This window comes from Apus apus, chromosome 1 (assembly GCF_020740795.1).
Source record: "Apus apus isolate bApuApu2 chromosome 1, bApuApu2.pri.cur, whole genome shotgun sequence".
NCBI lineage: Eukaryota > Metazoa > Chordata > Aves > Apodiformes > Apodidae > Apus > Apus apus.
In genome coordinates this window covers 46,816,738-46,960,916 of record NC_067282.1, presented here as the reverse complement: position 1 = coordinate 46,960,916, position 144,179 = coordinate 46,816,738, and the positions used below count along the sequence as shown (strand labels likewise).

Here is a 144,179-nt window from a genome sequence, read left to right as displayed (position 1 = left end):
CTTTTCATATGTTATGTGATTTCTGTAAGACTTTTTGGTTACTCAAAAGCATCAGAAATGCAAATTATACATTACTACTCATAAAACTTGCCAAAGCATTACCAAAAATGAGGTGTATCTTTGCAAATTTTGTTGTCATTATATCATACCTCTCGTAATAAATCCCTGGACTACAATAGTTTCATTGTAAAGTAACTGAGAGGATAAAATCCACCTGTATAAATTAGTGTTAAAAATAGCTACAATATATATATTTGTAAAAACTTTTCTCTACTTAGAATTTTATTCACAGAGAAAAGATAAAGTGTTCATGTACAAGATGCTTTTATCTCTTTAGTCTATTTATATATTCTGAGAAAAAAGGAAAGGATTATCTTATGCTTTAACCTGAATCTTTTTAGATTTGCTATGATTTTCCTGTTACCAGTGTTATCAGTGTATGTAATAGGTTGGGTCTTTCACAGATCTTACCGCAATGTAAAACATTCAGTCACCACGCTTCACATTATGTTATTATTCTGGAGATTTACTGTATATTTTGCCATACAGCAAATGTAACTAGTAGACAATACTTTTTTTTTTTTTTTTTTAATGAAGTCTAGACAAACTTTTTTGACTTTCACTTATGCTCAGTTCATGAAAATGAATCTAGCAAATCCTGGAAATATTTTAAAGCATAGTCAAATTTAATATGCACATAGTTTTGTGAATGATTGTCATAAACAGTCAAAATTACGTGGCATAGTTGTCCTTGCAAAAGCAATCTTCTCAAACTGCAATCTTTAATAGGCTGCTGTTCTATCATGCTATGTTTAGTCTTAAAGTCTATATTGCAAGCATCAGTTTTTTCAGAGTAAACATTAGAGTAAACCTTCTTTAACAGCCTTTTCTCTGTGGCTTTCTAGGCTTCAAGGGAACATGTAGATTATTTTTCCACATCTTTATTTTAATGTGTCTTACTGGGAGTTTTATAAGTAATATCTTAATGGAAAGTGATGCTTTTCAAATGCATTCCATACATTTCAGAAGTGGATAGAGAAGTACCTGGTATGTATAGAATCTGCCTGTTTTGTGAAACTTCTATATAGACCTTTACTCAGAGACAACGGTGAAATTGGAAACAGAAACCACTGCTTCCTTAGGAATGTTAATACTCTAGCTGTCTTTCTATGTCAGTGTACAGCCATCCTGAAAAAAATAATGAATTTCAGGCTCTATTAGACATTAATTACAAGCTAGCAACATAATTGATGTGAGTCAGCATTATTTCCTTAACAGTGGATTTTCTGAAAAAGCTGTTCATTGGCCAAGAAATGTATTAGGTATTTAGAAAGTTTTCAAAGGCATGATTATTTGCCATCCTGATGCAAATAAGTGACAAGCATTTTACGAATTATTTATGCCAATGAAAAAAATATCTGTCTTACTACAGGCACATGGATCTGAAAATCCCAGTGTAAAACGCCTACAAATTTTCAATGAAAGAAAAATTGAAAAATATTTAAAAATTTTCAAAGAAAATTAAAGTTTTCTGATTACTTGATAACATATATATATATCTATATCACATAGAGTATATGGGCTTGAATTTATCAGAGGAATGAAATACAAAGCATCCATCTGTCTGGGCTTCAACAAATTGCTTGATATAATACCATATGGAAAACCACAGGTCAGGTTAGAAAATATAAAAAATAGTAGAACTACAAAATTATCTAGGTTCTGAGACACCAGAAATTATTGATATTAAATATGTGATTAAAGAAAAGTGAAATAATAGTGTTTCTCAAAGTCTGGGTTGGTAGTACTCATATGTGAAATTAATGATCTCGCATATGAATCAGGAATGTCTTTGTTAATTTTGTCAATGTTGTAAAAGCAGAAGTCACTGTAATCCTAGAGATGACGAAGATTAGTTTCACACATGTTCTACTCAAATTGAAAATAGTCAGAATGGAATTGCTGAAGAAAATACTTGCAAAGCAAGAAGCCTCTTCCTCTGACCATGTTTGCCCTTCTATGTTGTTAAATACATTTTTTTACTTCAAATTTTGATGCCAATTTCAGCTAACATATTTTTCTTTGTGTTATAGAAAGTAGCTTTACAGATGTGTGCATTACACTAACTGGTGAGTAACTGATGTATCAATTCTCTCTAACAGACTAGTAATATCAGCAACTTTAATAAGATTTTTTTTAAATAGTCTGTTCAAACTCACAAGTGAACAACTGGGTGAATTATGGCACTAACGAGATAGACATAAAACCCCCACATTTGATATTGCAAAATTCTGTGTTGTGAATCTGGAAACTAGTAAGAAAAATCACTGATAAAACCTGAGGGCAGAAATTCAGACTCATTGAAGAAGCTGTGTCATGTTCAGGCCTATGAGGTACCAATATGTTACAGTTGTGAAAAAATTCAAATTGTGTCCTAGGATTTGCCAGCTGAGTTGGGACAATATTAGTTCAATTACACAAAATTCTGGTGAGATCACTTATGAAAAATGTGTTCTGGTCATTCATATTGAGAGAAGATGAATTCAAACTGACAGATGGAGAGAAGAGCTTCTATGATAATGAGAGAAATTGAAAGTCTGTTATACAAGAAAAGACTAGAAGCACTGAGCTTGGATAGTCTAGTGACACAAATGCATAAAAGGCATAAGGTTGCTATCAACATATTCAGCAAATGTACAGCCTATGTAACATAAAGGGTAATATTGGTACAGGAGCAAATGGATATGAGTATGTTTTGCCTGAAATTGTAGAATAGTTAGTAATTCTCTCTAGTGACTATGGATGCCCAGCTTTTACAGTGAGTAACGGAGGTAAAAATAAAACATTAACAAATAAAAAATAACTTAAAAATGTACCTTCATATTTTTATAATAAATAATGCATGTGATACGATGTATGAAAAAAACCCAAACAACAAAAAAACAACCCAGACTATTTCTTAAAAGAAGAAATTAAGTCCAAAAGTTTCAAGTTTATAAAATATTGTAGAACAGCAGCAGGATTTTATAGAATAAAAGACTCTTACTCTCTTCTCATATTTCTCTAGAGGGATAATCATCACTCTATACATTTATTATTGAGTTGCATACATGAATATCTTCAAAATCTTGGTACATGTCAGCTTACTATAAAACCAGACCTAATTCCATAAACCGAATTATTTTATGCAAAAGGCTAGATACAGACAACTGCATTAAACTGTGTTCATTTAGCACTAGTTGAGGGCCCGTGGGTTCCCTGAGACTCCCCAAGGAGGTATGAGGTCACACAGGACCTACAGCCACAGGAAGATATTCTGCAGCATCTCAAACATTAGATGCCTGTATGTAGGTAATAGAATCCACCCTATGGTAACTAACTTAAGATGAACTGAATTGTTCTCTAAGCAACACTGACTATGCTGTTTGGTTTTCCATAGACCACAGTCTAAACTCAGACACCCAGCTGACCTAAAGACACCTGAATATACATAGATAAATACAGTTACTTCTGAGCTCACTCAGACCCTTTAGCATTAGAAAAAAATATCCCTGTTTCTTTGGCTATCATTTTAATCAATAATCTTATACTGCATTTAGAAATACTTTAGAGAATGTCAGCTCTGAAAAACCTGGCATGGAATAGCAAGGAATTTTTGGAGCCATAGACACTTCATTATCTAAATAAATCTCTGAGACAGAAGTTTTTAAGAATCCAAATGAAGGATAGATGGATTTAAATAATCAGTTCTAATCACAATTTAAAAATCAGTTGCAATCTTGGTTTTTTGTTGTTGTTGTTTTTTTTTTCCTACACAAAAAAATGTGTTTCATTAATTCATAATCATTAAGGCATTCAACTAAACAAAACCTTTGCAGTAAATTTACTGCTTCTTTTAGCTAGATTGGTAGGTAGTCCTTGTATCTGTTGAGAACTAGGGAATGTAATAAAAATACAATAATTACATTTGCCTTTTAAATATTTTTCTATTTAAAAATAGACGTAACTGCTATTTAATAGGATGTTCATTTACTTGTGAAAGTGTCCTGGTTTGAGGCAGGATGAAGTCAATTTTCCTTTTAATGATTTTTTTTTTTTTTACTTCAGTGAGGTCTTTTACCTAACAACAAGTTTTCCAGATAGTGGACTGATAAAACTGGAATGTTTATGTTACTGCTGAGAAGTGAAGGTCACTTCACTCTACCCCATGAACTTGCAGCATAGATGCTACCAAGAGCAGAACAATTGTATCTACAACCCCACGTGGGGTGGAGTGGGCTAGATGGATACCAAAATTGGCCAGAGATATTCTATACATATATCTACATAAGCTCAGAGGAAGGTCAGAGATCACAGAAAACAACTTCCTTCCTGCTTCTTCTTCCTTTCTCTTCCATCCATGGCCGGCATCCAGGGAGGACTCCATCTATCCATCACAGTCAACCCCTAGGATTGTGCATCCCTGACCCTCATATCTCTGCCCTCAGCTCCTGTCTGGTCTACCACTCTCTCCGGCAGTGGTCCAGGATATTTTAGAACTGTTCACAGCTAAGGAGAGTGCTGTGGGAGTTGCTGGGGGTGGAGGGAGGCAATAGGGTTTTGCACATTCCTGAACATATTTGTATGTAATTGTACCTATTTTCTTTTATCATTATAGTGTTTAATTAAAGCTGTCTAGTTTAGTTTTTAATCCAGAAAGTCTCTCTCCAGAATTCTCTCTCTCCTTCCCTCCATGGGTGGGAGGGGATCAAGATCATTGTTGTCTCTGGTTTAATTGCCAACCCTGAGTCAAGCCATGACAAAGTCTTGCTGGAAGTGTGAACTGAAATTTGAATAGAAATGTAGAAAAAGAGTTTTTGAAACTGTTAATTAAATGCTTTCATTTGTTTTAATTCAAATTTTAAAATCCACATGTACATTTTATTTATGTACTGTTTTATTTGAAGACAATAATTTATGGAGTATGATTGGTGTCGTATTTTTTAACACATAGGACTATTTTTGCTTTTAATCTGTGTGAAGTTCTACCACTTCATGGCTTGTTTTCCATTAACATTTACAGGAAGGAAGGCACTCAAGTGCCATTTATGCTTTTGAAAAGAATTCCTCAACCCTTTTCTGCAGGAAGAGAATTTGCAGTTAGTTTGGTTACTAGTAGAACCCGAAAATTAAGAGATTTTTTTTCTTCTTCATGAAGTCTAAATTTATAAACATCATGCAGTCCTAGTTCAAGTCATATAATAATTTAAAAAGTGTACAATTTATTTCTAGTTATCTATTAGGGTTTTAAGGGGAAAGTATTGTGGATTTTGGCCGAAGTGGTAAATATATTGTCATAAACATCTCAGGTTACATCTCCTATCTGTGTGAACGGACAACTAAAACTTAGCAGTTCATATTATGTGTCAAGGTTTAACTCTGGGTCGGCAATTAAATTAATTCCAGATGCTTTCTATTAACCTCTTTCCCTTTCCAGAAAGGAAAATTAAAGAGATTAAAGGGAAGACACCAATGGGTTGGAAACTCAACTACACAGCTGTAATGAAAACAATAATGATGAAAAAGAAAATAATTACACATGTACAAGAAATATTGTGCACTCCTCCCCCACAACACTCATGTCACCACCAAGGCTGCAGGGCAGGCCCTGGGAAAATCCCAGACTAGACTCTTGGAGTCATCAGCAAAGAGGAACGAGATTCAGGAACACAGAGATTCAGCAACACAGAGACCAGGGCAATGTGTTCCAGCATTTGACCACAGTCACATTAAGTTCATTTCTTTATTGAAAAATTTCACAGTGTGTTCCTTTTCCATGCCTTTTTCATGTCCCTTTTCAGGCCTAGTAGGGAAATGACTCCTTTTCCTACAGCTGAGATGTTTCCAAGCACTGAAAAACCAGTTTGCTGAATGTTACTGATTTACTTGGATCTCCATAACTATTCACTCTCTTCATTTCATACCATTAAATTCCATGTATTACCTCAGGTGTATGGGGTACAATTCCTTTATGGAAAGAAAAGGGATTATTAGCACTGCAAAGTGCGTGAGCAGTCTTCTCTTTGAAATTAAGTTGATCCCCTAGAGCCTTAATCTGTTAAATTTTTATACATGGCTACCATATTCTTCTGTCTTCTAGTGAAATGTTTTGGGTTCAAGTGTGAAAAAATGCAAGACTGGTAGACCTGTTAGCAGAGAAGTGAAAGAGGCAAATGTATAAAAACAGTGAACATATGTGCTCATATGCCTAATGCCTCCAAATGGTTTGCTGCTTCATTATACAAAAGTAAAAGGAAACAAGGAATTAAACTCTTACCTTTATTTTTTCTATTTTTACTTTCAACTATTTTTTCTTTCTTTTCTTTCTGTTTTCCTTTCTCTTATGATTTTTATGTATATTTATTTATTATATATTAGTATATATATTTGTTTATACAAACCAAACAAAAAAAAGGTAATTTCCAAATCATTTTACAATTCTATTACTGCATTATAATTCTGCAGTGCTCTTTTTCCCATGCTTTAATCAAGCTTGAGAGTAGGTGGGGGAAATGCAAGGCAAAGATCAACATCTCTTTTATAATATATTTATAGTCACTTGAGACAAAGAAAGTGTAGGTTTTAACACTCTTCTTTTTCTCTTTTTCATCATACTGTGGTCTCTTAACTTGCCTGTTAACAATAAGCATGTTAAAACTTTGTGGGTTCTCTGGAGATTCCTAATGTAATATGTTCTCCAAATATCAATAGATACACACAGCTATATTTGTGAGATAAATGTTTTGTTCTCGTCTTGCAAATAGTGTTTGAGTTAACAAATCTTCAGTCATTTCCTAATATTTTTCAAACTGTGAAATTACTTCTATGATGAGTTTAAATATTTTAAAACAGTCGAAGATCTGCAATTTACACAGAAACACAGCACTGGTCCTGGTGATCTAGGTGTCAAAAACCCCTGTAATAAGTCATTCCCACTTTCTGAAAATGTGAAGATATTCCCAGTAGTATTAGAAAAATACATACTTCATCTATACAACTATAGTTGTGTAAAATCCATTTAAATAAATCCTGTAATGTTTTTCAGCCCTGAAAATTGTCACATACAAATAGATGGCTGTGTACTGGGGAAAGGAAAACTTATCGACAAATAAAACTGTATACCTGTTAATTATTCCAAAACAGGTTCTGAACACAGTTTGTTAATGAGTTTGACTAGTAAAATAACTGAAATGCGTCTTACCTACTTTTTTTCTTTTTTTTTTTTTAGCACGTAAGTTCCTTTTATAATGGTCCTTCCTTTTTCACTTTTCGGGTATCTTTGTCTTGTAATCTCTTGAATTCTCTCTATTCCCAGGAGTAACAATTATATTTTCCTTTCTTCCCTCTTTCATTTTTTCGTATTCTTCTTTTTAATTTTTGCTTCCTCTGTATCATTTCCTTACTCAATAACTGCATATTATTGAGGATATGGAAGAGGCTGAGGTACTGAAGACCTTCTTTGCCTTAGTCTTAGTGAAGTACATCTTATTAGACCACGCCAGCCTTCAGGAATCCCAGGCTCTGGAAACTAGAGGAAAAAGTCTGTAGCAAGGAAGACTTACCCTTGGCAGCAGAGGATCAGGTTAGTGAACCACTTAGACTCATAAAATTGTGGATAGGTTTGTATTGGAAGGTACATTTAAGGATCATCTAATCTAATGTCCCTGTGTTGCAGATGAGAGAAGGACTTAATGTAGCTTAAAGAATCACAGACAAAGGTATCAGAAGAGATGATTTTAAGGTAGATCTATGAAAATGCGACTCAACCGAGTTCGATGGCAAGTTTCACTCTATTAATTGCTATGTGGAATGAATGTATAAAGGTTGAAATTGGGTCAGAGGGGTTTTACACAGGGATTGGGATAAATTATTTATGCAGAGATAGGGGAAATCTAGTCAGGATTGGGTTGGAGTGATTTATACAGGGATCAGGTAGAAAGAGTGAGGAAGACCTTCCCGTTGTGTCATGAGGTTCAGTGTGGACCACTTTGCTTTCTAAACTCGTTCTCCGAGAGGAGTCTGGGTATGGCTGAATCCACTCTCAGTCCCAGACTTAGTCAACAATTTCTGCCTAATGACATTAGGTGTAAGGATTTCTGGGCAGTGTTTCAACATGTGGTAATGGGTCTTGTGTAACTTTAAGTTAGCAGCAATTTGAGGTTAATTAACACTATTATAACAAATCACAAAATTAGATTGTATAATTTTCTTGCAACACTTAATTAGTAAATAATCAACAATTTGTTATAATCAGACACAGCAATTTACTTAAGGATTTAACAGAATTTCCTAAATGAAATCACATGCACACACACCTACGCAGATACAGAGGTTACCCTATGATTAAGATGTTTCTTTCCCTGAAGATTATAATAAATTTTGGTACTAAATGGTATTTAAATGTCACAAGATTGAATTTTAGTTAATTACTCACTCTTCCAATTTTTTAGTGTCACAGATCAAATTATAGTGAATTGCTCACTCTTTTTCTCTTCTTCAGCATAGATCCTACATTACAAAATATGGGATAGCAGTCTGCTGCAATATCAGAGAATTTTAAAGGGTCTCACTTAGGATCAATACTTACAGAGTTACAAGATGTTTGACGGCCATTTTGGTGAATTCACTGAGGAGAAAGATACCAGAGTGGAGGATTGTGCTGCTGGACCCCTTTCTGCAGCAGCTAAACTGCAATGAAACCCTCAGCAAAACCAAGAAAGAGAAGCCTAGGGAGAGGGGGAGGGAGTCCCATCTTTCCTCAGAGCGAGGAGGGTGAATTTCTGAGCAACAATTCTGACTCATCATGGGTGGGGACAAGGGTACAGCAGCCTGAGCCCCTCACATATTAGACCAGTCCCTGGGGAGTGCAAGTGACCGGGAGTGCAAGTGACCAGGAGTGCTGGGAACAGGAGTAGGCAAACAGGGCGCAGCGTGGTAGAAGGGTGTGGTGCAGCAGCTCACACAGCTGTTCGCACGAGGCAGGGCAAGCGGAGCAGAGTGCCGGCCCCCTCTCAGCTCAACGTAAGAACTAAGCTAGTGGTCATTACCCCCTGGAAGAAATCCTAGCCATAGTATTCCCTTGGATTAAAACCATCACCAGGAGGACAGCGGCAGCCCAAACAGAGATCCCTCTCAAAAAACGTGGCTGTCCAGTTCTCTGGCTTCAGAGAAGGCCTGAGCCTGTTACTCATATTGGAGGATAGCAGAGAGAAAAACTGTGTATGCTGTGACTGGATGAATGATTAACTCAGCCTAGTGTCTGAGCTGAAAGAGGAGGTGGAAAGATTAAGGAGTATCCAGGAATGCAAAGGAGAGAGATTGGTGGGGTAACACCCTACATTTTTTTGGACTTGCTTTAATTGGCCATGTCTTCCTTGTACTTGGGACCCCAGAGCTGGGTGTAATACTTCAAGTGGGGTCTCATGAGAGTGGAGTACAGCAGCAGAATCACTTTGCTTGACCTGCTGGCTACTCTTCTTGTTGTACAGCTCAGTGTATGATTTGGTTTCTGGACTCCAAATCACATGGCCAATTCACATCTGATTTTCTGTCTAGCAGTATTCCCAAGTCCTTGTTCGCAGGGCTGCTCTCCACCCATTCATCCCCATTATACCTTGCAGGGCCTTGCACTTTTCCTTGCTGAACTTCATGAGGTTTGCACAGGCCCACTCTTCAAGCCTGTCAAGGTTCTTCTAAATGACAACAGTTTAATCCAGTGTATCAGTTACATCGCTCAGCTTGGTGTTCTTTTGATTGTATAAACAGCTCAAAATTCTCATAACATAGCTATTTCGTTTTCATATATAAAGCAGTTTTTCATTCAAGGAGAGCAATTTCCTCATAATGTGGGAAATAGTTACATTATAATTTTTCTACATGTAACAGGAGGCTCCATCTCTCAGTGTGCTTTTCTCAGTTTCCCTCTGTGATTCAGCAGCTTTTTGTCTCTCAGTTTTATAGGCTGAGGCCTGGAGTGGAAAGATTCCCATGGGAAAGTGTCTTAGCAAGCTATGAGCTAGTAACAACCTTAAAAGTAGAAGCAGAAGGCCAAGTTGATGTTCATAACACCAGCTGCTCTCTAGTGTTGAAGAACATGGAGCCCAGCCTAGCCATAACCAGGCCCAAATCAGAGACAAAATAAGAACAGATAAACAAAAGAGTTTGCTTGGTAAGAAAAGGGCCTTCTTGGCTTTTCCCACTGTGTTCCTTTTATTCTCCCATGAGAGGTGTTGGAGGTATGGCTAAATAAATAAATGACAGCAGTTAATCCACTTAATTCTGTAAAAGCTTAGTCTTATCTTTGATCAGGGAGACTCCCCTACATTTTTTCAGGAGGTGTACTGGACCTTCTCTCCAGTGGGAACTCCTGCCAGAGAAATAAATTCCCAAGAATTGAGGACTGGGCAAGACAGAACATGAGATTTATATGCACAGAGCAAGATTTATTACAGACAGCACTGGGGTCTTAACTATTTTTAAACCTAAAAAAGGCATAAGAACAACTGGATAGTGGGGAAATTGGGGTAATAGAACACAATGTTGAAGCAATAATGTAAAAGGTATCTTAACAGTAAAATATACCACTAATAGTAGGTTCAGTCAACAAAGTTTAACCATTTAAATGCTAGCAACTTACTTATTAACAAGTTTTATACTAGATCTAGAACGTTGATTGATTATGAATTGTCTATTTTCCCCTTTCAGTACGGTCAAGGTTTGACTCAGGGACAGCAATTAAACAAGTATGTTCAGGAATGTGTAAAACCCTATTGCGTCTTCCAGCCCCCAGCAAGGTCGCATCTTTTCTCTGCCGGCTCAGACACTATCGGGAGATGTATGACTCCCCCATAGGAGGCTGAATTAGACAGACAGCAAAAGTGGCCAGAGATATTCCATTCCATATGTCTATGTAAGCTCAGAGGAAGGTCAGAGATCACAGAAGACAACTTCCTTCCTGCTTCTTCTTCCCTTCTCTTCCGTCCCTGGCCAGAGTCCGGGGAGGACTCCGTCCATCCATCACTGTCGACGCCTGAAATCGAGCCCTCCTGACCCTTATCACTCTCCACTTTCTCCAGCAGCTCCAGGATTTCTCGGGACTGTTTGCAGCTAAGGAGAGTGCTGTGGGAGTTGCTGGGGGTGGGGGGAGGCAAGAGGCTTTTTCAGATATCTGAACATATTTGTATATAATTGTATATATTTTATTATATATTTAGTGTTTAATTAAAGCTGTGTAGTTTAGTTTTCAATCCAGCCAAGTCTCTCTCTTTTTCTCTCTCTCCTTCCCTACCTAGGTGGGAGGGGGAGGGGATCAAGAGCATTATTCTTGGACCCGAGTCAAACAGTGATAATTGCTCACAGATCTCAGATATGAAACTACGTTGCACTTTTCAGATATGTCCATTGCCTCTCCTACTGAGTCTATTCTAGTCTGTTTATGTGTATCCCTTGTGCCAGACAGAAAGCAGGGTTTTGCATGTCATTGATTCAGATTCTCTGGACACGCAAAGATGAGATACACCTCCTAAATCATCATAATAGATGTGTTTATGTCTAAAACACAATCTCTTTCAGACAACTCTGTGATGTATGGAAAAATAAAAGAGCATTTACTTAAAAAAAATAATCTACCGTCCCTGTACTACACATTCCTAGGACATCTCATGAAAAGCTGCTTTTTATTGCAACTTTTGAAAGTCTGGCATTTTTCTTTCAGTATCTGCATGGAAGCTTCTGGTTGATTAACTGTCTAAAGATGTGTTTCTTCATATCTGATGTCTACATAGGTATTTATAAACACTTAGACTTGACAGTTTTAGCTTCAACTACAGTTCTTTATTATTCTCAGGTGCCTTTTTCTCATTACTCTTCTCACAGAGTTTTTCTTGAATATACCTTTCTGTATTTAAGCTTCAAAAGAGGTTATTTTATCACTTGTAAAACATTGTGACAGATGTGTAAATACTTTAACATTTTCAGGTAGATATTTGTATCTAAGGTATTTTCTATCAGTTGCTTGTTATTTAACTATTTATTTTTTGTCTAATTGTGTTTAATTCTGAAAGAATTCTTGTACTAATATAAAACAGTGTGAGTTATCAACATTGAAAACAGTACACTTGGATATGTGAGTAAATCTGTGAAGTCGTCAGTAGGACATCTCCACATTTCCAGGTGCCCTTACAAAATAGATACAGGGCTCTGGAGATATGTGACCAGATAAACAGGGATGCTGAAGAAGCCCCATCCAGGGAGCTGCTGAAGCAGCCCTCTTAATGCAATAAGACTGCTTCTAAGAAGTTGCCGAAGCAACCAGCTCATCACATTAAGACTGCTTCTGATAAGAGCAAGAAGAAGGCAATGGTGATAGGAGATTCCATTCTGAGGGGAACTGAAGGTCCCATATGCCAGCCAGACCCTTCCTACAGGGAAGTATGCTGCCTCCCTGGGGCCAGGGTAAGGGATATAACCAGGAAACTTCCTGGTCTGATATGGCCCTCAGACTATTACTGTCTTTTGATCTTTCAGGTAGGTGGTGAGGAGGTGGAGAAAAGAGGTTTGAGGGAAATACTGAAAGATTTCAGGGCATTGGGACGACTGATCAAGTGCTTGATTGCACAAGTTGTGTTCTCCTCTGTCCCTCCAGTTTTGGGGAATGAGGAATGGGTTAACAAAAAGACAACACAGACCAATTTCTGGCTCCAAAACTGGCGCTACCAACAGGGCTTCAGGTTTTTTGATCGCAGTTTGATTTACAGAACACCAGGCCTGCTGGCATTGGATGGAAAGACCCTGTCCTACAGGGGGAAAAAGGTACTAGGGCAGGAATTAGTGGGACTCATTGATAGGACTTTAAACTAGGTTGGAAGGGGATGGGGGATAAAACCAGGCTTCCTACAGATGAGACATGGGGTGGTGGGCCCATGTCAGGGATGAAATCAATAATCCAGCTCACATGCATTTACACCAATGCACACAGCATAGGAAACAAAGAGGAAGAGCTGGAAGTCCTGTGTGCAAACACAGGGCTCACTAACAGGTTAGTAACCATGGAAGTGGTCAGGTCAGCTAGTCAGGCAACCACACTGGAGGCCCAGCTTAAATGCCTTTTTACAAATGCACGCAGCATCGGGAATAAACAGGAGGAATTAGAGATGAGGGTGAGCCTGCAGGGCTATGATCTTATTGGCATCACTGAGATCTGGTGGGATGGTTCCTATGACTGGAGCCTCAGAATAGGGGGTTACAGACTCTTTAGGAAGGACAGACAGGGGAAATGGGGTGGGGGTGTTGCCCTCTATGTCAAAGACCAGCTGGAGTGCATGGAGCTCTCCCTGGGGACAATGAGGAGCCAACAGAGAGTTTATGGGTTAAGATTGAGGGGAAGAAAGGCAAAAGCAGCATTATGGTAGGGGTTTGCTCAGGCTGCCTGAGCAGGAGGCTCAGAGAGACAAAGTCCCCCCCACTGTAAGTTGGGGTTGTTCAGTCTGAAAAAGAGAAGGCTCCGGGGGGGCCTCATAGTGGCCTTCCAGTACCTGAAGGGGGACTACAGGAAAGCTGGGGAGGGTCTTTTTACAGGGGCTTGCAGTGAGAGGACAAGGGGTAATGGTTTTAAGCTGAAAGAAGAGAGATTTAGGTTGGAGATCAGGTGTAAATTCTTCAGTGTAAGGGTGGTGAGACACTGGAACAGGCTGTCCAGAGATGTTGTTGGGGCTCCATCCCTCTAGGTGTTCAAGGGCCGGTTAGATGGGGCTCTGAGCAGCCTGCTCTAGTGGAAGGTGTCCATGCCCATGCAATGGAGTTGGAAATCGATGATGTTTAAGGTCCCTTCCAACTAAAAAAATTCTGTGATTCTGTGATCATACGGATGAGGCACTAAATAGACAGATAGGAGGAGCTTCACATTCACAAGCCATGGTCCTCATGGGAGACTTCAACCACCCTGACATCTATTAAAAGATTACTTCCTTTTCCAAGTAATCAAGGAAACAACAAGGAGAGATGCTATGCTGGACCTTGTCCTCACCAAGGAAGGGTTGGTGAGGGATGGTAACTTCAAGGGCAGCCTAGGTTGTAGTGACCAGGAAATGGTGGAGTTCAAGATCCTTAGGACAGCAGGGAAGACTCACAGCAAGCTTACTACCCTTGACTTCAGAAGGGCAGATTTCAGCCTCTTCAGGGTTCTGCTCAAGACAGTGTTTTGGGATAACATCCTGGAGGATAGTGGGGCCCATGAAAGCTGTCTGATATTTAAGGACCACCTTCTCCAGGCCCAAGAGCGTTGCATCCCAACTAAAAGGAAGTCAGGTAGAAACTCCAGGGGGCAGGTGTGGATGAGTAAGCAGCTCCTAGAAAATCTCAAACAGAAGAAGGAAGCACACAGGGGCTGGAAGGCAGGGCAGGTATCCTGGAAGGATTACAGAGAGGTTGTCTGAGCAGCTAGGGATCAGGTGGGGAGAACCAAATCCCTGCTAGAATTAAATCTTGCCAGGATGTTAAGAACAACAAGAAAAGCTTCTTTAGGTATGTTGCGGAGAAAGGGACAATCAAGGAGGATGTAGGCCCTCTCATGAAGGAAACGGGCAAGATAACACAGGACATTGAGAAGACTGAGGTCCTCAATGACTTCTTTGCTTCAGTCTTCTCTGGCAAGTGCTTCAGCCTCAACACAAAGACCAAAACAGGTGAAAGCAGGGACTGGGAGAATGAATTAACCCTCACTGTAGGAGTAGAGCAGGTTTGTGACCTGAAGGTTCATAAATCTATGGCACCTGATGTGATTCACCCATGGATCCTGAGGGAGGTGACAGATGCAATTGCTAAGCCTCTGTCCATCATATTTGAGAGGTCATGGTAGCCTGGTGAGGTTCCTGCTGATTGGAAAAAAGGGAACATAGCCCTTATTTTTAAAAAGGAGAAAAAGGAAAACTCAGGGAACTACAGGCCAGTCAGTCTCACCTCTGTGCCCGGCAAGATCATGGACTAGACCCTGCTGGAAAGTCTGCTAAGGCACACGGAAAATAAGGAGGTGATTGATGACAGCCAACATGGCTTCACTAGGGGCAAGTCATGCCTGACTAATCTGGTGGCCTTCTACAACAAGGGTACAGAGATGGTGGATGGTGGCAGAGCAACTGACATCATCTACCTGGATTTGTGCAAGGCCTTTGACACTGTCCCACATGACATCCTGGTCTCCAAACTGACAAGGCATGGATTTGACAGATGGACCACTCGACGGATAAAACATTGGCTGGATGGCTGCACCCAGAGTTATGATCAATGGCTCAATGTCCAAATGGAGGCAGGTGACAAGTGGTGTCCCTCAGGAGTCAGTAGTGGGACCAGTGCTGTTTAACATCTTTGTTGGGGATATGGACGGTGGGATGCAGTGTATCCTCAGCAAGTTTGCTGACAATACCAAGCTGTGTGGTGTGGTTGACACCCAAGAGGGAAGGGACGCCATACAGAGGGAACTTGACAGGCTGGAGAGGTGGGCCAATGCGAACCCCATGAAGTTCAACAAGGCCAAGTGGAAGGTCCTGCACCTGGGTTGGCACAACCCCAGGCACAAATACAGACTGGGGAAAGAATGGCTGGAGAGCAGTCCTGAAGATAAGGATTTGGGGGTGGTAGTTGATGAGAATCTTGACATGAGCCACCAGTGTGCGCTCACAGCCCAGAGAGCCAACTGCATCCTGGGCTTCATCAAAAGAAGTGTGGCCAGCCGGGCCAGGGAAGAGATTCTGTGCCTCTACTCTGCTCTGGTGAACCCCCACCTGGAATACTGTGTAAAGTTCTGGTGCCCTCATTGCAAGAAAAATATAGACCTGTTGTAGAGGGAAGGGAAGGGAAGGGAAGGGAAGGGAAGGGAAGGGAAGGGAAGGGAAGGGAAGGGAAGGGAAGGGAAGGGAAGGGAAGGGAAGGGAAGGGAAGGGAAGGGAAGGGAAGGGAAGGGAAGGGAAGGGAAGGGAAAAAGGCTCCGCGGAGACTAGCAGCCTTCCAGTTCTTGAAAGGGGACAAGGGGTAATGGTTTTAAATTGAGAGAGGGGAGATTTAGGTTAGATAGTACAAAGAAATTATTCACTATAAGGGTGGTGAGGAATTGGAATGGGTTGCCCAGCGAGGTTGTTGATGCCCCATCCCTGGATGTTTTTAAGGTCAGGTTGGATGTGGTTTTGTGCAACCTGGTCTAGTGGTAGGGTTCCCTGCTCACAGCAGGGAGGTTGGAAGCTGATGATCTTTAAGGTCCTTTCCAACCTTAATGATTCTATGATTCTGTGACTTAGTGAATAGCAATTTTCACCACCTGTGTCGCTTGTTCAGTTTGCAGAGGCTAATATGCCAGATATTTTCAAATTTAATCACAAATTAAGGTTTATTCATGAAAAGTTCCATGTATAATTTGGCTTTTGTCTCTGTCTGGTCATCTTTTTATTCAAAAAAGAGCTAACATGAAGTTTAATGAAGTTAATCTAGTTTGATGCTATAAAAATGGAGAACTGATATGTATAAAATGTTTCCGAATTACAACTGCTTTCATATTCATTAAAATCTTTAATGTTATGGGAGTAAAAGTCAATATTTACCGACTGACAAATCAAACTGTCCCTATTACTGTGTTTTTAGTGTGAACTAGTGTCATTCTCACAGTCTTCATGTTTAAATACCACAGTTTGTTTTCTTTTTATGAAAAAAAAAAATAATAGAATAAAATGTCTTGAATAGCAAACACGGAAGAGGAGTTGGCTTTTAACGGTAGTCCTAGCCTCCAGATACACAGATTTAAAAATTGAGAGTTCCTCAGTTTGTTCTGGCTTTGTCTTGAATGTCTCTCTTTTTGGAGTTCTATTTGAAATATCAGAACAGCTTGATGTGAGATAGAGACACCGATGTTTATTATAGTTTTTTTGTGATTTCATAAAAATGAAAACAGTTTCCAAGAACTAACTCTTCTTTTTTCTGTTTAGAGAGTGGAAGAGGGGAAAACAAAACCAGAAAGAAAAAAAAAACCAATCAAAAAAACCACAACCCACTGGTAAACTTTAATTTTATTGGAAATCCAGTAATATAAGAGAGCAAAATCACACTTAATTTCTCTCACCTATAAAAAATACCAGTGATAAATTCAACTGCCTATGCTGAAACTGTGATTATCATTCCAGACTCTGAGGTATCCAGAACTGGATGACAGAAGCCTAAATTCTTTATCACATTTTTAACCCCTGTGCAGATATCTTGTATGCCACTGAACATTTTAAATGAGAGTTGTCACCTATGCTTAAATGAGTCCTTCCCCAAGCATCAGTACGTAGAGCTTTTATCCTGTTTTCAAATGTATCCACTATAAGAACTTCTGAGTTTTTCTTATTTGTACATAAATGAAAAGTCTATGAATCATTGCATTGTCTTGAAAAAGAAGTAATTTCTCTGGTTTTAGAACACATCTTCTATTAGCAAATGTATTGTGATACTATTGAAATGCAAATTTAAATTGCAGATGAGAATGCCATCAACACAGTCATATATAACACTAAAAATAAATATGGTCAAGCAATGAGAGGGAAACTACAATAACGTGTATGTGTGTGAATGTATTTGTACCTGCACGAAGGAGTCAGTGAATACTATCTTCAACTGCGTGTGAAAATGAATGATAGGTAATTGCAATATGTAGTGAAAGGAATTACTAAATCACTTGATCCAGTAATGTATTATTTGGAAATAAGCTAGTCATTGATGATAATTAATTGCAAATATTTTGGAGTCAGCTGTTTCAGATCTGGGATTACATATCAAAGCCAGAATCGTGGGTGTGAAGCTCCAGACCTTCATGTTTCCCAGACTGCACATATTAGTATACATACACCTGAGATGGTTAGTCTTTTGATTCTCATCTAGAGAGGCAGCTAAGGAACATTTCTCGTTTCTCTCATTGTCCTGACTTATTCCCCAGTTGGCTGTGGTGACATGAGTATTGCCATGTTGGCCCAATCCCTTGAGTCCTTCAGTTTAAAGTATGCCTCACCAAGCTGGCCAGCCTGCTTCCAAAGATTCTCCTGTCTTTCAGACAGGTGGAATCCATCCCTCCCTAGTAGGCTATAGTCATCATAGTAGGTCCCATTGTCATAAAACCCAAATCCTTCAAGAGGAAATTAGCCATGTAGTCAGGAGATGATATGCATTATGAGTCTGTTTGACTACAACCCTTCATGCCCTCAGCAGTCACACTTGCAGGGAAGTGTTGTCTTAACCCCATTTTAATACCTCAAACAAAATCTCAGTTACATCCAAAAAGGCCTGTCTGAGAAGATGGAGACAACAATGATGGCCTGCATATGAGCTGCAGCCAGCATGTACAACAACTGAGACAACAACAACCATCCAGGGGTGGAAGAGGCAGAGGTCCATTCCAGATTCTTGGTCATCTGACTCAATCACACTTACTCATCCTTGTGAAATACAGAAACTAGGCCTATAAAAGAGGGAGCTGCAATGGTGGGCTTTGGAAGCCTTACTGACACCAGCTCTTCCCCATTGGCTGGCCCAATGCTGGATCCAGGACTGGTGATTTTCTGTTCTCTATCTCTCTAGCTTTTCTTCTTGTATTCTCTCTCTGTCTTCCTTCCTAAAATCATTAAGTAACACAAGACCTAACCACATTTTTTTCTCAGGTCTTGCAGCTTGAACACATATGTACTCTTGTGATCTAAGTAATCATCCTTTATGATTGTGCAGTCTGAGATAATAATTGATGTATCAGTATTCCTTCTATAATTTTAGTTAAACCTAATATTCAAATATAGACCTTGAGTGCTGTTCCATCTTAATCTGATCAAGTGGTATTGGACAGTCGAGCATTTCCTCAGACCATGACATTTTAATCACTCTCCCTGGAAGAGCCAAGTCTGAAACTAAGGTTGGATCCAGCTGCACTTAGTCTTCTCTCTGAGAAGGAGGTTAGAAAGCAAGGGGAATCAATCAGAATCTCCCTAAGCTGTCCTACCCAGGTTGTGACATGAGTCTACACCTGTTTGCCAACAATCCTTTAAGTGATAAAATAGAGGAAAAGATAATTTGGGTATAATTTCTTCCCCACGGCTTTATAATTTTTCTTGATTTTGCCCAGGTTCAGTCTTATGATGTAGTTTATGCCCATGTGAAAGAGTAACAGTGGGTAGTAACACACCCAAAAGAGAGAGAAGGCTCTGAGTTTCATCCTAAAGTATGCTAAGGAAATAATTAAATCTAGTATTTCCAATGGGAATAGTAAGTAGCTGCTTAGAATTATGTAGGAAGTGAGTATGTTTTGTTATATAACATAAAATGTGGTTGAATCAGCCCTTCATATTAAGTTGTATTATGCATGATATAAGAAATACTTCAGAGATTTAGAAGGTACTTTAGTGTTTATTTTAACAAGGAGGTAGTAATTCATAAGCATAAATTAGTAAAAAAAAATCCAAATCCATTATTTCAATTCTAATTATATTCAAATGCCTCATTGAAAGGTGGTAGAAGTCTTCAATAACATTTTTAAAGATCCTTCAGATGAACTACAAGAAAGAGTGAGTCATTGACCAAAATAATTAATAAAACTCTGGAACTGTATATGCATTCTGTCACAATTTTGAAATATTCAGTTTAAAAAAAAAAATAAAAAAATTAAATAGAAGTAAACATGACAAAAACAACAAACTTGAGGAATGGCCTTTTAGAAGTTTGTTTGAAAATACTAGAGAGCAGAAAGCAAAAAAAATATACACATAGAAGTTACTTTTGTTACAAATTTTTATAGTTACAGAAGTCAACAAAATGTTTGCAAGATATTTCAGTGTTTTGCATTTTCATTCTAGGGAAAAAATGTAGTAGTTTGTCTAAAATGAAATAACCTGAAAATAATGCTATTTTAGACATAATATCTCTTTACTGTCTGATGGAATGTAAACTTTTATTTTACAAGTGATGATGTTCATTGAGCTGTAAATCGATAATTCAAACTAGCACAACTGTCTTGGTTGTACTAATGGTTTCATAGTGATGACAGAGAGGTATCAAAAGCCTTCACTTTTCATACAATAACCAGTTACAACACACCCAAGAGGGCTAACAATCTACATATGTTTAAAAATACATACATAGACAACCAATAATTTAGAAGGAAGAAAGGGCGAAAAGTGCTTTTCCTATCATCTGAATAATGCAGTATGACTCAAACATGCAGGAAGACTGTGTAAAGAAGAATAGAAAAATATTAGACTTACCCACTTTTAGTGTCTTTAAGGTAATAATTTTGTCACAAAAAAGTGTGTTATAGAATGATTAACTGAAAGAATTTTTGACATTTCTTTGTCCTAAGTTAGAAGTAGCAGACCTCTGTCTTGTAAAATGGCTTGAAATAACTGTGTTGGTATGAAAAATTGATGGAATAAACTAAAAGTATCATTGATGAATAAAAATTTTTCTATGTATTCTGAATTTTGAGGAATATTTTTGTCTTCAGGTAGTCATGAGACTTGTTTGCTTGCTTGCAGGAAAGTTAAAGCAAATGTCCTAAGTAAAAAAAAGTTGGGGTCACATGAAGCTATAAAAAACTAACATGATTACAAAAAGCTTACTAATCTCTGTGAAAATGTATGTAAATACTTAAATTGTCATGCCATTTCAGCAGGATAAATGATTTATCAGATATGTAGGATAACTTTCCTAGGATAACTTTTGAGAAGATGTTAGTTAAAGGCATGCAGTGCTCAGACTACATAGTGCTGCTCACCAAGACCTGTAAGCAGCCCATTACTTATTGAAGCAAAAAATATATTAATTAATATTAATCTTGACATGAACTGGAAAACAAGAACTTAGGAATCCCAGGTAATTGGATCTGGGCTTAAATCCTGAAAGGTGAAGGAAATAGATTATTGGCAGATTTTCTTGACTGGCTATCCTGATCTTTATGGCATGCTTTGTGATTTCACAGCATTAACCAGTTTGAGTTTGATTTGAAACAGGGAAAAAAAACCTTGGCTTTTTTTTCTTCAGGGGAAAAATTACAATGGAGAATTGAGAAATACCATAATTCATTACGAAATTATTCTGTGCAGAAACTAATTGTATGTGACTAGAAATAAGCAGGTAGAAATTCTTACTGTTAATGGAATTGCTAATACAATTACAATACTATATACACACATCTCTATTTTATTCAGTTTGAAATCTTGATTTTATTTTTTTTTCTATGACATAACACCAAAGAATGACAAAGGAATAGAAGAAACTGCAAGCAAAATGCAAACTAGCACACAAGGGAAAGATCTTACGAGAAAGAACAGTATTACTACCATAGCAACAATCTGTTGTGCATAGACTTCCTTACTTTAAAGACAGCTTTATCATTTTAGTAGGTGCCCAGCTGTAGTATTTTTCTGTCTAAATCTTAAACTTGGGCTTCCAGCACTGAATATATTTTTCTTGGTATTAAATCTGTTTCATTGAAAGAATGTTAAATTAGCTCACTGTATTCTAATAAAATAGGTGAATTTAAGCAGTGAAAAATTACAGTGTAATAGATACCAGTTACTTCTGAAAAGAGAAAAATGGATGTGTTGCCACAATAATAATTAAAAGAAGTGAACATCTACGGTTTGACAAATTATCTGAAGATATGAAACTGGAATCTAATCTTGTGAGAGGTGAAAGGATGGGCAGAAATAACCACAAACCACAAGGTAGGAAATAGTTATGGGTGTTTGCACCCGAGTCACATGAATGCATACTTTGATATTTCTGCCTAGAAAACTCCATGAAAAATGCATGACCATTTCATTCATACATGTCCTGTACATGTATGTCCTGTACATGTCCTCCCTGCCTGGTGAGGCTGAAACACAGGATCCAATATAATTGTAAACCATTCTGGAGGACTGCAGGTCAATTCTGCAGGTCATTAAATACATCAAAAAGTCATCAGAGTTACTAAGCCCGAGCAAACTAAATTCATTGGGAATTTATAGTACCCTAAATACATCCCCAGTACCTCTACACATTAAACTCACTGAATTTGTGCTATGCTATTAAACTGTATATACACAACATTGATTTTTTTTTCAGCATTTCCAGCTGTTACATTTCCCAATCAGAACAACTATTCTTTCTCTGAAGAATACTACGGAGAAGAATACTGCAGGTTGAACTTCAAAATCCCAGCCACAGGTTTTATAGTTAGGATACCAAAGCCATACGGGCTCTTTCATTCAAAATGACAGCTGAGTAAAAGAAAAAAAATATCCCTTGAATAAGTAAAAAGAAAGAAATCAGGGGAATGTGGAAAAAAAAAACACAAAAAAACAACAACCTGAAAAAAATTCATTAAGTGTGTTCTAAACATAGACTAAAGAACTATAGTATTACATGACTTCTTTTTTTTTTTTTTTTTTTTTTTTAATGTCTTAGGATACATTAACATATATAAAAGGACTTTCATGCAAATGAGAATAGATTGCTTTACTTTTCTAGCCTGGCAAAGCTCAAATATGAAAGTGGGTACACCTATTTTTAGTGAACTATCTTCCAGAAGTCTATTCACAGTGTCATCATACTTAAAGGCCTCACACTGTTTTCAGGACCTATCCTCCAAGTACATTGTCTCCTGCCACTATACCTTGAATCTATACAGAGACAGTTTCAAGGTTCACATTTCCTACTACAGGGAATACAGACATAACTAGCTATAGCAAGCTGATTTATTACACTCAGATTTGCCCTCCGATGTTAAAAGAGACATATAGCTATAAAAGTTAAGTCCAAATACAATACACAGGTAGGATTCCTGAAAAAGATCCCCGGTACATTAGCATCTTCAGATGCTCAGATTGAAGTGTACAGACACACAAGTTTTCCTCTTTAATATTATGCTTGAAATCTATTGTTTCCCACAACCAGACCAATTTCCTTGTGGGTTAGGAAGACCAACACCTTTGCAAAAATAAGAGACATGCACAGTTGGAGTGAAGATTCACCTAGAACATTGTCTCATCTCTGATACTAGCCAATACATAGCCCTAAAAAACAGTAAATACACAAATGTTTATTTCCTTGCTATCCGCTGCTTCCAACATCAGTGACTTACATTTCTTAGTGAAGAAGCAGTATCAGAGTATACCGCATCTTGCCTAATTTACGTGTATGCAATCTATACATGCAGCTCTACATTCCACCTAGTGTCCTTATTAACTCTCAGCAGCCCATGGAGAGAAAAAGAAGCCAGGAGAAGACTAAAGAAACAGCAAAGATTGAAGTGACTACATCAGATTTTATTATTTCTTCAGTTTCCACCATTGTATTTTGAACCAGTGTAAATATTTTGTAACTTAAATATCTGGCACTCAGTTCCACAAATTAGCTATGTTCTCTGTGTTTTACTCTCTCCATTCCAAAAATGTTCTCATCAGTGAAGGACACTCAATAATGGGGTGAACATTTAATTTTCTTATCATGACAGTGTGTCATTTTGATAGTAACCCTTGGACTTAAGAAAAGATTGTTAATCTGTTGATAAACTGGAGTAGAAATAACACTCAGATCTTCCACCTCCTGCATGATTGCTTTGCAAGAAACCCATTGTATAATGTTGTTGGAATGTCATCTGCTTAAGTGGCAAAACCTTACGATTTGGGTACTTAAGCCCATGACAAGGAACATGTTTTGGATATCAAATATGATATTAATGCTCCTAAGTAAATTATACAGTTAGAGGCCTTAATCAAGGATATAAATTACATTCCAGGAGCACCAATAAAGGAACAAGTTCAGTACTCCAGCTCCCAAGTTGACTTTGGATATACTTCTACAAATATTCCTGATGTTACACTTGACTAATGTAAATTCGAAAAGGTAGGCAGGTCCAATTACAGGACAGATATGCATAAAAACCTGCTTTAAATACATGTGAAGGATATCTATAAAGCATCTCACCTATGGGTGCAGGAAAGGACTATTGTCACAGCTTCTCAGATCAGTGGGGTGTCTGACGTGCAACCCAAGTTAGCATGCCTACAAATGTAAGAAATCCACGGTAACGTTGGAATCTGTTCTAAGCAAGGTAAAAAACTTGCCATGTTGTGTATTGCATCTCATTAATTTCCATATCCTTGTGTTTCCAGTTCTTCCTTTTCCCATCCCCAAACATGAATTTAGAAGACAGTGGATGAAATCCCTTGTTATAATAATGTGATTGACAAACTATATATTTACTGAAACAGAAGTAGTTTTTTACCTTTTTTCTGACTGATGTTTCTTCAAAGTCAACCAGGGATTTGACACGCAAAGTTAAATGTTTCTGTGGGTTTTTTTGCTTATATTTTATAAATCAAACCCAACAAAAGAAGTTACTTAAAGTATATCCTCTTACACAATTTGCAACTGATTTGTCTCTAAATCGCCTTCAAAATTACATGTACAAAGCTATAGTCACATGCATAATCTACTAAAAAAAATCATTTTGGTTTTCTTATTGTAAAGTATTGGATAAGAAAAACTAATTTTAGGTGTTAAAGTCCAGATGGAGTTCATCCTGATGTTATGGAAAACATATTTTACTGAAAAAAAAAAAAAGGGAAAAATAAATAAAGCCTGATCTAAAAATTGGTAAGACTCATGTTGTCAATGATAAACTGTTTGCATTTCTAATCAGCAAGACCTTTCTAACATCAAATATCCAATATTTGTGGTTTTCTGGAAAAGATGTTCTGGGAAAACTTTTACATGTTATGTGCCTGAGAGATTTTGGTTTTCTTGTCATTGGAAGTTTCAGTAAAAACAGTTCATGTTCAAGACACAAGAGGAAAAAAAAAAATAAAATCATAGCATTATCTGTAACTTTCCCCTAACCTGATGAATGCTGAGTATTGAATAGAAAGTTAATGCCTTGGTTGTGAAAGGCACTAGTCAAGAAGATATGCAAAATCACATATGTGCCAGCTTCTGAGCCTACACTTTAGGATAAATGATTGCTGAAATTAATTCTTCCTTCTTTCCTGTATATGTGATAAAGTGTGTAAAATGTGTGCCAGAGTGTGTGTGTTTTTATGTGCATGCATGTGTGTGCATAAATTAACTGACACAGAGGACTGCTCTGTGTGAATATTTCATTATTAAATTACAAGGCAACATTCTAAACTGAGGTGATAACAGATTTTTTTTAGAAGAGAGCAAAGTAAAACCACAGATGGAACCTGTGCCTTTTTTTAAAGCATTGCATTTGAGCAAAAAGACAGCTTTGATTTGTAAGATACAAGCCAATTCACTCTGCAAGGCCAAGTTAGTATTTTTAATCATGAAATCTGCTAAGAGAAAGAAATAGTTTCCTCAGTTCTTCACTCCCTCTGAAGTATAAATAAAAGTGAAGGAAATAGAAGTTGATTTTTATTCTCTATCTGCTGTAGAAATAGTTTTTATAAAGTTGAGATATTTCAATAGTAAAAATATTCCTGATACATTTTAAGCAGTTCATTTTTTTCAGAATAAAAATTTAATCATTATACACATTGAAAACCTTCATCTTGACTACTAAATGCTCTTACAAAATCATAAACTTGTGATTGTTCATATACAGAAATAGGTATGTGTGGATTCAATGGTATAGAGAGCACATGCAAGATATTGTAAAATTACTTTGACTTGTTTTGTGCAGCAGGATGTAGTAATTTTTGCATAAAGCAAATTCCTTGTACAAAATACCTTTCCTTAAGATCTTATGTGTAATTTTGCTGTGTGCTGCACATAATCAGTTACAAAATTATTTTAATACATTCTTAGATCAATGCCTCTTCTGAGTGTTTTTATTATTATTAAAAAAACACTTTTTTTTAAGGACTGAATAAGCTTTTGATTTATTCAAGAGGTTGTATTTGTTTCCTCCTGCAGAATTGTGATTTTAATTCTCTGTCAATTAATGAATACATAGGGTATCCCTTGTAGCTTAATTGTGCATCCTAAAATCTGATGGAAAACTCTCTTTATCAGTGTATGGAATGCTCCCTATAGACCAGATGATTCATTACTGAATGCAAATCTATTATACTGGGATATGTAAGAACTTAGGAATACATTCATTCTTCATTACTGCATACAACTCTGGAGTCCCCAACACAAGAGGGACATAGAACTCCTCAAGCATTTCCAGACGAGAGCCACAAAGATGACCAGAGGTTGGAATACCTCCCTATGAAGACAGGCTGAGGAAGTTGGGGTTGTTCAGCCTAGAGAAGAAGAGGCTTCGTGGTGACCTTATAGCAACTTTCCAATATCTGAAGGGGGCCTACAGGAAAGCTGGGGTAGGGCTTTTTACACGGGCGTATAGTGAGAGGACAAGGGGCAATGGTCTGAAGTTTAAAGAGGGGAGATTCAGGTTGGACATTAGGAAAAATTTCTTCCCTGTGAGGGTGGTGAGATGCTGGAACAGGTTGCCCAGGAAGGTTGTTGATGCCCCCTCCCTGGAGGTCTTCAAGGCCAGGTTGGTTGGGGCCTTGAACAACCTGACCTAGCGGGAGGTGTCCCTGCCCATACAGGGGATGTGGAACTAGATGATCTTTATGGTCCCTTCTAACCCAAACTATTCTATGATTTCCGAGGCTGAGCTTTAAACAGATGTCCACAATTTTTACTTATTATTATGGTTTCACAATTAGTATTTTTATCATTGAAACAAAACTCTGCTTGGATAGAGATAGATTAATTCAGATTAGTCTCTCTAATCAATTTTGAGAAGTACATACTGCTCTGAGCAATCCAGTAATTGCTGTAAGGTAATTTGATTACCTTTGATTACAAGCACTGAGACACCCTGCCCAGGGAGGTGGTGGAGTGACCATCCCTGAAGGTATCGAAGAAACATGTAGATGAGGCACTTCAGGGCACGCTTCAGTGGCTGAGGTTGTGGTGTGTTATTGTTTCTTCATTTGTTTTTGTGTTTGGTATTTTTGTGTGTTGACAGTTAGACCCGGTAATATTAAAGGTCCTTTCCAACCATGATGCCTCTGTGATTTATACACAGAGGTTACTTTAAACTGGCTTGATTTTTTTCTAAAACAAAGGGGGGAAAAAAAGACAAAAAAAAGCCCCCAACTAATAAATCAATAATAATAAATTTATGTCAAATTGTATAAAATAAAAGAGTAAAATGCAATATTAAAAGAAATAATATAATTATATTGAAGCATTGTGTCAATTCTGCTTTTATATCACTGGCTTTGTTTTCTGACTCAATTGTCTTGGCATGCATGTGTTGAGTCAAAGTGCTGCACCACATCTTGTGGAATACGTGACAATTTTAAACAAGATGCTGCAACCCAAATCTTATATCACTGCTAGATTCACATTTCAATATGTTCTTTGTCTTACACTATATTGTATTTTCTCTTGTGTGGCTATATACCACACACAGTCTGGCCCTTCAGTTCCTCTATAAAATACCTTTTCTGTCTGTCTGCTTATCTATCTATCTATCTATCTATCTATCTATCTATCTATCTATCTATCTATCTATCTATCCATCCATCTATCCATCCATCCATCCATCCATCCATCCATCTGTTTATTTATAATGTTGAAGTTTAGTTTTTTTCTAAATTTATTCTCAAATATTCATTCTGAAATTCATGGAACAGGTTTGATTGGTCTGTCTGGTGTCCTGCCCTGCTGGAATATTTTGTGACACAAACCTCAAAAGCCTGGTCTATTTGTCTGTGATCTGTTCAAGTAAAGTATTTATCTCATTCAGGCACCATTCCTTTTCTGTGACAGGTGGAAAAAGAGGACTGAATAAGCACACTGATCTCCAGTTTGGAGGCAAAACTTGAATTAAGAGGAGAAATTACAATAATATGGTAGATAAAACTGCAGAATTTAAGCAGATTCCAAAAATCCTAGAGCAACATCGCTGCTATGTTTCATAAATAAGCTTTTTGCCATTTCCACTGACTATCAATTTCCTTTTTAAGTTTTCTGTTCATTAGCACTTCATGCAGCACAGCTTATCATCCTGTCCAGCTGTTCCAGAAGATACATATTCTGGTTCTGCTGAAAACCTAAAGAAATATGTTGTTCCTGTGAAGTGGAATTTCACTTTTCTCTAAAATATATAATAAGATGAAAAGGTACTGATGGTAAGAACTCTGAATTATTGGGATTTTTTTAAAGAAAAATAAATTCAAAAAAAAAGAAAAAAAAAAGAAGAATAAACAAGTCAAGTCACCTATAGTGAGTTAAGTAATTTCTAACAATTAAAGCAACTTCCGTCTTTGGATTCTTGGTTAAAAAAAATGTAGAAGCTAACTAAAATTAGTAGGGTTAACCCTCATGCAGCCTGTGACAGTGATGTATGAATGAAGTACTCCCAGATAGAGAGGCAAAGGGAAAAAAATGAGAGTAGAAACACAGACTAAAAGTGACAAAACCAACAAGCTGCAAAGTATCATAAATTATTCCTGTCATAAAGGTGGAGAAATGAAGTATATTTTCCTGCTTCTGTCAGAACACTAGCAAGATAGAGCACAACTTCTGGAAATTTATTTGAGACTGCTAAAATATTTTCACCTTTACCAGCCATGTATTATCTCTGCCTACTGGAGTATGGACAGGTACTTCCTACAGTATAACTTGTTCACACCCCCAAATCAAATCTAAGTAAGTGTATATTTGACCTATAGATGTCTCCTTTGTGACAGCCAGAAAAAAAAAAAAAAAAAAAAGAATAAGAAAAAAAAGAAGGAAAAAAAAAAAAAAAAAGAATGGAGCAGTAGTTCAACAGTTTTTTTTCTTTGATTTAGAGATTTCCTCTTTTTGTAGAAATTCCCAAATTGCTTCTGGAAATGTAAAAATGATATGGAAAGAAATACATTCTCTATAGTGTGTCTCTGTGTCTTGCCACTGTCTTGTCACTGTAATTCATTAGTGAAAGAGTAATTCCATATTGTATTCTGGATGCCCTAGTGACACATCATTTCCCACGGAAGTGGTTCTAGAGAAACAGAAGTAAAAATGAGTGATAGAGGCTAAACTGAGCACCCTGGGATTGATTTTCATCTGATACTGCTAGAGTCATCCTGATCTCCTTTAAGTGTGAGACCCAAGTGGGTATCTACAGCTAAGAAGCAACCAACATTTTGAAAAAACTGAGTTAATTTCTTTGAAGAGTTAATAAAGACCATGAAATCCTCTACCTTATGAATAAAACTGCTAAGGAATCTTTCACACACAGAAGCAGCATGCTCCAGAAAGCAAATATTCCTATGGGAAGGAAAAATCTACATTTAAATTATTTGGCTTCTACAAGTTCCTATATCTATGAAGAAGAACAATTTCCCATTTCTGGATAATTACCCTAATTAGAGCATGTAGAAACACAAATGGGAACAAATGCACCATGATATCTTTTTAAGAATATAGACGTGAAAAACATCAACTTGTTCTTAATGTGATCTATCCAGTGTTATGACTCATTTTATGATTCATGCAGAACTTATTATGTAAAGCTGCTTGTATTCTCTTCCAAACCCTTGTTACTTTTTCAAGGCCTAGACCCTTAAAAAACTTATCTATTTTACTTCATAAAATACTGTAACTGGTTGAACCAATTGAAGGAGACACAATAAATTTCCCTTTGTCTGATTCTTTATATAGTGATTGACTTTATATAGTGATTCAAATCATATGGAGAGATGTTGAATTGACCCTACAGCTCCCTGCTTCCAAGCAAATCATTTGCCAATGGTGCAATCCATTCATCCTGTATGACTCCCAAATTCCTGAATGTTTAGTGACCCATCTTCAAATAGAAGAAATGATAGCACTTTTTCCCAGACTGCCTTATAGTCTAAGGTTTAAGACATTTCCTGACTATGAGAGAAGTTTAATTTTCTTCAGGTTTTGCTGAAAAAACAGAATTCTGGTTTCACATTTCTAAGGATCCTAGCAGCTTTCTTTTATTGAGCTGATGCATAGGAACACTGGCTACCTTTGTTATAGGTATACATTCAGTCCAATGCCTACTGAAGAACATTCATCTATACCAATAATTTCTTTCAGTTAGATTTAGGCAGTGCTTCATTGAGCACATAGAATGTTTGGCTTGTGCTTTGGATTACTCTAATTCATGGGCTATCAAGGGACCCAGGTGCATGCAGCTCACAATAAATAATGCATCTCACGTTGTCAAATGCTAAGTCAAGACTAGTTAACCTTTTAAGAAAAAGATAAAAATCAGCATTTCCAAAGTGAAAGCATTTAACAACTCAGAGAACTCAGTCTGTGTAAAAACTGCTTCCATTTTCACTATCTAAAATTAAGTGATGTGAATTGTTTGTTTTGATTGGTTTAGGATTTTTTTTTAGGAATTAAAATGTATCATTTACATGATCCAGATCTGGAGTCAAAGACCATAATGAATCTCAAATGTTAAATCCAAAATTGTAAGAGGGTAGTAATGACAAGCAAGATCCAGTACCATTTAGGTTATATGAGATACATTGGTTAATTTCCAGCTTAGATGAAACAGAGTAGCAAAACAATATAGAAGAGATATTATTTAAGTAGCTGCTTGTTCATAACCTATGGCCAATCTGGTGGGAGTCAGAAAATATAACCCTCCAGTCTTTAGAATTCCTGAAATTCACAGTGTTCAGTACCCATTTTCCTGTGCTTGGATTTTCTTGTTGCTAGTTTTGGCTTCTAAATTATATATATTATTAGTGTCCTATTGACTATATTAGAGGGAAGGGATGCCATCCAGAGGGACCTCAATGGGCTCAAGAAGTAGGCTTGTGCAAACTGCATGAAGTTCAACAAGTGCAAGATTCTGCACCTGGGCTGAGGCAATCCCATGCATGAAGACAGGTTGGAAGGAGTAAGAATTGAGGACAGGGCAGAGGAGAAGGACTTGGGGGTAGTAGTGGACCAGAAGTTTCACATGAGTCATCAATTTGCATTTGCAGCCCAGAAAGCCAACCATATCCTGGACTGCATAAAAAGAAGTGTGGCCAGCCAGTCAAGAGAGGTGATTCTCCCCCTCTACTCTGCTCTGGTGAGACCCCACCTGGAGTATTGTATCCAGTTCTGGAGTCCCCAACACAAGAGGGACATAGAACTCCTCAAGCATTTCCAGACAAGAGCCACAAAGATGACCAGAGGTCGGAATACCTCCCTATGAAGACAGGCTGAGGAAGTTGGGGTTGTTCAGCCTAGAGAAGAAGAGGCTTCGTGGTGACCTTATAGCAACTTTCCAATATCTGAAGGGGGCCTACAGGAAAGCTGGGGTAGGGCTTTTTACACGGGCGTATAGTGAGAGGACAAGGGGCAATGGTCTGAAGTTTAAAGAGGGGAGATTCAGGTTGGACATTAGGAAAAATTTCTTCCCTGTGAGGGTGGTGAGATGCTGGAACAGGTTGCCCAGGAAGGTTGTTGATGCCCCTTCCCTGGAGGTCTTCAAGGCCAGGTTGGCTGGGGCCTTGAACAACCTGACCTAGCGGGAGGTGTCCCTGCCCATACAGGGGATGTGGAACTAGATGATCTTTAAGGTCCCTTCCAACCCAAATCATTCTATGATTCTATGAATTAAATACCTCTCTCATGGATGAATTCAAGTGAAACTGGCTTCTGCTTTCTTAGTTGCTATATTCCTTGATAAATTCTAAATCTCTGGTGTCATGTCTCTTGTTTATTTTCAGTACCAGTCATGCCCTAATTTTACTTGATCTCGCACTTATTTATAAGTATTATAGTATTAATAAACAATAATCAAGGGCCTGATCAAATCTGCAAGTCTTTGTTTCAAAATTATTGTTGTTCTTCATTAAATAAGAGAGCTAAAAAAAGAGAAAGGATGTCATTTTCTCATTTAAGCAAATTTGGGTCTTGACAGAAAAAATGGTTTTAATTTGTCTTTGCCACAAAAAGGTTGTAATTTTCTTACAAACAACAAATACAGTTTTTTATGCATTTAACAGATATTTTATTTAGACTTCTAAGTCTAAAGAATTGGTAAATTGCAGATTTATAGACATGAAGTTAGAGGCAACTTTCATTTCAGCTGTTAACATTTTTAATTATCTTTCAGCAAAAATAAAATATCTATTTTCTTACAGTCTTGATTCTATTTAAAACTAATATTTGTCACTATTCACTAACAAATAAGGCAAAATCAGAAAATAAAAGGCTGATCTTGTGTTATATTTCACCACTTTTATATTCAGAGTGCTTTTATTTTGTGTCTTTGGTTGATGGGTTCAAATTATGTTTAAATAAGCTTGAGAATAGAAAAAAAAATAGGTTATTTGGTTTTTATGCTTATTGTTAAGAGGTTATTTCAAATATGTGTGTGCGTATATATGTACATGCATATCCTAGAATCATAGAATGCCAAGTTGGAAAGGACATCAAGGATTATCTGGTTCAACCATTCTAGGTAATACTATAGTTTCTATCAGATGGCTCAATATCCTGTCAAGCTGAGAATTAAAACTGTCCAATGAGGGGGAATCTACCACTTCCCTTGAGAGACTATTCCAATGTTTGACTCTCCTTATGGTGAAAAATGTACTTCTTGGGTCCAGTTGGAATCTCCCCAGAATTAACTTGTGCCCATTACCCCTTGTCTTTTCCATGTGACTCCTTGTAAATAAGGAATCTCTACCTTCTTTGTAGCCACCCTTTAAGGACTGGAACATGGTAATGAAGTCTTCCTTAACCTTTCTCTTCTCAAGGCTGAACAAAACCCAATTTTCTTAAGCTCTTCTCATATGCCAGGTTCTCCAGGCCTCTGATCATCCTTGGGTCCCTTCTCTGGACCCTCTCCAGCCTGTCTGCATTCTTTTTGTTGAGTGGGGACCAAAACTGAATGCAATACTCCAGGTGTGGTCTGACAAGCACCAAGTCAAGAGGGATGATGACTTCCTTATCTCTGTAGGTGATATATATGGACTCACATATATGGACAAACTCTCAGAATAACCTAGTATTTTATGTGATTGTCCTGGTTTGAGCCAGGAAGAAGCCACTTTTCCTTTTACTAATTTTTTTTTTTTTCCTTCAGGAAGCTTGTCATGGAATGGTTTGTGTTGGAAGAGGCCTTAAGGATCATCCAGTCCCAACCTACCTGCCATGGGCAGAGACACCTCCAACTAGACCAGGTTGCCTAATCATAGAATCATTAAGGTTGGAAGGGACCTTAAAGATCATCAACTTCCAACCTCCCTGCCATGAGCAGGGAACCCTACCACTAGACCAGGTTGCACAAAACCTCACCCAACCTGGCCTTAAAAACCTGCAGGGATGGGGCATCAACAACCTCCCTGGGAAACCCATTCCAGTTCCTCACCACCCTTAGACTGAAGAATTTCTTCCTAATATCTAACCTAAATCTCCCCTCTTTCAGTTTAAAACCATTACCCCTTGTCCCATCACTATCTTCTTTGGTGGAAAGCCCCTCCCCAGCTTTCCTGTAGGCCCCTGTCAAGTACTGGAAGGCTGCTATAAGGTCTTCCCAGAGCCTTCTCTTCTCTAGGTTGAACAGCACCAATTCTCTTAGGCTGTCTTCATAGCAGAGGTGCTCCAGCCCTTTGACCATCTTGGTGGCCCTTCTCTGGACCCTCTCCAACAGGTCTATATCTTTCTTCCAATGAGGGTATCAGAACTGTGCACAGTATTCCAGGTGTGGCCTCACCAGAGCAGAGTAGAGGGACAGAATCACTTCCCTGACCCTGCTGTACACACTTCTATTGATGCAGCCCAGGATGCGGTTGGCTCTCTGGGCTGTGAGCGCACACCGGTGGCTCATGTCAAGCTTCTCATCTACAAAACAAAAGCCCAATCTAACCTGGCCTTGAACACTTCCAAGGAGGGGACATCTCAGCTTCTCTGGGCAATCTCTTACAGTGTCTCACCACCCTCACAAGTAAAGAATATCTTCATAAAATCTACTCTAAATCCACCTCTGTCAGCTTGAAGCTTTTCCCCCTCATCACTAAATGCCCTTGCAAAAGGTCCTTCCCTGTCTTTCCTGTATGTTCGTGTTCAGGTACTGGAAAGCAGCTGTAAGGTCTCTCCAAAACCTTCTCTTACCCAGACTGAACAACCTCAGTTCTCTCAGCCTGTCTTCATGGGAGAAGAGCTCCAGTGCTTCCATCATCTTAATGGCCCACCTCTGGACTTGATCCAACAGCTCCATGTCCTTCCTGTGTTAGGGACTCCAGAATTAGACACAGTACTCCAGGTGGGGTCTCATGAGAGCAGAGTAGAGGGGGAGAATTACCTACATCAACCTGCTGGCCACACTACTTTTGATGCAGCCCAGGATACAGGTGGCTTTCTGGGCTGCCAACACACATTGCCAGTTCACATTGATCTTCTAATTCACAAACATCACAAATCCTTTTCCTCAGGACTGTTCTCAATCCATTCTCCACCCAGCCTATATTTGTGCATGAGATTACCCTGACTCTGGTGCAGAACCTTGTACTTGTATGAGTACACCTCCCAGGCCTGTCAGGGTCTCTTTGAATGGCATGCCTTCCCTCCAGAGTGTCCACTACTCCACACAGTTTGGTGCCTCCAACAAACTTGCTAAGGGTGCACTCAGTCTCACTGTCCATGTGTCTGACAAAGATGTTGATGTACCAATAGCTACCCCTGAAGAATGCTACTCATCACTGATCTCCACTCAGACACTGAGTCATTGACCACAATTCTTTTAGTGTCATCATCCAGCCAATTTCTTATCCACTGAGTGGTCCATCAGTGAAGTCCATGTCTCTTCAATTTAGAGACCAGAATGTTGTGTGGAACAGAGTCAAATGCTTTGCACAAGTCCACTTAGATTACATCAGCTGCTCTTGCCTTATCCACCAGGACTGTAGTCCTGTTGTAGAAGGCCACCAGATTTGTCAGGTACAATTTGCCCTTATTCAAGCCATCTTGGCTGTTTCCACATTCTCCATGTACTTTAGCATAGTTTCAAGGAGGATCTGCTCCATGATTTACTGGGCACAGAGGTAAGACTGACCTGCCTGTAGTTCCCTGGTACTTTCTTTTTTCCCTTTTTGAAAAAGGGCATTATGCTTCCCCTTTTCCAGTCAGCAGGAACTTCACTGGACTTCTACAGTTTCTCAAATATGATTTGAAGCAGCTTTGCAAATTCATCTGCTGGTTCCCGCAGGACTCAAGGATGCATCTTGTCAGGTCCCATGGACTCGTGCAGTTTTAGGTTCCTTAGATGGTCTTGAACCTGTTCTTCTCCTAAACTTGGTGGGTTTTTGTTCTTTTGGTCCCTGCATATGCTTTCCGTGATTTGGGCAGTGTGGCTTGAGCACTTGCCAGTCAAGACTGAGACAAAAGTATCTTTGAGTACCCAAGCCTTTCTTCATATCCTGGGTAACCATGTCTCTTCTTTTTTTTCTGGAGAAGGTCTACATTTTCCCCAGGTTTCCTTTTATCACTGACATACCTATACAAGTTTGTCTTTTTGCCCTTGATATCCCTGTCCAGATTTAATTCTATCAAGGGCTTTAGCTTTCCTAACCTGATTGCTGCCTGCTCTGACAATTTCTCTGTATTCCTTCCAGACTACCTGTCCTTGCTTTCACCCTCTGTAGATTTCATTTTTGAGCCTAAGTTTTTCCAGAAGCTCCTTGTTCTTCCATGCAGGCCTCTAGGTGTTTTTGCCTGACTTCCTCTTTGTTGGGATGCATCACTCCTGAGTTTGGAGGAGGTGATCCTTGAATATTAACCAGCTTTCTTGGGCCCCTCTTCCCTCCAAAGCTGTATCCTGTGGTATGCTACCAAGCAGATCTCTGGAACGTCCAGAGTCTACTCTCCTGAGATCCAGGGTAGTGAGCTTGTAATGCACCCTCCTCACTGCCCTAAGGATCTTAAACCTCACCATTTTGTGGTTGCTGCAGCCAAGGCTGCCCTTGAGCTTCACATTCCTCATCAGCTCTCCCTTATTGGTGAGAACAAGGTCCAGCGTAGCACCTGTCCTTGTTGGCTACTCTATCACTTGGAGGAGGAAGTTACTATCAATGCATTCCATGAATCTCCTGGACTGTTTGTGTCCCACTGTGTTGCCCCTCCAACAGATACTGGGTTGACTGAAGTACTTCACAAGGACCAGTGCTTGTGAACATGAAGCTACTTCTGTCTGACTATAGAAAGCCTCATCTTCTTGGTTATCATGTTCAGGTGGCCTCTGGCAGACCTTCACTACAGTGTCCCATGTCCCTGGCATTCCTTTAATCCTGACCCATAAATTCTGGGTCAGCTTTTCATCCTTGTGTAGGTGGAGCTCCATGCTCTCCAACTGGTCATTGAAGCAGAGGGCAACATCCCATTCTCATTTTTCCTTCCTGTTCTTCTTAAAGAGCCTATAACCTTCCAGGATGAGCAGGAACATTTTAGAGTGATAATGAAAAAATCAAAAACCCACAGAAGCTCAAATGTACATGAGGGATTTTTTTTTTTATTATTTTTTTATTATTATTTTTTTTGGTAGACTATCCATATTTCTGCAAAGTACTAATCATACCCATGGGTAATACAATAAATAACAGTCCTCATGGACTTCAGCAGAAAACAGTCATACTTCTGAGTATGAAATTGTTGAAGGAATGTGAATGCAAGACAGCTATCACTATAGAAATGGTGAAATCCTCTATCACATTTAAAAAGGGGAGTAGGGTCCAAGCTTATGTAAAAGGAAAAAAACAGAAATACTTTCAAGGACTTGTAGGCTGCTGATATGATTTGAAATGCCCAGTGTGTCAAACATATCAATCAAAACATCCTAAACAACTATTACATCCTTTGCAAATAACACAAAGACCTTGGTAAAATGTATTGACTGACCTCTTTCACATGACATGTAATTACATGTTCATTGTCATGCCAATGTAGGTACTTTTGCTGCTCAACATTGTGGAGCGATTTCTGAGAAAACTCACTGCAGCTCAGAATGAACAGTGTATTAACTGGTACTTCTCAGCCACAGCCTTTGTCCCTACTGCTCCAGGAGATGTGCTGGTTTCAGAATGTAGTTTAATGTATTTTTTTGAGATTTTGTTCATTGTCTGGGGAATTTTTAATTTGCTTGGTTTGGTTTTTGTTTGTTTGTTCATTTTTTTGGTGTTTGTGGGGTTTTTTTTAATTATTCATTTGCTATGTATTTTTGGTCAGTTTTCTAAAGAATATTTAAAATTCTCAATATGAACATCACCTGCTACAAGAGCTGTAACTTTTTTCCTTCTGGGATACACTCACAGCTTTGGCTGACAGAGATACTCAGAATATGTCCTCCTATGCATTCTGAGTCACAGCAAATTTTCTCACATGTAGCTCAGTAGAGGTTTAATTTTAAAGGGAATAAGCTGCCAGTAAAGTGTTCTCAGTAAGAAGATCTCACTTCTGAAACAGATTGAAAGAATTATCTTTAGTAATCTTTAGAAGAAGTTGTTAGAGAACCTATTACTACAGGCTTCCATTTAGGTTAAGCTTTGCTAAGAATTGATATTTGGAGCCAGCACTAAATATACTGTTCTTCTTTGTACACTTAATATTCTGTTGTTCTAGGTTAACTTCCATTGGGTGCTTTTTGAACTGATTTTTACCCCATTAAAATAATGCATTGCTGTGAAGTTTCAAGATCTACACCACAGATCTACAATGTATTTTAAGTATCTGTTTCTCATTCTTTTTAATAGGATGCAGATTTCTAAATCTGATTGTCTATGTTTTGCTAAAGCACTAGGTAGAAATCACTAATGTCAAGCTGTTGAAGGATTGAGCTTCCCTTTTGATGGAGAAAAGTATGTACAGATATTATGTGTGATTTCAATACTTTATGTGCAGGTGAGTATGATTTAATTTAACAGACATCATTAAGTATGGTAAAAAGATATGTTAGTGAACAAGATGCTTTAAGAAGTTTTAAAGGGGTAAATTAACTATAAAACACGAATATGTGTTAGCCGTGTGTTATACTGCTTTATTAAGATAATAATAACTGCTTGTCATTTTGAGGAAAAAATCAGTACCATCACTTCAGATATGTAAAGTCAAATAATGATCCCTAGTTCCTCTGGTACACAAAGGTATAATAAGGAATCCTGACTGATGGTAATTGTCCTTGACTCTAAAAAATGTCTATTATTTCCATTAAAAAAAAAAAAAAAATCTTTATGTTTCTTCATTTTTTTTTGTGTCCATTTCTCCTACCAGTTGTTTACAATTATAACATCTATGATCATCTGCAGCAGTGACTTTCAGTCTCCTTCAGCTTACAGAATTTTGACTGGATCCGTTATAAATGGGTTAAACTGACAGCTGGATTAGTGAATTATTTTTCTTACTTGTCTTCACAGACTCTTTTTATATACTTCATAAGCCCTTACAAGTCACTATGACTATTTTTAAAAGCATTGTTCATATTGTTTGTAATCAGCTGAGCCAAATACCTCATTCCAATTCATTATCAAAATTTCAGTTGCTCTTTCTATCTTTAGGCACATAGAATGCAATCTAATCCCTTTTGTCTGAGTCACAGTTTGGGATATGCGCCTGAATTCACCATCTGTACCTCCTGTTTATTAGCTATTTACATATGCACCTCCCATCACCATCTAGGCTTTGGGCGAACCAGCATTCTGGTTTATTTCTCACAGGATAATAAAGTAGCAACTCAAGAAATAGTCGTAGCAAAAAATTGTCTTAGCCACAAAATTTTCTCTATATTAAGCAAATGAAAAAGGTATCTGAGAACAGCAAATGATCAAAAGATAGCCTTTTCCAGTATGTGATACACAGAATCATAGAATTATGGTGGCTGGAAAGGACCTCCAAGATCATAACCTAAATCTATAAACCATAACTTAATCTACCTGTTCAGTGCTTAAATCATGTCCCTAAGCACCACGTCTATATTTCTTTTAAACGCTTCCAGGGATGGTGACTTCAACACCTCTCTGGGCAGCCTGTTCCACTGTCCAGCCACTCTTTCAGTAAATAAATCCTTTCTGATATCTAGTCTAAAACTCTCCTGGTGCAACTTCAGGCCATTTTGTCTCATCCAGTCTTTATCCACTTGAGAGAAGAGGCCAACTCCCACCCCCCTACAACCTCCTTTCAGGTAGTTGTAGAGAGCAATGAGGTCTCCCTTCAGCCTCCTCATCTTCAGAATAAACAATCCCAGTTCCCTCAGCCTCTCCTCATAGGACTTATTCTCCAGACCTTTCACCAGCTTCATATCTCTTCTCTGGACATGCTCCAGCAACTCTACATCCTTCTTGTAGTGTGGGGCCCAGAACTGAGAACAGTACTCAAGGTGTGGCCTGACCAATGCCAAATACAGGGGCACGATCACTTCTCTACTCGGGCTGGCCACACTATTCCTGACGCAGGCCAGGATGCTGTTGGCGTTTTTGGACAACTGGGCACTCATGTTAAGTTGACTGCCAACCAGCACCCCCAAGTCCTTCTCCATCATGCAGTTTCCCAACCTGTCATCCCCAAACCTGCAGCTTTTAATGGGGTGGTTGTGACTGAAGTGCAGGACCTGGCGCTTGGCTTTATTGAACCTCATACAATTGGCCTCAGCCCAACAATCCAGTCTCTCCAGGTCTCTCTGCAGAGCCTTCCTAACCTCAAGCAAATTGACACTTCCACCCAGCTTAGTGTCATCTGCAAACTTGCTTAGGAAGCATTGAATTCCCTCATCTAGATGATTAATAAAGATATTGAACAAGACTGGACGCAAAACTGATCCCTGGGAGACACCACTGGTGACTGCCAGACCACCAACTGGATCCAAACTCATTCACTACAAGTCTCTGGGCTTGGCCAGCAAGCCAGTTTTTTACCCAGCAGGGAGTGCAGCTGTCTATGCCTTGTGCCACCTGCCAGAGAAAATGTCAAAGGCTTTACCAAAGCCCAGACAGACAACATCCACAGCTCTTCCCTCACCCACCAGGCAGTCAACTGACCATAGAAGGTGATCAGGTCAGTCAAACAGGACCTGCCTTTCCCAAACCCATGCTGACTGGGATAGTCCCATGGCTGTCCTGTTCTTGCCATGTGAGATCATAGAACCATAGAATCATTAAGGTTGGAAGGCACCTTAAAGATCATCAACTTCCAACCTCCCTGCCATGAGCAGGGAACCCTACCACTAGACCAGGTTGCACAAAACCTCACCCAACCTGGCCTTAAAAACCTCCAGGGATGGGGCATCAACAACCTCCCTGGGAAACCCATTCCAGTTCCTCACCACCCTTAGAGTGAAGAATTTCTTCCTAATATCTAACCTAAATCTCCCCTCTTTCAGTTTAAAACCATTACCCCTTGTCCTATCACTATCTGGTTTGGTGAAAAGCCCCTCCCCAGCTTTCCTGTAGGCCCCTTTCAAGGACTGGAAGGCCACTATAAGGTCTGTGCAGAGCCTTCTCTAGGCTGAACAGCACCAAATCTCTCATCCTGTCTTCATAGCAGAGGTGCTCTAGGCCTTTGATCATCCCTGTGGCCCTTCCCTGGACTTTCTACAACAAGTCTATATCTTTCTTGTGCTGAGGGCACCAGAACTGTACACAGTATTCCAAGTGGCGTCTCACCAGGGCAGAGTAGAGGCACAGAATCTCTTCCCTGGCCCGGCTGGCCACACTTCTTTTGATGCAGCCCAGGATGCAGTTGGCTCTCTGGGCTGCGAGCACACTCTGGCAGCTCATGTCAAGCTTCTCATCAACTACCACCCCCAAATCCTTCTCCTCAGGACTGCTCTCTAGCCATTCTTCCCCTAGTCTGTACCTGTGCCTGGGGTTGAGCCAACCCAGATGCAGGACCCTGCACTTGGCCTTGTTGAATTTCATGAGGTTGGCATTGGCCCACATCTCCAGCCTGTCAAGGTCCCTCTGTATGGCATCTCTTTCCTCTTGAGTGTCAACTATACCACACAGCTTGGTATCATCAGAAAATCTGATACATTCAATCTCACTGTCCATGTCTCCAACAACAGTGGTCCCAATTCTGACACTAATTGTCACCTGCCTCCATTTGGACGTTGAGCCATTGACCACAACTCTCTGGGTGTGTCCATCCAGTCAATCTCTTATCCACCAAGTGGTCCATCTGTTAAATCCATGTCTTGTCAGGATGTCATGTGGGACAGTGTCAAACGTCTTGCAGAAGTCCAGGTAGATGACAGCAGAGGCTCACTCAAGATGAGCCTCTCCATGATTTTTCCTGGTACTAAGGTCAGGCTCACAGGCCAGTAGTTCCAAAACTGCAATCTGAAAAAAAAACCCGACATATTAATGTGTCATCTAATTTTATGTCTCCTAACTTAGGTGTACAGTCTTTGGGATGAGCAGAAAAAATACATTTGAGTACATTTCAGTATTCTGGAAGTAGGAGCCTTGGTATTCAGTCACTGTGTCAAAGAATCATAGAATTATAGAATCCTAGGGGTTGGAAGGGACCTCAAAAGATCATCTAGTCCAACCCCCCCTGACAGAGCAGGGTCATCTAGAGCACATCACACAGGAACGCATCCAGGTGGGTTTTGAATGTCTCCAGAGAAGGAGACTCCACAACCTCTCTGGGCAGCCTGTTCCAGTGCTCTGTCACTCTCACAGTAAAAATTTTTTTCGTATATTCACCTTGAACCTCCTATGCTCCAATTTGATCCCATTACCCCTTGTCCTATCACTGGTCATCACTGAAAAAAGCCTAACTCCATCTCCCTGACACTCACCCTTTTACGTATTTATAAACATTGATGAGGTCACCCCCTCAGTCTCCTTTTCTCCAAGCTAAAGAGACCCAGCTCCCTCAGCCTTTCCTCATAAGGGAGATGATCCACTCCCTTAATCATCTTTGTGGCTCTGCGCTGGACTCTTTCCAGCAGTTCCCTGTCCTTCTTGAACTGAGGGGCCCAGAACTGGACACAATACTCCAGATGTGGCCTCACCAATGCACAATAGAGGGGGAGGAGAACCTCTCTTGACTGACTAACCACACCCTTTCTAATGCACCCCAGGATGCCATTGGTCTTCTTAGCCACAAGGGCACATTGCTGGCTCATGGTCATCCTCCTGTCTACCAGGACCCCCAGGTCCCTTTCACCTACACTGCTCTCCAGCAGGTCAGCCCCCAACCTGTACTGGTACATGGGGTTTCTCTTCCCCAAATGCAAAACTCTACACTTGCCCTTGTTGAACTTCATCAGATTTCTCCCCACCCAACTCTCCAGCCTGTCCAAGTCCCTCTGAATGGCAGCACAGCCCTCCAGTGTGTTAGCCACTCCTCCCAGCTTTGTGTCATCAGCAAACTTGCTGAGAGTACATTCTATACCCTCATCCAGGTCCTTGATGAAGATGTTGAACAACACCGGGCCCAGTACCGACCCCTGAGGGACTCCACTGGTCACACACCTCCAACCAGATTCTGCCCCATTGACTACAACTCTCTGCCTCCTTCCTTTCAACCAGTTCTTGATCCATCTCACTGCCTGATCACCAAACCCATTCTTGATCAACTTATCTACAAGGATGCTGTGGGAGACGGTGTCAAATGCTTTACTGAAATCAAGATGGACCACATCAACTGCTCTACCATCATCCATCCACCTAGTAATTTCCTCATAGAAGGCTATGAGGTTAGTCAAACATGATTTACCCTTGATAAAACCATGCTGACTGCTCCTGATGACCCCCATGTCCTTGATATGCCTAGAGATAGCGACAAGAACAAGTTGTTCCATCACCTTTCCGGGGATGAAGGTGAGGCTGACCGGTCTATAGTTACCCGGGTCCTCCTTCTTGCCCTTCTTGTAGACTGGAGTGACATTTGTTATCCTCCAGTCCTCAGGCACCTCTCCTGTTACCGATGACTTACCGAAGATGATGGAGAGTGGCCCAGCAATGACCTCCACCAGCTCCCTCAGCACCCTTGGATGCATTCCATCTGGACCCATCAATTTATGGATGTCCAGATTACTCAACTGATCCCTAACCCAATCCTCATCTACCTGGGCAAACTCCTCCTCTATCTTGACTTCTTCTGGGGCTATATGAATCTGGGGCTCATGGGGAAATCCTGCAGGAGTAAAGACAGAGGCAAAGAAGGCGTTCAGCACCTCTGCCTTCTTTATATCCTCTGTCACCAGGGCTCTCACCTCATTTAACAGTGGGCTAATATTGCCTCTAGTGTTAGTTTTGTTAGCTATGTATTTGAAAAAGCTCTTTCTATTATCCTTAACCTGGCTTGCAAGGTTAAGTTCCAAGGAGGCCTTAGCTTTCCTAATTGCCTCCCTACATTCTCTGACAACAGTCCTATATTCCTCCCAAGTGACCAGCCCCTCCTTCCATGATCTGTAGACTTTCTTTTCCCACTTAAGTTTGCCCAGCAGTTCCTTTTTTAACCATGCAGGTCTCCTAGCTCCCTTACTAGATTTCCTAACCATTGGGGTGCTCTGATCCTGTGCTTGCAAGAAGTGGTCCCTGAACGTTGACCAGCTAGCTTGAGCCCCTTTACCTTCTAGCACTCTGTCCCATGGGACTTCCCTTAACAGTTGATTGAGGAGGCCGAAGTTTGCCCTTCGGAAGTCCAGGGTTCTGGTCCTGCTGGGTATTCTGTTCCTTCCACACAGGATCCTGAACTCCACCATCTCATGATCACTGCAGCCAAGGCTGCCATGGATCACCACTGCTTCAACAAGGCTCTCCTTGTTGGTAAGTACAAGATCCAGGAGCGCTCCTCTTCTAGTAGGCCTGTCCACCATTTGCATTAAGAAGTTATCATCAATGCACTGGAGGAACCTCCTAGACTGTGACAGGCTGGCTGTGTAAGTCTTCCAGCAGATATCAGGGTAGTTAAAATGTCCCATAAGGACTAGGGACTGTAGTTGTGAGGCTGCTTTCAGCTGCCTGTAGAAAGCCTCATCAACTTCCTCGTCTTGATCAGGAGGTCTGTAGTAGACCCCCACAACTGTATCACCCACACCAGCCTGCCCCTTAGTTCTTACCCACAGACTTTCAACTTGCCCCTCATCAGCCCCTGCACAAAACTCAATACATTCTAGCTGCTCTCTCACATAAAGAGCAACTCCACCACCTCGCTTCCCCACCCTATATTTCCTAAAAAGCACATAGCCATCCATGGCCACATTCCAGTCGTGTGAGCTGTCCCACCATGTCTCTGTTATTGCTACCAGATCATAACCCTTAGCCGGCACACAGACCTCTAACTCTTCCTGCTTATTCCCCATGCTGCGTGCATTAGCATACAGGCATTTCAGGAAGCAAACAGAGCACACTGGTGGGACCAAAACCTCCTTAGACCACCTGCCTTCGGGCCCTGGTGTGTTCCTCTTGGGCTTGTCACTAACAGACCCAGTTTTCTCCCCTTCCCCCTTCACATCTAGTTTAAAGCTCTCTCAATGAGCCCTGCTAAATCCTGCCCTAAAATCCTCTTCCCCCTCTGGGACAGGTGTATCTCACCTGCCACCATCAGGCCAGGTGTCTCATACAGCAGCCCATGATTAAAAAAACCAAAACCCTGTCTTTGGCACCAGTCTCTTAGCCATTTGTTGACCTGTAAGCTCTTCCTATTTACCTCCCCACCCAATCTTGCAGGAGGGATGGAGGCAAACACTACTTGCGCTCCAGACCCCCTAACTAGCCATCCCAGGGCCCTGAAGTCTCTCTTCATTGCCCTTACATTTCTTGTAATAATTTCATCACTGCCAACCTGAAAAATCAGCAGCGGGTAGTAATCAGAGGAATCTACTAGATTAGGGAGTCTCCTTTTAACATCTCTAATCCGGGCCCCAGGGAGGCAACAGACCTCCCTGTGGGATGGGTCCGGTCGACAGATGGGCCCTTCTGTTCCCCTCAGAAGGGAGTCACTCACCACAATTACCTTTCTTTTCTTCCTGATTGAAGAAGTCCTAAGGACTCGGGGTGACTGACGAGTCCTAGGTGCTTCGCTAGGTAAGTCTACCCCTCCAACTTCATTTTCCTGTCCCTGAATTTCCAAGGCCTCATATCTATTCTTCAAGGGCAATTGGGAGGGTGGAGGGGGTTGGGAGGGTTTTTTCTTGCCTCTCCGAGTTTGGACCTCCCTCCATTCCTTCATGTCTCTTAAGTCCTCTTCTTCTGTCTGGTGACAGGAGGGGAGGGGATCCATCACTTTCTCAACCTCTTCCATCTGCCCCTGCCTCAGGGTACGACTCCACCAATCTATTTCACTCTCACATTCTCTAATGGGTCTTAATCTTTCAACCTCCTCTGTCAGTTCAACCACCTGCCTGAGGAGATCATTTACTTGTTCACACCGCACACATGTGGTGTCACTGACTCCCTCCGATACCAGTGCCAGGCTCAGGCATTCACTGCAGCCAGAGACCTGCACGGCTGCATGCCTGCTTGGAAGCTCCGTCTGAGTTCCCACATTCTTTTTCACTATGGTTTTTGGGCGCGTTGTGACCATGATCTAGCTAGCTAGCTAGCTAGTTTACCTGTCCTGCTATGAGAAAGCAACCACTGCTCCCTGCCCACCCTCGCACCTGTCCTCTGGAGGCCGCTGCCGCGTGCTCGGAGGACGCTGCCAAATGGCCGCTTTTTAAACCTGCCGCCGTTCTCAGCCACACCCCCTGCCAAGTCAGCCTTCCTGTTCCTCGCAGACTTCCCGCTCAGAGTCGGGTCTCCTGGCTCTGCCCCCGGCTTCACCGTGTCCGGGAAGCCCGGCCCCTTCTCTAATCCTCAGTAATTAAAGGAGCAGCTCTCACCGGTGCCGCTGCCGCTCTCCGCTCTGCGCTGCCACGTGCTCGGAGGAGGCTGCCAAATGGCCACTTTTAAACCTTGCCGCTTTCATGTTTTTAATCCCATCTCAATTTCACAAAAAAATACCCAAAGCAATCCAAGAGTAGATAAAATAAATCACATTGGGCATTGTGCAATATATAATATATGCTTCTTGTGAACCTGTGAGCTTTTCCATGCCACAGATGCATGCTGGCTTATATTCTTTTCTGTAGAGTGTAGAACAAATGACTTGGTGACTAACTGTCTGCATTGCCCGTATTATTCTTTTTCTTCTCCCTACTAAAAGATCCTATCCATCCATTCAAATGGAGTTACTCTGAGTAACTCACTGTATACATTACAAAGCATGTGTATACCTTTTACTCATGGCTGTTGTTTCAGCTTTGGTGGCCAGATATCTAACCATCAGAAGTTGCAGCAGCTAAATTTTGATACCCAAATCTTATTTGGCTTTTTCTATCTAAAGGATAGGAAATGGACCCATTCAGAAGTATAACTTGTCTTTGGATTTCTGGTAGAATTTCCAAATGTACTCTTACATACATCTAAGTGCAATCCTAATAAAATGAATAATCTAACTTATTAATGACCAGGATGTTTTTCAAGCTCAGCTGGCAAATTATGGTCTTATTTATTGAATTTAATGTTTTGGTTTTTAAGTGTTAAATGACAAGGCAAAAAGACAAACATGGTATGGAGAAATTACTAAATTGCTGCTTCTACATAATGATATGATAATTATACGGGGGGAAATTGTTCTGGGATGTGTGTTTATCTTTTACTCTTATAGTCAAATGCATGTGTTATGCTGTTATGTGCTCAGAAATTCCTTTCTTATATATCTTAACAGGATCATGAGAGTTCAATTGTTTAATCATGAACCATAAGAAACATTTCAGGGTTGTTTAACAAAGGTAACTAGAAAATAACATACTTTTTCATGTTTACATGACCAATAAGGGAGAAATCCAGGTCAGTTTAAAAAGCACATTTTTATTCTGGTGATTGTTGTATCATCTGATGTCTTTCTACCCAATCTGAATGTCAAATGTCAATTTTTGCTGCACAGTTTCTAAGTTTACTGGACATTAACACAACTGACATTTGTTTCACTGCCGGCAAGAAAGTTGTGGGCCACAGAAGTGTTTGAATTAGTATTACCGTATTTCTATTCACTTTTTCAATTAGCTCCTTGAGGCTGAATAAAGGACATAGTGGGAGGAAGTCCATGCTATTACATATTATGTTGATCCAGGTAGGCAGATAGAAGGTATATGGCATTCTGGCACCTTTTGGAAGTGATATAGTGGCACAGTGTTGCAGATATAAAGGAATAGAGGAAACAGCAAACAAGCAAACAAACAAAACACACCCCAAAAAAACCCAACAAACAAACAAAAAAATCAAGACAAACTAAGCCAAACAAAAAGTTATTAAACTCAAACTAAAATACCAAAACTGGAAAAACAGTTACAAAACAATATATAAAATATATTTGGCTAGAAGTATACTTGTCAATATATTCAACTTAAAACTTGAAAGAAAATAACTGAAGACTGAAAACAAAAAGCAGCTTAGTGGATAGCAAAGTCAGAGACAAGTGAAGAAAACCTTACTAATGCCTGTAGAACTCACCATGCAGGCCAGATACTACTGCTAGAAGAATATCCTCCAGAGGCAGACATGTGCATCCTGTAATGACTAAGTGAAAAGAAGTAGATAAGGTGAAACAAAATTAACAAAACAAAGCAGGATGTGGTTGTGCTTCTTTTAAAATATATACACCAGCCATTCATTGAGGATTATGAAGTTTGCTTTGCAACCTAAAAGTATCTTATCCAGCTGCTCAGAAATGTTATATGGGGGAGGGGGGACTTGGACTGCTCCAAATGTTTTTCAGCAACCCTCTTGGATTTCCAGAAGTACCTATGCTCTAGTGAGAGTTCTCTGTTATTGCAGCACTGCTGGCAAGCTACACTGAGGCACAGGGAGGGGAAAAAGAAAGAAAAAATCTCATTCTAGTTATTCTAGTGGGTTTTTTTACCTGTTAGACCCTGGAAACTCTGTTAAAACAACAGGTCAGCCTGAGGAAAGGAATAGTAGAAGTTTGTTCTTCTCCTCCATAAAGTAACCAAAAGGAGACCAGGAGACAGAAAAAAAGAAAAGCACAAATCATTTCTCATATTTTTTTTTTACCTCATCCTAAGGAAAATTGAAAAGATTAAGAAAAAAAACAAAACAACAACAAGCTCTAACATCTACTTTCAGATATCAAACAACATTCCTCGCACATCAGCTGTTCTTCTTTCTTCTAGATGCCACTCTATACTAGGTAGAAAGATTCAAGTAAAGGAACCATTATGCTGATGTAGAGCTCCTGTGTGATTACTTTTACTGCCTTCATTCTGTTCAGGCAGCACTTCCAAAGTTATTGTATATAAACCTTGTGACTCTTTAGAAGTCAGAACTAGACCCAGAGACTGACAAAACCTGGAATCCACCATTCTAGAGTCCAATTGCAGTACTTTTTAAGGCAATTGCTCTCTTTGTTGTCCTAGATTGGAAACAGATTTTTTAGATGTCAAAATGTTAATGTTGTGTGAAGTCTGGAAGGACCAATACCAAAGTCAGCATTTCAGCTGTTATAAGCTTGTTGGAGATAGATGTCCTATCTTCAAGTAATTAGCTGTTCAGAGATATCTGAGGATTCTATTATTTTTTTTTCCGCATGTTAAACAGTTACAGCAGAATTGATATAAATTCTTTTACTCTTTCTTCTTGTTTTAGTAATGCCATAGAGACTAAATATGATGAAAAATAGTCCATCTGATATTAGAACATCTATTTTAGGTTCTCTATACTATGGGAAAAATATGATCCCTGTGTACCTAGAAGTCTTGTTTCCAGTTCCTCAGAATAGGGAATTTGTTAAATAATCTGTGAATTCTCATGCAAGGGTTTTATTTCAGTGGAAAAAAAAGGCAAAGAGAGAATGTTTGTTATTCACTGTTGATCTTCATGTTAGCCATTAATGATCAATGATCTGTCCAGAGAAATGTATTTGCTTTTATTTCTTTTATATTTCAAACTGAGGTTAAAAAAAATTAAAAAAAAAATAAAGAACAGTGTCTTTTTAAGATTATTGCCTTATAACTTTTGTAAAGATCAGCAGATTTGTTACAGAAAGAATCTGGATTTCAGTGATGATTTTTTTTACATGAATCTAGAACTAATAATAATTACTATTTGCCTTAATGATATATTTTCTATCATGAAAAATACAAGGTGATTGATCAAGGAATACCACATGGATTCACTAGCCATCTTAGAACAGAAGCAATGGATTCAATCACTGAAACTTTTAAAATATGCCAACTTGAAGAAAAGTTCACAAGTAAAAATCAATCATAAAGAGTATTTTATGTGCTAGTGTCTATATAATTCATTGCAACAGGGAAGTGTTACAGCACTGTAGTTCTAAATTCTCTAAAGTATTGTCTTAATGACAATGAACTTTTTCCTCTGCTTTGATTAGAAACATGCTTCTGCCACAAGCTGAACATATTTTTCTAACAAGCTGATGTTTTTCTCTACTAATTAGAGGATGATCAGAGATGTAAACACTGAGGATAAAATAGTGAGTTTTGCATCTCATCTCTTCTGCAGAATGAAGTATCTGCACAAGGAAAGCTTGCTAATATATTAGTTGTTTTGGTCAATGAATGATGAACACTTTTTTTTCTCGTTCTGCATCCATAAATTTTAAACAGGTTTGGTTTTACTCAGTATGTTAGTAGGTCTTTAATCAACTGGACCTCTTCTACTTTCTATTAAAACAATTTGAGGAGATAGCAGTTGTACATTTATCATGTGCCATTAATCACAGAACTTTTCATTATAGCTGATTTGTTGCAGGGACTTTGACTGTCAGTCCGTTTAACCAGGAGTTTGCTGAATAAAATGCAAAATTATATGGTGTCCTGGTGAGGGCAGCAAAACATTCAACATACATGCTTTTAATAAGCCAGTTGCAGTTCTATGCAAACTAATTCTGAAATTGCAAAATACAGGAAAGTATGCTTTTTAATTTAGGAATAGATGCCAGGAACCCACTTTTCTAATTTATTTATTTATTTTTATTTTATCAATCACTGACTGAGAGAGTTGGCTAATATTAATGAAACCTTACTCTTCAAAATTTTTCTTCAAACTTACATAGCAAATTAGAATGGCTCTGCAGAGGAAAACAGATGTTTAAGCTCAAAGCTATTTATAGTCTTGATCTCAAAAAACAGTGAAAAATTTGAAAGAAACCGGAACATTTTTTTTTTCCTATTTATGGTTTAATATTCACTATAAAAAATACTGGAACTAACATTGGTTATCTCCTACAAAAAAAAAACCCAAAACAACAACAAAGTAACCCCCAAAACCCACCACACACAAAAAACACATTATATTTTGATGACTTATACTAACTGTTGAAGTAATTATTTTAAATATAATTCTGATTGTCTGCTACTGCTGCAAAATATAAAATGAGGAAGAGGACAAAAAACTAATTTTCAATGGCTACATATCTGGAAATAAGTAAAAACAAATTTAATCATCTTTTCTCTAGGATGAAGGTTCTCCTTTTCAGTGATTATTTCAACAACCTCAACTACTGATGCCTTTTTAATGGTTGTACAAACTACTATCCAACATGGAGAACAGTTGGTAAACTGAAAAATATTTACTCTTATGAAAGACTAAAATGAATTGTTACACTTCTTTTTATAAAATTAAAAAAAAAAAGGAAAAGAAAATTATGAGCTCTCTACCCAGTAAATATCTATTAATTTGCCCATATGCTGCTGACTTTGGCTCCCTTTTTACCTAATTTATGTCAGAATCTGAAATATACGTTATGGAAAAATAGTTTACATTATATGCTTTTATAAAATGGAAAAAATAATGTTATGTTTCATGGGAAGAAATAAGCAGAGAACATTTTTAGATGAAACATGGGCTGAAATTTTTATTAAGCATATTTGTTAGGTTCATGTTTGGACTTATTTCCAACATTCAATCTCAAACCAACCTTGAATATTAATTGCACATTATATTTCAAATCTGTGTGTTGCTCTGTTTGATGTAAACATTTTAATTTTGTATGATTTATCTGAAATTTCTAATTGAGGGGCTTAGAAATTATGAAATTTAACTAAAGTATGTGTGGGTTTTTTTTGTTTTAAATACATGAACAAACAGTTTAAGAGGTGTCATGAACACAGTTCCATAACCACACATAAGCGTGAAGTTCTGAGGGAGTCTCATTCATCAACTGGTTCGTATTATGACCATTAGTCATCATCAAATGAAGAGAAAAAATAATTTGATTATTCCTAAACAATGTAAATGAGGCAGTGAAAAATATAAATAACCAAAAAGAGGTCTCTAAAATGCTGAAAGGAAACAAAATTCCTTCCTCCCCTCCTTACTTGGCTAGATCATCTATCTCTTATAATTAATTATTCCTGAAAGGGTGAAGGCAGGCCAAGCTGGTATCATGTTGATATATATGTCTTAGTTGATAAACCAGAGAAATATATTTCCAGCCACAATAATTATGTGTACTGCTTTCCTATATCTTTCTCCAGAATGCGATTTATGTCAAGATTTCTGGAATTGCCTCAAGCTGGGATTTGTGGATGATAGTAGTCAGAAGTCCTAACCCTATGATTCATGTTGGGAGTTTACTTTTTCTCTGTTTCCCTCTTGACAAGGTTAATCTGAGTATGCTCTGCTAGACAGAACTGAAGCTAAAAGCTTGAGCGTAGCAATTACTGTTCTGTTGCCTGTGTTACGCTAAGTATCCTTGCTTACAGCAATGGCACATATTCTTGAAATCTAACCAAGAGAGTAGTTGTCACCACAGGAAAATGAAAACAAAAGGATACACCAGATGAAGAAATCTTTTTATTAAAATAATCTGCACATTTCTTTGCTTTAGCTTCACCAGGTAGTATGATACCTTTAGGTTTTCATTAACATCCTTGGGGAAGTAAATGTTCCTCCAACTCATTTGATTAATCTGTTTGTTTTCTACCCACCTTCTCACTCTATTTTTTAATAAAGAATCTCTAGCTTAATATTGATCCAATTGTATATTTTACACTTAGATATCTTGCTAATAATAGTAAAGAATGTATTTCCTTCCCCCAACCTTCCTATGCTTGAGTTGGCGAGTGGCTTTTTTAATAGGTCTGCTTGTTAGAATTTGCATAGAAACATGGATTTTTAACTTTGAATTTGTTAATAATGACAACTTATTTGCATTTTCTTTTTTTTTAATTTTATTTTTCTGTACAACTACGTATTGCTATGCCTGTGAGATAGAGCAAATGCATCCACACACTAGCATATAAAAAATGATACAGAAGAAAGTGTAATTAAACACTTAGAGCTGAGTTCTATGTAGGATACCTTTGGATTTAACAATACAAATATCCTTTCTGAAAATCACCTACAAAGTGTTCAGATTATATTGGGTAAATGTTTTTACAAGATCAGAAGGGAGAAGAGGACTCCATCATAATCCTACACAAAACAGATATATGCATAGATGTTATGTTACCTAGCAACATAGGATCCAATCTGTTGTTTACTCCATTTCTCCGATCTCCACTACGATACATGGTGAAAAAGTGACACACATTATGGGCACTGAGTCCTTAATCTCTGGTTCAGCAGGTCCAGAAAGAAAGGGAAAATGTGTATTTGTATATGTGGCTTTGGATAAATATTGTGAAAGTCTTACCTCCCTGCACATAGCAAGAACTAGTCCCTATTATTAGCTAGCATTTCATGGGAGCCAGAAATACATTGAAGTCTTTGAAGATTACAAGAAGAAAAAGCAAAAGCCAAAAAAGAAGAAATTTAAACCTTACAATCCCATCTGTTACAATTTAAAAAAGAATTTACTTCACATTCTACTGATGTGACAGCATGGGACAATAGTGTCCTGTTCAGTCTTACGTACAGTTAGTATGATAAGAAATATTATTTAAAGAAAAGCTGTTAATGTGCCTAAATATTTATCAGCTCAGAGAGTTTTTTACTTAAAAAAGGTCAGAAAACTTGCAGGAGAGTCACAGCAGTTACAATTAGGCAAACATAGTGAATGGGCCTGTATTTTTTCTTTGATATTTATTTATTTATTTATTTATTTATTTATAATCCATACCTCTGACACCATATAGCTTTCTTTCTTGCTGAAGATGAATGGCTAACCAATAAAGAGAGTACAAAAAAGTTACAATGCAAAACGTTTTCAAAGAAAACATTTTCTGTTAGTTGTGTAGGGTAGGCTTGGTGCAGAGTTTCAGGGAATTCCTGATTTATGCTCATGTGCCTGTATCTGTGGGTACCTTCTGGATCGGATTTTTTTTCAGGCTGAAAAAGAGGATAAATCCCTCTCTTATACTTGGTAATCCATGGATACCAATGTCTTTTTTCTGAGCTCTCAGAGAATGTTGAAAACTTCCTAATCTCTTCCAAACTGGAAAACTCTCCACAGGCAAAGTCTTCTGACAAACAATAGAATCTTACAATAAGGGAGCAATTTAAATGGCTTTGTGTGTGTATGGCTGTGCATGTGTGATTACGATCTGATCTACCACCCTTGTGAGTCTTCTGTTTAGGACTATTTTTTTTTTATTTCCACTTTTGAAAATAAAAGTTTAGAGGGTCATCTCGCTGCTCTTTGGATATCATGTAGTACAGCATACCAATTTATGTCTCTTTTTTGTGTCCTGACTCAGGCATGTTTAATCAGCACAAGGGTTAAAAATTAAATGGCTGCTTTGGGCTATTAGAGGGTATTTTAATCCTCTGAGAGGCATTACAATAATCACTAGTGTACTGTGTGGCCTTGTGTGCAAGAAATGCAGAAAAATTAATCTGAAGCTCAGGGTACAAGGCTAGGTCCTTGTGGTCCAGAAAACACTGGGCTTGCTGTGCACAAGAACTACTTGAGGAAAAATTTTCTACTCAACCAGGAGAAAGAACAACAACTCAGCATCAGAAAGTTTTCAGAAAGTTAAATAGGAGATCAGAGCAACTTTGACACATTGGCAGACGACGCTGAATACTAAGAGAAAAGGAAATATGCTGGGACCAACAAGAGCATAAAACCATCCCAATATACAAAACTGGTTATCTGCCTCGTGAAAAAGAAAAAAAAAAAAAAAAGAAAAAAAATTCAATAATCTCAATTCAGGTTAAAAAGCCAACATTTTTAATATTTCTTTTCCAAAACAAGTTAGAACTTTTTTTCTGTTTTTGTAATCTTTTGCATTCTTTGAATTCCTGTGTGTGTGTTTGCAATTCAAAGCAAAGTAATTTTTGAATGAAAATTTAAACATTTATTTGAAAAATGTCAGACTAGGATTTTAAGGTTCGGAAGTCTCTTCTTCAAACACCTCTGTGTTTCCTCTAAATTTTATACTGCCTGAATAAAAAAAATATAATTTCAATTAATTATTTTTGTTGTTCAATTGACATTTTCTTATGGAAGCCTCTTAGTTATTTTATTTCCCAACTAAATCTAGTCATGAGATGCTGAGCTTCTGATTGTGCCGTATGGTTTCCAGGGGATTTCAGGAAACAATGTTATCTGACTTCCATCACTGCTGCTTCCTTGTGAGTGCAAACCCTAACTACTTAACAGTAAGCAAAACTAAATGAAACTACTAAAAGTGATTATTACATGCATCATAGACATTCACTGCTTTACCTTTTAGCAGTAATGCCTTTGCTACTCTTTTCTTCTTTTCTTTTTATAACATCTTAGCTCTTTCATCAGCGTAAAAAACAACAGAGCTAATCCTGCCAGGTACTGGAATGCCTTTGATTCCTATTATACTGAGGAGAATGAGATCACACAGTAAATCTCCTGAACAGCTACTGAAGTGTCACTGAGGTCCTGTGTACTTTGGAGAGTCAGACATTGATCTAGCAGCATTTGCTCAGCTCGTTTTCTGACAGGCAAGTTTTCAGTTCAGGCAGTCTTGAGAAACAGTGGCAATAAGATCCTGCTTTGCTGTATCTCTTCAGCTCCACCGATGTCTGCAATTAGGTCAATTTATCAGAGAAAAAATAAGACTGAGAGTCAATGCATTGGTTCTTCCTTCCTGCAAAGCAGTTTAGCAGCCCAGAGGACAGAGCACCCAGGGGTTTCTGTATTAATAAAAAAAAAATAACCAAAAAAAACCCAAAAAAACAAACCAAAACCCAAACAGATGCATGGTGTGTAAGGTATGACACATTATTTTTGAGTGCTACATTTTTTTTCTTTGCTACCTTTGATCCCTTAATTTATTGTTTTAATTAATAACAGTGTTTTATGAATTCTGTTTCTTTTTTCTTAAATATTCTGGACTATAGCAGCAAAAATGCCTGGTGTAGAGTGCTATTAATTGGCAAACCACAAGGAACTGTAAGAAGCAGCTTAGGAAAAACAACCAAAATTCCTAAAATGCAGGAAGTAGAAGGATAAAGAACCCCAAACAAATACACTTTAGAATTCACAGACGATTTTAAAGAAGATGGCAATAAAAGGCAACAATTATGAGTATCTGTGTCACTAGGCCTAAATTTTTATCAGCTGTTCTGATACATTTTAATTGTTTTCAAATAAATATTTTTTGGAAATTCTTACTACTTTAGAAGGACAGACTCTTCTGGAAGACCCTTTTAGTCTTCAACTGTTTTGCAGAGACTGTTGTGTGGAGTGGACTTATACTTTAAAAGGATTTAAAATTGCATTTAGTTCTCAGAAATTATGAAATTAAAAGAGAAAATAGGCTTTGGTTATTTTGGAGAAACTGAGCAGGCAAATGTTACCCTCAGTTACAGTCATGTAGTCAGTTCTTACATTATTACGATCAATTATTGATTCAGTGTTTCAAAGATCAACTGGCAAACCTTTTACAAATTTTAAAAATATGCAATTTTACTGAGCAACGTTTGTCACAGTCCTGTAAAAAAATCAGCACTGTCTATGAAGGTAGTTGGTAGAAGCTGGAACTTGATGAGTCTATGTTTAGCCCTGGCCAGTGAAAAAAATCTTTTGTGGATATTGCCTTCTTACAACTACTGTTACCACTATTGATCTCAGCTAACCACTGCAGTACACTGAAATCAATGCAGCTACACTCCTCGAAACCACCTAAAACTTGAGCAGTCCATTGTTGAATCAAGTCCATTGACTTGAAATGGCTTTATTTGCACTGGAATGTTAACACAACACAGAGATAACACCTGAATTTTAACACAACACAGACAAGAAGGTACATTCTCCTGTCTCATGAGAAGGCTGCATAAAACAATCTGGTGGAGTTTGTGCTGAAGATAATAGGGTCTGAAGGGAAAGAAAGCCTTTTCTCTAATGTATTTTCCTTTATACCTTAGAGGGCAGAGGGTGTGGGAATGTATAGAACTAGATGAACAGCAGAAGTATCATAGTTAACTTGAACCAACCCTGCCTGTTTCTGGTTTTGGTGTAATTTGCTTGGCGGAGATGTGCTGGTTTAGTTAAGATAGCTCATACCCAAAAAGAAAGTATTTTGCAGATGAAGTTGTGTTATCATCCAATGATAGTGTTGCCATGAAGACAGAACATCAAGCATGATGATTATGTGTCCTATCTGTCTGCTCATTAGTGCAGATTAAATGTTGCTGTTGTTTGTTGGATATATCAGTAGTAAGGGTAATGATTCCTAAGGAATCACTGAAAAATGTTTTCCTTGAACTGCTTTAGCTTTCTTTAATATTTTTTCAACTGAATCAAAGTGCCAGATTAAAAAAATGAGCCCGTATTCATATGCCAGGAATTAACCTCATGTATTTACTTCTAGTAAAGCAACAGAGACCTGTTTTCACTAAAATATGATGTTAATAGAATTTATGTCTCTTTTTATCTCCCTATAGAAAATACAAGGTTTTCGGTAGTTAGGGTTTAGCCAAACGTAGAGTTGAGGAAATATTTTATTTTATTTTATTTTATTTTATTTTATTTTATTTTATTTACAAACAAACATTTGCATCACATTTTTGATTCTTATGTATTTGCATGTATAAGCTACTTTAATATATATATGGTTATAAATACTTACATACATATAAACCTATGTATAGATGTATATAGCTATATGTATGTGTTTATACAAAAGAATCTGGTCAGCCACTATATGGCTTGCTAGCAGTTATTTTTTGGTTGTTCTGTTCCTCAAATAGAAGAGTTTCACTTGGTCTGTTGTGCCAGGATCCTTCTTCATTAATCCACCCTTATTTGTACCTTGAATACAACAGGTTGTACAGAATATTCTACTGAAAATAATGCAGACTAGACATCTAGACCACCAAAAAAGAAAAACCATCCCTCATTGATAAAAGCAGCCTTCATGGATGAATGCCTTTTTTTTAATTGTCCTGCTTGAGTGACCCTTAAACATCTTTAGTCCACATCCTGCACTTGGTGTATTAAAATTAGTTAATATTTTTCCAATGGGATCTTTAATCTTTCAAAACATAAAAACATAGCTGCATTCTTCTAAGATGGTGTATATAAATGATAGCAAAGCACCTCTTCTTACTTAGGATGGATTTCATTTACAGTTGAAAACAAGGTCCCTCTCTAAACAGAATATTTTTAAACAGAACAACAGTTTTAGACCAATTTAATGAAAAAAAAAAAAAAAAAAGGGAAAACAAGTGTTTGCTTTATCACCATGTTCTATGAAGCTGAACATATTCCTCCACTCTTCTGTTTTAGTTCAGTAGTTTTCTCTTCTTAGGCTTTTTAAGTTAGGTAATTGTCATCAAGGCACATCCATCCCCTAAGTCTTAAAGCCATCTGCTGTCTTCCTCATCTGGACCAATATATTACTCTTATTTGTACAGGCACATCCACTACCATTAACCAGAATGGGATCTCCTGACGTCAAAGTTGTCCCCAACATAAAGATTAAATCTCCAGTACAACACCAGGCTGCAAAATTTCTTAAACAAAATTCAAAGTAATCCAAAGTCCAGCTTGATAGTATTGAGAGGTAGTGTATTGCTTGTTCATTCCACCTGATAAACCATTGTTAATTTGTTTATTTATAACTGACAAGTTGGGGTTTTTTATTACATCTGATGGGATAATGATATTTATCTTTGTTATTTGTATATTTGTTTTAAATCTAGACGTCAGAGTTATTCCACATCCATTATCAAACTGAGAGGAAGGCCCACTTTCTCCCATGCAGATAAACAAACAGGATTTTTACACTGGTAGCAAATATGTGCTGTTATTACTTATTGGTGTATTATTACTAGGCAGCATTGCTACTAAAAGTTTATTTGAAAATACATTCCTTTGACACATTTTAGCCTTTAAAAAATTATGTAAATATTCCATTTTTCATGCTATCAGTATGGTTTTAGCCTGATGCATAAGGAGAAAGTGAAGAAAGAGCTATTTTGCAGTATTTTGCATATTTGATTCAACTTGTTTATCTTCAGATTATAGAATAAACATGGCTAAACAATATTAGAATGCATTATCTTCAAATTTTAAATTTAAAAAGAAAACAGTGTAGACCAACAGCAGGTTCTTAAATACAGTACCAGATGTTCAGAAAACAAATATCAAATCATCAATTTATGAAATAAACACATAAAGGTCAAAACATACTGTGCATTTCTGTCAGAAAAGTGTTGGTTTAGCAATTATTTTTGTTTGGCTTTAATTTTCAAACTCCTGACTAAACTAAATATGCTATCACCAAGCCAAAAAAATCCTAACAGGCTTTACTCACGTTATGCAGAAATTCTTAAAAAACCCATCCCTAACCAACCACATATCATTCTGTATTGGTTGGACCCTTTAAAATACTGAGTATCTCTATTTTACTAAGAATTCATTAGGAATCGTAGGCAATCAGTGCATTTTGGGATCAGCTTCCATATTAATAATACTACAAAACCAACACCAACCCCTAAAAAACCCAACAAAAACTCCTGCACAAAAAAACAGCCAACCAACCAACTAACCAAACAAACAAACACCCAATGAAAAAAAAAACATAAAACCAAATATCAAGTATTTTGAAAATAAGATTTCAATTAAAATAGAGTAAATATTCATAGAATCGTTCTGGTTGGAAAAGATCTTTAAAACCATCAAGTCCAATCTTTATCTCACAGAGATATTTTGTAAAATTTTATTTAAAAAAATAAAAATAAAAAATGATAATTTCTATTATGTTGCAGAAAAACTTGAAACTTGCCAAAGAGGTCTTCTAGAGCAATGTTTTGTGAAACCTTGACAGCTTCTAAGCTGTAACAAAATCCAATTATATCTACTGGGCTAGGTGGTGATAGCTAAATTAATTCTAGTTTTAAATGATGCACAGGCTGAACAGAACACCATAATGAACTTTGTACCATGTTGGTCAAATTGTACATTTTACCCTGTATCACATTTCTCACAGTGACCAATATTAGTTAAGGTGGTTGTTTGCAACACCAGGAATTTGTAGCTTGACAGGTTAAAGGAACCATTGAAATTGTGGCCGACTTTTTGTCCCATCTTTTGAGTAATCAATTTGCTTTCAAGACCTTTTGTTGTTGCTGCTGCTTAATCAAATTATACATTGGAAGCTTCCACACAAATTAACTGAAAGCTTGGCATTTTAGTTGTTTCTCTATTAATTAATCACTTTTTAATTAAAAAAAAAAAAAAAAAAAAGACACATTGCATAAAGAGTAGCTGGAATCTCACAGCAACAATAATGCCATTAGGATGTAATTTCTTCTTTTATTTTTTTTGTTTATCATTACTGTATTAAATATTGTTGACTCTTCTGAGTGTCTGAATTTAAATGCTACTTTGTCATAAGATTAAGATCTTAAAAGAAGCTGATTTCCATGATGATAACAAGATAATGTTAACTTAGAAAATAGATAATATCCAAAATGTTTGTGACAGTGTATGGAAGAAGATATTTGTAAATATTCATAGAAAATAATAAATTTAAGAAAGTTTTGTAATAATTAGGAAAACTGCTACCCATGTATAATTTTTAATGAGTCAGGATTCAGAACAATAAAACTACTGATAATAAAATAAATAAAATTCTGTTTTTATTGCAGACATCAACATAGCACTCTTTCATGTCACCCCTCATTTCCCTCTGATATATCAGTAGAGATGTAAAAGAGAAAATAAGTGAATAGGCCTCTATATATTGAAAGGTAAGAAATAGTAGTATAAATTTCCTCTTACATATTTACCCTTTCAAAGCAGATTTTGAAGACAAAACTTGATGACTTTTCTTCCTGTTGTTCTTCTTTGAAAAATAATTTCCTGTTTTTATGGCGGATATCTGACCACACTTGTTGAACTTGTTCAGCTATTCTCAAAACATATTCTTGAACTAAAACATACAACTATTCATTCCATTCAAAAAATGAGGGGAAAAAACAGGCTTTAAAAGACAAAAAAACAAGGACAAAAACCCCCAACACAAAACAAAAACAACAAACTAAAGCAAAAACTTTAAAATGTGTCTGTGTTGTTTTCAATTAAAATATTATTTCTTATAAATAATCCCTTGGATGTCAGAGTTAATCCCTTGAATGTGACTAGCCACACCTAGAATTAGTCATCTAAAAGTTACTTAGTTTTAATGTAAATTAATGTAAACTGCAAGGGTCTTTGTAATAAAGTATTACAAAAAATGTTTTCCAAACACATTCTGTTCTATGTTCTTTTATAACTTAATCTAAGCTGAATGACTAATTTCTCTCCACTCACTGTAAGGATGCCTAGGTGGGTATCTCAGGCTAGATGCTAAAATCTAAAACTATCACCAGACTGCTGAATTGTTCCGTCATAGATTTGCTTCAGTTTCACTTTCAAAAGCTAAGTTTAAAAGAAACAAAATATTTTATTTCAATTACTTAAATATTTAATTAAAACCAAAACATTTAGTGATCCCTTCCCAATTTCCTTCTCCTTTTAAAGCCAGAAAACATATTAATTAAGAAAAAATAAGAAAATTGTTTCATCCACAAATATTTATTATCTTCCAGCAGTGACCTAAAAAAGTAATCAATTTTTCAGAAAAATTTACATCTACCCTTAATCTCTTTAGATTTTGAGAAATCCACCAAAAGAGAGCTGTTACTCTGAGTCCTCAGACAAAAAACTTTATATTTTCAGCTGATCTCTTTTTCACTTTGTTTTGGTTTTGCTTTACCTTCAGTTGGCCTTCCACAGTTAGGGTGAAAGTATACAAGCTATTGAGTCAGTCCTCAATAATTGGAACTTTCATCATGGGTATTACAGGGAAACAAAATGAAGAAAATTGTCAGCAAGCGGTGAAGTGGGTCTTTTGGCAACAACCCTGTGTGACCTCTGTAAGGTATTTCCCACTTGTGAACCTGGAGTTCCTTTAGCAATCTGTTACACACCCCCAGAGAGGGCAGTGCTACTGCATTTTAGTGACGCTACTGACAGCCAGACGCAATAAAAATAAAGAAGTGGAGCGTTCCTACTGCTAGAAGAGTATATTTGGACTATGGTATGTCTGTGCTGCCTTCACAAGAGGGTTAGGCCACGTAGTTTCTCTTGGTCTAAAAATGGAAAGAATGGACTTTTTTGAAGGATCATCAGAGATCTGGTAGCATGAACTGCTCCGCAGGTGTGCAGGACAGAGTGTTTATTGATGTCTGTTGATTCAATTGAGTCTCACTCGTGTGGTTCTGCACTGCAAGTGCTGTGCACTGTGTGGCAAGCAAATTATATTTTAAAGCGCCAAACACATGAATTTCAGGTCACATGCATCCTACAGGACCATATGTTTTAGATCTGGTCTACAGCTTATGATTTTTTTTCTAATTATAAATGCTGAAACTCTAGATTGTTAATAAATATTCATGACAAATAAGTTAAAACAGTAAAAGTGAACATCATATGAATAGTGTAATAAACTATCCTGATTTTCCTCAATTCCTCCAACTGAGAACATGCCAGAGAAACCCTTGTATGTGAAAGTAAGCAAGAAACTTCCATCCAAAGGACTACAGGCCTACTTAGTAAGCAATGGCTTGACTTCTATGCCAAGTATTAAAAGAAAATCCAAAGTAAGCTATTTTCAAGTAACTTCTTCAGAAATTACTACACAGCTATGAATTTTAAATATCTGTGTTGTTTATGGGGTATTTTATAGAAAAAATACTTCTGTTGCTTAAATAGAAACCGTGCTGTCAAATCAGAGGTCTATTGCACTCATTAGTTCAAAACAGATTGAGGAGGACACATTTGGTATTTCTTTGTCTGAAATTTAAACATAAGCATGTTAAAATGACTAAATGGCAACAACATGACTGTGAGACTGTATGTTTTGAAATGCTAATAATGGCATAACCAGAAACAACATCTGACACCTTGGACACAGGTAAGTGTACACATAAAATGTACACATATAGCGCAAGAGGGTGTACACATAAAGAGCAAGGCAACAGTGGATTTATAACAGGCAGCAACCACGCCTGAGAAAACTAATAAGTTCTGCTCCTGGAAATAAGTTAATCTGTGTTTTGAACAGAAAAGACTCACCTTTTCCTTTGGGGAAATTGTGAGTATCATAAAAATACCATGAATACATGAAAAAAAAAAGAGGAAGAAAGATGAGTCTTGATTTTGGCTGCAGCTTACCTCAATAAAGAGATCTCAAAACTGATGTTGAGACATGACTGCAGCCATCCCTGCTGACTACACAGCATCAGCTCTGTGCCATTAAATACACACAGCTAATGTAGATGATTATTAAGGACTATTTGAATATGCAGTAATTATGACTAATAATGTGTAAGAACTTACGGTTGGAAAATGTCTGTTACTAATGAATGCCAGTCTGGTAAAACACTACTTTGATGTTGGCCTGATTTCTCTTTTAAATATTCCTATCACAGTCATAGCCAGCTACCCAATATATATATGTAAATCTATATCTGTACACACACACATATATTCAGTTGCAAAAGTCTCATGTGAAGTCGTATTTTAGATTCTGTATATTTTTCATAACAATTTAAAGATAATAACATCCAGATTCATCCAACCTAGGGTTTCGTAGGGTTTTGTATCCTGGACTTCAGTATGCATCCATACCCACAAGGTATAGGAATCATTCAGTAGCCACCTCAGCAGCAATGCTGATTTGACCCTCTCATCAACTCAGGAAGGACAGAATTGTTAGTGGACCACAATATGAACTGGATCAATAAAATTATCTCAGTTAAATAAAAAGCCTCAAGAAGTTAATATTACTGGCTGGGGGCTAGTAAGGCAGTAAGGGATTTCTCAGATCAGCTTTGCCAATGAAAAAAAAGCAAAACAAAACCCCAACTACATCTTAAGTCACCACTGCAATAATCTAACTTTACATCAGCATAATACATTTAAAGTCATTTGGGATGCTGTGATGTAAAATTGAGTAGTACAATGATTAATCGGGTCACCAACCTCTTCTCCCTTATGTCTCTGAAATGTTATTTAATTAAAAATAAAATGCCATGTGGGATTGGTCCCAGGATATGGTTTCTAGGTACTGCATCAATAGGAAGAATGTATTATTTTATTTTTAATAATGTTTCATCTATTCAGTCTTCCCAGAGTGCTGATGCCCAGCAATTCTCCTTTTAATTTACAGACACCACTGGATGCTCTCCTAATGGATAATTTCAGAAAGAGTTTCTGATACTTTCATATTAGTATAGTGGTTTGGGCCCAACACAACAACAAAGAAACAGCCCCATGGCCTCTCACTCAACTCCTCACACACCCACACCCACACACACTGGGGTGAGGAGCTCATGGGTCAAGACAAAGGACACGGAGGGTTCTTCACCGATTAAGATCCCGGGCCAAACAGACTCAACTTGGGAAAGAAATAATAATTTAATTTCACACTAAGCAAACACACACAGGACTCAGACAACACAAAGAGCAGGGCTTGCGTATGTTACCCCACCCCTCCCTTCTTCCCAGGCCCAAATCACTTTGCTCCCGGTTTCTCTCCTTCCTTCCCCCCAGCGGCACAGGGGGACAGCCTGCTATGCCACTGTGGCTTGCAGGGAAACTTCTGCTAGGGGAACTTTCTTCCCTTTCTTCCTCACCAACCACCAGCAGCACCACTGTCTTTCCCCAGCACAGCTCTTCTCCTCCAGCACAGCTCTTCTCCCTCACAGCGCTTCTCTGCTCAGGTGTCATATCCCTTTTTTCGTATGTTAACTGCTGAGGTGATTCCTGAAATTCTGAAAACAAATTCTGAAATTCCTGAAAACAAAACAACTTCTCCATAGTTCTCATGCTTAAACAGGGTTTTAATTTTTTTTTTTTTTTTCTGAAATGTCTCTTAGGTGAGAGGTATTTTGTCTTTCAAATGGTTTATTGTTTGTCTCTGACCAAAAAAACACATGTTTTTTCTAAGTCTGAAGTCTAAGTCAGGAAACAACTGAGGAAATAAAATATTCTTTTTCTTCAGTTAAAATAATTCAGTTACAGTGAATTAAGATGTGAATTTGTAAGAAAATCAGGTCACAGTATTGCTGTCACACCACATAACTACATCAGGCCTCCAGAAAGAAAATGACTGGCATATGAAACCTTTGATGCATAAAACCAAGTCTGAGGAGGAGAAGGAGACAGGAAGCCTTAAGCTTTTCTTTTGGAACAGGCTTATATCTATAAATCAGTAGTTCTGCATCTCTAAAATACTGAGGTAGCAGGCAGGGCTGGGCCTTCTGAGACCTGGGTCTATTTCTAGTGCAACCAACAGCTTGGCATGTGACATTCCCAAGGTCAGTGCTTCTGTTTTCCAGTCTGTTGAGCAAATAAAATTATACTATATTTGTTTGCAAAAGCCTCTAAGATGGGACAACAGAAAGAGGAAGAAATGGGTATTACTCTTACATAAGTTTTGGCTTTTCATGTTCTACCTCAGAGAAATTATGATAATGACCTCAGTCAACATGTTTGGTCATCTTGGTTCATCACTGTTCAGAGCATTTTTGGGCTGTATAATTCCTTCCACTTCCTCAGACTGGAAAAATGAGATACAGTACAGAGAAATGAAATGCCCAAAGTCATGTCAGAAAACTTTGTGGAGGCAAGAATAAAGCAGATCTTTGCCTCAGTGTTGTCTTTTGCAGTTAAAGAAGCATTTCCCTCTCCATTATTGAACAATGGAAATATGTAATACTTAGAGCAGACATAAACTCTAATTTGCTTTTGTCCATTTAAATGATCCTTATGTTGAGACTGTGTCATGAAAATTGATAAGAAACTAATTATTGAAAATACATTATAGATTCTATTCAAGCTCATGTGAGTCAGTGGTATTACTTCCTTCTTTTTTTAATTTTTTCAGTGGAGAAAAATACTTTTAAATGCCTTGTGTAGATCTAAATAGCACTGTGCTTTGTGTTGCATGAGTTAACTCATATTATTCCTGTGTTGAAATAGGAGTTTTAGTAAGAGGATGAAAGTAATTTTTAGCTAACTTCGAATTGTATGAATGCACTTTACTAAACTACCTAAGTCTGTTAAATATTTTGCAGGTGAGCAGCTGTTTCAACCTTTTGCTTGTTTGCAGTCTCTATTGTTTCAGGAAAGAATGAAACAAACAAGCAACTAAGGCAGAAAAAGTTCACATTAGGAAAACTGCGATACTGTATTGTTTATTGATCACCCTACACGGGAGTCAAGTGTTGCAGGATGTAGAGAACTGGTGTAACAAATACTTAAAATTATAAATGTAGCATCTGTTAAAAATGTGTTGAAATTGGAACATGGTGAAAGTGTTACGACTTTGTATTCAGGCCTATAACGTTATACTAATGCTTTCCCTGCTATAGCTGACTAAAAGAACAAATATTTATCACACCTCCAGTTAATTTAACCTTAAAATTTTTCCCCAGCCTAAGCCTAAATGTATGTTTTTGTCACAAAGAAAAAAAAAAAAAAATAAATCTGTGTACTTCAGTGCTGCATCACCAAACACTGCAATGCCAAATTTAGGAAGCAGAAGTCTGGAGTGAAATCCTAGTCCCCAGGTAAGGCAACCAACCATCTCATACACTACACTGGGAAAGACAGAAATCAAGACTTCACATCGGGATGGAGAGCACTGAAGATACACTTCAGTGAATTGCTGCAGTGGAACCTCAGTTAATATTCTGGGGTCAGGGCTGCTGCAAAACCTTCTCCCTCCATTTGGGCAGCACAACTTGAAATTGTCCCCTGAAAAAAGGTAATCCACTTCTGTTGTATTTAACTTCTGAAGTGAGTCAGAGTGTGTGTGTGTGTGTGTGTGTGTGTGTGTGTGTGTGTGTGTGTGTGAGAGTGAGTGAGTCTATGTGAGTTTTGAGATTAAAGGAATAAAAGGAGGTGGATGACTCAGCTGCCTATCTTCTTCTAACTAGCAGCATAGTGGGCCGAATATGCTTTCCCAGTGGAGAGAGTTTGCAAAGTTGGAAGGGGCTTAATTCTGTCCCTTGACCTCCCTACAGTACTCTTCCCATCTGAAAACATCCCACTCCAGAATAGTATGCTGGAGACTACAGGCTGCAGATAGAAAAAAAAAAAAAAGAGTGAGAGGAACAAAGAAAGATAAAATATAAATGTCTGTGTGAATTAAGTCTTTCACCAAACAGCTATTCTGGATAGTCTCACCAGTAAGGACAGTAGCTCTGGGGCTCTGTTCTTTCCTAAGAAATGCTCAGCTACTTTAATTATTTTAATGCACAGTGGAAAGTGGGTCAGAAAGTCAGATCAATATATAAAGTTTAAATAAGAAATTCAGGTCAGGACCTTGGCCTGGCCTACTCCCTAAATACATCTTGCTTCCACATCATCAGAATTTCAATGTGAAATGACTACATGGCTTTTATGGCAGACTACACTCAGTCTGGATGCACAATCTGTCCACCTTTATTACTCCTTTTTACTTTTCTGAAACCTAGTGTTTGAAGCTTGTAAGACTAACCTCTGGATCTATTTGGGCCACTGTTTCTAGCACAAAATTATTGCAAGGTCTGAGGAATGCATACACTGGAGAAAGAATATTTATGTGCTGTAGTCCATAGTCTAAACATCTGATGGGTGTAATCTATTAAGTCAATCTCAGTTTCATATGAAAGCACAGCCCAGGCAAGTCTTCCCAGGTCTCTGCATACCCTGGTGGTGCTGTGAGCAATAGCATGTAAATTCATGCTCCCCTGCTGCCTTTCTCTTCAAGGGTTCTCAAAACTATTTTTCTTGTAAAGTAGAACAGCTGCAGCAAGAGGGTTGGTAGCCTGGTGGTTGAGGGTATGAGCCAAGAAAGAGGAACATGTGGGCTGGCTCTTACACTGCAAGAAATAGAGAATTTATATTTTCTCACCCTAAGCCAGTCTTCTACCCACTAGATAAAAGTAAGAAATTCACTTATTTAACTTTCTTTTTTATTTTTCTTTATTTTTTCATCATCATCATCATCCACTGCTGCACCGTTTTGCAATTCTCCATCTGCTGAACATATCACCAAGAGATCTGGAACACAGTCACACATCACACGGTCCTCAGGAAAATGAAGAAGAAAAATATCTAGTTTCAGAAACCTTTTAGGCCTAGATGCAGTTTAGGTAGAAATCCAGTAATTCTGGGAGGAGGTCATTGTATTAGTTTAACTGCTCCTACACTTAGTTAAAGCCAGATAATCCAAATTGGTTTAAAGTCATTGTATGCCTCTAGAAGTACAGTTTCTGCAGGAGTTGCATCAAAATTTAGAGGCACCTATCTTAACTTTAACTCCCAGCATACCCAAAGTCTGAATAAAACTATAATCTGAAATGAAGCAATGATTGTTTTACTGTTTGCTGAGTCCATCATAGTTTGCAGTGCATAGACACACACACACCTTTATATACTTTTGTATTTATATGTGTGTGCACATGTATACACCCACAGAGTCTCTACAGTGTAGGGTGTCTTTATTGTGATTTATCTTGCATAAAAATGGAGAAGATTATTTTACAGAGCCTAGCACAAGTATTGCAAGAAGAGTACACATATTAATTTTTTTGTTCTGTAGAAACTTTGAAAATGTTCTTGAGTTCTGCTTTGCAAGATCTACAACATTAGATGAGGTAAGTAGTTTTTTAACATTTGATACAGAACACCCTTAACCAGTGTTAGTTGCATAGTCTTAACAAGAGGGAGATGAGAGATTCACAATTGGAAAAATGTAAAGTATCCCAGTACCTTTTCCTGTACAGAGGCATTTTTCATATTAGGAGTAAAACTATTCCTATTCAAAAGGCAACCATCGTAACCAAGTCGAATTGCTTGTGTTGGTTAAATATGGCACTTTACACCCAGAAGAAAGGTATAAGCAGGAAAGTCATTGTCTTAGGCTTCTAGAAGTCGCAGAGGCAAACAGGGGATAAAAAATATCAGAATAACAAAGAAGTCAAGGAAAATAGGCTTGGAAGCTCTTTGCCCTCTCTGATCTACTAATTTGGATCTGATCTCTAATTTGGAGAGCATAATGTGAGCTCTGCTTATTCAACCTGTGTATGGATTGTAAACTGGAATACATATCCTGAATTTTAAAGACCCTGATTCACTGGCACTTCAGTGATGCGTGATCTCTCACTTTACCACACTTTCTAAATAAAAGAGTGAAAAACTGCAGTCAGAGAGACCCTGATCAACCTGATTCAGGAGTAGCTATTTCCAGAAAACACTAAGAGGCAGGCTTCTTCTAAGATAAATGTTTACAAACTTAATTCAAGAAAATGAGGAAATCTAGAAATTTATTATGACACTAGCAATGACAGATTAATTTCCTGTGTAACTTGACTGACAGAACCAAAACTTCAGATACCAAATCTAAAATGGATAATGTCTATTTTCTTCCTCTCTGACTTGTTTCTAGATGCTAACTTTTACATGGCAGATTATCTCCAATACATCTATAATATATGTAAGACATAAATATCTCAATATAGTTCCAAACTATACAGCTGAAAACACAATGGGTTCTTTCTCTAAATACTCTTTTGTCAGTTACATAGCAACCACAAACACTCTAACATCATCTGGCAGCATTTTACCTTTTTTCACCTTTTTTATCCCCCACTTTGAAATTTTGGGGTCACTGATGGCTTCCACTAGTACCCATCTCTCTGCAGATCCCTTGCAAGAAGGAGGAAATTTGTCCTTCACACTTAGACAACAGGTCATAGTCTTCTTCTACTAATTTGATTCCTATTTATTAATTTAGTATCATGTTAATGCTCAGGTCCTCTGGTTGAGTTTTGGTTATTTTTACAGTGCCTTAGCAATTTTAATAACACCAAGGTAAAGATGCTCTGAAGCCTTTTTCTAAGGCAGGAAGAGAACAAGCTCTTTAGTCCTCCTGCCCCACATCCCGTGGAGTGTTCATCAGGCTCCAGATTTTCAGCCTTGCCCCCCCCAGAGGGGAGATCTTGTCACTGATGCTGGTGTTCGGTGAGCTGGGCCCGTACCCGATCCCCTCCCCTACCCTTGCTTCTTCCCCTGACTGCCTCGCCTCCTTCCATGGAGTTTCCTGGGGGCTTCCCTGCCTCCGGCTCCGCTTGCACTTCGAGGCTGCGATTATGGATCCACGGAAGTTTTCCAGCCAGCACAACATCTCTCCTCCCCCACCCCTGCCCCAACATCACCGAGAGACTAAGTCAAAGAAACCGCCAGGAGAAATTAATTAAATGCGCCTCAACGTGGCGCCAAGTTCCCTTTCCCTCTACTTTTTCCTAATGAAACTCCTAATATATTTCTTGTGGTGCTTTATGTCTCTGTGGCATTTTATTTCTTCTGCCAGTTTGTAATCTATTCGGTAGTCTTTTTCTGGGCCAGGATTTCTCTCTTTTTTTGTCTGTTTCTTTTCCTCCAACTGTCCCCTTTCCTCCCCCGTCCCTCTATATTCCCTGCCCACCATAACGAATAGAGAACCAAATCTTTATCCTGGGGACCCGAAATGGCCAATGCTTCTGTTGTAACTTGTCTGTGGTCTAATTACATTAATTTGATAAGATCATCGTCGCCAGGATGTCTAATTTACTTGCAAGCGGTAGCCAGGGAAAAGCTTTGACCAAATTAGCATGCTGCCGGGACCAGGAGGTGCAGGCTCCATATGGTTCCCTGGCTTTCCCTATAAACAACCCGCCTCCAGCCCGCCCCCTCAGTTGCATCCTCCCCCCTACCAAAATGCCGCAAAGTTCACCAGCGGCGCCGGACGGGAGAGATACAGCCCCGGGCTGCAGGAGGCACCCGGCGTCCGCACTGCATCTCCCGCCCTCGCCTCCTCCCCCTCCTCTTCCTCCCTTTTCTTCTCCTCCTCCTTCTCCTCCTCCTTCTCATTCGTCTCAGTGCGATTTGACAAAGAGGGGAGAAAAGCGGGTTTCCACTTGCACCACCAGAGGTGCAACTGGTTCTTCGCTCGTAGGCATCTGAAACCCGTCCAAATGATGCAGAAACTTTTGTAATGCTTGGCTCCTTTCTTTAAGGCCAGGCACCAATTTTTCCGCTGTGTAATCTCTTTTGTCAGAAGAGTGGGAGATGGGAAAGGGCGGCTGGGGGGGGGGGGGGAGGAGGATGGGGGAGGGAGTTTAGGGTAGCAGGCATTTTATTTCCACAGAGAGAGTGTTAGGAGCACTCGTAGAGAAATATCTATACATGTACATAGGTGGATCTATTGATTTTTATATAAAAATAAGAATGTCAAGATGCACAGCTATTAATTTCATCCCTCTTCTCCCCTCCTTGAGGGAGACACTATACTCTCTGAGAACAGGTAGCGTGAATTGCTCACAGTGCAGCAATTCCCTCCTCCCTATCCCCCTTCTTCTCTGTGATAGTTTATATTATATATTATACATATAATTCAATAATTCCCGAATCAACATTACATAGAGAACGCCAGCATGAGACCACATCCAGCATGAAACACTATAGACTGCAGGGGAGGAAGAAATGCATTTAAAGCAACAATAAAAATGGCGTGCAGAATAATTACCTCAAATTGCTATTCGCTTGACACCCTGACACTGATTCTGTTCAAGCCGCTGAGAATACAAAAAGGCAAACACACCTTTCTCGCCTGCTTGTGCAGCCGTGAGTATGTGTGACTGGGGGACAATCAGGACCTGGTCGGCAGGAGGGGAATGCTAAACTTTCCATCTTAACAGAAAAGAAATAAATTAAATAATTCGTTTAGGAGAAAGCACATAAGTAGATCGACAGCTTTTAAAGCCAACGTTTTTAACGCTTGCCCTGTACGTGGATTGATTTTTTTTTTTTTTTTTTTCTCCAGCATTCCCTCAGCAGATGGATTTTTGCCACTGCAGCTCAGCAGAGGGTGTCAGATCTTTCAGAGTGCACCAGGTTGAAACGAGCAGAGCCTCTTAGCAACTCTCCCTCTGCGTGTATGTGAGTGTGTGCGAGCGTGCGGCTCGGCGGCAGCGGAAGAAAAAAGAGAGAAGAGCGAGCGAGGGAGCGTGAGCGCGGAGGGGAGGCAGCGCGGCCGGCGGGGCGCGGCGCGGGCAGGCGTGCGGCCCCGGCCCCGCGCAGGCTGCGGGCATGGGCGGCCGCGCTGCGCGGTGGGGGCAGGCGCGGCGCGGCTCCGGCGGCCGGGGGGCCAGCCAGTAGGCTGGGGCGCGCTTTCAGCACCGGGGCGGCTGGACAGCGCCCGGCGGGAGGGCGGGCGAGCGGGCGAGGAGTGCGGCTCCGCGGCCGCGCGGCAAGGTCAGCTCCGCGCGGCCCCGCGCCCGGCGGCAGCTCCGCGGCCAGCGCCGCGCTCCCCGCCCGCGCCTCTCCAACATGCAGCGGCGGCCGGTGGCCAACAGCACCGCGCCCGCGCCGGTGAGCCAGCCCGGCCGGCAGACCTCCACTTAGCTACCCCGGAGGCGGCAGGGAGGGGGATCGACGCGGGGGATTTATATTTTTTTTTTCCCCTTCTACTTTTTTTTTTTTTTCCCTATCTTTTTTCCGCGTGCCTTGCAGTACGTGCCTGGGTAGTTTGTGGATATAATTATTGACTGGAATCCAGGCTGTTGCAGTTGGACGTGGGGGGGGGGGAGGGGGGGGAGAAAGGGAGAGAGGAGAAAAGAAGCGTCCCCCCTCCTCCGCCGACCTTTCCTGCTCCCCCTCCCCACATTTTTTTCTCCCCCTTCGGTGGTGGTTCGGACATTACATGCATTGAATGAACTGGAATTGCTTTCCGTGTGAGGAGAATGGTTGCTGTTACTTTGTGATGAGATCGGGAATGAATAGCTCGGTTTAAAAATGCTGCTTTGGATTCTGTTGCTGGAGACGTCTCTTTGTTTTGCTGCTGGAAACGTTACAGGGGACGTTTGCAAAGAGAAGATCTGTGCCTGCAACGAGATAGAAGGGGATTTGCACGTAGACTGTGAGAAAAAGGGATTTACCAGCCTGCAACATTTCACCGCCCCAACTTCCCAGTTTTACCATTTATTCCTGCATGGAAATTCCCTGACTCGACTTTTCCCTAATGAGTTTGCTAACTTTTACAATGCAGTCAGTTTGCACATGGAAAACAACGGTTTGCATGAGATTGTTCCTGGGGCTTTTCTCGGGCTGCAGCTGGTGAAACGCTTGCACATAAACAACAACAAGATCAAATCGTTCAGGAAGCAGACTTTCCTGGGGCTGGACGATCTGGAATACCTCCAGGCAGATTTTAATCTATTGCGGGATATTGACCCGGGAGCATTTAGGGACTTAAACAAGCTAGAGGTGCTGATTTTAAATGACAATCTCATCAGCACCTTGCCCCCCAACGTGTTTCAGTATGTGCCGATCACCCACCTCGACCTCCGGGGAAACCGTCTTAAAACCTTGCCTTACGAGGAGGTCCTGGAGCAGATCCCAGGCATTGCTGAAATCCTGCTAGAGGATAACCCCTGGGACTGCACTTGCGATCTGCTGTCGTTGAAGGAATGGCTGGAAAACATACCCAAAAACGCTTTGATCGGCAGAGTGATTTGTGAGGCTCCCACTAGGTTGCAGGGCAAAGATTTAAATGAGACAACAGAGCAAGAGCTGTGCAAAAAGAACAGAGTGGATTCTAGCCTAGCTGCTCCCCCTGCCGAAGAAGAAACCTGCGATCCTGGTCCCATTCCAACCCCTTTTAAAATACATGGCAAAGAAGACCCTGCCACGCCAGGATCTGGACCAAACGGAGGTACAAAGATTCCCGTCAATTGGCAAATCAAGACCAGACCCACTGCTGCCGTGCCGACAGTCAGTGAAAAAAGCAAGCTACCAGCCACTGTCTCCTGCCCTCAGATCTGCAGCTGCGATCAGATCCCTGGCTCGGGTTTAAAGGTTAATTGCAACGACAGGAATGTGAGCAGCCTGGTGGATTTGAAGCCCAAGCCATCCAATGTACAGGAGCTGTTTCTGAGAGACAACAAAATACATACCATCAGGAAATCCCACTTTCTGGATTACCGGAAACTTAATTTACTCGATCTGGGCAACAACAACATCGCCACCGTCGAGAACAACACGTTCAAGAACCTCTTTGATCTCCGATGGCTCTACATGGATAGCAACTACTTAGACACCCTGTCCCGGGAGAAATTCACTGGGCTGCAAAACCTAGAGTATCTGAACGTGGAATTTAATGGGATCCAGCTGATCATGCCCGGCACCTTCAATGCGATGCCCAAGCTGAGAGTCCTCATCCTCAACAACAACCTGCTGAGGTCTCTCCCAGTAGATGTGTTCGCCGGGGTCTCACTTTCCAAGCTGAGCATACACAACAATTATTTCATGTACCTCCCGGTGGCGGGGGTGCTGGACCAGCTAACCTCCATCACCCAGATCGACTTGCACGGCAACCCGTGGGACTGCACTTGCCCTATCGTGCCTTTCAAACAATGGGCGGAGATGCTACGCCCCAAGGTGATTATGAGCGACCTGAGGTGCGAGTCCCCTGAAGATTTCTTCAAGGAGGATTTCGAGTCTCTCTCCAACGACGTGATTTGCCCCCAGTTAAAAATTTCTCCCACATTAACTTCTAATAAAAACAGCACCGGTTTGACAGAGACAGGTACTCACTCCAACTCTTACTTAGAGACCAGCCGGGTCTCTATATCGGTGCTGGTTCCGGGGCTCCTGCTGGTTTTTGTGACCTCTGCCTTCACGGTGGTTGGCATGCTGGTGTTCATCCTGAGGAACCGAAAGCGGTCCAAGAGGAGGGACGCCAACTCCTCCGCATCTGAAATCAACTCCTTGCAGACGGTCTGTGACTCGTCCTACTGGCACAACGGGCCCTACAGCGCCGACGGGGCCCACCGGGTTTACGACTGCGGCTCACACTCCTTGTCGGACTGAGGCGACGGGAGGGCGGGACCGGCTGCCACTGGGGACCGGCCCTTCGCCCTCCGTCCGGTGGGGCAGCAAACGCCAGCCAGGGGACGGTTCTGTACCTCGGCTACCTTTTGTGAGAAACAAAACATACACACAGGCACGCCCCCCTCATGACCTCCTCTGCAAGCACCGAGGCCAGGTGAGGGGAGGGGGGAGCCCAGCGCGTCCCCGCAGCTCCGCGCAGCCCGGTGCGGTGAGTGCCCGTGAGCTGCCGGGGCTGCAACAGACCAGCGAGGACCAGCTTCCTTCCGCTGTGGCAGGGCGAAATACGGCTCCTGGCTTTGTTGGGCTTTTGTTTTATTGTGTTGGGGTTTGTTGTGCTTTTTTGCCCTCTTCCTTTGTTGGACCGACCCCTCTCCGAGAGGCCGGAAAGAGCAGGGGGGCGGAGGAAAGGCTGGTGGCGGCCTTCCCCTGACAGCAGAGCAGAAGTGGAAAGTTGCACGAAGGCATGAATGTAATGTAAATAAACGACTGACTATCAAACAAACAGTCAAATGGAAAAAAAAAAAAAAAAGAAAAAAAAAAGTAAAAAAAAAGTGCTGCATGGCTCGCATGGATACAACGCACCCAGGGACGCTCCAGCCCCCGACTGGAAGCAGCGTCTAGTTCACACCATCATTCCTCCTACCTGATAAGTCCCTTCGTATCAAACCTTCTATATACAAAATACAGTATAATAATAAAAAGTGCCATTTCGCCATTTTTGTGTGATTAATAGGCAGTAGAGATCGTTCTTTTTACCGTGGAAAAAAAATTGTAAAGGTTTTATTTAAGACATATTTGCATGAACATTATAATTAGATTTTTTTTTCATTTTTTTTCTTTTTTTTTTTTCTTTTTTTTTTTTTTGGTGAAAATTACTTTGCTGAGAGAAATTTGCTTTGTTGATGGTGGGTTGTGTTTCGTTTTCCGGGGGTGGGGGGTGGGTAATGGGGTGGGAGGAGGGGGGGGGCGGGGTGGGTGCTTGGTTTTGTTTTATCTCTCTCTTTTTGCAATATGTATTTTCAGTATTGCCTTTCCATCTGAATGTAAAAATTAGTACCCTTTATTTCTATTATGGTAACAGTGTAAACATTAAAAAAAAAAAAAATCCAAGGCAGTTAAGCATGACCAATTAATGTCACTCTAGTGCTTAGGCTGCAAAGTTTAATGGTAGAAAACTCTGTGCTGTTGTAAATCTTACTATAACTTGAGGAAACAGAACTGAGGAAGCAAGTGAAACTTACTAATTCTATTCGAGGATTTTATAATGGCATATTTTTTCAGTATTAAAGTGAAAATGTTTTCAACTCCGGGTCTTTACCATTTTTCCAGCATCAGTTCTTGCAACTGGGTTATTTCGGTTTAGGGGACAGAGCCTCCTTTCAGTGCTCTCTGCGTGTTTTCTCCTGCTCCCTCCCTGCCTCCCTCTTTCCTTTCTTTCCACCCTTCCTCCCTCCCTTCCTTTCTCTCATTCATTTACACGCAGAGGCACAAACACCTTTCCCTCATCCCTTCCCCAATGTAAATAACACACAGAAGTTCCCTGCCTCCTCTTGCTCGCTTTTTTTTTATTATTAATTTTTTTTTTTATATATATATAATGCGGCAGTGAATCCCTTTATTACTACTGTGAATCCCTGGCTGCTGCTGCTGCCGCTGCCGCCGCCTCTGCTGTGCTGCACACACTGCAGATATATTAAGGATGTTAGTGGGAATTTGATTTAATTGACTCTGCTTAGATCAGTGTCATTAAGCCGGAGCCGGATTTCACCGGTCAGCCCTTCAGGCCCGTGGGCAGCTCTCTGGACTGCAGGCGAGGTGAGGCTGCTGCGGGCGGGGAGGGCTCCTGCAGCTGCTGCAAGTGGGAAAACTAATTAGCCAAGGGACTTTCCCATCCCTGCTCTGGGTATCTGCACCCTTTGCTATTAAATGCTGAGGAGAACAAACAAACAAACAAGAAACCAAACCAAAAAAAAACAACTCAAGCCAAGCCCTGCTACGGTGCAGTGATGCAGTTGGACTTCAGGCAACTTGTATTTGAACCTGTTCCTGTACGGGGAAGTGCCCCTAAACTCAGTAAAACCTGTAAGTGCCAGGCCCCTGCAGATCACTTGGAACTCTCAGCTCAACTCCCAGTGGAGACACGGAGAATTTCAGTCACGTTGCTTCTGGCTTTCTCCAGGCAGAGAATCCTTTTAAAGAGTAAAACACCATAAGGGACTTGCTAAACTTCAAATACTGATTTGGTTTGCTTTACAGAAAATTCCCACCTTTGGGATATGTGAGGAGAAAACAGACATACATTACGTACACATTGCAATAGATACACTTGAAAATGAGGCAGAAGCCTGATCCTGGGTGTTCATGAATTATTAAAGGTGGGGAATAGATAATTCCTCTAGAATGCTTTTTCATGCTGGAAAGGTATGCAGTCTCCTAGAAAATACCTTGACGTTTGATTGTGTAGCTTTGAAAACGCGATGTCCTGCTTAACCATATGAACCATTCCTATTTCAAGGGCCCTTTTTTATTCCTTCCTGCTTCTTTTTAAAACTAATTGCTCTGCTAGGACATTCTGTGTAAGATAAAGTGAAGGCAGTAGAAGCACTAGTTTGCCATTGTGCAATCTACGAGATTGTGAAGAAAAAGCAAATTTATTTACATGTGAGGCAGCATTTCTGTCCTCAAGTGGCCGTCAACTCTAGCTTAGGCATAGTCCAAAAAAGTATCCAGGGCACCCCTAGATGACTACATAAATCTTGCTGCCTTCTCCACGACATTGTGGTGACAAAATTGAAGAAATGAGAACATTAAAGATATACCTCATGCTAAAAAAAAATATTGTTAGATTACAAGCACTGTCAAAGAAGTTTAGATAAAAGATGTAATAAATTACAGATGTTAATTCACTGACTGAGATCAGACATGCATATGTTCCAGAGAATATACTGCTAGATGTATGTCATTTTTATATGTTATCATGGAAAAGTAGCAGAAAGTTGTTATTTTGCTCATTTGCATTCCTTAAAGTGCTAGCTCATTGGTACACTTAAATAGAAGAGTCAGTTGAATTAGAGTGTTAAAAATACATATCTTCATTTATCATTCAGATATGGATTTATCTCCCCATTTCTAGATTAGGGTAAAATAACAAAATTATCCTTTCTCTTTCTATGTAATTTTCTGATTTTAATGTTCGTATGATTCTTCCATCTTGCACACACTCACCCTTCAGACACCTAGATTACCTAACTCTATGAGATTATATAATAATTACCAGGTTTGTATTATGTTTAGTTTATTTGCATGTTTAGCACTTCCAGGGTTATTTTTATAAAAACAAAAAACTTAACCAAAGAGAAAAATGAGGAAAGAAAATAAATGATTAAGGATGTATTGAAGGACAGTGAAGTGCAAGTATGGTAAATATGTTTAGCTGTATGGTATTAACAACTATAGCAAAGAATTTATATGTTCTATTTATTTTGATAAAGTCTTGTGTTGTCAAAACTTGTGCACTTTCTCTGCTAACTTAGGATGAATCTCATAACTTCAGGCAACATGTATGACATTAAATTGCTTCTTATTGCTTCATAATCATCATAGTAAAGAGATTTCTGTTGTTTCAGAAGGGACAGATGGGAAAGGAACATGTATCTTGTTTAGTTAGTGTTTTTTTTTTAAAAATGTTTTTTTTTCTGCAAACACTTAAAACTAAGAATAGCCTAAAATTTTAACTGTTGCCATAGAAATATATGCCTGTATGCATGGCAGCCTCTTGTATGCCATTGCAGAAGACTGAATGGAAGTCTAGGAGCAACCTGACAAAATGTTAAATAAGGTGATATGTAGAATTTTTAGCAGAAGTGTACTGTGAGAACCACACAGGAATACATGATTACGTTGCTTTACTATATTTATTGGTTGTGTCATGTTATTTTATAACTTCAGTGCTGTCCCATCAAATACACATCGTTGCATTGTTTCAGATCTCCTTGCAAGCTAAAGCAATGTAACTTTTTTTTTTTTTTTTTTAAGCAAGAATGGGTCAGATTTTATTTGACTTTGTTTACTAGCCTTTACTTGGCTAGAATAGCCATTAACTTCAAAACACTTCACACTCCACACTTTCTTGAACTGGTGGCAAAACTCATCAGGGTGAAAGTCAGGGCAGCAAGAAACTACAAAAGGCTCCTCCTGCTCTACAAAATAATCTCTAGCTTCCATTACCCATTTAAAGTTTTGCAGGTCTCTCAAAATACAAAGGTGTCCCAAAGACAAGTCTCTCTTAGTAAAGGGGAAACTTCTCTCTTTGTATTTTTTCAGCGGCTCCTTCAGTTGCAACACAAAACAGGGTTTTCCCCGAGATGTAGTGTAGCTGGTTATACTATATGGATCAGATCAGTCAGAGCAGTTTCAGCTGCATTTTTATTTATATGTGATCAAAAGTGAGATGATTATTGACTCCAGCAGGTAGATCCTCATGTATTTAGAAAAGTTTCCATAGGTATATACTTGAAGCTGGACAATTTCTGTGGCTGAATCTTTTTCCATGTGTTTGTGCAGTTAGAATCTGTGGGAATTGTTTGTGCTTTATAGTACAGAAAGTTCCAGGTGATTGGCAGGATTTCTGAGTTGTGTGCTGCTTTTTTGGTATTTGGGAACAAGTCATAAAGTGAAGAATTAATGGTTTGTGTTGGTAAGCTACTGTTGTCCCAACATCACCCAGATATTTGTATAATCTGTTTAAAATGTATAATCTCTTTAAACTGTATTAGAGTATGGACTTGGCCAATCAAAAGCACAAGAATATTTTTTTCTTTTTTTTTTTGTCCTCAGCTTTCCCCAGACAGTAATATTAGCACTGGAAAAAAAATTGTGGACTAAAAGTGCTGCAAGTATTGTGCTCAGGAACATGGTTTAGACATTGGAATTGGTAGCTTTAGGTTAATGGTTGGTAGGGCTAGGTTGTGGTTTGACTCGATGATCTTAAAGGTCTTTTCCAACCTGAATGATTCTGTGATAATGCATTAAATTCATTATGATTTTGTTTAACAATGGTACCTGGTTAACTTGTAACAGAAGATGATAGTCAACATAATTGTCTGAGAGTTTCAGAAACTTTTATGATAATCCCTTATAGATGGAGAAATACAAATGAGACTTATCAGTACTACTTCTCCAGGATTAATTACAAGGTCAATTGACATAGTGTCATGCTGAATTGTTTAATTTACCAGCTAAAGTTTCTGAAGCAATTTCTACATATAGTTCCTAAGTACACTCCTCAGTTATGTGAGAGAAGACAAAGTCAGAAAAGGTTCCCCTGAAGGCAACAGCAGTCTTCTGCATCAAGGACTTGCGTTCTGAGACTGCAAATTCATAGCTGAGGAAAGAAAGACTGAAACAGAGCATTACAGAAGATGCACAGTTGACTGTAAGTGAAGGACTGCTTTAAGTGCCATTATTTTAGTGGTATCTGCAGCAAAAAGTATTCTAGCATTTGGCTCATAAAAATACCAGTGCCATCAGAACTTCTTCACCATCCTTCTTCCTTTCCATTAGGTAGTAAGATTGATTGCCCCTCAGTTAGTGGAACAAATTCTCTTAGCTTTTAATGACTTTTATTGATATCATGACTGTTCAGACATACCTTCAAGCTTTGGTCTCAAAGCATCTCTAAGCATGGGTTGTCAAGCTTGGTTTGTGTTGTCATTCCTGAATCAATTGCAACTTTCTTGGAAGAGAGAAGTTTAGCAAACAAGGTGCATTAAAATGTGACTTAAGGGAAACAAAAGAATGGAAATATAATGGTTCTTTTTCTATTTTGAGAATTCAAATAGTAAATATGGCCTTGGAAGCCATAATGAAAACTTTGGAGACAAGTGGAAAATGTAATGCAGAGGAACTATGAAGAAATTAAGCAGCAGTTTAGTTTGGTGAGAAAAAATAAGGGTTGTGACTTATTTTCTGGATCACTGTGTAACCTAGAGTATAGGTGGTATTTGTTTCACCCAGCTTGATGAATCTGAATAAGCTGCTCTAGCACAAGTCAGCAGTGCTCCAAGAGGTGTCCTGGACTATCTGAGATGTGTGCATGAGGCTGATACAAAATAAGGACTATGGCACATTGCTATATTTATGGAGTGGCAGCTGGAACCTAGGCGGGACATATTAGGGCATTTGAAATAGGAGTAGTTATCCATGTAGGAAAAACTACATTGAACTCTTTTTCTACCCTGAGAAGCTGGTGGCTTGGTTCACTTGGTGCAGATAATTTGAAATACCTTGGTATCCAAACTGTCTGCACTGTGCTGACAGTATAGCCTCAAGGCTTGTAGTACGTACAATCAGCTGGTACCTAGGCAAGGTACTTTAAGATACTACAAATGGCAATGCCTGTCTGTAAATGGGCAGAGGAGTTGAATCCTAAATGTAGCTCAGTTATATACCCCTGCACCGTAGATAATTAAATGCACATGAAAACAAAATCAAACCCTTGAAATGTTACAAAATAAATGTTATTAGAGATGGTTAGCCAAGACATGCCAATAATTTTTTAAACAAGGACTGTTTAGGGTATCAATTAGGTCAGTTGTATCCCACCTATTTTTTCATTGTTTTATCTAGCTTGGATTTTATTTTTGTCTTTTCAAATTGCTAGCTCTTTGACTTGAGGATTGCATCCTAATTTTGCTTTTGGATGGTACTACTATTTCAGTCAATGACTTTAGAAATTGCTATAGTACATAATAACAATAATAGAAACATCATAAAATAATAGAAGGCTCAGGAAACAAAAATGTAACAACAACAGAAGAATCCTGACAGTTATCGCTGCTGCCATAATAGTAAATTGCTGGTTCTTGGGTCAAGCTTTAAACATAAATGAGGAATACAATACTCCAGGGTTACAGTAATTATTGAAGTAATTAGGATGATCACAATGATAAATAAATGTGTGCAATGGATGAGAAATACAATGGAAAATGTTTAAGAAAAGATCTAGTTTACAAAAAGAATGTGCCAAACTGTAAGTGGCTTTTCACAGGAGGATTGAAAAGGGTAACTTATCATTTAATGATGGACACACATGAGATATCTTAAGGGGAAGACAGTTGGTAGGAAAGATTTAAGTGCAGGATACAGAATATGTGGCTAGGCCCCTGAGACTATTAGTCATATTGTAAGTGTGTGTATCAAGTTGCTGAGAATAAATATGGCACAACAAAGTTGTCAGTATTGTATACTGGGCATCCTGGAAGCTATATGGACTTTCAGAAAGAAGTGCCAGAACTTTGGTTGTGTACAAACAGAGAGAATTAAATAATATAAATGATTTTATTTTTTTTTCCCTCACTACTACAGTTCACAGACCAAATCTTTTAAAATAGATAGTGTGGTTATTAAAGTTATTTTATCAGATGTCTTTGTTGTGGCATTATCTCTATTTTTAGTTAACTTGGTAAGAAAATAGTGATAAACAGGATCTACTGAAGATACAAATATGATACTAATTCTCTAACATGTGGTGAAGATCATGATTGTTGAAAAATAATTATGTGAATGAAAAGATAATCCTCTCCTGAAAACATTCTTTAAAATCTAGGTCTATGAATATCTTTAAGCCACTGAAAGAGAAACAATTTTATAAATATTTGGGGTACATTTTCACTGTTGCAATAATCTTAGATCCCTATCAGAAATTGTGATTTTCCCTACTACATATTGTGTGTGGCAGAGAATAATATTAATAGCACTAAAAATAATATACTTTTCATGTTTAAGGGTTTTCTGTTTTCTTACTTCCTACAGTAAATAAAGATGCATAAGTCCTACAGGGTGAAAAATACACAAACCTATTTTCTATCTCACTCTCTCTGTCCTTTTTTATTTTTTTTATTTTCATGTTTTAATTTAGATATACATACTTTTGAATGCAAGAATCAGCAGATTTGCTGAAATTATTCAGGAAGAATAACTGAGGTCCAAACAGCAGAGTGAAAGACGTTGCTGGCATTGTTTAAGGATGCCCATGGGATCAGGGAGCAGGAAGCACTAATGGTTTTGAAAAGTCTTTTTATGACTATGCTGCTTTTAATTTAGGTTGGTCTTAACTACCTAAAATTTTAGTATACAACAATGGTCCTCTAAGATAACTGCTATAGAAGAGTTGATAATAATGATATTAAAGGAGCCTTAGTCATGTCTAGTGTGATACAGAAAACAAATGGAAATTATAAATACTTATGTTCCATCAGAATATATATCTATATAATTGGTTTTTTTAGGCTATATATCTTTTAGGCTAAATCCCATCCACAGATATGTTACTGTAGTTTTCCAAATATGAGTATTTACTAAATAAAAAAAAATTTAACAATTCCTGTAGAGAGAGAAAAATTAGCTGCATATCCCAGCTCTGTCTGGATTGATGAGGTATCAATCTTAATCTCTCATGCAGGACCAAATTGTCAAACAGGAGTGGAAGAAAGAGAAAATTTAGAAAACATAATTGTGTGACATAGATCCTTTTGCAGTGGACTGAGTCCATACGTCTTCAGCTGGAACAGGATCCCCTATCCTGCTAAATGAATGAAACCAGAACTTGAGTGAACTCAGGCACTGGAACTATATTCCATAATGGAGAATCCTTACTGAATAACTGCTATATAATGACCTAGCTCTATTTATTTATTTTTTTTTGTTCTCCACCAGCTCTGTCCTAGACAAAATTGCTAGAGGGGACTAGTTTCTGGCAATGTGAATATGAGCCAAATCATACTTAGACTTCAAGCCTAGGATTTAATTCTACTTCTTGGTCATTTAGAATTACAAATATGTACAGTGTATCTCCTGTGGCTCAGCCTTTGGCCCAGAGATTCATTAATTGGCTTGAAAATGGTATATTTTTATTGTTGTGGTCTGCTCCCCAGTTTTCTGCTTGCTACTTTGATTATGAAATTCCTTTTCAGAAGGAATTCCTTCTGATGGTTTAGTACAATACAAATGGAATCAGAATAAGACAATATCAGCTATTTTGCTTTAATCTGATTATTATATGCTTAATTATGAAATATGTAAATAATAATTTGTGCAATATTTTCCCAGCAAACAGGTTATTTTTTTGCTCATTTTATGAACACCAGTCTAACAACAAAAAAAAATCAGTAAAAAAAAGAAAAAAAGGTTAAAATAACTAAGCCTGACTCTTTCTTAGAAAAGCAGACTTAATATTCTATTCAGTAATCTGTTCAGTCCATGGACTTTGCTGTAGTATCTGACTTTGTAGAATGAGTCTAATTCTAGGTAAAATCCATAAAGCACACAGATCAATATAACCACAATTGACACTGATTGACAAGCCAAATTGACAGTATTAGGACAGAGGCCAAGAAACCAGATACCAAATATTTTTTTTCCCGTCTCTCTCTATGGTACACTGATTCTGAAAAAATATCCAGATTTCTGAAAATGTATAGATTATGTGCATCAGATTAATAGATGTAGCTGTTAAGATTTTTTCATCATTAAGTTCTGAAGCTGAGTTTCAGTGTACTCATTCTGCTGGATTTCTCACACCTGCAGTGTAGAGGCCTCCTGTTGAGCAAGTCACCTTTGGCTTTCTGCACAATCAATGGGGAAAAATGGGAATTTTCAAGTTTCATGTGACATTTTAGGATGCCAAGAACAGTAGACTAAGACATGACATTTAGGTGACTAAATATTGTTATATGGGTTTGAACTCAATGTCCAAAGTCTTATTACAGTCATCAAAGATCTAGTTGGTACAATCAGTAGATAATAGAAAGTGTTTTGGCTCAGTTTAGAGTGACGCTTAGCATGAAACTCAACTTTTAAATGTAGTATCATTTGGGGTTTCCTGGGATATCCTATGTGGCCTCTGCCTGCCACTCGAGAAGACTATAGTTCTTTTGGAGGTCTTGTGTTATACCTGTGACTTCCATGAGTGTCTTGGATGACTGAGATATCCTAAAACACCACAAATGGTACCAGTCATTTATGCTTTGGCCAAGACCATGTTTTTCATTGACCGTATGTGGAACTTAGATACTTAGCTGACATTTGGACACCCATGTTGGAAATCTTAATTTCTCAATAAGCCTTGTCCATATTTAGAAAGAGATAAAACATGTTTTTAAAGTTTTATTTCTTTCCATTTGCTCTAACAGGAATTTAGGGCACCTAGTTTAAGTGTGTATTTACAATCATAAACAGCTGAATTTCCTCAAATTCATTCTACACTTTGAGTCTTTCACATTGACTTTGCTGAAAAATGGTGGAGTTTCATTGATCTTCTTGAATGGAGAGGTATAGATTCAGGTTTCTGTCATCTCCCTCTTCATGCTTCCCCTGTGCCTCAGCAGCCAACACATCTGGAAAACACTGACCCCACTATACAACTGAGCTCTCAGATCTCAAAGGGACCCTTCCTCACTTCCAAGAGGAAAGGGTTTTATTGAGCACAAACATCTTTTCTTTGGATTATATCTTTTGGGGAAAGTGATCAGATGAATGGGCAGGGGAAAGGAAGGTGGATGCTTTAGTTCTGCATATCTCAGGAATATTAAAAAAGCAAATGAAAATCTGAAAATAGATGGAAGTAGTTTATTGTCTTAGGAAGAGCTAAGAATTGGCATGCAGAAATGTCATGCCAATAAAAAAAAAAAAAAAAAAACTTTATGGCTGATAATGAAAGCATTCTTTTCTTCTTTTAATGCATTCATGTGCTATTTTTTGCATACAATCGCACACTATTACACAAAAGTCCACGGTGAAGAAAAGCTTGAACATTTGTCCTGAAAATTATGTTGAAGTTATGAGAAGGATTAGTGGAGATCTTGGCATACTAAAGTGCAAATTGCTAAGGGGAGTCAAAAGTAATAAAAATTTTCCCCCACATAGTTCATAAAAATATGGTTAAATCCCTTTTTAGGTTAAAGTCTCTACAAATAACTTTGGAAATATATAGTAACTTACTATATGGCCTGTTATCTTCAGCCAGATTTTTAAAATTACTGGGAACAGTTAAAATGAGAACTAATTGGCCTAGGTTATTTAGCTTTAGAAACATCAGCAATGGTTTTAAATAAAGCAAATGTAATCTGCTTTCTGTCTGTCACGAACAAGGCTGTACAATATAAACACCATACATAATTCAAAGAAAATGATTTGGAAAAAAAAAATCAACTCCTTAAAAGTCTGCGTTGAAATAGAATTTTCATTTGAAGAGAAGTCTGAGGAGGGTGAAACAGAATGAGGAATTTCATGCTGGATTTTTCACTGTGTTAGGCAGTCTGTGTGTGACAAACAAAAACAGCTCAAGTTTTCATTCCTAATTGGCTCTGATTCCTTGAAAATTATGCATATGAACATAGTTCTGTAAGTAAGTTTTAATTATTTTTCATGTTAATATAATACTTCAAACCAGATAATGTACGTGACTATTATGTTCATCATCACACTATCTTGCTCATCAGGTTCAGTGTATTGTTAAAATTTTCATTGAATTGCTCTACAGAAAGGTAGAACAGTTTCAGTTCATTAACTTTTTTCTCATTTCTCTATCTATCAAAGTAAAGTTTCAGGCTTGAATTCTATAATACAATTTGCGTAACAAGCTATTTGTAAATGACTAGGTAGATTCTGGTGCAGCTTTTTAAATCAAGTGTAACATTTTTTTCAGTTTCCCAGTATTTTAAAATAGTGACTTGGAAAATCAATTGCAGCATACAGCTAAGTTTTCAAAAATATGAAGGAAGACTTTCACCTTGTCAGTTCAACAGACATTATGATAATAATGTATTAATGTAAAATCTGAGAGTTGCTCTACAAAATGGGAATATTTGTTTTGTGCTTAAAGTTGGAGCTGTTTCTGAACTTTCAAACTGTAGGCATTGGCAAGGCTGTCAAAAGCAGTCTCTTTGAGCAGTCTCATAATGCTTCTTCACATCTGTATTTTGATACCATATAATAGAAAATCAACTCAAATAAATACAGAATTTCAATGTAAAAACAGAAATGAGGTTCATAATAGAATGGAGTCAGGTAAAAAATTATATTGTATTTAAGTTTTAAAAAAAATGATCAGAATTTTGTAAATTGCTAGACACATGGGATGAGATTTAACTTCTTCCATAAGTACTTTCTTCCTGTGGCTCTTTACATAAGAAAGCTGTTAACATGCCTTTAGTGTATCACACACCCACCCACATATAAAATATGATAATCTGACTTTGTATTTGATATGTGGTTCTATAAATGGGCATTAAAATCAAGGAGTGTGAGACTCTCTAAAAGTAGAATTGACATATGCTTATTTATGGTATTTTATGTTAATAAAAAATTGGACTTAAAAGAGGCCTAATCAAAGTCAATACTCCGTCATGTTAATACTATAGTCCTGCATTCATTGCACATTCTAAAATTCTATGTTCTCAGTGAAAGCAATGGTGGGCAAATCTTTGACCAATAGACTCGGCTGTTAGTTAAGCCTCAGTGTTGAATTATATTAATATAATATCTAGAGCACATGTTTGGAGCCTATAAAATTATGAATAGTCTTGTTAATGAAGAAAAGGGAGGTGTTCATCATGAAGCCATTTACTTCTTCCAGTTTTAGGAATGGATTATATATTTACAGGGAAGAAATCTTCTTGCAGAAGAAGAAGGTTCTTCTTCCAGGCTGATGTCAGGAGTGTGGAATAAAGCAAGTAAATAAGATCCTAATGCATGTGCATAGAACCAACACACCTTAGGGTAGCTGAGAAATCTGTCCAGCGGTGGTGGAAGGGACACAGGAATTTTGAGAAACTCCTGTGTCTTTGGAGAGAAAGCTGGAGATCAGATACCATCTTCTAGGACACCTAAAATTTCACTGGCATCTATGTTAAAGCACTTAAATGAGAATGACACACTGACACTAACACCAATTGGTTCAAGATTCCTGTCTCAAGTCCCTGAATCTCTAGGCAGGGACTCGGGTAACAACGTACCTGACATCACAGGAGAACATCCAGCTTGAGACTCCTTGAGGAATATAAATATACACAAGTCCACGGGATTCATTGAGGTGCATCTCAGGGTCCTGAGAGAATTGGTTGATTTAGTTGCCAAGCAAATCTTAATTATATTTCAAAAGTCATGGCAGTCAGGCAAAGATCCCAGTGACTGGAAAAAGAGAAACATTGCACCCATTTTAAAAAAGGGTAAAAATGAAGATCCTTGGAACTACTGACCAGTCAGCCTTGTCTCGGTGCCTGCCAGGAAGCATATTTTTTGGAAGCTATGTGGTAACATATGGAAAACAGGGAGGGCACTAGAGAAAGCCAACAAGATTTTATCAAAGGGAAATTGCTCCTGAACAACCTGGTGGCCTTCTATGATGGAGTGACTGTATCAGTGAACAAGGGAAGAGCTACTGTTGTCATCTGCCTGGACTTCTGTAAAGCCTTTGATATGTTCCACCATAATATCCTTGTCCTTAATTGGACAGTTGTGAGTTTGAGAGGTGGGTTGTTAGATGAATAGGCAAAAGCCTGTATGGCTACATCCAAAGAATTACAGTCAATGGCTCAATGTCCAAGTGGAAACAAGTAACAAGCAATGTCCTTCAAGGGTCTATACCAGGAGCAATATTATTTACTATCTTCATCAGTGACATAGACAGTGGGATTGAATGTACGCTCAGCAAGTCTGCAGAAGACATAAAGCTAAGTGGTTCAGTTCATATTCTTGCAGGAAGAATGAGTTCCTGCAAACCTCATGAAAGATGCCTCTGACTGTAACAGGGCAGTCAGAGTAATGATCTTTAAAGGTCCCTTCCAACCCTAAAGATTATTTTCTATGGTACTACAGTTCTAAGATTCCTGCAGTTCCTACCCAGGACTCTTCTTAATCTTTTCCAAAATTACATGGCTTCTCATTTTTATGTTATTTCTCATGTATTAAGCTCTTATTTAGTAAGGTAAAGTCCGCAGAAGAATTTTCTTTTCACCTCATGTCATTTAAACTATACAGGAATTTCAACTACCTTTTTCTTTTTTGACTTATAACTGATCATAGAATAGGAGGTTTATTTTGAAAGCTTTGAAAAGGGTATCAGTGTCTCTATTAACCTATCAAAGCATGTTTTTTTACAAAAAGGTAAAACCAAATAACATTAATTAAAGAAATACTTTATGGTTCTAGGACCAAATAGAGGATTGAGATCTCAAAAATACTGAAATTCTTCCCTTATGAAACATACTAATTAGAGAATATGCTTATTTTAGAAGTAGAAGTGTATGTAGATTTAAATTAGTCATGAGCAGTTGGTTAAAGTGAAACACAGTTTAGGCTCTGTCTAATCTTTTTATACCGTTGGGCTGGGTTCATAGCAAATAAATTATGACAACTATCAAAGATACCTAAAATAAGAATCAAACAATTTATAACTATCTCTGTGGCCAAGAGAGAACAAGAGAAGCATTGCTAAAGTCTGATTTTATGAGAGGTGAGATCTTCAATAAGCAGAAGCGCCTAACAGTAGACCTGGATGAATCTACGACTTGCTATTTAAAAGCTTAGAATTTTCTGTCAATTTATGTAATTATATACTTTTTTCTTTTTTTTTTTTTTTTTTTTTCTTTTGGAAATATTGGTTTCTTTTACCCTCACTGAAACATGTAAGTGTAGGGATCAAATTATTTTGAATATCAGGGTTCACTCATAATCTGGAAGTAAAATATTAAGTGCTCAGGTATGAAGGAGTTGGCTTTTGACTTTCACTGTTAGCTATATAGGATTTGTAATGTATTTTTCTCTGATGCTGGGAAACCTTTTGCTTTTTTAAAAAAATCTTACCTGACAGTAGTAAATTATTGGTTACACTAAACAATTTTTCATGTTAATGTGTTTTTTTGTATTCAGTTGGAGTACTTCCATGCTTTCATTTCCAGACCCTTTTTGTTCTTTAGCTGAATTTGGCATGTATTTAGTGTAATGCAACTTACGTCTTACATGTTTTTCTGCTTATTTGTAATGTACATAACAGCTCTTAATATTTTTGTACTCTGGTTTATCTGTTTTGGCATAGATTTAAAGGTATGCATAAGACAGATAAAGACTCATAATAATTCTTTTCAAAGTGTGCATAAACTGTCTCAAAAAGAAAATAATAATTAAAAAATCTGTCTATATTTCAGTAAAGTTCTTGAAACAGTTCATGCCTAAATCTGGAAAGTCAAGTTCTGTGTTTATTCTCAGTGCTTTCACAGGCATTTCAGTTGGACAAAGTGAGGAATTTCAGATTGTACAGTGAAAAGAGGTGAATGAAAATTGTCCTTTTAAAAAACTATTGAGATATGGGCTGGCATAAACCTCCATCAATAATTAATTAATTCATTCATTTATTCTTGATCATCATTAAATATGATGTATCTACAAGAATGAAGAGGAATATGGGTAAATATAGTTTACAGTGCTGTGGAGGGGCCCATTAAACTACTCTAAAGTTACCTTTTCCATGTAAGAGTTCAAGGACAAGAGGGAAATGGGGCCTAACTACATATGCATCCGGCTTCCAAGGTGTTTGAACAACATAAATGTAACTGTGCATGTTGCTCCTGAGACTTCAACACCCACATCTCATTCAGAAAACAGGAGAAAAAAAATCTTTCTTTCAAAGAAGGACAAAAAATTATTTGTGCGCTCAAGATCAGTTCCTAAATTTCATCAGATAAAGAAATTACTGTCTCACATGGCGGAAAAGAGAGATCATACCATGAATATGTGTCGTGAATATCCCAATTAGAAAAACTGTGTATTATTATCAGAAATTATTATCAAACGATCTAATGCTAAGTAGTATATTAATTAACCACCCATATTTAATGAGGTATAATTATAAAATAATATATATATAAAGATTGAAAAGTAGAAATATTATGTATGCATCCTGACTATAACATACCTTTTGAAATCACAAAAAACAGGACCAGAAGACAGGCAGCTACAGGTGCTTGTACAGATAATAAGTATACTTCTACACAATAATATATATATAATATATATATATAATATTTTTTATTTAAATCATTAAAAAACAATGTTTAGAATTTACAAATAAAAAAATCTATTTCATCTGGTGAATTTTTGCTTGGTTATATGCTTGGCTCTAAGAATGACAGCCAGGTAATAGATTTTTGAAAGAGCTTTTACAAAACAGCTTAGGAAAGCAGGGGATATTTCAACAAAAGGAAGGGAACGTTTCTCATTAATTCACCGGGGATATACATAAGGAAAAAGTTCTACTAAGTGTGGCAAACGTGCTCCAGAGGACTGAGAGTCTGCAGAAATGGTGTCTGTCTTTCTGTTTACTTGTCTTTATCTGTTGGACATTACTAGTGGGCTAGTCCACTGTCACGATCCTACAGTCGGATACGTGGAGATTCTTTGTCATCCAGCCAGGACAAAAAAAAGACAATACAATACTGGGTGCACAAATAGGCTTTTATTTAGGTACAGATCAGCTGGTAAGAGTTAGAACTATATATTTGTCATAAGCTTCTAATACATGCGATAACTAACCCTAACCTACGAAAGAGAAAGATCAGGAAAGGAAATAGAGTTAAAGGGAAGTCACCACCCAGAACTCCAGCGACGTCCTGTGAGTCTCGTAGTAGAAGGGGGGTGGTGGTCCTATCTTAGCAGGCAACTCGAAGCTGGTGCTCTTCTCCTTTATACAGATAGTTCCTGGGATACGCCGCAGCGGTTACCGAATCACTGTTCCACCTTTGCAGTGAAATTTCTTTGTCACTTCCTGCATTCCTTTGGTAGACTTTAAGTCTTCTCTGCCAAGTTGCAGATTTACATGAAAAAACACTCTCTGCGCCGGATGCCCTTGCTCAGTGCTAGCTGTGGCACCAATTGCGTGCCTCTTTTGTCTACAATCTCACCACATTCCACACCAACCTCTCTGGTTCTCCTCCGGCATTTGCCACATGGCGGGGGAGGACTTGCCGCTATCAGTTGAGTAAAACCGGTTCGGTGGGTTGCCGAGATGTCTCTTTGTTAAACACTGCTGATGTCTCGGATGTCTTGAGACAAACACCAGACACCGTAAGTGTCTGAATGCACTATTTATCTCTTGGATTGTTCGAGACAAGCAGCATATATTCCGAATGTCACATCCACTCCTTTATTGCTGCTCACTAGACATTACCCAGTGCAATGGTCTGGTATATTCTAATATTCCATATTGACTCCTGAATGTGATTTTAGCACTTCCGCACCAAAGGGGTGTAATGATGGTATGTCAGGAAAAACATTCACGTTTATACTTCTGAATATTTAAACTAGTTCTCTCAAGGTACCAGCCTAATGATTAATAAATGAAAGAAGGAAGTTAGAGCAGATGCAAGATTTCAGGATTTCAGCTTTATTCGATACATTCATTTCAGATTTTGCAAATTTGAAACAGTGAGATACTTTCAAAAAAGGTGTTAATGCTTGGATAAATTATTCCTTTTGGGACAACAAATCCTTATGGATATTTAACATTTAATATTATTTTCAAAATTTCTACAAAATAATGATGATTTTATTGCCTCAAGCAAACAGTCAGATTTTTCATTTTAATTAAAAATGTTTGTTCCAGAAACCTTTTCCTGGACTAAAGCATGGCCTATGTCTCACTGCCAAGCAAAATTTTTACCACTTAAAAGCATTGCTTTTTAATTTACAGGCCTGCAAACATAAGGGCAGATTACATTTTCAGATGGATTTCTGAATTCAGCTAACCAAAGAGCTTCATTTTATAATACGAATTATAAATTGTCCTGGCAATTAATCTGTAATGTGACTAATCCTTTTATTATCTTAATAAAAAATAAAACATGTCTCACATCCTCAGTGAAAAAGCATTTCAGGAGTTTTTAGCACAGGAGCTCAACATGCTCATGTACATTACCCTGCAGTTATCTACAAGTTAATACCTTGATCTTGCAATAAATGTCATGCAGGCAGAACATGGCTTTTAATCCCTCAGTACAACTGAAAACTTATATCGATTAGGTCTTATTTTAAAGGCAAGTGTTTTTTTTGACTGCCTTTACCTCTGAGGAAATAAGAAAAAAACACAACAACAAGCCAAACCCCCAAACCCACCACCATGAACCTCGGATTGATACAGGCAATCACTACTTTTAGTTAGGTGGAAAAATCTGTCAAGAAAAGGAAGCGAGTTTTCTCAGTATTTTAATGAGGAGTCAAATTACAAAGTAGGGCAAAAGTAGACCTGTTCTTCCGGCTATTTCTTCATGTCCCTGGTAACTGTACAAATTAAAACCTAGAAAAATTAATAAATGCTAAGTACTGGGCTAATAGTTACTACTGAATTCACTAACAATAACTTTTTATAAATTGCTTATGTCCATTTGTGTGGGCACACTACATTTTTTTCACAGGTAACTAGCTGCATTGAAGTTAACCAAATAATAATATAAGCCAAAATGTTGATATAATTATTACTTTAAAAAAGTAAATAGGTATCCATAATGCTGATTGTGAGTGCAAGTGAGAAAATGCTGGCTCTGCTAACTACTAGATGTACCTCTTTAGAAAGCTCTATGTTAAAGCTGTGGCAACTTTACAGTTTAGTATGGGTGGTATTTCTATATATGCCCTAATTTCCAGGAAAACCCATGGAAAGCTTTTCTCTGAGTAATCAAGTTCTTTTCTATCTGAAAACTTTAGTACATTAAAGTATTTTTAAAATAATTTTGTTTATATTTACATTTGAATTCTTTAATAAGTAATCAAACATCTTTGTTTCTTTGGTTAAAAACTGTCTCTGCTGGGATGGCACTTAAATAATGATTCACATACTATTTTCCTACCACACAAAAAGAATATACAGCAAGTGATTTTTTGTGAAGGGCTGACTTATTTTTTTTTCTGGGTTAAAAATGAAGGGCTGGTATGGGTTTTCACACAGTCTTGGTGCATTGATTTTTACTGATACAATGCAGTTTATAAACAAGCAAAATTTTAAATTTGGAAAGTGACACATTATAAAACTGGAAATGTATGAAAAAAATAGAAGAAATAAGCTGAAATAATGCCCTCAAGGGAACCACTTCCATGTTCTTCAGAAAAGTCAAATTTTGAGGAAAAACTTATAAAAATTAATGTTTTAAAGTGTTCAGAAATGAAGGGATTTACTCTCCATTTTTAAAAATATCGATGATTCAGATATGTAAATAAGTGACCAGTAATTGGTTCTCATTGATTAGAGAACTATGCAACAATAATTATCTACAGTAAAAATCTTGACCAAATAAGCCTAATTATGCAAGTTTCACCTAAGGCTTTACTTCCTTTCTTATTCCACCTTCAAGATCTTATGTTCCTTGTATTCTCTAAGGTTTTTCCTCATTATTTTTTTTTCCTTAGTTCTTACTAGTTTATTTTTCTTTTAAACCCTGATCAGCTTAACAATATTAAGGTAGGTAGAATTTGTTCTGTATTGCATAATGTGTAGGGCCCAGTGAAAAACTGGTCAAAGCGTGAGTACCTTCCTGATATGTAAAAGAACAGCCTCTCTTTCTTATAAAAGAGGCAGAAGCATTCAGTTATCCACAGCTATGTAGGTCTGGAATACCTGATGATAGTTTACTGGGCCTCCAGCTGGTCCTGTGACTTGTCTGTCAGCTGTGCAGGTAACTCCAGTATTTTAGAGCACTTGCAGTACTGTGGGATGCCTGCTATCCACCTAGATATGTGTTGGCTGGAGAATATTAGGCTGCTGTTTAGTCCATAGTCACCTACATGGTAACACCTAAATTTGTGGAATTTGAAAGCTGAATCCCAGCCTGAAACACCTAACTCAACAGATATAAGACAAAAACTATTTTATCTCCTTCTTTAAAAGTATTTCTAACATAAGAATACATCCATGTGTTTTCAGCCGCTGGCAGTAAAGGCCTCCAGCACATCCTTCTCTAGAATCTCTTTATCCCAAGTTAAAAAAATAAATTATTATAAAGGTATCAGAATTCGGATCATGATTAAAGAGGGAAAATACTGTACATCTTGGTTATTATGAGTTACAGATAGTTATCTAGTTATCTAGTGATCTAGCAGAGATAATATCTTAAAAGGTCTATTTAGATATATATAGTTTCTCTTTGAGTACGAAAATAAAAGTGAATATATATGACAGTGTCATAACTTATGAAAACATTTTAAATACTTGATTTTGTGTGACTGCATTATTCTCATAAAACAAATACAGTCCCTAATGCAACCCAGTGATATCAAAGATTTTAGAATTCCTTGATGAAATTTCACATATGGGAAGAGAAAGAAGGACAAAATAGGATTGATCTAAAAAATGCATACATTGTATTTGTAAAAAAGTAGTTTTCAAATGTTCGGCATAAGTGGATTAGCAGCAGTGTTAAAATATGTCATACTGGTGAGACATATTTATATAGCTGTACATGCATGGTCTTATTTTTGTAGTTAAAATGAGAACAAGGACTAGCAAGAAGCCATAAAGTGCCTGAGGCTCTTACATTATTATGAGTTTGAGGAGAACAAAGTTGCCTTCTGAGGATACTTGTCTTTCTCTTTCTGTGCAAAACCATAACTCTTAAACATGGAAGAGAGAATAATTCTTAACAAATCTCAAAAGAATTTGGCTCAATAGTTTGTAGGAGAAAAGAAACACTTGTCCACATAATCTCACTGCAATTCACTACTGCAGATATTATTTTGCCCCCAAATTGACTTCCACAGCAAATAGCTTTATCTGCTACACTGGTCAACCTACTGCAGAGCCAGGACTGAGGGGCATCTTTGACAACTTCAGATGACTGCAGACAAAATCTAGTGATAGGGAGTTGTCTGATAACCTGTTTCAACACAAAGACCGTATGTCTAAATAATGTTTTGTCTCTAATTTCTCAGTGACTGAGGTTCCATAGTAATGCCAAAGATTGTGGGGGGAGGTGATTTAGTTTGTTCTCCAGAGCACCAACAGAATACATAAAGAAATCTCATTAAAATGAGAAAAATGCATAAGTATTTCCATCATGGACATGTTGATTTTTCAAAGACATTTGTGAAAGTTTTGCTAAAGCATTTTCTTTAATGCCCGGAAACAAAACAATTTGTGCACCACTTTGAAATGTAAAGGTTAGAAGTTCTACCTTACACTTACAAGAATAAAGAGAGGGCTAATACAACAAATTTTGTTTATTGATCTGATTTTGCTTTGTATAATCTCTTCAATATGTTGGATAAGTGGCACTACATAAATAGGGGAAAGTACATTTTTATGACTTCAGTTACAAATGTCTTCTAGTATTTGCTGACAGGTTACATTTACATCACTTTTTCAGACAGATATGCTAGATGTGTGAGAGTGGGTTTTTGCTGTGGAGAATGAGAAGTGTACCTCTTTCTCTTGTCAAAATAACACGGTAACAAGGGTTCACTGTCAACCTTCTCAAGACCATGCATAATATTTATTGTATGTATATGATAGAGGTTAAAATGTCGTATGAGTCTGTTTCACTATGCAGTGCAAGGGGGTATATGCAAAGAACTTTTCAGGTATGAGAAATGTCTGAACTTGGAACCTCTGAATTTAGTACAGTTTCTGACACCATATGCTTCAAATGTTAGATCAAAAGCCATTGAACTTACTAGCAGTCTTTCAAATGTTTACATTAGGTATATTAATAGGTCTACTATACATATGTACAGATTGTATGCATATTATGTACAGAATTTAACTGATTGCCAAATCAAATATGTCTTTATATTTACCGAATTACAGAATACACTTCACTCAGTTGGAAGACTCCTATCACTTCAGTGAAAAATAAATAAGACCCTTAAATGGTAGATACAGAGGTAAAAATACTGACTAGCAAGTCTGTAAATGTATTTTGTATATGAAAAATATACTATATACCACAGAAGTAGATGCTCAGAGTAACTAATATTGTTGGCCAATAAATTGCTTTTTGAATAACTTGGACAGATGAAGAGTATGCTTTTTGTCTGTTTTCAGTGTATTTTATCTACAATTACTGCCAGTCTCATCAAAGAGGTGTTAAATGCATGCATATTTTTCATCATATAACTGTGAATTTTAAAGATGTTAATTATTTACACATATTTAGTAATATTACATACTTTTAATTTCATAGTGCTTATTAATGACAGAATTATCCTGTTGGCAATATTTAAGTTTTTTATTAATATGGTGATAACTGTCCTAGGCAAATACTCTTTTATTAATGTCAGTTTCATTAGCATATACATCCATGCAGGGTTGGTGGTTTTTTTGGAAAAACCGTAGCCTTACCTTTTTTTTTTTTCTTTTTTTTTTTTTTTTATTACCAGTAAAAAAGAAAACAACACAAAAGCAAACTAAGGAAGATCAACACCTGCATAGAAGTGATTAGATATTTATAGAATTTGTAAGAAATTTTTGAAATTTTCAAAGTATAAGTAAACTGGAGCTCACATTATCTATATTCTGTTAGTTTTGTACTATAGCATTCACTTCTTTATTGTAAGCATCTGTATTATATGTTACAATAAAATTTCCCTGGATAAGATGATGTGTTACATGTAAATTACCACTAAATGAAAATTGCAGATAGTTCATAAAGGAAGTAAAAAGAACAATAAAAACATAGCTTTCTCTGAAATTTAGAAGGATGGAGTAAATAATTTACAAGTGCAGAAAAAAGTGGAAAAATAACAATATGTTCCACAATCTAGGGTGCAATTGCACTTCATTATGAACTAGGACTTTATTAAGACTGAGGAGAGAAGAGGTGCAAAATAAAATTTGTAAAATGTGTTAACAATCCCAAATAAAAACAGCAGACACTGAGTGTTTTGGTGAGTAAAACTGCAGCCGGTATCATGGTAAATGCTACTGGCGTCCTAAATGGATTAGGTGGTGGCTGGTTGATACATATTCATGATTCTTCAAAGACTGAAGTTATTCATTTAGTAGTGGTCTATAAGCAGAATTATCTTTAAATAATAATATTTGATTTTATTTTCATTTATCTTAAGGAATAAGTTTGCAAAAAACGAACATGAAATACATTTCAGATACAATTGAATATATTTTAAGTTAGTAATGTTTACAAGACGAAAAACACTTGAAAACCATCGAAAAGGTGGCCTGCTTATCTATCAGGCTTTCCTCTTGTGTTTAATTCCATATTAGTGGAATCTCTGACTACTAATATTTGTCACTATGTTTCAAAGATGTTTCTGAAAAATTTTCTTCATTATGAGCAGTGGTTATACAACTATGTGGTTACCAACTTATTATGGTTACTTAACTGAGACCCTACTTCAACATTCAGCATAAAAATATATTTTCTAAATTTACTGATTATATGAACAATTGAGTTTCCACATAATTATAATGTAAAGTACGTTGATCTGAGGGTATAAAAGATTTCTTTTTATAATTATTTATTTACTTTTAATGCAAATATACAGAATGCTTTTTGAACAGTTGATTTACACGCACAGAATAGCTGTGTGCAGAAATACAAGACACTAGTTGGCAATGTTCTCTGTCATATAGGGAGCATGTCTGGACTTCGTTATGCATTGGAGATTTTCTGGTACTGAGGTAATCCAGTGTACCTAGTAAAGCATCTCTCTACCTAGAAGTGGGTTGTCTAGGCTTTAGAGGTGGTTGGAAGGGATGAAGTTAGCCTCTGAAATGCTAACATAAACCCACACTCCTATCTCTGAAATCTGGTATTTGACTCATACCACCACATTTAATACCTCTGTCCATTCATGGAGCCTTTCTTCTGGATAGAAAATTACTTAATTTTTAAAATACAATTCACTCTTTTCAGACTGTGACACAAAATACATATGAAGGCACATATTTAACAGATATGTTTGTTTGCTTAGAGATTTTTGTCTCAGAAATGGGAAACCTGGACTGATTTCAGGTTATTGGAATTCAGGATCACACCTTATAGTCTGAAAAGGAAAGTTGTCCATTTTGCTACACATGGATCATTGCATAAGATATTGAAAAATTAATAGAGTCACATGGAGACTAATAATGAAGAAACAATACTCTGGAGAATGCAAGTCTGTGGGGAAACAAACAAACAAAGAAACAAAACAACCCAACCAAAACAGGCTTCTAGTCACTAATCCCAGAGTCTGCAGTCTTGTTTTTACCGACAGTGTATTAGTAACTGGATTAAATAACAATGTGGAGAAGGGGAAATAGCACAGAAGTCTGTTACTTGCTAGGCATCATCATTTGTGTGTTTTGATTAAAAAAATGCATGCTTTCTTTCTGATTTTAATTTTTGTTTCATAGATAGCACAACTCCTATGGGCAAATCTAGCATTCAATTGCCCAGGTGCAGTATTGAGATCTACTGATTTACTGGTCTAAATAAACAGGGCACATTGTACAAAGCAAGAACTTTTTAGACTAGATAAATACTGAAATGAGAAATTTCTGGATCATTTATTTGGACCTATGCATCTAAATTTATTCAGTTTCGATCTAAGGATCTAAATACTCATTTTGTTATCAGGCAGCTTCAGTTCACCTTTGTGTCTTATAGCTATGACTGTAGCCATAAGACATGATTTGTAATACAGTATGCATAGTTTCTTTGGATTCACAGGCATTCTATGGTCTTCTGTGAATGATAATACCAACAGTCAAACTTCCAAAACCTTCTCCTAGATTTTAAGACAGCTTAAAAAGTCTAAAACTCTATACATCCATCCAAATGCCTTCAGTAAATGAGACAATTTGATCTATGGTTCTATTTTTCCTCTATTATAAGGCATTATAATATATGGGTTGTAAAATAAAATCATGACACACTACTCAGAATGAAAATTATGAAAGTACTTACATTTTTACTCCAGTGAAAAGTTAGTATTCTAATGTTATGAGTGATTTCATGGAAAGAGAAAAACGAACTTGTAAAGATGCATAAGTTCCTTCTAATCAGAGTGTTCTGTTAGTCTGATCCGATAGATATCCAAAATATATTTCTCACTGATCCCACTGGGATAGCCACATAGAGAGAGAAGAGAGAATCAGAATCATAGAATGGTTAAGGATAGAAGAAGCCTTGGATCATCAGATTCCAACCACTCTGATATGAGTAGGTACACCTCCTCCTAGATCAGGCTGCACTAGGACTCAACCAACCTGGCCTCAAACACCTCCAGGGAGGAGGCATCCAAAAGCTCCTTAGGTAACCTATTTCAGTGCCTGACTAACCTCATGGTAAAGAATTTCTTCCTGATGTCTCAACTAAATCACCCCTCTTCCAGTTTAAAATAATTGCCCCTTGTCCTATCACTGCCCCTTCTGGTGAAAAGCCCCTCCCCAGCTTTCCTGTAGGCCCTCTTCAGGTACTGGAAGGCCACTATGAGGTCTTCCTGGAGCCTTCTCTTCTCCAGTCTGAATAGCCCCAAGTGTCTCAGCCTGTCTTCGTAGTAGAGGTGCTCCAGCCCTTTGATCATCTTCGTGGCCTTTCTCTGGACCCTTTGGTCAGTTCAGGTCAGCTGTCCTGGCTCTGTCCCCTTCCAACTTCTTGCTTACTCATCAAGAGGCGGAACAATAAGAAAACAGAGAAAGCTGTGATGGTGTGCAAGCACTTCTCAACAATGACAAAAACACTGGTGTATTATCAGCATTGGTTTAGTCACAAATCAAAATCCAACACCATAAGCTATAAGGAAAGTTAATTCCATCTCAGTCCTGTACACACCTGATAATTAGTTTAGATCCATAGCTATTCAATAATATCTTCTGAAATTAACTCAGTAGGTTCTAGGAAAGTACTGTATCAAAGTTTCCCAGTTCTACTCTGTTTTCCTTGAGAGTTTACATAACGTAGAGCATGTCGTCACTGATAGCAAGTCTTATCAGGGAGCATTATTTTGCTTTGCTGTTAGTACCTTGGAGAGACAATTGTGTGACTCCCAGACATCCAAGTTTCCTGACATCCCAACATCCCACAAAAACAAGTAAAGTTTACCATGCCATCACTCACATGTCTACTTGGACTTTGCACACAGGAATATGGGATTCATGTTTGCCTGTGATTACTACACAAGTTTAATATTTATTGCATATATATTAATACATATGTATTCAATTTCCTTTTTTTTTTTTTTTTAATAAGTTACATTTGTAACTTTTTTTTTTTCTCTCTACAAAGTGGTATATTTATTTATTTTTCTCTCTGCAGCTTTCCAGTATCATCATGACTTTTTTCATCATGGCAAAATGAACATATTTTTTAAACCTCTTTGCCTAAGAGTAAGCACCATCAAACCAAATGTCAGTGTTCAAGTAAACAGCCTGATTTTCTGAGATTGTAATGCTGATGGACACTGTAAATGCATCTTGGACAGAAATGACAGGAGTTTTTTATACATTCTTTAATTTTTGTGACATAGGATACTTTATGTATTCAATTTATTTCTATATTTTAATATCAAACCCAGTATTCTGAAGATAGCAAATGCTTTTCCCGTTAAGTCTGCAAGAAGAGAGGGTGATTTTAGAAAGGCAAAATCTTCGTTTGAAAGCTAAGGTTATCTGCCTTATTCTCTTTCAACTACTTCTTTCCTTCTTTCACCATTTACAAACTATTAAATTTTTCATTCTGCAGCCTGCACATCTCCTGTTCCACCTTTTCTTGTGTCAGTTCAGCAGTTTCAAAAGCAGGGCCAGCTAAACAGCTTTTACATGTACCCATTCTGTTTCATAACAGCACAAAGTCACTAAAAGCTCATTTTTGCAGGTAACTTAGCAGAAGTGTTGACAGACCTTTAGGCATCTCTTGAGGTCAAAAAAGTACTGATGGTACTTTTATTCTTTTCATGAAGTGGAAGTGTGATGGATCACAGTTGTTTTAAGTGTTCCCAGAGAAACATTGTTTCAGTACAGCAACCTATGAGTGCCTATCATGCTCAGAGAACATGGGTTTACTCAATGCTTAAAAGCGAAGAAAGTGTTCTGCTATGTTGTTGCAATTTTATGTACCCTAGTAATGTTGTCTTAGTTGTTGAAAACATAAAAAAAAAGCAAACCCAGTCTGTTAAACAGACTGCACATTCGTACACATACACTCACAGAAATAGCTACCTTGAATAAGTAGTATAATATTCTGTGATGGAAGATATAGAAATCATATATTATATAACATAAAATGCCTTTTTTTTTTTTTTTTTTTTTTTAAATCCTGCATCTGTGGCAACATTTCAAAAAATTTTCATCATAAATGACAGACAGGCTTTCAGGCCAGGTTCTGCTGCTTCTGCAGAGCTCTATAGCATGGGTACCATTAATCTGCAAGAACCTAGGTTCACTAGAGTATCTAATTCTCGTAAAAATGTAAAACAAACAACATCAATCTGCTCAGTCAGTCTTCTAAATTTACAAAATGGACAGATATCATGAGAGGCATATAGATCTTTAAAGCCAGAACAACTTTATGAATGTCTAATGTAACTTACTTCACACCAACACATAACTTCACTCTTTTATGCATCGTATCTCTAATCGGGTCATTCTTCTAGACTAGAAAGTTTAGCGTAGGATGAGGAATTCATAGCATGAAGAACATTTTAGTTTCACACGGTGTCATGTATTTTACTCCTATAACACACAGCCATAGTGAGGTGTACTCTACAGTACTTAAGACAGGATTCTACTTAATTTCCTTTGCTAAAAAAGATATAAATATAAAAATAAGGTATCACCAAAATTTTAAAGCATAAACTTTTTACTTTTAAAAATATTTACACATGGTAAACATGTTAATGGGCATGAATCATGACAAATCAAGTGAGGGTCTGTCTCTCCCTGCTGACTGTAGAGGGAACTTGCTCAATTTATAGAAGACATCTGCAGATAATATGAAATCTTCACTGCAATACTTCAGTAAAACAAAGTCAATAAAGCACTATTAAAATTTGTCACTACCTACTAGTTATGAAGCTAATTCTGGTATTTCGAAGACTGGTTTATCAGTTAATATATAAACCAAAACCAAGACTTCTGAAATTACATTCAGCAGTGATTTAAGCTAACCCTGTGATTTTGCACGAAATGGATATGGAGTAAATACATTATTTATTTTGGGGTCACAGATGTCAGGACAGTAGCTTCCAGCTGAGGATTGTAGCGGCATCTTCTTAAGCTGTTCCAGCTAAACTGCTAAGACTACATTATTATTCTCCTCATCAGACGCCTCCTGCTGTATTTATTATGAAGGCTGCCAGCAGAAAAATAATGCAAAATAGCAAAGTACTTTCTCACTATATCTTTTTCTCAAGGTACACATGGCTTTTCCAAGTTGTATTGTAAGAGGAAATTTTTACTCATAAACTAGAAAACTTTCCAGTCTAGCTTTGTATTGTCTCAGAAGTTCCCTAGGATATTATTTTAAAAGCCGCTGCCTTTTAGAGAAGCTATAGACAAATGGAAATTGACTTTCCTTGCCCATGCTAAGTAAAGATAGGAGAGGAACAAAAAGTCATGCATGGCTGACCTTGAAGTGGAGTACAGATCTATTTAATACATAACACATTTGATGACATCTTTCAGAAGTTGTTCATTTTGTTACTCGTGTACTGCTGCTGAGGACCATGGGTCTTTGCTCCTTCCTGCCTGTGTTTCAGTCACATTAGCAAGTATATCCAGGTGCAGTTTTAACTTGTGCAGCCAAGTGTTACAATATTTTGTTTTATTTTTCTAGCCATGAATGGACTTTAATATCCTACCATACAACTGTGACAAAAATTTTCTACTGATTATGAGAAATATAAATAGGTAAATTAGAATGTCTCCTTGCCATTTTCACATTACATGATCTGTAATTGCAATTTTGGAACAAAGGAAGCTACTGTATGTGTGTATATATATATGATACATATTTGTATCAATAGGTAAATAGACAGCTGGATAAATACACAGACACCCTGAGTGAGAGTGTGACAGTGTGCATACAAAAAAACAACAAACAAAATAGAGAAAAGAGAGTACTTCAAAGTTTTGCAAAAATAAAGAGGTGTTGTTTTTTAAGGTGTCAGAAGTTTTACATTTTAAGAGAAAAACTGTCCTTTGGTAGTTTAATTATCATCAGTTACAATGAAAATGCTGTTATTGAAAATTTGTATCTTTCTGACACTTTCCTTCCTCATAAACCAGTTAGTGTTGCAAAACTCAAAAGTCTATTATAAAAGGCAAGAGTTTGTGGCAAGAGTTCCTGAAATATGCATTATTACCTGCTTGTATGTTGTGGAAGACAATTACTGCAAATGTGTGAGGAGTTTCAGGGAAGATTCAGGACATATTTTCTCTTTCCAACCTTTTCTTTGTCGTTGCTGATGGAGCTGACTGGTTGTGGAAGGAATTAATACATTCTGCTAAGGGACAACATGTGATTGACTTAATCCGTAGTAATTTAACGTTTGAAAGTTAGACATCTAAAATCTGAGCCAGGCATTTTAGGATCCCTTTGTAGTTAATGGAGAAAAATAGGCTCCTCCAGGGATATTAATCTGTTCTAACTTATGATGAGATTAATGACTCTCTAGAGGTGTCTGTTCTTTTCCATTAGCTATAAAGGGAACAACCACAGTGATAGTACTCCCTAGGATATTGTGAGGATATTTTACTTTAACCAGACATTCTCCTTGGAGAGAAAAACTTACTATAATTTTTTTCTCAAGGCTCAGTATACTCAAGCTCATGCTCTGATTTGTGGAGTCAACACACCCTAAACCATTCTGTGTGAGTGAAACTAAGAACAAAGTTTAATAGTTTCAAAGCATCTCTGCAGTGTAAGGACAACAGCTATTATGGTCATAACTGCAACACACACAAAAAATAGTTTTGTTTTCAATTAAAATTCAAACTCTGAAAATATAAATGAGGGATGTTCAAGAGATGAAAATTAGTACATCATGTCTTCTTAAGGCATAATGGTCAGGCTGCTTCTTGCACTTTGAAACTTCACACAGTTCAAATGGGCAGTATTTTTGTCAGGGCCAGTGACCATGCCCAGTAACGGAGCATGAATATATTTACATGGTTTGACATTAGAAAATGTAAACATAACCTGCCCATACTTTTAATTAGAATGTACTTCAAAATTGTTCCATAAGCTCTGTGTCTGTGCTACTATGACACTGTGCCAGAACACTTAACATGTCTACCTTTTCAGAAGGCTCCTGCAGAACTATGCACTGATGAACCTACGTGGCTTCAGGGTGCCTTAGACCAATACACAATAAAGGCAAATGTCTAGCTCCCTACAGCCTGTCATAGTCACACCCCTCAGCAGCTAATGAGTTAAAGTCATCTAGTGCACCTAAATATGAAAAAAACCTCACTGTTGCAGGAAAACATAGTGCACAGCCATTCTTCAGACTTTATACTTCAGTTTCAAATTTTCCCTGGCAGCCTCAGCTTGTTTCTTGATAACACTGCAGAGTCCTTCTTTGCAGGACTGAGCAACCCAATCCTATCCAAAAGCACTCAACATTTGATGTGACCTTCACCTTTTTCTAAAATAGAGACAATCCCTCCTTTTAATAGAGTAAGTAGCCTGATGCTGAGAATTAAGAACTCAGGAAGAAAAAAAAAAAAAATAAACCGAACAAACCCATATTTTTCCTTCACACATTTGAAGAATTCAAACTCCTAAAATTCAATTGCAGGGTGAGTTTTCTGAGCAAAATTACTAGCTTGTGAGTCTGAGCAGTAAAGGAGCTGTGATGCACACATCAGGGACCAGAAATGGCTGATAATGCAGTATGCAACTTTATTCTGGTGCCCTTCTTTCTGAGGACACCCAAATCTCATCAAGGAGTGGACTGTGCTGGATTAATTTTTTTGGCAGCTCACAGTCAGCTCCCTAGGGCTTTTTATGATCAGGGCTTCCTCCTTGTCACACAGTAGAAGTCCAGGGCTAAAGCGGAGACACATTTTGTCACTCGACTGGCAACTTCCAGCTTTGTGATGGGAATGAGTGTGGCTCCCTAGGCCTCCAAGGTTTTTCTAGCTGAAATACTGGAAACATCCAGGAAGTATCTAGGGCAGTCAATGTCAATTTCTTCTCACACATTGAATAAAAAGTTAGAACATTTTATGCAAGATATAGGACTGCAGGTGTAGCATCAAAATACAAATGCTTCTGCAGGTACCTTGTAGTTAGCTTATTTTTTAATAGTTTTCCTGTAGATGGATTTTTATAGCTTTCACAGAGTATGCAACATATTGCAAAAGGAAATGAGTTTTTCACAATTTTAAATTTGTCCCTGTATGAGAGGAACATAATTAGTATACATTTCAAAATCTTGATTAATAGTGTATGTTTCTGAACATAGCGGTGCAACTAGGGTAACTCTTTTACCTAGAAAAAAGAAATAAAACCTAAGAGTGTGTTTTGGTTATGGATCACTGTACATGAACTTTTCTTGAAGTGTCCGTTATTGAGGTCCTGCTAATCTGTGTCTAGAGGAAGGAAAAAATAACAGGATCCATTAAGGTGAAATAAAACATGCATTCAAATCTAATATGCAGCATAGAAATGATTAAACATTTTCTACAAGATCAATAGTAAATTCAACTAAATTAAGTATTTCTTACTCTTACAAGGGATACAATTTTATTTGCAAAAGCAGTTTGCTGGATATGTTCAAATCAGAAACCAGAGCCCTGATACCTGATTTTAGCAACTCTGGAAAATATTCTAAAAATATTCTAAAAAAAAAAAAAATATTCTAAAATCACAGATATTTTGAAATATAATTTCAACTTAATCAATTGTCTTTACATTACAGAAAGACAACATGTTACTGATGAAAGGGCCAAAAGCGACCTGCAGTGAAGAGATACAGTGATCCAGACAATCCTTTTATCATGCTGCCACTATTGGCATCAGTATGTTGAGAGTGTGAATTTATTTGAATTACTGAGGATCTGGATTGCTCCGATTCATTTCAAAGAAGCTTAGTTCCATTATTCTGGTTTATCACTCATACAGCAGGGTCTGTAGATGTCTAATCTAGTAATTATCACACTATCTTCCTTGGCCTCTATTAAGAAAATCAGAGCCAATTTTCAAAAGGGGATAAAGCAAGAAACATTCTTTTTAATCTGCCTGATCTGAATTTTCCACTCTGCATGGCAAAGGGGAGGGTGGGAGAGGGAGATGGTAGAGAGGGAAGGAAAGGCAGGAAAAATAAAAAGGAAAATTATCTTGTTTAATTTCTTCATGGGGTGATTGTTCTAGGGTTTTTGAACTGACTTTACAATATTAAACAGTTTATTTTATAGCATAGAATAGCTTTTTACGAGTAATTAAGTATTTTTACTATTGTGGCAGTGAATAATCAGAAAACATTTTGCAGCTTTCTGGCACCTGCATGAAGCTGTGACTTATGAATATGCTAATGAGACTGCAACCAGAACTGGCTCGGGTTCAACACTTACACACAATTAACGCTCAGGCTACCAGCACTGCTGAGAGGCTGACTACAGAAACTTGTCTTTAGATTGATTGATTCAACATAATGCACTTTCTTACAACACAGACTTCACAAATAACAGCTTAAGTTATCCTGTGCAAAAATAGAGCAACTTTTCATTTTAAGTCTTTTTGCTAAAATTCTGGGAGGTAATTATTTACTTTAAATACCCGGCATTGCAAAAGCTGATCCTTGCAGCACATTATGTCTTTAAGTGGAAGAAAAAAGAAGCAGATACTAATAATGACTGTTCCACTTATTAATGTCTAGACTGCATCTCCTCCATAATAAATAATATCTATGTTCCTCTTAGCCTTGGATGCTAAAAAGTAGCTCCTTGCAGTGCATACAGAAATGTCTTCTATATAAAATCCAGAATTTATGCCTTTAATATTAGGAGAATCAGTATCATCTACAAGCCAGATATATGAACTAGGTATCAAACTTATGAGCAACTATTCCCACTTACTGCACATTTCTAGAGTTGAAACATTAAAAACATGGCCTTAGACTTAAAAATAAGAATATCAGTTTCAGCAGTCTAAGTTTCCATGATTTACTGTGCCAATATAAATTTATATATTATAAATAATACAATAAAACAAAACAAACAAAAAAAAACAGAGATTGATACCACTAGATTTGCCTTCTGTTTTTAAATGAGAAGTGATATGTGCCTGCTATTTTTAGTAACTGACTGATACTAAATTCAGACATTTGAAATTATGTCAGTTTACATGTCTGGACAGATCCTAAGACTCAGGGTGTTCAGGAACTAATTAATATGTATTTTTGGACTTGTAGGATAGCTTCAGATGAAAGGTCATACCTATTTCTAAGTGTCTCACCAAAACCCTATTTATTTTAATTGATTTTTATAAAGCTAATATAGGCAATTAGGTGGCTTTACCTAGACAATGAGAACTGATGTAAAAATATAATCTAGGTGCTATTTGTTTCTGGAGGTAACTAATAAGCAGAAAATACACACACACAAATAATTTCTAACAATTCTTACAGTTCTGAGCTCTGCTTGAGTAGAGTGTCTGGAGAGCTGCCCAGCAGAGAGGGACCTGGGGGTGTAGATTGACAGCCAGATGAACATGAGCCAACAGTGTGCCCAGGTGGCCAAGAAGGCCACCACCATCGTGGCCTGCATCAGAAATAGTGGGACCAGCAGGACCAGGGAGGTGATCTTACTCCTATGTTCGGCCTTGGTGAGGCCGCACCTTGAGCACTTAGTACAGTTTTGACCCCTCACTACAGAAAGAATATTGAGCTACTGGATCATGTCCAAAGGACTGCAAAGCTGGTGAAAGGTTTGGAGCAGCTGAGAGAGCTAGGGTTGTTTAGCCTAGAGAAAAGGAGGCTGAAGGAAGCCTCTTCACTTTCTACATCTACCTTAAAGGAGGTGGTAAAGAGGTTAGGATTGGTCTGTTCAAAGTTACAAGTAATAGGACAAGAGGTACTGGCCTCAAGTTGCACCGGGGGAGGTTTAGAGTAGATGTTAGGAAGAATTTTTTTAATGAAAGAGTAGTCAGGCACTGCAAGGGGCTGCTAAGGGCAGTGATGGAGTCACCATCCCTAGAGGTATTTAAGAGTCGTATATATATATATAGTACTTAGGGATATGGTTTGGTTAAGGACTTGTCAGTGTTAGATTGGATTTGATGATCTTGAAGGTCTTTTCTAATCAAGCTAATTCTGTGCTATCTTTTGCTTCCAAGAACTGGCTGATATGCCACAGTCAAGAGGTATCCATATGAGGTTTCTGTTTCACTGAAAATGCATCAGAAAGCAGAATTGTGCAGAGCAGCATATTACGGAACATGGAGAGATACTATGTTAGTGCTTCTACTTTGATATTTTCCTGTAAATTACATGCAACAGCAATTTTAAAGGTTACATTCTTAGGCTCAAATCCCATTTGAGGCATGTTCTTTCTAAAACATTGTTTGCTCTCTTCAGTTCTACTTACCGTATTCCCTAGCAGATGGTTTATTTCAGCATGTACCAACAGAAAAGAAAAAAAAATCACTTCCAAAAAATCTTTTGAGACAAACATTACTATGAATTTGCACATGGTCATTGCAAACAACTAAAATATTCATACCAGAGAAAAACAGTTTAGCACCCTTCCCACAGCAGTAAGTGTTTATTCATCAGTCTGGTCTTGCCCGTTTTAAACCTGAAAATACATAGTATGTCTAGAAGAGCAGTACAATTGGTTTATTTCTTTCAGAAATAGATGCAAGTCAATTAACACTACCAGAAAACACTCTCCAAAATGCCTCCTAAGTTGTTAGGCGTCCAGCTCAAACAGGTCCACACATCATAGCAGTTACTTTGTCACAAAGCATATCTCAGTACTTTAGAACAGTAAAAGCATATTTGTTCTTGGTCAGGCTGCCCTGAGAATGTTTTTTTCATACTCATTATTTTACTATGAAGTGTACGCATAACCCTGACATTTTCAGGCATTCAGATTATAGGGTTCTGAAATGCTGTGCCCCTGCTAATTGCTTTTTAAGCATGACATATAGCTCTAATAGCTTCCACTAATACATAATAACATGTGTAATATATTTTTTGGATTATACAGGGAAAAATGAGTAGTCCCAAGGAACAAAATCCTATTCTTTTTGCAAAACTTTAAATACTTTTTACCAAAGGAAAAAAAATCCCCATTTTCCCCATGTTTTTCATCAGTGTGATGACTGGTAAGCTCAAGAATATACCCTTTTGGTGGGTTGACCCTGACTAGATGCTAGGTGCCTATCAAAGCTGCTCTACCACTCCTCCTCATCTGGGCAGGGGTGAGAAAAATTTAACAAAAAGTTCATAAATCAAGATAAGGCCAGAGAGAGACCACTCAGCAATTACCATCACAGGCAAAACAATCTCGACTTGGGGAAAAATGAGTTTAATTTATTACAAATGAAATCAAATAGGATAATGAGAAATATAAAAGCAAATATTTAAACACTTTCCCCTACCCCTCCCTTATTCCTGGACTTATCTTCACTCCCAAATTGTCTACTTCCTCACATCCCAGCAATGCAGGGGACAGAGAATGGAGTTTGTGGTCAGTTCATCACACATTATCTCTGCTTCTCCTTGCTCCTCAAGGGGTGGACTCCTCACACTCCTCCCCTACTCCAGCATGGAGTCTCTCCCCCTGGAGAGAGTCTTCAATTGAATTCTCCAACATGTGTCCTTCCCATGGGCTGTAGTTCTTCACAACTGCTCCAGTTTGGGTTCCTCTCATAGGGTGCAGTTCTTCAGGAACTGACTGATCCAGAATGGGACCCCTATGGGGTCACCAGTCTTGCCAGAAAACCTGCTCTAATATGGGTTCTGCTCTCCATGGCTTCACAGGTCCTACCAGGAGCCTGCTCCAGCATGGTGTCTCCACAGGTTCACAGCCTCCTTCAGGCATCCACTTGCTCCAGCATGGGGTCCTGCATGGGCTGCAGATGGGTATCTGCTCCACTGTTAACCTCCATGGGCTGCAGGGGGACAACTTCCTTCGCCATGATCTTTATAATGGGCTGCATGGGAATCTGCTTTGGTGCCTGGAACAGCTCCTCTCCCTCCTTCATTGACCTTTGTTTCTGCAGTGTTGTTGCTCACAAATATCCTCAAGCCTCTCTCCAGCTGCAGTTGCTGTCACACAGCAACATTTCCCCTTTCTTAAATATGTTATCCCAGAGGTGCTACCATTGTCACCCATGGTCTTGGCCTTGGCCAGCAGTGGGTCCATCTTGGAGCCAGTTGTCATTGACTCTGTTAGACATAGGGAAGATTCTAGCAGCCTCCTACATAAGGCACCCCTGTAGGCCTACTGCTACCAAAACCTTGCCACATAAACATAATACATGATTCTTCTTTAACTCTCCATATGCAAGAGCAGAAGTATGATTTTTAAGAGCTATCTTTAGGAGGAGCACTGTTGTGTTGTTTTTTTTTTTTTCTTGAATTGAGAAGTTTGGTAATTTGCTTTGTCAGTTCAGTCTCTGATGCCTCCAGAAGAATAAGGTTGAAGCAGTTTTAACACCTCATTTGTAGTTACCAGTAGTAGTGCACAAGCCACTGTAACTTAGTTAAGGCAAATATCCTCATACAAAGAGGTGGATATGATAGATATGCTATAAAAATTACTGTCTCAGCATTGACACCTATACAGAAGGAGAAAAATGCCTTTCATCAGAGTTCCATGGACTTCTAACTTTATTTTTTTCCTGTGTTTTAATATTAATTTTTGCCATGGCATGGAGATCTCAAAGGTAGCTTACACACCCACAAATGTAAGAACAAAGAGCTGAATCAAAGGAAGAATCATGATGCCTTTCAGCCTCAAATACATTCGTTAGAACAGGTATAACCTTGAGCTTAGCCAAAGATCTAAACATTCACCAGCTTATTTCTCTCAAATGTATTTCTTTTAGCTGTTGTTGGCTTTTTTTTAACTCATAAACACAAGTGGGATTTTTTCCCTCATATTATACCACTGATAAACAGATGGAAATAAATGTCATTAAATGGGACCTGAAATAAAGAAGGAGATTTCAGATCTGTGTGTGCTCCCATGTGCAAAATACATAAATTGAGGCCCAATCAAGAAAAGACTTCAAGGGCTGTCACAAAAAATGAAGACTCTGGTTGAGAAAGCTGGTGAATTATTTTTTTTTTTTTCCAAGTTGTCTCACAAACAAGAAAGAGGAAGGCTTTTCTTCTATTTCCTTATGAGAGAAAAAAAAAAGAAAAACAACCCAAAGTACACTTTTTTCTATAGCCAAATGAAGGGATATCTAAATATATCCTGGATCCAAGGAAGAAGAAAGATGAATATCAACATTTTATATAACTCTGAACTTAAGTTTATAGTCTAAAGATGTAGGTCATTGACTCCTCTCTCCTTATCTTAAAAATTATCTTGTAAAGAATTGTAAAATCATTTTTTTCATCTTCCAACATTATCATTTTAAAAACTGATTACAAATAAAGATCTCAAATTAGAGGGAGTTCTCCAATTCAGGAAATTTATGTTTAATAATTAGAAGACATTAACACTATTTTATGTGAAACTATTAACTCAAAGTTGCTCAGACTGTTAACACTTGGCTTCTTTGAAAAATTATCATATAGTAAGTAAGATTAAAAAATGTTCTTGGTGATCTAGTGCTAGGATTATTCTTTACATTGGTTAAAAAATACTGAAAGCTACATTGCATAAAATGATGTTCATCTGTAAGAATAAATATATAGTCCTAATTCCATGCCACTATTTAAATATGGTTTTGAAGATGTTGTCCTATCTGGACATTCCCAAGGAAAGATAAAAATGTAGTTAGTTGCACTGGTGCTAAACTTGTTTTTTAAGGAGTAAATTCTGCCTTACCATCCCTCATTGTAAGGGACTTGTCAAATTTGTATTGGTTGTGTGTATGGGCACTCCCTTAGTTTCTTCTGTTCTATTACTTGTGCACTGTGCCTATTTTCATGTGTGAATCTATCCCTAAAATCCTGGTTGTCAAATGTCAAATGGAGTCCCAAAGGTTGTGTAAATTAAGGAATTATCTCAGTCTTCAATAGGCATAACACTTCGTTATGAGAGGTGAAAATTTCTCTTCTGTCAGGCTGAGCAGCATGTGTAATCCACTCTTTGTCTCCTGAACTACCAGACTCAGTCCTTAATTCTGTGTTGAGCACTGCTGATGTAGCCAGTATGACTGCCATTTCAGTCTTGCCTGAATCAGAGGTTGCCCTTCTAATGAATTTCTGTAAAGTTTTTTTGGGTCTGTAATGATTACCACTGCCAAAATAATGACATTTCCTTTTTCTGTCATAGCTTTTCTACATACTGCAAATCTGAAAGATAATTAATTAAAAGTAATCATTCTTACATAGCAGTTCCCTTCTCTCAAGATCCAAAAGGGAACAGAAACATCTCCAAATGGATGGTCTTACCATGTAAGCAACTATGTGAGTGTAGCCTCTGAGAAATGCTGTGGGTAATGTGAGGCAGTAAAAGGAAGAAGATAAATAGAATCACAGAAGGATAAGGATAGGGTAAAGCCTGAAAAAAACAGTGTATACTTGGATATTATTTTTATTACAATAGTTTCCTTTCTACCCCACTTTCAACAGCAGATTTAATCTCAGATCTAATTCCGGCACCATTTTCTTGATTTTCTACTTATTTAGACTAAATTTGAGTGTAATCATACAGACTACAGTATTCCAAGAGAAAGTGAAAAAAATATTCTGTTAAAACCAATACATGTTTCATACTGTAAGTCTGGAAATACTGATTCTGCAATATGTATGGGATATATATTACAGGAGTTCACAAGGCTAGATGTTCTCGAGGGCCTTACCTTTGCACTAACAACCATGCTTTTTTTTGCCTTTTTTTTTTTTACCTTTTTTTTTTTTTTCCACAGCAAAATAGGTAGAAGCAAGTTGAAAACATATATTTTGTCAGCTGAAGAAATATTTTTCCTATATAGCAATTTTCCTGACTTTGACCACATTTTAGATACGTGATGTTCTGTTTAATAGGAAAAACTTGCAATTTTCTTGAGGACTTGTCATTTCTATCAGAAATACTGTTGCTTACTGTCAAACAAATATCTGGGTCCTTTGAAGCATCTCTCTTTTTACTACATGTTGATAGTCTCTAGATTTCAAAATCGGTAAAACTGTGATACTTTATTGGTTTGAAGTATGTGATGTATTATCTTTATGTGGTAAACAACGTAAACTTCACATTTCTCAATGTACTTTACTATGGTTTAAGTTTTTGCTGTGATACCCATTTAAAAGAAGGATCTGCTGGCTTCTTGGTTTTCATTTGCTTTGGTTTTCAATACAGGGTTTTTCTTCTTGTTGTTTTTGTAGTTTTTAAAAATTCTAATTAACATGTAGCTGCAATAAATCACAGAATCACCAAGGCTGGAAAAGACCTTTGAGATCATCAAGTCCAGCCTATGATCTAACACCACCATACCAGCTAGAAAAAATGCTAGAAAATGCATGAAGACACTGATACATAACAGAAACATTCAAGAATTCATGATCATCAAACTTTCAGCAGGAGTAAACCTAAGATTTGTATGGCTTAGAAACTATAGTTGATAATAGAACAATTATACAAGTAAGAAATAATGATTGCATGATCTATGTTGTATGATCACACCATTTCATAACAAAATGAAGATAACTTTTCTTGAGTTTGTAAGTTTGAGTTTCTTTGAGTTTTGTAAATGTGTAGAAGGTGTTAGTGAAAGTTACACTAATTGCATGAATACGCTAGTGATAGTATAATGCATTTCTATCACTGTTGTCAGAACAGAATTTGAAAGAGGCCACTGCTACCTGTCAGAATGAGTTATTCAAGGACCAGAACATAAGAACAGCCTTGCCACTTCAAGCAGGAAGTCTGTCAGGTCAGAAGGTTAGATCCACCAGAAGTTTCACATGTGCAGTGGTGTTACCACACTGTAGAATATGAAGCAGAAGAGTAGAAGAGGAGAATAATATAATCATAGAATGGGTGGGATTGGAAGGGACCTTTTAAAGTCATCTAGTCCACTCCTGAGGTGCACAGAGACCTTTTTGACAAGATCAGGTTGCTCAGACCTTCATCAAGCCTGACCTTGAATGTCTCCAGGGATGAGGCCTCCAACACCTCTCTGGGTAACCTATTCCAGTGCTTCACCACCCTCATAGTAAAGAACTTCTTCCTAATATCCAATATAAACCTACCCTACTCTAGTTTAAGGCCATTTCCCCTCTTCCTGTCACTGCAAGCCTTGTATATAGTCCCTCCCAAGCTTTCCTGTAGGCCCCCTTCAGCTACTAGAAGGCTGCTAGAAGGTCTCCCCAGAGCCTTCTCCCCTCCAGGCTGAACAACCCCCCCTCTCTCAACCTGTCTTTGAAGGAGAGGTGCTCCAGCCCTCTGATAATTTTTGTGGCCCTTCTCTGGACCCATTCCAACAGGTCCAGGTCCCTCTTGTGTTGAGGGCTCCAGAACTGAAGACAGTACTCCAGGTGGGGTGTTATGAGAGCAAAGGGGCAAAATCACCCTCCTTGATCTGTTGGCCACACTTTTTTTGATGCAGCCTGGAATGTGACTGGCGCTCTGGCCTGCAAATGCACATTGTTTGCCCAAGTCCAACTTTTCATCCACTAGTATGCCCAAGTCCCTTTCCACATGGCTGGTCTGTTTCACATCATCCCCTAGCTTGTATTGAGAATGAGGATTGCCCCTACCCAGGTGCAAGACCTTGAACTTGGCCTTGTTGAACCTCATGAGTTTCACATGGGCCCACTCCTCTAGCTTGTCCAGGTCCTTCTGAATAACATTCTGTCCCTCAGACATGTCAACTGCACCAGTCAGCTTGGTGTCATTTACAAACTTATTGAGGGTGCCTTGATCCCACTGCCGGTATAATTGATGAAGATATTAAACAACACTGGTCCCAATACAGATTCCTGAGGGACACCAATTGTCACCGTGGTGACACTACTTTTCCTTCGTCCACTGATGTAGTCTTACCATTGTAGAAAGCCACTAGGTTGGTCAGGTAGGACTTGCTCTTAGTAAAGCCATGCTGGCTCTCTCAAATCACCTCCCTGTCCTTCATGTGCCTTGTTAGAACTTCTAGGAGGATCTGTTTCAGTTTAAAACCTTCTCAATGAGTCCCACCAACTCGTGGCCAAGAATCCTTTTACCCTTTGGTGACAATTCCCACCCATCTTTGGCTAGTAGGGCCAGTGCTGTGTAAACATCCCAACGGTCAAAGAACACAAGATTCCATCTATGGCACCAGCCTTTGATCCATGTGTTAATCAGTTGTGCTTTTCTGTTCCTTTCAGCAATTCCTGCCACTGAAGGAATTGAAAAAAATACCACCTGAGCCTCCAATTCCTAAGCCATTTGGCCCAGTGCCCTGAAGCCCCTCAGCAGTGTTGTTGCTGCCCACCTGTATGACCAGTAGTGGGAAGTAATCAGAGGGTCATACCCAACCAGGATTTCTCCTGGTTATATCCCTAACCTGGGCCCAAGGAGGCATCAGACTTCCCTGTGGGAAAGGTCTGGTGAGCATATCAGACACTCTGTTCTCTTCAGAAAGTAATCTCCTATAACAATTATCCTCCTCTTACTCTTAACAGTAGCAGTCCTAATGCATGGAGCTGACTGCTTCAACAACAGCCTGGATGCGGCTTTACCAACATCCTCATTTCCCTGGTCCTCTGTCTCCAGAGCCCCATATCTGTTCTGTAAGGGCACCTGGGAAGGAGGGTGAGGCCTGGAGGAGACTCACCTGCTGCCCTGAGCAGGCACCTGCTTCCATTCCTCCCTGCTGTCTCTTAGGTCCCCTCCTTGTACTTGGTGACAAAAAGAGTGAAAGAGAAAAATAATAGGTACATGCAGGTAGTAATACATTTCAAAGTAGTGTTTTGCCATAAGTCATGCTGTGCATATTTGCAAACAAGATGTGTGCATATTTACATCTCTCAAAAAAACTTACATTATTTCTTTTATGATAATTTTGTAGAACCATATAAACTTTTAGCATCTATAAAAGTGTTACAACATTCCAGAATGTAACTATGAATTCCATTGCCTGCAGAGATTTTTTTTTTCTTGAATATGCAACTTGCTAGTTTTATTTGATGCCTGTTAGTACTTGTATTAGAAAAACTGTACACTTGCTCACTCGCAGCTTCTCCATGCTATATGTGTTAAAGAGTAATGTAATTCCCCACCTTAGTCAGCCTCTTTACAGCCTGAGATGTTCCAGCTCATCTATTTGTTCCTTATGCCAAAGCTTTAGTGATCTTAATGAGACCATATGTTGTAAGAATCACCTTTCAGCTTTTTTGAGTGACCTTGACAGCTGCTGTCCAGTCTGGATAGCTAGTAGCTGCCCTGTCTTATTAAGGCACTAAAAGCATAGTTACTTTGGCATGATTTAGAGACCCCCCCCATGTAATAATTTTGCATGTAAAACACACACATTAATAGCTTTTAAATCCTGGGATCTTGATATGTTAAACAGCATGATGTAGATGAAGATTTGTTATGAGCCTATGTATGGGCAGAATAGTTTCAATGAATAGTTTCAATGAACCTACATGAGATGAGGGTAATGTATCAGAAGACTGTGAGGTCAGAGACTTTTAAAAAGAAATAATCTTATAGAAGGGATAGTCTAAGCCCAACCACCAATAACACAACCTGCTTTCCGGGAAGCAGATTGTAGCAGATGCCAGAGATACTCTAGGAAAGTCACAGTTGTGCAGGATGCTGCAAAGCCTCCAAGCCAAGAAGCACTTTCCTTGCTTACCTTCCTCAATAGTGTCCATGAACTGCTTTGAGTCAAATCTCAGATGCATGATGTAGGAAAAGTGATAATTCAATTGACATCTATAAAAAACAAAAATAAGAAATTGAAGTAAAATCTTGATTTTTATTTTGTTTACTGCATATTTAATACCAAGGGAAGTACAGTATTTGCATGACCAGGGGACATGGCAGCACGTTCTGTTAGTAAAATACTCTAAATGGACAGACAACTAAATAGAAATGCATCCTAAATTTGAAAGATAACAATAATTATGTTTTAAACAGTAAAAAATAAAATTCTTTGGAAGGAATTATCTTTCAGATACCTCATCAGCTTCTACTGAAATTACTTTTACAGCATCTCTGAGCCCTAGGCTTCCAGCTTTGCAGTTCATATTCAGAAAATAAGTTTTCTACTCTGTGGAAATCAATGAGACTTCTACACATACTAAGTAAGTGTGGTTCCATGTGAGCAAAGTATCCAAACAGGATCTCTCAAGTACACAAATATTTTTTTCTACCTCCAAGATTTCACAAGAGGTGCTTTGCTGGATTAAGTCATGCTACTAGAATACTGCACTAGGGATAAAGCTGCTCAGATTTAAAATCCTCTGTGGCATTGTCCAAAATATGCTGCATCTTTTTTTTTTTTTACTGGGTGAAAGCAGTGAGTCTCATTTGGCAGATGTACAACAAATTTTATACATAACTCATGCAGGGGTAAAGGAGGAAGATCTGGAATAGGAAAGAAAAAGACAGGTACATACATACATACACGTATATGTAGGCACATACAGATACATTAATGTGTTTATGAAAATGTTTATTTACATGTATGTATATGAAGTACTCTGTACTATAAGAAGTGTATTTATAAAAAAACACACACACAAACACATATATGCTTGTGTATACATATCTATGTATATGCTCACTGTCTCTCCATACAGGCACATTGAAATATAAAGAAGAAATGAGATGTTTACAAGAACAGGTTGCTTAAGTTAGTTATTTGTCTATTTAAAAAAGGTGATCACGTTACAAACAGGCAACCTGTTCCCAGAATTAGTGCTGCTGCTGCTGCTTTCTTCTTCTTCTTCTTCTTCTTCTTCTTCTTCTTCTTCTTCTTCTTCTCCTTCTCCTTCTTCTTCTCCTTCTCCTTCTTCTTCTTCTTCTTCTTCTTCTTCTTCTTCTTCTTCTTCTTCTTCTTCTTCTTCTTCTTCTTCTTCTTCTTCTTCTTCTTCTTCTTCTTCTTCTTCTTCTTCCTATTATTATTATTTTATTTTATTTTTTAAATTTCATTACTGCTACTGCTACTACTACTGCTATTGTTATGATTGTTATTGTTGTTGTTTTAATTAACATTATGATTAACTTCAGGGGTAAGAAGTTTTTTGTAGTTAAGACAAGAGGATGTGTTTAGTAAGATTATGCCTGAATTGTAGTATTTGAAAAGCTTTCAGCCTGATAAGTCCAAATGTAAATTCTGGAAGCATATTCCCTCCATGTCAGAGTAAGGCCTATGCAAGCACCTTCTCCTATGTTCACAATCTAATTTTTCAGACAGGAAACAGGCATTTTTAGTTGGAAAGCTAATGATATATATTTTTCCTATACATGTGTTATGAAAGTCTGGGTGACTAGAAGGTAGTAGTATATTTTATAGGTAAGCATCTGTCTGTATCTAGAACTGCCTGTGGCTTCCGTTTAGTAGTTTGATCTCCCCATCTATATCTTCAGTAATAAAGTAAACAAGATTAAGATTATTATATAAAATAAATGTATAGACATCTATACAATTCATAAGTGCTTACCCTAACATGACCTGGACCAAGTAACAAGAATTTGATTTGGAGCCTGAGCGAACAAGGACTGGCCGTTTTGGAGACTATTGTGGACCAGGGACAATTAATGGTAGTTGGCTGGATGTAGCCTGTCTGTTTCAGAGAGTAAGTTATATGGCAGTGAGCTGTGACATGCTTCTTGCCCTGACAGCCAAAATATGAGGGTAGCCTCATTTAGTTACTAGTACAGACTTCTCACAGACATAACGAGACTAGGAAATACCTAAGCTAAGGTAAAAGATAAGGCTTTAAAAAATCAAGTTACTTCAAGAGAATTTCAGTTATACATTTCTAGCACTTTCTTTATAGTTTTTTTTTTATTATTTTTCAGTCCCCTTTGGGTTTTGTGGGGTTTTTTTTTGCTGTTCAACTGGTCCTATTGTCTCCTGACACCTAGATTTCGGGTCATGGAGTTTACCTTTACAAATTATGTAAAAGCACATTGCTCCTCTTGGTGCTCAGTGTAATATGATAACGTGACACACTAATTATGAATAATTATTTTGTCATTCATGTAGATGTATAAGCTTTGGCTGGGATCCCTAGTTTCAGGGCACTTTAGCATTATTTTAATGCTTTGTAGTTAATTTCACAACACTGATCAAAACTCAAGGAACCTTTCGGAGTAGCTAGATAAAAAAGAAAGGAATTTATCTTAAAGAAATATTTATTGCTATATTTTGTCTTCATTTCAGGGATTCTGAAACTTTTCAGCTTTTCTTTGCAGAGGTATACTTAGAGTATGAGTTAAGTAATTTTTACTCTTTTCTAAAGAGATGTATACAGACTTTTTCACAGATGGAGCATACAAAGGCTGGCCTACTCATTTAAGAACTAAGATGTCTGCTTTCTATTTTTATTTTAAGAAGTATAGCTATGCTCTTTGAAAAGAAAACCTAACTCCATTGACTTTTATGTTTCCTTTGATATTTAACAGGCATCTCAGAGGTAATTAATTATTTTTTTAAAAAACTCTCTGTGGGTTGTGGTTTTGTTTTGGTTTTTTTATAACTTGTTTATAGGAAAAAAACCCCTGCATATTTTGGTAGTGTGTGTGAATATGTGTGTATATGCAGAAAACTAGAGTAATAGTACAATCATTTCACTCACTGTGACACACTACTATTCACAGAACATTTTCTTCCTGAGAATGAATGTCAGGCATACGAATATAAATGTCTTTGGATTCCTAGTAGTTATAAGAAACAAGAGCAGCTTGTGCTGAGGCAATTCATTCTAAGATTTTATGTTCACTAAGCACAGTTTAAAATGCACATTGCACAACAAGGGCATTGTCACAATGACAAATTTGTGTGCACTCTTTGTGAACCTGGAAAGGAATTTAAAATGCAAGCATCTTAAATCAGATATCTGAGCACACTGTGACTTGCCAGTTCATCAGTTCAATCATGTTTATCCATCCTCTAGCTCCTTGAAATACTCTCCCACTAGGAGAAAAATGGTAAATTTACTACACCTTCAAGAGAATAACTTCTTCCATACAGCATGGAGCAAAACTACTGGGTTCATTAATGGCACAAAGTAATTTTTTTTTCTCGAGCTGCTGTTTATTTAAAGTCAAGGCCAATGGCCAATCCCTGCCTCCCCAAAATAATTTTCTTCTTATGCAATGGTGCAAAAGGACCCCAGTCTTTCTATAAATAGTCAATGCATAAATTAGATTTAAATAGGAACTCCAGGGTTTTGAACTATTTCAAAATAGGACCACATATTTAGATGCCTAATTAGGAATTTGAGATTCTAATTTCAAGCACTTGAAGCTCAGTCTCTTGTGTTGCAATGACCTTCAGAACAAGACTTCAGAGTACCACAGGTACTCTTTTACATGAAATGTGTGAATGTAAAAATAATATTCCAAAAGCAATATTAAGGTTCTAGTTCTCTCAACATGTTTATAAATCTTCCATTCCTTAATTAGCTATCATTAAGATGTAAATAAGCATATAAAAGCTGTCTGATAAGCTATTCAGCTGCCATTAATTCATTCCTGTCTTTAATTCTAACATATTGCTGGAATTCCTTTTACTTTTTTAATTGGTCCCCAAACTATAGCTGAGCTGCTCTAATACATCTGCTGCTGGTACAAGCACTGGCTTAGAAAGCCGGCTGGACAGCGAAAAGACTTTGTTTTCCTGAGTACTTTGGGATAATTGATCACTTAACAGTATCTAAAAAAGACTGACAAGTCTCTAAGTGGATAAATACTCACATTTTTCCTAGCTATGGAAATGAACGTGTAAAAAAGCACAGTAGCCTTTCAATAATTGTGCCTTTTCTAAATAACTAATGCCTAATCTGAGATGCATAATTACTCAGACTCTGTTCAGCAATGTTTTTGGATAATTATGATGCTATTCTGAAGGAAAAAGAAAGAACCAAAATTTAGTCAAGGTACATTTAGGTTCTGTCATTCAGCTTTATAAAAGAAGGACAGTGGGAAAGCAGATGATAAATGTTCAGAGATAACTTTCCTGGGATCAGCTCATTCTTATGTTCAGATTTTGATGTGATACTATACAATTAAAGAACATAAAATGAATAGCATTTAAGAAAAAAACCCAAACACCTGCAAGACTTGTTTATTCTGAATAGTTGACATTGGGCCCCTCAGTTCAAGAAGGACAGGGAACTGCTTGAAAGAGTCCAGCGCAGAGCTACAAAGATGATGGAGTGGAACATCTCCCTTATGAGGAAAGGCTGAGGGAGCTGGGTCTCTTTAGTTTGGAGAAAAGGAGACTGAGGGGTGACCTCATCAATGTTTACAAATACGTAAAGGGTGAGTGTCAAGAAGATGGAGTTAAGCTTTTTTCAGTGATGACCAGTGATAGGACAAGGAGTAATGGATACACATTGGAGCATAGGAGGTTTAAGGTGAATATCAGAAATTTTTTTTTTTACTGAGAGTGACAGAGCACTGGAACAGGCTGCCCAGAGAGGTTGTGGAGTCTCCTTCTCTGGAGACATTCAAAACCCGCCTGGACGCCTTCCTGTGTGATGTACTCTAGGTGACCCTGCTCTGGCAGGGGGGTTGGACTAGGTGATCTTTCGAGGTCCCTTCCAACCCCTAGGATTCTTTGATTCTATGATTCTATGATTCTATGATTCTATGATTCTATGATTCTATGACATTCAACAAAGACACCCCATGCACTGTTTTTATTATGTATTTTTAACTTCTAAACTCTACACAGTTAAACTAAATGTCAATTTCTGATTTGAAAAAAACATATTTATCTTTAGAAAAGGCCTATTTTTTTTCAAAACAGTTACACTTTAGGCTGATAAGAAGACAGCTTCTACATCTTGAATTTCAGCTATGATGTCGCTCATTACATTAGCACAAAGAACTCAGGAAATATGTTACTAAAGTGTATTCAGCCATGTCTACAGATTTGATAGTGCCTACCCTGTAGAAGATCCATCATTCAAGAGAGGTCTGAAGGGACAAACTGATGAAATTAAATTTCCAAAATAGAGGCACGCTTTTCTGTATCACAATATTGGAGGCAAAAATGCAGAACTGAATTGAGCACTCTTGAACAATCAGCAGTTTTCATCCATGTCTCATAGATGTAACAATCAGGCTTAAGAAAACCATATTTAATGCTTTAGGGCTCATGAGGCTGTTTCAATATAATACTTAAATGTGTTCATTTAATTTGCAAGATTATGAGACAAAATATGTAGGGATATGTTTCAATGGAAAAGAGTTAATTTGAAAATATTCAGTGAAATTTAGGATTGATCTTTAGTAAATCATAAATATATGGAAGAGGTGGTTAATTAACCCTTTTGAAAAATCCTCAGTTTGTGTTAATACAGTGTTACTTCATCAGAAATGTGGGGTTTTTTACTGAAACAAGAGAAACTCTGAAGATTATTGGCTGATTAACATAATGGGTCAGAACAATTTTTTTTCCCCATAATCAAGTAAACTTTTAGAGTTTAAAACCTACTATTTATTACATAAAATAAAAGCTAATGTTTCATTTGGAACATCAAAATGTATTTTAAATACTTGCATAAAAATATTTTCTTCAGTTGTAGAATGCACAAAATGAGTTGTTAGAAAACAGAATCCGATTAATTGCACTAATTGTTCTGTTCAAGTAACTTAGTAACTGTGGCTTACAATATTGCATTACAGAGAGCTTCATTTAATAGAACTGTCCTGAATATAACTAGCTAAATTATTTCACTTAACACAAGTTTTTGTAACGTAAGTTAAACTATGTATTTTTTGATACTGTAGAAAACACAGGAGCTGATTATTTTTATATTATTTTTGTTTTATACAGCTAAAAAGATGCAACATTAGATCTACACTGAGCAGAAATCCTTATCTCAAAATCATTAAATGGAGGTCTAGGTGTTGCAGAGCTTTATCTGTTTTTCTGTGATACTTTCATGTCCCAAGTGCTGTAGTGTTCATAGGGAGGAAGGGAAGGAATATAAAATGCTTCTGCAGTTAATGTTAAATCAGGTTCTCAGGCCACTGTGGTCTGTTGTGGTAGATAAGGAAAAGCCAAGATGTAAATAAACGTTAGTACAAAAAGGGTGAATAGAAGTGTTTTCTTACTAATTAAAAAAAAAAAAATCCTTTTTTTCCTTTTTTCTTTCAGTCACATGTTACTATCTATACACAAATGCATACTCTCCTCTTTGAGAAATGGATAAAACATATGCAATACATTAGCAAACATTATGCCGTTATTATGGAGTGGGATTGGAAATGAAACAGTGATTACATATTTGATGTACATATTTTATATGATGTATAAAACTCTTCTCATAAAGCATGTCAGCAGAAGCTAACATAGGTGACCAATTTCTGCTTCAGGTAATATATATATGTATATGCATTTTGCCATTGCTCTGCATGCACATCTACAAAAGCTGTCAAAATCTCAAATTCTGGAGATACATCACAATTAACTTATATTTCACTCTTTTTTTTTTTTTTTTTTTTTTTTTTCTTTTCCCCACACAATTTTCCTTATTTAGCTTTGGTTTCTTTTCTTCAGAAGAAATGTCACTGTACTATATCACAATCTGTGTTTTCCAAATTGGGATGACTATGCTCTCATCTAAGAGCATTGTTACACACATGCAGAAAATATGCCTTTTAATAATTTCTCATAAAACATGCTTAGCATTCATTGTCAGAGAAAAAAGGTTTGTAACACTGATCAGATCAGTTGCAAGGATAGTTCTTGACTCATCTGATCATTTAATATTAAATAACTCTTTATCAAGGTCCCGTAGATATGTGCCAATTTTACATGCTACTGTCACCAAAGATGGGGGGAGGGGGAAAGGTTAAGTAGCTGTGGCAAAAAAAAACTGGGGAGAAATATCAGTCTGTAAAAGAAAACTGTCAAACTGGTTCTGAGTATTTTTAGAGTACTTTTTAAGCAGTGTATGTCATCACTGGAATAACAAAAACAAAGGTGATCTAGAAAAGTGGCTAGATGTTTAAAAAACAGTTCAGAATTTTATGAAAATGAATGGTAAAACAAAGCAGGATGACTGGACAACAAGATTTTTAGACAATAATATTGAGGGTGAAGAAAAAGATGCTAAAAATATCTTGGCTGACACAGCATAGCTTGATACAGCATAGCTGTTTTAGAGAGAAGCTGAGGACACTGAAAATAAATCAGGTAATTTCTGGATAGAGCTAGAGATTTGCTGGCTGTCAGAAGAAGTAAACTGGCAAATGTTTTTACAGCTATGAAAAGCTAGCAAGAAGGTTAGAATTTTAATATGAAAGGGTACTTGCTAAAATAATCCCACAAAAAACCCTTGAAGTGGCAGATTTACATGAGTAGTAAAGAGAAAGCTACTGTTTCAGTATTAAATTGTTTTCTTTCTTGAAATTATGATTTTTCCTTGAGAAATAAATGCAAATTGAGCAATAACCTTCGGGTGACAGAGCATAAGATGTTTTTTGCCCTGCAAAATACTGTTCAATCCACTCAGTTGACCATACATTATATATGAAACAAGATCTTTCAGCACTTTTAACTGACTGACCTCATGATTTATTCCTTGGTGGAAATTGTCTGGATCTAACACAGAATGTTGATAACTTTTTGTTAACTCTTCTACGTTTTCATTATGTTGAACCGTGAAGAAGTCTGAATCTGTGATATGGTCTAGAAAGGTGATCTGTACAGTGGGTAGGGAACTGGATGACAGGCCATACCAAAAGGATAGTGGTAAATAGCTCTTTTTCAAACTGGCAGCCTGTCAGAAGTGGGGTTCCCCAGGGATTGAAATTGGGCCAATGCTGTTTAATATATTTTTAGGAGATTTGGATGATAGGATCAAGTGTACTCTGATGAAGTTTGATGATGTCACCAAACTTAGTGGGAAAGTAAACACTTTAGAAGGGAGAGTCACCTGCAAAGAAGTCTGGATAGGCTGGAAGAGTAAGTTAACAAGAAACTTAGAAAGTTCATTAAGGACAAGGGTAAGGTCTTTTACTTCAGAAAACATAAGCCAGGACTGCAGCATGGGCTAGGATTCACCTGTCTGGTGAGCAGCTCTGTGGAAAGGGATGTGGGGGTCTTGGTGGATAACAAGCTCATTATGAGTGGACAGTGTGGTGTTGTGGCAAAGAAAGCCAACAGGATGCTGGATTGCATCAGTAAGAACATCACCGGCAAAGATAAAGAAGTCATCATCTCACTCTACTCAGTGCTTGTCAAGCCACATCAGGAATACTGTGTTCAGTTTTGGTCCTCACTATGCAAAAAAGTTGTGGACAGGCTGGAGAGGGTCAAGAGAATGGCTATAAAGATGATCAAAGGACTGGGAAACCTGCAGTATGAAAAAAAGGCTGTGAGAATTTGGTTTGTTCAGCCATGAGAAAAGAAAGCTCAAGAAAGACCTCTTCACCGTGTTCCAGTACTTGACGGGTGGCTACAAAGAAGAGGCAGACTCTATTTTCACAAGGAGTCACATGGAAAAGATGAGGGGTAATGTCTACAAGTTACTCCTGGTGTGATTCCTATTGGACACAATAGCAAAAAAATTCACAATGAGATTAATCGGCCATTGCAACAATCTCCGCAGAAAAGTAATAGAATACCCAATACTGGACACTTCTAAGATTCGTCTGGACAGGGTGCTGGGTCATCTTGTCTAGACTGTGCTTGCAAGGAAAGGTTGGGTCACAAGATCCTTGAGGTCCCTTCTAACTTAATATTCTTTCGTTCTATAGTTCTATGATTCTATGAAATAAAATCTGTGACTTTAAAGTAACGAGTAGGAAAAACACAAGTTTAAAGAGAAAAAAAGCCTTTAATGAAAGATTAAGTGTCTGTGCAGAGCTGCATAGAAGGAGTTTATTTACCTTAAATTTGTGAAGGCACTTTAGTGTTGGTCATCGAATCATAGAAACAATCAGTTTGGAAAAGACCTGTAAGATCATCCAGTCCAACCTTTAACCTAACCCTATTAACCTAGCTCTATCAGCCCAGTGTTAAACCATGTCCCTAAGCAGCATGTCTATATATTTTTAAACACATTCAGGGATGATGATTCCCTGGGAAGCCTGTTCTAGTGCCTACTAACCCTTTTTGTAAAGATTTTTTTCCTAACATAAACAACCTAAAATTTTGCTTGTGTAACTTGAAGCCATTTAATCTCCTCTTATCTGTAGTTACTAGTGAGAAGAGACTGACTGACCTGTCCTTTGCTACAACCTCCTTTCAGGTAGTTGCAGAGAGTGATAAGGTCTACCCTACACCTCCTCCTCTTCAGGTTAAACAGCCCCAGAACTCCTAGTCACTCCTTATAATGTTTGTTCTCCAAACCCTTCACTAGCTTTGTTGCCCTTCTTTGGACCTGCTCCAGCACCTCAATGTCTTACCTGTATTGAGGTGCCCAAAACGCAACACAGCATTTGAGGTGTGGGCTTACCAATGCAAAGCACAGGGGGATGATCACTGCCCTAGTCCTTCTGGCCACAACAGGATAAAACACAGGATGCCACTGGCCTTCTTGTCACAGGGGCACACTGGTGCATCATATTCAGTCAGCTGTCAATCAACACTCCCATGTCCCTTTCCACCAGGAAGATTTCCAGCTGCTCTTGCTTAAGTCTGTAACATTATAGGGTTGTTGTGGCCCAAGTGCAGCTCCTGACACTTGGCCTTGTTGAATCTGATACAATTGGCCTCTCCCCACTGATCCAGCTTGTTCAGGTCCCCTTGTAGAGCCTTTCTACCCTTGAGTAAATCAACACACTCACCCAACTTGGTGTCATCTGCAAACATACTGAGGGTGCACTGTACTTTCTTGTCAAGATCATTGATAAAGATATAAAAGAGAACCAGCGCAAATACTGAGCCCTGGGGAACACCACTTCTGAACGGCCACAAATGGGATTTAACTTTATTCACCACCACTCTTTGGGTCCAGCTATCCGGCACTTCCTTCCTTCCTTCCTTCCTTCCTTCCTTCCTTCCTTCCTTCCTTCCTTCCTTCCTTCCTTCCTTCCTTCCTTCCTTCCTTCCTTCCTTCCTTCCTTCCTTCCTTCCTTCCTTCCTTCCTTCCTTCCTTCCTTCCTTCCTTCCTTCCTTCCTTCCTTCCTTCCTTCCTTCCTTCCTTCCTTCCTTCCTTCCTTCCTTCCTTCCTTCCTTCCTTCCTTCCTTCCTTCCTTCCTTCCTTCCTTCCTTCCTTCCTTCCTTCCTTCCTTCCTTCCTTCCTTCCTTCCTTCCTTCCTTCCCTCCATCCATGCACATCATCCCTCCCTCTCTCCCTCCCTTCTTCCCTGACTGTCTTCATCGCTTCCTCTTTCCCTCAAAAGCATATATGCATTGCACATAACAGTCACACATCATGCCACACCCACAAATAATTAAGAAGTTATTGTAAAAAAAAACAACAACTTAAACCGTTAATCCATTTTGGAACTGTAGTAGGAAATGTACACAGGATCATCGGATGAATAAGTAAAACTGCATAAGAGAAATTAAAATAATAATTACGTACATGCAAAGGGTTGGTTATGTTTAATACTAGTTAGAATAATATGCTAAGTTACTTCCATTCACCTTTTTACAAGGGCATTATTGCTCTAGACAGAGAACAGCACAAGGCAATGATAATGATATAACTCAATAGTCTAGACAGTAGTGAAAATTGTGGACTTATTCTCTTTAGGTGACCTAAATAGTGGTATTCAGAGTAAAGAAGTTTTGATATAGTGAAATATCAAAGGGTTCACACTGCAGGAACAGCAAAAATAAATGCAACAGTCAAAAAGCGGAAATTCAGGCAGAAAGTAATTTACTTAGAAAAAAATACGAATTAAGACACCAAGTAGACCAGTGAAACAAAAAACATAAATAAGGGGAAAAAAAAAAGATTTATATTTTTTTAACTGAAGAAAGATATTAAAGGACACAGAGAAAAAGCTAGATTGTGAGATTTAGATAAAAGAAATATTTCTTTTGACCTTTTATGTATGATCTCTGTGTTTACAGTTTTAGGTAGAGTACCTAGCTTATCTTCATTGCCTGCTTTCAAAATATGAGTAATCAATAACTGTTTTATAAGAACTGCTTGTTCAAAAGGACAACAAAATTCATGATTAAAGGCTCACTTGATGCCACGTGTAAGTTTTACTTAGGATAAGCTTCTACCATTGGATGTTAGAAAGAATTTATTTACCAAAAGAGTGGATGGATAGTGGAACAGGCTGCCCAGGGAGGTGGTGGAGTCATTATCCTTGGAAGTATTTAAAGGAAATATAGATATAGTGCTTAGCGACATGATTTAAGCACTGAATGGGTAGATTAGGTTATAGTGGGGGGATTTAAGTTATGGTTGGACTTGATGATGTTCAAGGTCCCTTCCAACCAGGATGATTCTATGATTTTTTTCTATGATTCTATTAATAGGAAGTCTGACCGAGACATCAACAGAGGAGAGGAGGACTACAGAAAAACTGAGTCACATCAGCATTATTTTATACCACATGGGAATTAAAGAGGCAGAACCAATAGTAGCAGGATTCATCTGACCAAGTAAAGACATTTCAAGTGTAGGCACACAATGTTAGAAAGGATGATTCATTCTGCAGTGACTTGAAATAAGGTTTTCTGAGGCTGGATTTTTTCTTGGACATAGACAAGCCTGAGTTGCACTTCAGAACTTTATGTTCTTCTTGATTTGGACTAATGTTTATTTTCTAAGCTCACAGTTTATGATAAGTAACTTTAAGATATCTTCAGTAGTATGCTTCCATTATAAGAGATGGATAATTGTGGAAGAATATAGGTGATGTCACAAACGAGTATAATGTCTGTTAAAGCAGAGTGAAAAGAAAAGCTCTAAGAAGCATTAGGAATGTTGGAGCATTAATACAAAGCAAGATAAAACTTTGTTATGTTTTTTTAAAATCCAAGGGCATCCCCAAGGAAAGAAAAAGCCTAAGAATTTTTTTAGACAGGTTGTGGAAAAGATATATGTGGTAGCTGGAGTTTATTTGTATCAAACACAAATAAAAGAATAAAGAAGATTTTCAGGCATTTACAATTGCTTACAAAGACTTCAGGGGAAGCTCAATGCAGTAAGTGACTAGTGCCATTTAATTAATATCAGTACCAGTAGTTCCTTCTGTTAAGAGTTGAAATAAATTTCAGTTGTCAAATTCCAAAAGAAGAAATCTCTGCCCATTTCTTGAATTCAGAAGCTTCAGATGCAATGAAAGAAAAATGAAGCATTTCTTTTCCTCATGCTCTAAGAATGATAGCATTAGAACTGTAAGTATAGTTTGTCCTGAGGCTAGACCTTGTACTTTATTATATAAGACTAAGTATTTGTTCTTTACAGCAAATTGATGGCAATTGCCTTCTTTATTTCTGAGTGTGAACTTTGGACTTCATTAAGACAAAAGAAAGTGCATTGTACAAATTAAACAGAAAAATGTGCACAGCTTTGATGTTTTTGTTAAACAGATCTCACACAGGCTTTTATATCAGGGAAGATTCCTTTTTTATTCTGTGCAGTACAGTTAATTTGTTCTCTTAGGGTCTAATGCAAAGACAGGATGTATTTTCATTTACTCTAGGCAGGTTGTTAGTGGACAAAAAGTGAGTGATGTATATGAGCAAATCTGTCACAGGACAATGATCTGCCTGCATATTTTACTATTGTTATTCCTTAGCATTTTTACTTAGAGATACTCTTTATTTACAGAAAGTAAAGTAAGAAACTACCTTGAAAAATAGTACTGTGAATCATCAAATATTAAGCAAAAAACAAAGGTGTTGTCTTAGTGATTTCAGAAATCATAACAAGATATAAGATTTTGCTAGTAAGAGGTAAGTCTAATTATAAAAAAAGAATACTTTGTCAATAAAAAGACTGCTGAATATTATTTTTTTCCTGATATTAGAGGGAAAATTGATTTTTTTTCTATTCTGTATCTCTTAGCTCTATATACACACCTTAACATCATATGGTGCATATTTCAGTAAACCATGATTTTTTCACCTTAACTCTAACATTGTTTTCTGTCTTTAAATTTCAGTATTATAGAATAGGCAGGATTTCTTGTGTGACCTATGTAAATAAGAACTTTGAAATAGATATCTGAATATGTAAGTTTTCTTTTCATTGGCCAGACTAAATTATTTCATACTGATTATTCTGTTAATATTTTGTTTATTTAATTAAAAAACCCAAACCAAACAACAAACAATTAAAATGGATGTGTGTGTCTATATACAGGTAAAATTTAAAAAATGTTCTTATATATGTGTTTTGAAAAAATTCAGGATTTTCTCCGAAAAAAATATACATTCAAACCTTGTAGTCTAACTGACTGGGAAGTATTAGTATGTATTACAACATAGAGAATTTTGAGAATTCTGATGTCGTCTGTCTCTTCGTTCATGGAAAAAAAAGTGGCATATTAAGTATAATGCCATGCAAGCAACACTTCATCTGCTGCCTCTAAGCAGAAAGTAGTAAATGTAGATTAGTTCTACCCAGTCTTCAGAAATAACTACTTTCAGCCTGAGAAGCTAACCTGTAGAACCGATGTGACAGATTTTCCAAAGAACACTTTCGGTCAGGAGCTCAATTGGAGTGGCAAAGTTTTTCAAAGAGAACTCAAGCATACTGAGGATTTATGTAAATATGACCACAACATTTTGATTCCTTAGTTAGAGCCGTTCACTATAAGAGGAGGAGGTGCTGGAGCGTGTCCAGACGAGAGCTACCAACATGGTGAGGAGTCTGGAGAACACATGAGGAGCAGCAGAGGGAACTAGGGTTGTTTAGTCTGAAGAAAAGAAGGCTGAGGGGAGACCTCATCACCTTCTACAACTACTTGAAAGGAGGTTGTAGTGAGGTCGGTGTTGGCTTCTCCTCTCAAGTAAATAACTATAGGAGCAGAGCTGAAATTGGACCTGGTATTTCGCCAGATTATGTCAATATGACATGTTACTGTAATAACTAACTTGAAAAGGTATTATTCTGAGTTTTCTTTGTGAAGAGTCTGCCTTAACTGGTAAGAAAAGGGGATCTGGTTAATTTTTAAGCTGCTAGTATGCTCAGTAGGACACTAAATATAAATTGTGACCTTTAAATATGCAAGTTCATAAGCACGTCAATGAATGTGCTATCCAATTAAAGAGACTGCACTCTGAAAGCTAGATTTCAAAGAGCAGTTAATCTGGGACTTTCTTTCTGTTGCTCATCTTATATCCCTTTTCCTCTTTTATCAGAGTTTTAAATAGGTGTCAAAATACTTCTGAGTGATTCAAGTATATATACCATTTTATTCACTATCAGTCTAGACAGTTCAAGTATCACTAAATGAAAAACATACCTTAAAAAATTAATTACCATGAAAGTTTTTAAGTTCTAGTTTAGAAACAGACATGCTCTATTTTCTCTTTATGAATACAAAAAACCCAACAGTATTGCAGTGTAAGAAATTAATGGGGCAATATACCATATTCAAAGAATTCTAATTATTTGCAAAACGAAAACAAAGTCCGTTATCTATGTGATAATATCACTTCTACCTCAATTTTTAAATGCTGTTATTGACTATAACACTGTAATGACCAGTGTTATCAGGTAGAGCTTCATCTAGGGGTTAACCATACTACTAATTCTAACCAGTTTTGGTCATTGGGAACAGCTAGAAATCTTTCAAGTATCTCAAAAAAGTTTCTCCACAAAAAAAAAAAAAAAAGAAAAAATCAGATGGCACTTTTAATTCTATGGTTACCCATTTCTTCTGGATACAGACAAATGAAAGACTGCTGAGAACAAACAACTTTGTAATTAAACTTCTACATGCATGCTTTTTTATTTTGCTTTAGGATATCAAATTAGTTTCTGATTCATCTTTACTGAGGCGAGAATACACTCCTTCTTTCTCCATATCTTCCTCCAACAAACTAATAATTTCTTTTTTTTTTTTTTCTGTCAGAAAATATAGAATTTTCAATCACAAATTAATTATTAATTTTTTCTTGTTTTAGCTTTTGTTGCTGTTTGCTGAAGGGTGACCAAGACCATTAAAGCAGAAGCAAGGAGACTGTGCACACTGTAATTTCAATCTTCTGCAAACTTCTGCTTTATTCATAACAATGTAGATGTTTCATTAGTTTGCATTCTGATGGTTTGAAAATCTCTTTTTCACCTCCTACTTTAAAAGCAGAAGCTTTTCTTGTAAGCTTAAGGTAGAAAAGTTCACAGACCCTAGAACTCAAGTAGTTTTCAGCAATTAACTGAACTACATGCAGTTCTGACCTATGCAATCATTGCTATTGAAAACAATTAGCTTTCAAATAAAACCTTCAGTTTTGCAGGGTTTTTTGTTGTTTTGTTTGTTTGTTTGGTTGGTTTGTTTTGGTTTTGTTTCTTTTTCTTTTAGTTTAGGAAGTTCTGAACTCACAGATCTTGTAAAAGTTAAGATACACAAAATAAATAATACACTAAAGAAACAAATATATATACATTATCTTCACCATTATCTTTGTTATTAATTAATTCTTCAGGCTATTGTGTGTTTAGGAGTTTTTTTGTTTGTTTTCTTAGGTTTTTAGGGCTTTTTCAAAGTGCAGAAAAAAACTTGCTATAATCAGATGCTTTTTAAAAGAAGAACTCATGTGGGCAGCCCTTTTTTCAACAAATGATCTGATATTCTGTGGGGACGTAATAAGAACAAAGAACCATATTCTGACCTCTTTTGAGTATGTTCTTGTGGATTCTTTGTCTCTTCTGTGTTACTGATGAAAAAAATCCTCAAATACCTAGCCATTGCATCCTATTACGTAGAACTATGTTCTGTTTATCAAGGTCAGTACAAAGGGAATTATTGTGAAACTTAGACAAGGTCTTACTTGGTGTGTAGGCTGCTAACTCAAACTTCAATGTTTAATCTGTGACACTGCTTCTTGAAAAATATGAACCTATTTAAATGCAAAGAAATATTCCTAGTGAAAGAAACCAACCTATAGATTCTTAGAATCATACTAACCCCTGAAATTTCAGTAAAAAATGTAAAAACCAAGAGTGAACAAACAGAAAACTCAGGAAACAACACCTAAACAAGAAAAAAACTTCTGAGACATCAGTAGTATTCATTTATTTTTAATGTAGCATTCAACAAAATATCTGTGAGTAATAGTACTAACAACAACAACAATAATAATAATGTCATCTCTGTAATATGCATAGGCTGAGCAGCTGTCATGGAACTTAACAAAACTGTTACTTTTTCTCTAGCCAGAAGTAATTTTGATAGTGTGTTCACCATCTTCTCACTATTATGCAAGCTGTAAAGTATGCATGGGAAGGAGAAAAGGACAAACTCAAATGCAAGGGGCCAAGAGGCAGAGAGATGTTAACAGAGTTAAATAAAGAGTAAAAGGAGCAAAAGCAGAAAGAGCAGAACAGAAAAGTGACCTACAGAAGAGGTCTGCCTGAGCTACACTTTGTGCAAACAAAATGTTATGAACTGTTAAACACACTGAAAATTTGGACATTGAGCATATCAAGTGGGATCATCCAGAGTTAATGGGCATTTTAATATTCTGGTATTCAGCTCCTTATATCTCAGATAAGTAAAATGTATAATACTATTATCCTGCCTCAAAGTGATATTATGTATGTAAAATAATGTTTGTGAACTACTCAAATATCACAGTGATGTGTATATCATGAAAACACCCAAGAGGAAGTTAATAGTTCTAAATTTGGTGTCAAGTTGAGATTGTGTCCTGTACATAAGATATGGATGATGTAGTGAATGATGAAATTAAAAATACTTGGCTGGCTAGCTAGCTACTTTGTGTATGTACTTCATTCTTTGTCCTTTGGACAGAACTGTCTCAAGGAAAAAAAAAGAAAAAATAAAAGGTTATATAATTACAGTCTGTATCATAACACATACATCAGTCAGCTGAAATAGAGTTGTACAGGAAATTCTAATCTGATTTTGCTGAATACATTGCTATGCAATATTTTCCCCTGTGGAGCAGAAAGCATGAATCTTTTTCAGTTCACCTGATAGCCCAGGTGCTCAGAAGCTGCAGACAAGCCATTTCTACTCTCTACAACCCAAAAAGATGGGATGCACTTTGGTGCCAAAAATACCTGTAACAGTATACAGGGAAAAAAAAAAAAAAAAAAAAAAAAAAAAAAGTAAAGTCTGTACTTTCAATGTTTGCTTAGCATCAGATACAAAAGAGTCACAATCCCTACTGTGCTCTTGGGAAAAACATCAAATTTATTACTGTAACATTATTGGTGTTTGATTATATTACTAGTTTTTGTTGCAGTTCCAGTTCAGCAGAGGAAAAGTCCCATATAGATCACAGATCACAGAATCGCCAAGGCTGGAAAAGACCTTTGAGATCATCAAGTCCAGCCTATGACCTAACACCACCACATCAGCTAGATTATTTACCCTTGATGCTTAACCATAGACCTATAACAGTAAACCCTTACCCTAGACTCTTAACCCTAGACCCTTAACCCTAAACCATTTATTCTAGATGCTTATGCCTAGACCCTTAAACCTTGACCCTTAACGCTAGGGTCCTAACCCTGAACAGAATCATCCCAGAAGATCATCTAGTCCAGCCATAGCCTAAATCCTCCTACCATAATCTAATCTACCTAATCAGTGCTTAAATTATGCTGCTAAGCACTATATCTATATTTCTCTTAAATACTTCCAGGGGTGGTGACTCCACCACCTCCCTGAGCAGCCTGTTCCACTGTCTAATCACTCTTTCAGTGAAGAAATTCCTTCTAATGTCCAATCTAAACCTCCCCTGGCACAACTTTGGGCGATTTCCTCTGGTCCTGTCATTATTGTCCTGATGGAAGAGGCCAACTCCCTGAAACCTTACAACCTCCTTTCAGGTAGTTGTAGAGAGCAATGAAGTCTCTCCTCGGCCTCCTCTTCTCTAAACTAAACAATCCCAGTTCCCTCAGCCTCTCCTCATAAAACTTATTCTCCAGACCTTTCACCAGCTTGGTAGCTCTTCTCTGGACTCACTCCAGCAGCTCTACATCCTTCCTGAAATGAGTGGCCCAGAACTGGACACAGTACTCGAGATGTGGCCTTATCAATGCTGAGTACAGGCGTGTGAATTATAACAATTCAAACTATAAGAATGACCAGAGTCCAAGAGAAAAAGAAAATCTTGTTCTTTTAATCAATTTTCTCGTCCCAGACTTCTAAATTCCCTTTTACTTCCATGGAACAATGAATCCTAAAACTTCATACTTTCTTTGAGATTTGTGAGTCAGTGGTGAGGTTTTAGAGGGTTGCACTCCCTTCATACACTGTTCACCATTTAAAGGAATGGTGAGGTACCAGTTAACTGTTTATCCCACCCGTTTCTCAAAATACTTTTTAAAGTTATTATGTGTCACACTGCTGTCAGATGACAAGTTATAATGAAAGAAGCTGATTATGGTTTCTTGATATCCATAATGACTTACCATTGCTTTGAACAGTTAGTGAAATTGATGTGTTATGGAATTCTCAGCTAGGAAAGTGGGGGAGGGTGTTAACAGACTGCTTCTTCATGAAAGAAGTGCTTTGTCCAGCATGCTAAAAATGAGCTACTTGTTGCTGTGCAGAGCTGGCACCAGTCCAGAGTCTTCAGATCTCACATTTCCTTAGCTTTTCTTTGTCTCAGACACTGAACAGTATTTTTAATTAGTGCAAAGATATCTGATCTTGCTTCAAAAAGAACAATAAGGAAAATAATATTAAGGTAGAATAGCATTTTATAAGTCTTTTGCACAGAACAGAAGTCTCTTTATCCTAGTTGATCAGAGATGCTAAATTAGAATCAATGTGGTTTTGTGCTGATTTTACAACATAGTCTTACATTAAACCTAAAATTTATAATTAATGCCTTCATAGTCCTTTTTTTTCCCTGCTCTTTTGCTTTTAAAAATTTTGAATGGTTTATATTTTATTTTTATTTTTCCCTTTGGTGTTGGGTGAGAATTTCAGAAGTGCTTCAAATTCCTATAATTTTAGGTAGTTTTAGGTAGTTTTTAGGGCTTTTTTAATGCATTACTGGAAATGGGTTTTATAAAGTTATTAATAAATACAATTGGAGGGAATACAGATTTTTAACCCAAATAAAATGGTGGAGATAAAAAAAAAACAACAACAAAAAACCACCAAAAATTTACTGTGTCAGTTCAAAAGTTGAAAAGATTGTGAAAATTAAAAATAAGGTCTTGTTGATTACAGTAATCTGAGTATTTATTATGTCCTTTTGTGTGTATATATATATATATGTAATTTTCATTTAAAAATCTTTGCTGAGTTGACCTGTCCTTATTAAAAAGCTTTTATTTTGACAGAGAAGTATTTTCCTTTTATAATAATTTTACTAACACATTTCCCAACAGTCCCAACAGTCACTCTTTCATTTCCAGAAGTTATTCAAGTAATTCTAAACATGACTGTGCACATTCTAGAAAGAACATGAGCAGCTTTGTGCTTAATGAAAAGGATGTTAGCAACCTGACTTTGTCCTATTTGTGTTTCTGTTATCCTCTCAACAGCAGAACAAAATAAAAACCACACTAAAAGAAAAAAAAAAACAACACCAAAAATAAAGAAAAACTAGCAAGATAAGGTGTTTTGAGCTTTCAAAAGAATGAAGAAGAGATAACAAAAGGCTTTATTAGAACCCATAAAGTGTCTCTGGAAATACATGACAAGGGAAAATACCTGTGAAAACCCAAAGCTTTCCCACAGTTGCTTCAGATACTGGAAATAAACACAGTATATTGATGGTTATATTTGTAAGACTTAATGCTGGCCTAATTTGTCTGTCTATTGAACCAGAGGAGGGCTCATGTTTAGATCTGTATATAGTTCTCAGTGCAATCACTCTGTAATTGACATTTTATATGTTCCTGCAATCTTCTTAATAATATTAAACAATCAGTTTTACATAACATGAAGTGTATTGCACATTTTGGGCTTTAAATTTCTTAACTATACTAAAGATAACATAAATTATTTAATTTGATCCTATCCATTATATTTTAAAATATAGATTATCATATCAGAAAACACCAGCTGATACTTGGAATTCAGTATAAAAAAATTCACCTCATCTATATTCTTATTTGCTAAAGTGTGAACTAAAAAAAGACCCTTAAATAAAATATTTCATTTTAAACACTGTTACTTTGCAAAGGACATTGTAAGGTAACACACTTAGAATAAATTTTGTCTAGGTGAGTTCAGTGCTCTTTGACATAACTTCTTGTGATAGAACACAACATTTACAACATATGAACTTCTGGTCATCTAGCTGAACACAATATATTAGAGCAGAAAAATCCATGCTATTGTCTATTTTTACACAAAGAAAAAATGTATTTATACAGTCCATTGATACCTGATTAGATTATGTCTCAAGTCCAAAATACTGTTTAGGTTTTGGTCTGAGCCATGGAAAACCTGAAAATGATAATTTTACAAGGTAGATATACCTGTAAAGGTTAAGAACCAATAGGTTCCACAATTGCAATTGACAACTTTATTTTGTTTGTTTTTCTTTTTCTCTTTTTATTTCCCCCCCCCCCCCCCCCCCCTTTGGAACCAATGCATTTCATTTGGAGACTTGTGAACAGTGGCACAAACATAAACCTAGATATGCGAGGTAGCATGATAAAAGACCCTACATTCTTACTTGATGAAATTGTAAACCAAAAGCAGTGAGCGACCCAACAGTAAATACAAATAATAAAACCAGTCTGGCCCCGAGGATGAGAAAACACTACTTTAACACTGTGTTGGTGGCCATAGACAGCATCTAAGCCCCATCTTGTATCCAAGTGGCCCTTGCACAATCCATTTTCAGTTCAAAGTATTGAAAAATTGTGATGGCTATGTTGCAGCCCATCAGATGATGCTTATAAGGCGTGAGACTGAGCCATCTGGGGTGTAATCTGGTTGAACTAGAGGATATGTAAGAAGTTTTGAAGATAAAGCTTTCTGAAATAACGTTACAAGACTGAGCATGGTGAAATGGACCAAATATAAGGACTCAACAATATTGCTGAATGGGAGTGGTCTTGGTTGCCTTTGACCCCTTGAGCTGTGCCTAGGTGCAATCTCAGAGATCACTGGTTGGTGGAAACCAAAACCACTCCAGAGAGCATGCTAAAACTGAATGAAAACAGAATGAAAGAATGTGATCTACTACTCAGTCTAGCCCCATGGGTCTGGATTTTTTGTTTTGTTTTGTTTTCCAATTTTTTTAACAGTATGGGCATACTTGTACATTTTTGATCAGAACCTATGAGAGGAGAGAGTGCAGAAAACGCTTACAGAATCATCTGACAGTTTCAAGTAAATACATTCCAGCTGCTTTACCAGAAAAAAAGTATCAGACATCTTTCTGCCCATATCACCTCTCTTCAGTGTATTTAATAAATTCATCACTCATTTGAGGTATTCATAAACAGCCTACAAGATTTTTCAAAGAGAACACAAAGGCATTCTAGGAAGTAACTGAATTGTTTCTATTTGAACTCTAAGAAAAACAGCAAAATTAAAGCCTGAAAACTCTAATCAATTTTTAAAAGGACTTGCAGCACAAAATGTCAGGCAGCTGTATCTAGTCATGGAATGTCAAATTCTGTTTTACACTAGATTATGCTTACATTTAGTTTTTGTATTAGTTGTAATTTTATGGAAATCAGAATGACAAGTAACCTGTTTTGAAATGGTATAAACATTTAAATCTTTCTTAGGTCCTGATTTAATGGTATGAAGAAGGATCTACATATTTTGATGCATACAAATAACATTTTGCTTTACTATTAATAAAACGTAGTATGTAGAGTATAAATTAATTACTTGAGACCCAGCTAAGAATGTAAAATATAAAAATAGTTTGTTTATTTAACTGAAAAGACAAGCAACTACTAGTGTCTTCCATTTTAAGTTTAGTTTAACTAGGTCATTATCTCCTTCTATATGTATTTCAGCCTTAAAAGAAGAGGTAGGTTGACTACTGTGTGTAAATGAGGAGATTCTGAAAACAAAATATTAAATGCTCAGAGGTTTATTAAAAAAAAACCCAACCCAACAAAACCAACAAAAACAAACCAAAGCAAACTAAAGCAGACACTTGTACAAATAGAATGTGATGTTATAGTTTATTTGAATCATAAAGGCAGTCAGTGCATTGGTTTACTGCTTTGTTTTAAAAGAGATTGTAGATGCTTTTTTAGCTATTCTCAGAATTCTATTTTTCCAGAGAGACAGAAAAAGCAAAATAAGCTTTTTCTAGAATAATGTATGACAAAGGAAGAGTTGTAAAACTGAAGACAAATCAAGCAAGCAAGAAAGCATCTAGTTCTTAATGGAGTCTACTGTGCAACTCATTTATTCATTAATGAAGTAATTGCAAATGTTGACTCAGGTTTATTCTCATGTCATGATTTGTTGGGTGAAAATGGGTGAAAGAAAAAGACAGAATAGAGTTGTTTAAAGCTGTGTCTACAAACTCTGCATGGCTTTGGCCATATTCCAAATACGTTACAGAAATCCTAGAACTGTTCTTTTTTGTTTTTCTTCCCCACCCATTTTTTTTTTTTTGTCTTTTCTTGCTTTTGCTGTTCTTCTACTCTGTAACCCTTTCTCTCTGTTTGTTTTTTTTTTTCCTGTCTTTCCCCAATTTTTCTTTCTCTTCCTTTTCCCCCTTTCCTTTTCCCCCCCTTTTTTCGTTCTATTTCCATACTCTACCCCTTAATTTTGTTGCCCTTCCCTGCCCTGCTGTTTCACTTCCTCTTCTCCCTCCTCTTCCTCTTTCCATCACTCTGTGTTTCCAGTATACCCAGATACAGATGGAACACAGTTTCATGACACACTAGCCCTCTCACTCCTGCAGACATCACACTTAATCCACACTTGTACGAAGGAACAATCCTCATAGGTTCCAGGTATATTATTTTTACAGCTTAGACATTTGTCATGCTGGAAAAATTCTAATTGAGAAAAGTGTTTATAAAGATGAAATCAATTTTGTCACTATCTAGAGTACCTAGATAAATAAATCAGTGAAAATTTACATAAACCAATGTGCTAATAAATTACTTATCTTATTTTGGACCTTATGAATATTTAGAATTTCTAACAGCTACAATTGTTAATTATGGATTATTTTTCACCACCTAGGTTTGCATGGTGGGTAAACTGAAATGTTTTCAATAGCACTGAGTAAGCAGAGATCATTTAAAATGAAAACAAATAGATAAAACTGCATACTTAAAATGTTGAGTATGTAAATGTAGAAGTCATGGATTTCACTTTGGAATCTTTTGATGCTAAAAATATGGTATTAGAAAATTAATCTTATTAATCTTAGACCTTGACTGCCTAATTTGTGATGAAATTTCAGGGATGTTTTGAGACATATCTGAAATTGTTGCAATTATTGGTGTGTTGAAATTTGTTACATAGCCCTATTTTCAAAGAGTCAGGCACCATTCAACCTTTTAAATAAATTTCAAAATGAAAGGAAAGGAAGTTATTGCAAAAAAATAAACCTTCATAAAATATGCAGAGAAGAAAATTAACATAAAACGTGGCGGAAGCACAGTCAAGCTCTTTGGAAGACTGGAAATGTAAATAAAGGCATCCTTCTTCCTAACATAAACTGTTCTCATGAAATATGGATGTTAGAAATATTACAGAGTGGAACATATTGTCATGAAGATCAATATACATTCTCCAGATGAATGTGAAAGGTCATTAAAATAAAATAAATATCTGTATGTCTGCACATCATCGAATGGTATATCCATATTTATGCTCTTTGTTGTATATTTTCTAAAAGGTATCAATTACAAGACTAACCAAATAAAACTAAACAAACAAAAACTCAAAAACCCCCAAACAAACACACACAAAAAGTATGCAAATTTACACAAACCGGGGTGTGCACTATGCATGACTTCAGGAGCTTTGGCAATGATACAATTTTTATGCTTTTTCAATGCATTTGAGAAGGTTTTTTCCTTTTAAGGGTGGCAAAGTTTATGCAGTACATAGAAAATACATTTAAGTGCCATTGCTGGTATATTGGTAATAGTTCTGACTCAATGAACAAGGAGTTTATTCTTATACTCAAAGAGAATAAGTATTTCCTGCATATACATTTTTGTATTTGAATTTAATAGGATCAGCCCTTTATATATCAACCACTTTGTACAGATCTACTAATTATGCAGATTATTTTAAAGCTATTTTAGCAGAGGACTTTTCATTAACACATTTACAGAACTATGTAAAACTATCAAATAGAAAAAAAAAAAGAAAAAAAAAAAAGTCTTATGAGACCAGAATATTTATTTAACTATTGGAAAAAAAGTGTTTCAGAAGACTTATAAATAAAAATGCTTTTAAAAAAAAAAAATTCTATATTTTGATTCCTGGCCAGACTTTAATTTTTATTTGACATATTTAATTTTATTTGGTATATTTGCTATTTGAAGTTATTTTTATTTTTTTCATAGTTTAAGCTTACTTAATTTCATAATAATTGCTATGAATATTTGCTTTCTGTGATAATTTATTGATAATTTGCAATACCTGAAATTCAGGTTTTAAAAGAAATCAGTGTCCAATTTGGATTTTTGAAGAATAATCATTTTTTGATTGAAGTTTTATAAAGCACTCAGCAGGCATTGTTCCAACAAACTTCATGTCAATTGGAAAACTTAATTTTATTTTAGTAAGAGAGGAAAAAGCACCCCAAAAACTGATGCATTTTATTTCTACTATACTTGGTTTCTACTAGAGTGACAGGATTATTGGCCCAGATCACAAAGACAAATCTTTTATCTGGAAAACAGCTAATAATATCAGCAAACAAAAGGTAAAAGATATGGTAATTCTTTGCAGGCCAAAGCATGCCTTTTCATCTTCTTCCACTATATTTTACTGAATCTGCAGGTGTGGATGTTAATTTGCTTTTTTCCTTTTAGCATTAAACACATTGCATTACATTAAAACCATGTAAATCAATGTTAATTATTTGAGATGCCTAGATTTTGTCTTTTAATTCTAAACTTACTTAAAGAGAAGCTATTGAAGCTCATGCAGTCCAATTCACCTATTTTGTTTCATTCAGCCTTGTACTTATCAATAAACTTTTCCACCTAATGTTATATAAATCACATATTCTTTTTGACCATCCTTCAAGGTGTATGTGAATATTTCCTAATTTCTCAGTATTAAATGTGTGACATAATATCAATTTTTTTAAAAAAAATTGCCTGTGTTCTTAGAAGTAATAATTTTTCTCATCCTTTTTTTATAATATTCTTGGTAGAGCCCTGCAAGTCTACACTGAATGACTGGTCCTTTTAATCTTTCTGGAAACAAACAAATGCACAATTAACTGGAAACACAGATTTGACAGTAATTCAGGTACAGTCTTTGCAGAATTAAACTGCAAGCCAGTTTTCTGAACCATATTTTATGTTGATATACTGGAAAATTTCAACAGGCTATCCACAGCCTTTAAGGATACCCAAAAGACCCTTTTCTAAGAGAATTATCTTAAAGGTGGCATCAGCTGTTGAAACGAATAGAACAGCAAACCCATCATTTCCAGTTTTATGGTGTTCATATTACTTTTAGGTTTTATTTACATGTCTGTTATTAAAAAAAATACATATAAGCAAGTTAAAAAGTGTTGGTCTTTGTTCCAGAAAAATAGTGGGTCACAGGGTCACTTGTGTGTACCAATATTTTCAGTAATACTGGAGGAAAAAATAACTGAATACACTGTTGGTTGAGGGAAAAATGTCATGAGCAAATTCTCTCTTTGTTTTGATGGTCTGTATATCTTAATTTAAATTATTCTTCTAGATATTTAAAGTTATTTTGAAAGATTAACCTTAATAAAAAAAGCTAAAGTAGGGACATTATGTTGATATAAATATTATCCTTACAGTTTTATTCCTTTGAGAATAAAGGAAATGTGCATTTGTTTACACACATTTTTGTGTTGCATGAGTATTAGATTCCTTAAAAATTGCAAGAAGCACAATCCAAATTTTCTGTTTCTTACATGAATCCTTTACCAATTAGGAATAAGGATAAGTTTTACTTTTCTTCTGTCATTCCATTGTTTTCTATGTGCTGCCAGTATCTAGTTTCAGCAGTAAAAAACATTTCTTAAATGTCCTCTTGGCATGTTGTGAAAAAATGTGGCAGACATTTTCTTTGCTTTCCTGTATCAAATGTTCTCTCTTTAAACCTTTGTAAAAACAACAACTTTTAAATATATATTAGATTTATTTTAATTTCTTGTGCATGTCTCTAAGAGGCAAAATGGAATCTTGATGAGCTGTTTGGTTAAGCCTGAGAGGAAAGTCAGCTTCATTTGATCTTGTATGTAAAATTCAACACTTAGAAAAAAAACAAA

General features: G+C 37.4%; 1 protein-coding gene across 1 annotated transcript; it reads left to right on the top strand.

Moving 5' to 3' along the window:
* Window positions 1–71,855: 71,855 nt before the first annotated feature.
* Window positions 71,856–75,187, top strand: SLITRK1 (SLIT and NTRK like family member 1). The gene has a single exon (XM_051613338.1). The coding sequence runs from the start codon at window positions 72,292–72,294 to the stop codon at window positions 74,365–74,367; it is 2,076 nt and encodes a 691-aa protein (XP_051469298.1). The 5' UTR covers window positions 71,856–72,291; the 3' UTR covers window positions 74,368–75,187.
* The last annotated feature ends 68,992 nt before the right edge of the window (window positions 75,188–144,179 follow it).

Excerpts from the sequence above, each read along its gene's own strand:
- SLITRK1 (XM_051613338.1), top strand. The coding sequence starts at position 72,292 with ATGCTGCTTTGGATTCTGTTGCTGGAGACGTCTCTTTGTTTTGCTGCT.